A 117,074-nucleotide genomic window follows, 5' to 3' on the forward strand; every position below is an offset into this window, starting at 1 on the left:
GTCGTAGAGATTTAGCAACTCTGTCTCCAGCCACCCAGGTTCGGGGCTGGAAATGAGTCACAATGACCTTCAGCTCAACTCATGTTGCGCCAGTTGGCTCCGTATGAAATACTCATCCATCTACTGAAGTATGAGGCTGCAGAGCTCCAGATACTGTAAATCTTAGGAGGTAAGAAAGGCCCCGCTCAATATCGACTCCGCCTCGCTTGCCAAGAGGCGGCGTGTGCTGCCGACAAGATCTATCCACCCTCAAATCTAGTTTGTCGTCTTATCTGTGCCAAGGTAAAAGACCCCCTTGTCCTCGTCCTCCGTGCCCCCACACACCCAATCAAACTCTTCCACAACCCGAAATTAATGAAATTAGATTGGAGCGGAGAGCAGCCTTAAGGAGAACAAGGGCAATGAACACACCAAGCTCCAGATATGTGATGTGATGCGATGAGGCACATGCACATGCTGTAAAATACATGCAAGCTGGCATGTGATGTGTATTAATGACTGATACTTCCAAGATTTTAAAGGTCAATACTGCTAATTTGGTATCAAAGCTGCCATTGGGCTATTTGTTACACTGATGTTCAATTTTTAAAGGTTACGCACATTTAAAGTAACAGGCAGTTTCAGCAGCTTTTGTGACTTTTTTTGAGAGAAATGGTTGGGATATCATGTTGAGACGAATTTATTCAAATCATTCAGGTATTTGATTTGATTTGACTACAGAGGCCTGCTGGCCTCCATCTGTACCTCCCTCACCTGCCCAGGTGGAGAATGAGAGAGAAATATAAATAAATTATACCTCAACCACACATATCGATAGCCTATAGCTAGCTACCAAGACCCACAAGCTAACAGTGCACTTTTACAGTACATAATGGGATTGCTTAGGTGGTCATCTCAAATCCCATTTGATTGGATAAAATATATCTGCCACCGAGTGCAAGATTAGTCATCAGAAATGTCGAACCGTTAAGCAGGAAGCTAAAAGAAATACATTTGGATATAAAAACACTCAAAAATGTTTTCACGTATATCAAATTAATAAAAACTTGGACTTTAATTTTTTAATTTGCATGCCAAGACATAATCTGTATCAGAGGTACACACTGAAACCAAGATTGATGATAATTATTTTCCAGTTAGAATTCCAGTGTTTGAATTTTCAAGAAACATGTTACTGCACATTTGAGTGAAATAAGAAAATGCTGCATATCTTTGTGATGTTATTATAGTCAGGGAGGAATCTCGTATCAGCTGCTGACGACATGCCTGGCAGATGACAAGACAAATGTCGCTATCAGCCTGATCCGATATTTATTAGCAGACCACCACCTTGGTGTTCATCATGTAAAGGCCTGACATTGGTGGCCTATGTTTTCCTAAATATATGCATCAACCTAGTATTGGTTCATGTCCACAATTGGGCCAATTTGTATTTTACGTGACTTGCTCTGAGTGAGCGATTTCCAGAAATGGAAAAGGTAAAGTGTGTTTTTTTGCAAATCAAAAGCGTAACTTTTCAATAATGCCAGGAGCGCGTGAGAGAGGAGCCGGAGAAAGGAAAATCGAGTCAAGTCGGAGCAGCTCTGCCCCAGTTGTAGGCACGTGCAGCCACCCAACTGCACTCCTCCAGCGTTTTCACCGCATTACCCAGAAACGCTACGTTCGTGTGACCCAATTCATCAGCCTCTCCTCCCCATTCATCTGCTCTCACAGATGCACTACGGGAGGCTCCATAAGCAGCAGAGCATTCATCACCTCTGAGTAGCGAGGTCCTCCGGTTTCATCCCGTTGGCCTGTTCTACAACCCCATTCCCCACAGGCGGGACAGCGGCTCCATATGTGGCTGATGATTATAATAGTGTGGCGGGGCTGGCAGCAGCAAGCTCCGCTGTAGCTCAGATGCATTTGTGCGTGTGTTTGTGTTTGTGTTCCATAAAATATGTAATCAAATATAAGCTTAGCAGGGTTTTTCTTCCACTGACAGTCAATTTAAATATTGTATCTGCCACATCTCCTTACCGCAGTGCTTTCTCAACCCCCTGGAGGTAATTGAGATGTTTAGTTCAGCCTAGAGGAGCTATCCAACTCAATTCTCATGTGATTTCATATTCCCTGATTCCTGTTTCTTCTTATAGAGCACAGCGCACTGCTCTTGTTTAGATCATTTACAGTTTGGAGTAATCAAACATTAAATGACAGCAAAAGTGTATTCACTCGCACACAACCGAAGCATCTCCTTAATGAAACTGTTAAACTTTATGGCTGTTTTGGAGGTTGTAGTTTGTGGTGTTTCTGGCATTTAGTCGCCCGTTATGGACAGACAAGAAACTGCTGTGACACAATTCAAGACCGCAGCCTCCAAAATAACCATAAACACCTATAAAACTGTTGAAAAATAACTGAACATTATAACCTTCATATATTACTGGATGTATGTTGTATTAAGACTGCATTATTTTTTAGCTTTATGTACCAAATAAACTGGCAACTGAGCCTATAATGAAGAAGTTTAAGCCAGTAGGTTGTCTGTTGGTGTTACTGTCATGTGGCCGACATGGAAAACAAGCGGTACGAAGCAGAAAAGTCCATTATCTTTGACTGTTTAATTCATCTTTCAGTTACTTCACTGTCAAGATGTAAGAAACCTATAAATAGCGGGGGGGGGGGGGGGGGGGGGGGGCGCAGTTGAGTAGCATTTGCTGAAATCCAAAAACACCCTCTGGCTACAAACATCTACAGTCCTCTCACCCTAACCCTGTCTCCGTATCTGCCAAATCACAAGATGTTCATACAGAACATGTCTGCAAGATATTCACAGACAATGTCATTTTATTTGTTCAGGCACTCAAAGCTTGAGCTTGGTTAAGGTGAGGAAAAGATAGCGAGGTTAGTTACATACAGGGCTGTACCCAACTCAGAATTTTCTAATTAGATTTGGCAGTTCAATACGAATATTCGACTATTTGGTCCTTTTTTTCATATAGACTATCAAGCAGTGCCTCATTGATTGGATCCCTCGGGTCCCCTAAAGGTCCGGGGGCCCCACTCGGCTGCAGTTGCTCGCTTTGACCGATTGGTAATCCAACCTGAGACCAGCTTCCCTGACCAACTCTAAAGGGAGCTGACCCTTAGATTGACATTCATGGAGGAATCCACCATTTCTGGATTTGGTTTGCTAATGCTTCATTATCATCCTTCCTTTATTCATGTCGTTAATAGACAAAGGGAGAGGAAAAAGCCATATTTAACTCAGTGACTATCAATGAATCTATAGAATCTGACACGTAAGTAAAATGTAGAATGAATGTTTCACTCTTAATGGCTGATGACATTTGGTTTTCCTAAATGTCTGCCCTTGCTGAGTAATTGCAGTTGTTGTAATGTGGAACTTTGTACCTTTTTTAATTAAATGGAGATCTCTCTAGTAGTGGCACCCGCAGGGAACAGATTCTACACTTTTGATGTGGAGTTGCGCTGAGCGACAAGCATCTGGCACAGCAACATCGGTCAGCATGGTGTCTTCTGACAAGACCCTTTAGATCACTTCTCATCAGAGCATCACAGCTGGAGGCTACCCTGATGTTTCGCTCTAATCAGCCATCAAGTGTCATATTCAGAAGGCTTCGCTCGGGCTCGTATGTGGCCTCTGCTTTGGGTTTATACAAAACAACACAAGCGAGTGGAAGAAGCAGCTCCTCGGAGAGACAACAGTGGCACTGCTCGTATGTGTGTGTGTGTCCGCGATCTGTGTGAGATCTTGACCTTGCGATGCCATTGTAATGAGAGGCAGTCGAATATTTCACTTATCATTAGCGGCATGATTAGCTGCCAATGGGCTGTGCCTGGCGTGGTTTAATCCTCTCAGTCTCCAGAGTGCGATAACATATGAGATGACAACAGTTTCACACCCAGTTTCACACCTCCCATGGTTCCATACGTCGCAGCAGCCTAATCACTCATGAGAGATTAATGAGAGACGTTGAGGTATGGTGGGAGATTCACTAATTACACCCCCACATACTGTATAGTAGTCGGGGGAATAGACAATAGTGTGTGTGTGTGTGTGTGTGTGTGTGTGTGTGTGTGTGTGGGTTGTGTAAGCTTCTTTTAAAGTGCAGTTTTACGAGATACCTGTTACTTCGCAGTGGGAGAAGCTACAACAAAGGTACCCTCAAGAGAAAAGAAGAAATATTTAAAAGTACTGTGGAAAGTGTCTACAGTACAGCTGGAAAAACTAAATCACACCACTGCAAAATACAGCTAATTGGAATGTTAACAAGAGTTGTAGCGTAATTTATTTGAAAAAAAAACCCAACTATTCTTTTTGTGCTTTGCGTAGCTCCTACAGCTGCCTGCAAGAAAGTAGTAGAGTCATGAAAGTAAACTAAATAACCCATCTGCGTTATCACAGCAGAATGTGGCACACATGCTAACTTTCCTTTGTATGAAATGTCAGTCACTCCTATATTTTCTCTCAGGCGTATTTCTGCCAGACGCAGCAGTCAGAAAGGAAACCCAAACCAAGAGTTTTCATAGAGGAAAGAAAAGATGTTTCACAGAAGAGGGATTTGTAACATCTGAACCGTGTACCATCCTGATCACTTTTTTTCTCACAGTTAGGCCTGTTCCTTTAGGGACTGTATGAAAATTATTGGGGAGGGGCGGGCAGCTGAATCTTGCGTCACTCTAAAACAGAGCTATGCAACCAAATGACCACGCTAAATGACTGATAATGTCGCTCTGTAACTGCTGGATGTGTAAATAAGTGTTTGCTAACAAGTTCACTGTATCAGCTTAAAAGGTGATGGTATGTCAATATTGTATTTGCAACTGCCTAAGTAAAATTTTAATCTGAGCAGCGAAAAATTCAGAAGACCCTCCCTTCATCAAAGAGGAAAAATGCTCAACCCTTCAATGTTTTTGGACAGCCCTCTCCCTCCCTAATCATTTTCATACAGTCCCTTAGTCAGCTCACAGTGACAACACTAATGAGGAGCTAAAAATTTAGTTTGACTTTAGTTAGTCCAAAATGTCACACAGTTTTCACATTGTGTGTGGTGTGTCACATCACGACAACATCGATAAAACAGCGTGACAGTAAGTAGAAAAACAAAAAAGGTTCCTGTTCGGTGCTTCCCTTCAGCCTTATTAATGCTGTCTGGCAGACTGCAGGTAATGTTTTTGTACTCAGCGGTTTTGATCATGGAAACTTTTATCTCAGCTACGCTGGATCTCCGTTGTGTTTGATAGTCATATTACCTGTCCACTGTGCTACTGAATCAAATTTGTGTCTTTTAAATCAGGAATACAATCAGAATGACAGCGAAACAGTTATTCACAGTCGAGTTTCATAAAGAGGCTGCTTACGTATCTTAATTATATCCATGACCCATGTGCAATTAAAGAGGACTACTTTTGGCTATTTATTTAGTTCAAAGAGAACACAAAGGGAGGAAAAAAAAACCTAATTGTCTCATTAATTACTCTCCGCATGAAATAATGACCAAACCAAGGTATCCACAGTTCTTTTGTAACTCACAAAAGAAGGCAGGGGTGGGGGTGGCAGAAAAAATAAAACATGCTTCAACCTCTTTTCACAAATAGGCATTATGCTGGAAGAGAGGGAGACAAAGAAAAAGAGGGCAGAGGAGAACAGGAGTGGGAGGGAGAGAAAAAAAGGGGGTAAAGATGGAATTGAAAGAGTAAAAAAAAAAGGCAGAGAGAGAGATTAAAAATGGTAAATACAGAGCAAATCAAAAAGAGAGGAAAGAGAGGAAGAACGAGAAAAGATTGGCTGCGAGGTAACATGGTGTTTGTCCAGGCCTTCTGGAGCCTGCCCAGTTCTCTCTCCCACCGAACGTGGTAAATAGCCTGTTTTAACACACTGTTCAGACACTGAGACACAGCACAACAACAAACCAAATCAACAGTGAATTAAAGACTCCTCTGGGAAGCTGCAGAGTAACATTAGAGGAGGTGTTTTGAAGAGCCAGATCCACCAATTAACTGTTCTGAGAGGGGTCCAGGAGTCTCACGCTGGCTATGTTTCCAGACCCCGCCACATGCGGTGGGTGGAATTAAATGAATAAAAGAGGAAATGTAGCCTATCTTGTTTTCATGCTATTGTTTACTGTCACCATAGGGAGCTAGTGACACTTTATTAGCCTGAATATGTCTGTTATAGAGGCAGATGCAAACTAAGAAATGCAAACTTTCAAAATAAACCCCATTCATATTTGCATCTTGAGACTTCTGCTGTGTGAGCGCAAGTGTATTTGTTCATTTATGTCATGTCTCAGACTTGAAGAGACCACCCCCCTCACACACACACACCCTTGTTGCTCTTCTTCCATCTAAATTGGGCCCAGTTATCCTGCAGCTGAGCTGGTAAAAAAAAGGATAATGCAGGAGCACTTCAGAGGGCAGCTCCTCGCTGCCCTCTGCGTAGCTGTGCCTGACCATGCTGGAGCCACGCCTAACTGAGTGCACAGCTCCGAGGCCTTCGCTGACATAAATCTGCACAGCAAAGCAACTGTGTGGCAACGCTTATTTAGTTTACCAGCTGTAGCCGCTGAACCCGAAGCAATGAGGCCCTTTCCCTCAGAAAGTAAATGAGAGCGCTTCAAATGCCCAAACTGAATTTTTTTGTATGTACCCCCCCCCCCCCTTCGCTCGCACACTTGACTGTTCCATCGTCAGAGGCCCTCCATCTTGTCAGAATGAGGTGAACTAATGGGCCGTGGCTGAACAGCCTGAGCTCAGAGGCTATCAGTTCCCCCTGGAAGGCCAGGAAGGCAGAGGAGGAGGAGAGGCAGAAGAAAGGAGAGGTCCTTCTCTTCTTTGGCTACAGTATTGCAGTTTTGCCTCTGATAAATCCTCGCCGAAATCAAAGGGAATGGTTGTGTTATAGTGCAATGTTAAGTGGTTGTCCCCATTTCTTCTGCTTTCATTTTACGTAAATGTTATTCACATTTGTGCAAGCTAAAAGACAGCTTGATAATTTACTCATCTTTGATTGTCATTGGGCTGTCCTGTCTAGTTTTGATGCTCCTAACATCTTTTGGTTTTTAGCCATGATAGTGACGTGGCTCGATGGATGACAATGACTGAAATAGCTTAAATATAATATATAACATCTATTGGATGAAATTTTGCACAGACATTCATGGTTCCCAGATGACGAATCCTGCTGACTTTTTCTCTAGCGCTACCGTGAGGTTGACATTTGTGATCTTGAGTGAAATGTCTTGAGTGACTTCATCCAGTGCCATCATCAGATGAAACTATCAGTGTGTAATACGTTTGTTTATGACTACATACTAATAACATTCCCATCAACCATAGCTGTTCTTAGTGTTTAATGCCAAATAGCTAACACTCTAAACTAAGATGGTGAACATTGTGAGCATTATACCTAATTAACATCAGCATGGTCAGTCAGCATTGTGCAGCCTCGCAGAGCTGCTAGCATGGTAGACTCTTGTTACTGTATACTTTTTTTTCTATGTCTCTGTGGCCTCGTGTTAATAGATTGCAGCGTTGCCCCAAAGACCCATACGCAAGTCAACCCCTCGCTAGTCAGGAATCTAATTAGTCCAACAAAAGCAAATCATCCTTATCTTAGATCCAAGGGCTATCAGCTACTTGTAAGGCCATATGAGACGACCTTATTGTTGATTGTGAGGCTGCGATAAGAGCTGATGTAGAATAGAATAAAATGTCCAGCCCTGGAAAAATAGTCACAAACAGTCACAACGGCACAGATAAAAGGCTTTAGGTATGGAGAGAATATAGCAGTGGTTGGCCCACCTTCACTGCCATGGGTGACACAAGGTGACACAGCAGGAATATTCAGAGGAGCTTTGCTCGGCCAAGTTGTGACAGTCGTGTCCCACTCCATAAGCTGGGGGGCATTTTGTAACAAAGATGACCAGCGCGAGGTGCCAAAGCTGGTCTGTCGAACAAACGTTCCGCCGGCCCCGGGCCATGCCAGCCTTGGCCAGGAAGAGACAGAGATGGTCCGGGGGACGGGGGCCTTCCCGCTCCTCAGCAGCCTCATGCAAGCTGGAGAACACAGACTGCGCCTTCCGTCGGGACCACAGTGAATGGAGGTGTAATTGGCCATATCCAGTGATAGATGGCTGTTCAACCTTTGTTGCTCATCGGTGGCAGGATGCACTGAGGCTCATCTCACAATATGAGGTTGATTGTGCAGTCTATTAAACGCCTGTCTCAGGAGGAAAGGTTACTTACTGGAATGCCGGGGCTTAAAAAAATCTCAAGAAGGATCAGATTTAAAAATGAATGCGTGTTCAGTGATTGCCCATTATATTTCTGAGACGGTAAACACGACTGGAAATCTGATCACACTTAATGAATCATTTTCAGCCATAGAGACGACTAGGAAGATAGAACTTGCTGTAATTGGAAATTACACCCTTTGTCTCTGAAACATAAATCAAAGATCTAAATTATAGTTTTTATAATATTGCAAACAAATTATCATATCAAGCAAATTCCCCATTGCATGTGCATTAATTACATAATTATGAAGAATGAAAGCAGTAGCAGCAGTCTATATGTTCTTTTTTAATCATGAAGCCAATATACAATGTGACTGGTGGAGTGTTTTGATTGACCTGTACTTGCACTCACTAAAGGCTATAGGCATCTCTCTGGCAAACTGATCAAAACAACAAAGAAAGATTGGTTTCTCTTCATGAAAAAAAGATTCAGATCACATCTCATCCCAATACACTGAAGCTGCATGACAAGATATATGTACCTGCATGTTGCCCGGGGGGTGTGGTGCGCCTCGTGAAGGTATACTTTCAAACTCTCCTGAAAAATCAATGGCTTGCATGATTGATGTGCTTAATGCTAAGGAAGAGAGAGTTGCCATACATCAGGTTTTCTCACAGCGGGCCCCTTTTTGTTCAATAATCCGGTCACAGTGTAAAGATTCTGACGCAAGTAGGAAACAAACATCTCAAGAGATGATTTGTGAAACACAGGCAGACAGAGACAAAGACGGCGGCGGGTAGATGGAAGGAAATGAAGAAATGCAAGCAGAAATGAAACTGACTTCCCTCAAGGAAGTTTTCCTTTGCGCTTGAGAGAGGTAGTACTAAAATGAACAAATTAATAAATAAAGTGTGGCTTTTGTCAAGGGCTTTTGACATCCCCTAACAGTTGAGAGTAGCTGGAGAAACGAGTGATGCTCGTTAACTATGACCCAAATCATAAGAGACACTGGGAGCTGTTAAAACACAGAGCAGATTGAGGAGTCTGGGTGACCTAGATAGCATTGGTTTTGACAAGCATCCGTACATCACATTAAATCGCTCTTCCGTCTAATACAATGAGGCATATCTCCCTCGTTGGTAATGAAAATTACATTCTGATAAGGTTCTTTGTGACATGGAAAATACCTCTCCCATCGCAGACACTTCAAGGCTCCTCCTGAGATGCACTTATGGGGAGATTGCCCCTTCGCCTGGGCCTGGGTGACATTATCTGTCTCATAAGCACACATGAGGGGTGACACATGGTCTAGACAGCCATGCACAAGGAGAGCCGGTGGTGATGAGGCAACGGCAATGACCTGTTGTTCAAGGAAATGAAATGTGTCTTACCATCACAGTTCATTTTGGAATAATGGGAGGGTTGAAGGACTTGTCTGCGGGACGAGAAGGAGGCAGATATAGCTGTAGAGAGACTATTTCACACATCAATTTGTTTTATACATACATACATACAGGAATGCACAAAGCTATGCATCAGTACGCAGGTTTTGGTTTGCCTAACCCAAATTTAAAAAAAGAGCATATTTTCTCACATACCTTTAGCGTTATCTAGCCATGTTGCCGTATTTGTGACCTCAGCATTACTCCGTATTTAGGCTGCAGTGGCCAGAGTAGTATGTGAAAATATTGTATTTAAGTATTTAAATGGGATCTGTGGGATCACAAAAATACCTTATATACCTACCAAACTATGGGCAAATTTAGTGGGGAGGTCTCTAATGTGGCTGCTAGCCACAGCTTCATTTATGGACCCAGGTTTTGAGACATCCGTCTCTGAGCTTATTGCCACCACCACAATGCACTGGAGGTGAATGGAATCCCTTTTGGGTTTCTCACAACATTGAAAAATTACATTTAAAAAATTCAACTGCACTAAAGGCAAAGCAAATTGTAGCGATGGCACAATTGCATTTAAAGTCAACAGAAAGATACAAGTAGTGATAAATCACTCTGTGGGGCGCACGATTAAGCAAAGACACAACCATGTTCAGCTTTTTCTTTAAAAATGTGCCTATGCTGAGGATTTATGGCACCACTTTATAGAAAGAATCTGGCAGAAATTAAGAGAAAGAACTCTTGAGATCAGTCACAGTGTACGTTGCTAGCTAGTTATCGCTAACATCTTGGCTGTTTTATCACTTTGAGTGAATAAAAAGGGAATACAAACATTGCAGTGGTTAAATGATTCCTTCACCTTCAGAGAGCATTGCCTTAACCTGAGGAAAGAAGGAGGTAAGATAGAGGACATGCTCTTTGTAATTTGGGTGACCCTTTAACAAGCCATGTTCAGGCAAAGTGTTGAAAGACAGAAAAAAATCCTTAAAATACAACTCAAAATGACACTCGCACTCACATTGTAGCTCACTGTCACCACACACTCACAATGTCACACAATGTCAAACAGGATAATGTGTGCCCGGTGCTCGATGTGCAGCAGCTCTTTTTCAGACCAGGGTAGGCTGAAGGCCTTTCTCCAACAATGGCCCATCACCATGCCAACAGAAGCGGTGCCAGCTTGGCACGGCCCCCGTGTTAGCAGTGGCTGATTCAAGGGCATTAAAGCACAATGTGGGGGGGGGGGGGGGGGTCCAGTTTATAGACGACTGTGCCAGGATTTCCACCACAGTTTGCTTTGAAACAGCCTGTCATTCATCGCTCGCTGCAACTTCCCCTCCTCTCGTGCTGTCGGCCTGAGCTGGGAGCATTTACAAATCCATCTTCTGAAGATTTGCTTTGCATGCACAGAAGCACCGGTCATGCTTTAATGTTCTATATTTACGCAGAAGCAGTACATATAACAAGAGCATCAAATATTTTGCCACAGGTCTTCTCCAAGGGTGGGCACGCACTTGCTGCACTCTCATTAAGGATTGATGATCCAGAAGAGATAATAACATCTTTGTTGATTTGTTAAATTGGTGCCTGTCATTTTATATGTTAAATTAATGCTGTAATGAGTGATCAAGGGGCATGTGTGTCATTTTAATTCTTAACCACCTCCAGCTTAATATTAACTGTCATCCCTGTCTCCTCGCCTTGCAGTGCTCGGAGCAAGTGACTGTGATGGGCTGTCGGACTGCTTCTGAAGTGCTCTACCAAAGAATAATATCCACTCCTGACCTACTCTGAAGAACAATATTTGATTCAATCAATGTTGCAGTCTCCCCTGAGGGGAATTACTCCTGAGTAATACGTGGACCCTCAGAAAAGAGCAACAGTGGACCATGTGATACTTGACCTTCACGGAGAGAACTCAGGTACACTCCAGAAGATGTCAAATCTGATCTGAAGCTGCTCTGGATAGGATTGCCCGGCTCATAATTCAATCATCTTTTCATGTGCTGTTCAGCAATACTCAAACACCATGGGCCAACAGTGACGGAGCGTAGTTATCAATGCTGGATCTTCATTTATTGAGGAGTACCAGACATCTCATCATGGATTTGAATGAGATCTTCTCCACCAAAGTGCGGCTATAAGAAAGACTGGAGCGGGGGGAATTGGACACTGGGAGTTGGGAGGATTAGCTAGTGTGCTGCTAACCCATGGTGGATCTGCTGTGAGCAGGACAAGGGACTCAGCAGTGGAGGATGTCAGCGGAGGCCGAGCTCCAGCCGGGTGTCAAAACCAGCCAGCGAAGGGAGTCCAGGAGGATCAAAGGTATGTGAGATTCTGCCAAACTCTCTCCTCTCTGCCACAGTAATGCATTAGTACAATTCTGTAATACTGTAGTGTAGAAGTGTAGATGCATGTCAAATATTGGGTTCATTCATGTTTAATTTGGGGGATTGAGATAAAAGTCAAAAAAATGATGTTGAGGAAAAAGCACTCAAAAGACGACCAGAAACACGTAGAAAAGGTTGTCAGGACAAAAGGGGAAACTGGCAGCTTTCTCATGTTTGGCAGGCAGTGAACATAACCTTAAGTCATGTTTGGATGGAGCTAAATAACGCTGGACTACATGGAGAGAAGCTTCACTCAGTCAAGCCCGCCGAGAGGCTCCCTGTCTCATCCCAGGGATCCAGATGTAGTAACAGCTATTCCATGTAGCCCCAGGGTTTGGTAGCACCATGATTTAGGTGTCATGGACAGGGTAATTCACACCCTGTCGCTTTGATGAACAGCATAAGTGATGTAATAGGACGAGGCATTCTCCGAACGTTCACCGGGAGATTGAAATGGGATTGAATTGGCTGAGAGGAGGAAAGAAGAGGCGATAGAGAGGTAGAAAGAGGGAGATTCACTGGGAGGGGGAAGGAAGTGAGCAAGAAGAGGATGTTTCTCTGCACTCTTCTCTTCATCCTTTTTTTCCCCTCCTCATTTCTCCATCCATGAATAAAGCCACTCCAGCTTGTCCAGTAAATCTGGCTTCTGTGGGCTGGCTGTAACGAGGCCGCGGGGCCAGGTCCTCCGTGGCTGTTTCACTGGCCCTGTCGGCTTGCTCAGATAAATGGCTGGGCTGGAAGAGGGCCCATTGATTTGAGTTAAGTGGAGGGGGGAGAGCAGATCGAGGGGGCTATTACACACGTGGCCATGCGGCTCATCAGAGGGGGCTATCAGCACAGGCTATCAGCTCCTGACTTTACCATGTTAATCGCACGTGCTGCAGGGTCCATTGTCACAATCAGCAAAGATGCTATTTAGATCCATATAAATGGAAATGGGGCAACATAAATGTATGCAGGCTGTCACGCAGCACAGCAGGCTGGGGGCCAGGTGAAGGACACTCCTGATGACATATATTTAGACAAAGCACTGTTGCTATGGGTGGGAAACAACAGAGGAAATTGTGTGATTTAAAGGATAAGGTTGCCGTTATTTTATATTTTTTTATCTTACCAACAATCCCCATGAAAAGACAGAAACCAACCATGTGTAAATCTGTTTCTTAATACTTTCTGACTTTCCGTCTGTTACACTCAAGCCCATTCATTCTCCTTCAAGATGTAAATCTGTTTTTTTTCTTTCTTTTTTTTTTAAAGGGTCACAAACTGTCGTTTTTAACAAATGTTACCCAAACAGGAGTAAATAGTGCAGTATTTACAGCAACAGATTAGTGTATGTGTGGTTGACTTAAAAAATCTACAGTGCCAATATTCATTGTCTTGAAGGAATGTGCCCCCCAGTGCAACATTGTTGTTTATTTAACAACCTAACACTAGTTAAGAAAACAAATAAGTGTATTTTCAGACAACTGTGGAGTTACGGGAGGGAATATGGTCCTCTTCTTTTGGCAGAGGCTAGCCACCTCCTCACACCTCCAGTTGGTTGTTAGTTTTGGTCTTTTTGATAATAAGGAAAACCTAGAATATTTCCAGCCTTATTCTTTAATGCATGTGCTGCTTTTTTGCATATTGCCTCGTAATTCTCTTAAAGATTATTTAGTATTGCAGAGGAAAACAGAACATTTAGGGCGACACTGGACACACTACCTTGTGTTTTGTTTTAGTCATTGCACTCGTCCTTCCTTTCAAAACCGTTTGAAGAAATTAAAGCTCACTGCAGCAAACTCTTGACTGCCATGGTAAAGCCAAAGCTCCCCTCCATCCATCAACAGAATTGCTTTACATGCGTGACTTTACTCGATCTCCATAGCAACTGTTGCTCCCCCACTGTAATCTGTGCACAAAAAAATGATTCATTTCAAAAAGAGAGACAAGAAATGGAGGACAGAGAGCCATTGGGGGGGGGGGTGGGGTGGGGGGACGCAGCAAACAGACATAGAAAGAGGCAAACAGCAGATTAAATCACCGGTCAGCTCTCATACTGAATGTATGACATTGGAAAGATTGTGAGAAACAGTGCAAATACTAATCGTTTCACCCTATTCAAACACCATTTCCCACATTTGACCAAATCATTTTCTGGTACACTTATCCAACTGTTCACGCTGCTTCACCACGACTGTGATAATAGCATCGTGGAGCCCCTAGCTAACGAATGATCTCGCCCAGCACACATCGATACCTGCATGTAGCTCTGCAGTGATTCAATGGTCTATTCACTGCATTGATGATGTGCACAATACCCCTCATTAACTCCGTAACTGCTTTAACGGTCAATCATTAAACCAAAACCTCCATCTCGTGTTTAATGGCAGAGATTGGGTGGAGGACTTCTGACGTCAGTGTGGATTGGACGAGGGAACGCGTGCTGCTGTTTGTAAATGTGTATCTGTGTGTTTGCTGAGGCTTATGAAAGTTATTCTGTGCACATGGGGGAGGCAGATGGCAGGGACAGATTTGCCTTCCTCAGACATCCATTTTCTTTACTGCTGCTTAAAATCATCAGCCCCCCTTCAAATGTCCTGCGCAGGGACGCACAAAATAATGGTTAACGTAGTAATGGAACGTTGCATGGAGGTGAACGCGTGACTCGCCATGCACTCTCATTATAGCTCAATGGATGCCGTGTGTGGCCTACTAGCAGACATTGACAGAAAGAGGCAGACAGACACAGATACACTCAGAAAGGTTCAAAGGTTAAGCTGCCTCGATGCCCAGATCCCCAACAAAAAGTTTCTTGTTGCCAAGTCCTTGTATCTGGAGGGGCACTTCTGACTCTCCATCTGTTGCCATCTGTCCCTTCGCTGTCCCCATTCTAGTGTGGCAAGGAGGAGGATGCAACACTGTGATCAGAGACAAGCCCTGAAACAGTATGGAGCAGGGCGAACAGTAATTGTTCTCTCCATGGTCCTGGTGCAGGGCCTGTGTGTCAGGTGGCTGTTTAATCCAAGCGCTATATTTGAAGATTTGCCGATTTTATGGCATTGAAATGTGCATTAGATCTTTGGAAAATTAGGGCAACAGGAAATATTGGAGGGAGAGAGCTGAGGGAGAGGATCCCAGGCTGGATTCTAACCCAGGACGTACGCATCTCAAACCACCAGGACTCCCAAATGGCAGGCATGTTGTCCCGTGTGTAGGATACACTTAGATGCAGACTAACAGTAGACTATGCTTTAGGCAGCCCTCTGTCAGACAAATTATGAGCATCAGGCTTATGGGCCAGAAATATTGTGAGGACCATTCAACCTTGGGTAATTGTAAATCCAGAAAGCCAGAGGAATATGTGTCACCTCCCTCACACACACACACACACACACACACACACACACACACACACACACACACCTTCTACCACTCTCGTCTCCCTTCTTACAGTGTGTAACAACATGAAACAGCATGCCCCGCAGCTCTTTAGTTTTCAAATACAGCGCACTCGCTCGTCTTGATCTGAACCCAGAGCACGTAGCGTACAAGTTATGCCACTGTGTCAAGACTCTCATTCAGTATGCAAGGCCTACTTTTTTTTTTTTTTTTTTCTTTTTTTGAGGATCTGTGCATAAACCTCTAAATCTCTCCTGAAGTGTTATTAGGGGAAATGGCATGCTGTATGTAAAGAAACAAATGGCACAGAACATCTGGTTAAAGCTCATCTGAGAGAGCCGCACTGAATTGGACCGATCGTGTTTAAAATGCAACTGGAGCAGCATGCATTTTACATTACATTACAGAGTGTATGAGTCAGTAAAATCAGGATGGAATACATAATAATGTATGAATAGACTACCGTCACTGTGTGAGGGATGGTTTTAATCAGGTGCATCAATAATTATCGTAGGAGTCCACTGCCCAGCAGGGTTTAACCGACAGCACATGTATAACAATGTCTGCAGTTTGTCTTTTTAGTGAGATTGCCATCAAAGTGGGAATGTTCATTTCTCTCCGTGGCTGCTGTGTGCGTTCCAGGCTGCGTCTGGTTAATGTTCAGAGGTACACGGTGGCTGTATATAAAACTCATTATCCTCTGGCAGGGAAACAAGTCTGAATTAGACCCAGATTTGACATTCACTTGCTTAGAGACTTTAATGACTTTAGCATCGTCAAGCACCCCTCCCCCCCCCCCCCCCCCCCCTTTAGAGAATTGTGCCCTCATGAATTAGTGAGAGGGTGTGCATAGCCAAGACAAGCGCTTGCATTTGAACTAAGACGTTTTTTTTCTTTCTCTGTTTCCACAAGCCATTTCATTTGCTCCGTTTTCTAAATTTTTCATTTTTCTTTTGGATTTTTCCTTGGAAATTGCTGGGAGAGAAGAAGGAATTCCATCTGTGTTCGGGTAGATGTGGCATGGATGGCAGTGCCGTGTGTTTCTGGGTGGAATAAGGTCATATTGGTGTAATATGGTTATTTGAGTGCAGCCTGGCAGTCTTTGTTAGGGAAGTTAAACCGTGGTCTCTTCTCGCACACAGCTTAGCCAGCCACTTAAATGTGCGGCTAACTGATGTACTGTGCGGGCTCGTGACCTAGAATTGTGCGAGCAAGGCGCCTGGAAACTGTTAAATTCTCAAAGGTGCCGGTGACCTTGATTTCGAAATCCTGCTATCTCTCTGTGTAAATGCGGTGGGAGTCAGTGTTTTGTGGCTGACAAACCCTGCACAGGTTATGAGGGGACGGTTTATATGTCGTAGACACACGAGATAGAGCTCGAGGCTCGCACCCTCATAATCAAAACAGTGCGACGGCAGAGAGCGCAGAGACAAAATGAGAAAGGTGTCAGTGTCAAGGTGGTGTCAGGGCGGCTGCAGAGATTGACAGACAGAATAATCAGCGACAGGGATGGGATGAAGAAGGGAGGGGATGACACTATAAAGCCCGAGGCCATCCAGACACACATTTGCAAATGTCTCACACCACCATCCCACCACCCAACATCCATCACTCAGGGAGGGCCTGGTGGATTGTGGCTGAGCGCTGGACCGAGATGATTCCCCTCAATAGCAGCCATTCAAGCTGGTTCGTTACTGCCAATAGCACCCATGGGAACTGTGGGCGTGGGTGAGGCGTAGGAGTAAGCACCCCCCCCCCACTCAGCCACCCCGTAACCTTCCACCCGAGCTTTCTGTATTGATGCCCCACAGTGCCCTGCAATATGTGACGGTGAAGTGTTCTCAATGTTCCTGTTGTTTTCCCATTTAGTCCGCGGGCTTTATCCAACTTCATTTTCAATTTCAAGTTCAATTTTCTTTCAATCTTTGCTCGCTGCTGCTAATTTGCTATTCATTCAGCATTTCCTATTCCATAAATATTTATACCAGGCAGAGCGGCCAACTCACACGCTCACTCACGCACACACGCACATGCACACACACAGTAGCCTCTATACCTCAAGCAGGGCATGATGCTAAAGTTGTAGGGTTCAACTGAGCTCACATCCTTGTTTCCTGTAATCACCCACTTTCATTTTCTCCTCCTTATTTCTTGTCCTCTCTCTTTTTTTTCCTCTTCCTCTCCCACCCCAGGTCAGGACCGCACTGAGGCGGGGCTTATTAAGCGTTTCCGTGGAGATGGCGTGCGCTACAAGGCCAAGCTGATCGGGATTGATGAGGTGACGGCGGCGCGTGGGGACAAGCTGTGCCAGGACTCCATGATGAAGCTGAAGGTGCAGTTCTGTGTGTGTGTGTGTGTGTGTGTGTGTGTGTGTGTGTGTGTGTGTGTCTGTGGGGACATCATTGAGCCTCTTCACTCATCTCAGTCAGATTTGGAGAACTCATGCTCGGGCATGTCTGTATTGTCTGTTGAATGAGTCATGGGAGCTGTCTTGTGCTGTATGTGACTCACTGAAGCTCTGTAAAGAACTGACCAGACGGAGCAAATAAAAGTCCCGCCGTGTTATTCCGTAGCTCTTTGTCATGTAGAAAAAGCTACTGTACGGTTGATGTTATATTTTTTGCAAAATGGCAGCAGCTTTGTACTTTATTTTCCCTCTAATAGGCTGCTATATTTTTAGCGTTGCTCAAAGCTCTCTGCATTTATTCATACAGCTTTTTCTGACCTTGGAGGCAAACTGGCTTCCCTTTTCTGAGCAGCTTAAAGCAGTATGTCACTTAAGTAGGAAATTTTCACTTTTTAGCGTGTGACTGCGAATACTAAACCTCCAATTTGTCTGCCTCTCGTATGTCGTCTCATGTCAGTCACAGCCTTCTATTTTTACAACAAAGTCCATGTACTTGTAGCACATATGCAAACTGTGATAATGTGACCCAGATAATATTTTAGCCAGCGTTCTTTACAGAATGTAAGTGAATTAGGTCAAATTCAGCCCTGCAGTATGTGACAAAGTCGGAAACAAGTCTGTATACTAGTGAATGTGGATGAAAGGGTCGAGTATTCTTGAACGTATTTTGAAGTATGTGTACTAAAATGTTCTGTAAATTCACTGCTCACTCAGCCCCGCTCCCCTTACTGTTGCTAAGCCTGTCAAGCTTTCCGTTCTCGCACATGTGCAGTTTACAATGATAACAGGGGTAGTTTTACTGCTTGAAAGTCTCAGTAATTTTCAAAACAATGGGTCCTTGATTTTAGACAGGGGTAGACAAAAGCAGGCTTCTCCTTTCTAGCTGCGACCGTCAATTTTGACGGCTGAAATGATGGCTGATTGCAGTGTAGAGCTAGCTACTCCTGATATTATAAATATGATAAGGGAAAATGGAAGATCAGACTGTTATTTCATTCCAATTTATGCTTGATTGTTCGTATTTTCTGGCTGGGGTTGCTGGAGTGTACAACTCCCCAATCCAATACAGAGCCGCCAACTTTAGCCTACGGTGCTGTAGTAGCATCCAGGACCAGTGGGTAAATAAACAGCGGATGTACTAGTCGTGAACGGGACTTTTCCCACAAAATAATGTCGTTTGAAATGGCCCTGGCCTTGGAAGTTAGCCTTTGGCAGACATGCTAAAGTCCTTACAATTTTGCTGTTGTATTATTAGGGTAAAAAAAAAAGGAAAAATATCATCCAAACTTTTTAAATGCCAAGTATCGCTATTCGCAGAGCCCCATGCACACCACGTCAACATGTGGGCAAATGCCTGGTAACGGTTGCTAAGTTGTGATTGGACAACTAAGAGGAGGGGTTTAGCTAACGGTCAATTGTCAGTATAAATGACATATTACTCAGAAATAGCATGCTTCTGCTTTTCAAAAGTTTATTCTGTATCCTCTTAAATGCCAGCTGTGTTTACTGGCTCCAAAGTAAAAGGCAGGAAATACTTATCACTCTCTTTGTTGGGGGAAAAAAGGCAGCGCATAAGCATCTTTGCAGTAGGTGGCTACGGGATAAATCCTTCTCCAAAAGAGGACGTATATGCATGGCTTTTTAAGTATCTTCTCACAGACTTTGCTGGAGCTTAAATGTGTGGGAAGCCCCTCGAGAAGAGCAGTATAGCCAGAAGGCAAAGTCTCTCATCACCCATATCCATTCCAAGTGATATGTCCAATAAAATAACTTTTTCCCTGCCTCGATCAGACATTTCAGAAGTGCCCTCCGTATGACTCCGGTAGTCACCAGCCACCAGCCAGTTACACTCAATGGAGCAGTCGATACAGACCTGCTATTATCTGGACAGGGGATAGAGGAGGGGACGGGGTCTCTATTGAGCTGCCTCTCGCTGCCTTGTGGACTAATCCACCAAATGGAGAAGCCGATGGCTGACTGACACCATTGACATCCATTGACTGTCCCACCCTCCAGCCTTTTTCTCACTTACACCATCTCTTCCTTATCCCTGCTGCTCTCTTTACCCTCTTTATTCTCCTTTTATCCCTTCAGCGCTTTTCTCACATGAACGTACATTTATGTATGCGAAGATGGATGGCTATTTTTGTCGTTAAAATCTCCCTGCAGAAGCAGACCTTGATGGTGATTAATGCAACCCGTAACGGCTTGGGTTCTAAATATTAGCACAGCTTTAAAAGTAGAAAATATGAGGCGGAGGGTAGCTGATGTACAGAAGAGGTGGACCATTTGTCAACGTTACTGGGCCTGCAGTTTTGTCAGATGTACAGCAGGCAGGACTTTCTTCTCCTCTTTTCCCTTCTTCTCTCGCAGGCTTTGTTCTATGAAAGACATGTCAAGCACACAGGTGGTGTAACGGTAGAAATGCTAATTGTTTTCTTTATTAGACTTGAGAATATGAGAGAAAAAAAGGAGCTGCTGAGATCCATGGGAAAAAACGTACTTCAAAGGCTGGATTGGTTGTTCAGTCAGCACTATGTGAAGTTGTCGGAGCGAGCTGGTTCGGTCAGCAGCACGATTCATTCTGTCAGCACATCTCACCTTATTGTTGTTAGCTAGAACTTGTGTTATGACACGTTGAAGTGCAGTAGACCTACTTTAAGAAAAGGGGGAGAGAGAAAAAAAGGTGCTTGGGGAAAAAAGGCCGCAATAATAATAAGACTCACTGCACAAGGCGACGTGTGAATTCCTCTGAGAGTGAAGCTTCAAGAAAAGGCACATGAAAGAACATTCTGTCCTATCACACCTTATGTAACTCCTGTCACCCTACCTCCCAACCCCCCCCCCATCTCCCGCTGTCACACTCACCTGAGTTAGAAGAGAAGAAGGTTCACCGTCTTCTATGCTGAGCTCATATCCTTTCATCTCCTCACGTTGTTTCCTTTAATCTCCTGCAGGGAATGGCTTCCTCGGCACGTTCCAAAGGGGAGCACAAGCAGAGAGTCTTCTTGACGATCTCTTTCGGCGGGATCAAGATTTACTGCGAAAGATCAGGGGTGAGTAGCATGTCAGCGAGTGGGCCCCGTGGCAGTGCTGCACCGCGAGGCCTTCGCCAGCTGCTGCACTGTGAACCTACAGTATAGGACATCCAGAGGGCAGACGCTTGCACGGTTCAGTACACAACGGCTGCCAGGGCCGCCATCTTGTAAGCCTGGCTGGCACGGTTGACATATCAGTACAACTGCAGTACCTGCACAGGGGGAACATGATTCACAAGGTCATGCTGAAATAAAATGAGTCATTTTCATCACTCCAATCCAAATTCTACTCCAAATATCAATAACATGCTTTTCACAGGACAGTTTGCCCTTTAGCTCATTAAAATTGAACTTGACAGCATTAAATTACAGGTCTCGCCTTTGATATTTGACTATGGTTAAACTTGTTTAACACATACGCTAGTAAGATTAGGGGTATGCTACAGGACCCACTTAAGATCACTCAGGCCTTGTCTTCCCCACTAATGATAGCGCAGTGAGCAATGTTATGGTGATGTTATGAGACGGGCTGCTTCCGCCCTCCTTCCTGGCTTTCATCCCCCTGGCGGACTCAGAGGCCTGCTGTTCCATTACAGGATGATCGAGGGGCTCGGCTCTCCCCCGTCCTGGGGCGCAGTGTTGGCTAGATAGGCCCACTCTGCTCATCAGCGGTAACCGATAATTAGCACTCAGTTCCACCCCTTAATGATCATTGCCGCTAATGCTAATTACACCACGGCTCCACCTCAGCTGTCGTTAGCGCTAAACTGATAATTATGCAACGGCGTTTGTCCCGTGGCTGCCGACCCTCACCCCACCACCAACCGTCTACTGCCCCCCCCACAAAAACCCCCCACCCATCTTTGATAATGTCTCTTTTTAATATGACTGGTGGTGATGGTGGCGTGTCTTTTGCCTGTAATGAAAAAGAACATTAAGCCTCCTGCCGCCACCAACCAGCTCACCAGCTTTTGACAAGCTCATTTGTTGTTTTGGAAATCATGCCCCCTAATGCTCTTCATTTTATTTACTGATTACTGGCAGTAAATAACACTCCACACTTAATATCCCTCTTGAGTTATTATGGTGGAAATGGGGATCACTCCAGCGCAGGCAGCGTCAGCAGGCATTTAGATGGAAATACTTTATGTAAAGCTGACATGATTCTCCGCTGAATCGAGTCGACTAGTCATATTAGTTTTGTATTTTACATTAATCTGAGGCGTTACTAGCGACGCTCTCCGCTGAATATCAGCTAATATTCCAATGAAAGCTCCTCCCCAGTGCCTAAGCTTATCTCTGCTAATAGTGGACCAGCAGGTGGGTGTGCCTGAGTGACAGCTGGATTACTCTCAGTGTGTACAGTATATAGGGGTGTGTGTTTTGTGAGCTTTCTGGGGGGGGGGTCTATTTCTTGCCAAGTGTTTCAGAGCTGCCCGTTAGTCATAAATGTGGAAAATACATCATACAGTAGATTTTGAAAATGGAATTGTCTCCTGAATTTGGTGTTTCTCAATCACCAAATCCTGCTGATATCAAAGCTGGGCATAAATAAAGAGATGTCTGATGCAACAGCACAAAACAAACATCAGAGGGTTACAGATTCTGTAGTATAAAATTTCTATAGTTCTGTGTGGTAGAGATTTGAACAGCCTTGAATCTCTCCTGCCTCTGTCAGAGACTTTTAGGCTCACTCTGTGTTGGTTGGCTGCGTTTGGCTCAACAATATGCAAAGATGTTTAAAGTAGCTTTGACCTACTTTTCGTGCCAACACACTGTACAGTGCTTGTACTATAACGGTGCTTTAAAAAGGCAGAATTTCAAATGAAACAAGATATGTTTTTGCATCTTTAAGGAGCGTTTGGCATACTGTAGATTGTGTGATTGCCCTTTTTCACATGGCTCACATGGGCTTTCCTGTAACACTTTACATCTCTGCCATGTAGGTGCTCCTGCATCACCACTCAGTCCACGAGATCAGCTACATCGCCAAGGACACAAGGGACCACAGGGCCTTTGGCTATGTCTGCGGGAAGGAGGGCCACCACAGGTTTGTGGCCATCAAGACTGCACAGTCGGTAAGTGCTTTCCCACTCTGCTAGAGTTGTTTTAGGCAAGTCCAGGTCAAGTCTCAAGTCCTTCACTGCAGTTCCAAACCAAGTCACAAGACAAGTCCAGATGCAAGTCTTAAAATGGCACAAGATTTGAACAGTTTCATTTTAAAGCTGTGTTACAGGAATAGTGTTTTTACACTGGTGAGACCATGCAGTAATTAACTATTAAAGCTGTGTGGCTATATAACGCCATCCTGGCACTGTCAAAAACACTAATATTTCATTTTTGTCAAGTTGGACACAAGCTGATGTGCAGTCACAAATCTTCAACTACAGCTCACAAGCTCCAGTGGAGAATTGTGGAACACACAAACTGGTTTAACTGTCCAGGAAGAATAGAAAAAAATAAAAAAGATGCTGTGATGTCAACTGTAGGTTAGTTCAGTAACTTGTAAAATGAATTGTGAGTTGACTGATTCTTTCTAAATGACTGTGATGCAGGAAACTGTGCCAGTGCGCTCAGTTTTAGCCATTCTAATCTAAGAAACAAACCAATGCCAACAGCTACTCATCACCTCTAATGTCAGGTGTACTTACAACAAGACACCACTTGACCAGATAGATACTAAGTAAACAAGCAGACACTGACCTCGTCTTCATTTCTGTTTGAGTGTTTTTGATTGAGCATGAATTATTATCATCACTGCGCTCTCTCTGCTGTGTTGAGCTTGTGACGAGGTCAGAGCCAGATGCCACGTTCTACATTCACATAATGTATTCTGTGTGAGTTGGCTGACTAAAATAACATATGAATATATTAATAAATACATAAATAAAATAAAAATACAAAAAGGAAATACATACAATACATAAAGGTCACCTCTGAATTCTGTTGCAGGGTTAACTTTTTGTTTTCTGATGTTTTTCCTGATGATTTTAAGATCATTTTCAAAAAATGTAAATAATCTTTCAGCACAGCTTTCGGCCATGTTTCCCTCTTGTTGCCTGCTTGCCGCCTGCTTGCCTACTTGTTCATCTTCCACTGCTCTTCATTGACCTGGATGTCATTACTATACACCTCCTCTTGTTTCCCCGCATCTCTTTTCTTTCCTTCACTCCCCTTTCGATTCCATTCCCTAATTTTCCACATCCTCTTCTTCCTCTTCCTTCTCTCATCCAGGCGGAGCCTCTCATCATTGACCTGCGCGACCTCTTCACGCTCATCTACGACATTAAGCAGCGGGAGGAGATGGAGAAGAAGGCCCAGAAGGACAAACAGTGTGAGCAGGCAGTCTACCAGGTAGGACACTCAGAGCACACTTCTGCTTTTTTTCTCAGTTTCATTTCCCATTTGGAGGCGCGATCACACGTTATTACTCAGCCAGCAATTCATTCACACAACACTTTCAAGCTCTGAAGTACATCGCAGACTGTGTTTGTTTGCACCGTTGATTTCTATGTTGAATATCTAAATATAATGGAACAGGTTTAAATAGGCTTTTTATTTTCTGGACTTTCTGAACTGGTTTGTGTGACAGGAAATGTATGTGTTGGTGTGCCTGTGATATACCAAATCACTGTTTCATTAAAAACGCAACACACTGTCAGTCTGTGATTATGCTTGATTGCAGGAAAAGACAGAGTTGTTTTCCGTCCTTCCTTCGTTTATTTTCTAATGAGACTGTAAAATTGGCTGCGCTGTCTTACTGATGAAAAAACAAAATGTGTCATCTGCCTTCTGTCCCACCACTGCACAGACCATCCTGGAGGATGAAGTGGACGATCCCGTTTACCAGGTAGGTCTGTAGGCACACAGAGCAGGAACCAAAACATCGCTGAACTTGATGCTTTCCTAGCTTCACTGGTGCTGTTTTCACTCTTAAAGCTTGGAATTAAAAGAAAAACAATTAATCCTTAATTTAAATATCTCCTCCAGTCACTGATCTGCTTGAATTAATGATTCATGATATTTCACCATTCCAGTAATACACAGTAGACCATCCTAGTGGACAGTTTTGTTCAACCATTCAACTCCCATTTGCCAGTGCAGTGTTGTAAAACCATATTTTTTAAGTTGATCTGTGTCAATGTTCTGATTTCTTCCAAAGACATGCCCCCCCTGACAAGTTGTTACCCCCACCCCCTTTTCTTTTTGTCCTGTGCATTTATTTGGCTGAACATGTTTTTTTTTTCTCTGTGTTTGCTCACACTGAATACAGACAACACTAACTCTTACTCTGAATGCTATGTTCAGTGGTACGTCCAACCACCTCCCAGATCACCTCTGTTCTTTGCTCTTGAAGTGTGTTTTGCATAAAATCATTCCATTTGCAGATTTCGATTATGTTGATGTTGGTTGACAAAACTCCAGACTGTGGCCAGAATCTCAAAGGAATACTTTGACATTTTGGGAAATACCCGTATTTGCTTTCTTGCTGAGAAGATCAATCCCAATCTCATGTCTGTACAGTAAATATGTAGCTGGAGCCAGCAGCCAATTAGCCTAGCTTAGCATAAAGACTGGAAACAGTGGGAAACGGCTAGCTTGGTTCTTTCCAAAGGTAAGAAAATCCACCAACCAGCACCTCTAAAGCTCACCAATTAATACATTATGTCTTGTTTGTTTAATACGAGCTGCAGTGTTAGTTTTGACAAATGTTCACTAGTTTTAGTCAACAATGCTAAGCAAGTCTTGCTCACTTAGCATTGTTGCAGCTACTGTACCTGTGTTCTGCAGAGCAGCTGATCATTCAGAAGTTGCTAAAACGTCAGATAACATATTGATATTTCTTCAGCGAGCATCTAAAGAAAGATAGATGAATTAGATTTAGATGGTTGACCGTCAAATGTAATCTTGAAACTTAATCATTCCTTCCAAGAGCAACACGAAAGATAGCCAAATGTTGTTATAATTGGACAGAGCCAGGCTAGCTGTTTCCCTGTTTCCTTCTTAATGCTAAGCTAAGCTAAACAGCTAGCTAGTTCTAGCTACATATTTGTGGTATCAGTCTTCTCGTCTTACTGTCGGCAAGAAAGTGAATAAACATATTTCCCAAAATGTCAAACTATTCTTGTAATCCACAACATTTATTACCGTCAACCGTAAGAGGAGATACTGATCGATTTGAGGACTTATGAGTCTTCACTCATGGATCTCAAGTGAATATTCTGACCTCTGGGTCTATTTTCTCTCAAAGAGGTGGAGCATCACATTGCTGATGTTGAAGCGAGACGTCTAGCTAAGACCTCCACATTGCCTTGAACTACTGCCTGACCTATTATACTTGTGCTCTTTCCTCTTCCCACCTCACTCTTTTTTCTTTCTCTCTTCATCTCCCCATTCCTTTTTCCCATGCCCCATTTTTTTACACCCTTTCACCCTTTATATTCTTGATCTCATTTCACTCCCCATTCGACGCCATCCTCACTCCCCTGTGCTTTCATTTATTCTCGTCATGTATCACTCCCTCGTTGTATCTCTCTATTTTATATGCCAACCTTTCTCTCTGTCTTCCCATCTCATTATTCTCTGCACCTCTATGCCTTGCCCACTACTTCTGTTCTATAGTACATAGTGTTTGAGGCTGGACACGAACCCCTCCGTGGCCCCCAGTCAGAGGAGAGCGTTTATCAGGTACAAAGACAAGCACTGCCCCCTTTTGTTCTCCCTCTTCATACTCTGTGATAGATGATAATAGTAACAGTACTAACAACATGACTTTATAGCACCTTTCTTTCTAAGAGGTTACAAAGTGCAGATTGTGTTCTGGGGATTCAGAATTAGATCAAAGTTTCTGTTTTAATGTGGCCAAAGATGAAAAGCCAATCAGGAAAGAACCGAATGAAGCTGTGAGATCTATTGAAAAGGGTTCGTTTCATGTTGAAGTTATAATCCGATTTGGGAAACCCATGGTTAAGAGCAAGTTTGGTTTCACACAGCAAACACTTCTACTTTGTCAGAAATACAACAGAAGAGCACCACGAGTAGTTTTTCCTCACAACAGCAGGACACAATAACGTTGGTTACTTTGCTGAGGAGTTGGAGGTGTGCAGCCTCTCACCTGAAACTCTTCATCTAACAGCTCACTGTGGCTGCTCTTTCTCGTTCCATTACTCCCTGCAATTGTTAAAACTTTTACTTTGTCTTGCTTTGGAGATTTTTGATGAGCGATGACAGTCAGCGCTAACTTCCGTGACAAACACATGCGCGTTTCCCGTGGCTTCTTTGCAATAAAAGCCATTTCACGTGAAGCAGCGGTAGTTGCCATTAGCAGTAACTTAACACACCTCTGACACGGTGTAAAGAGAGCAAACATTAAACAGTGCGGATGTTTTCATCATTGAGATAAAATTACACTGGATTACATGCATACATCGTGTCCTGTGGCTCCCTCGTGCGTGTGAGAGCAATAGGAATCCAGCATGGGAATGGCGGACTCCGCCACTACCAATGTTAACTACAATATTGAGGAAAAAATTTCAGGAAAATCTTAAGGATTATAACTTTAAAGATGCTAAAAATAAAAAGGCAGCAGCTTCGTGTTTAAAATGATGCCTCATATAGAATCTATGACGGCTGCAGATGAGTCAAGGTCAGTTGTTTAGTCTGGATAGTTCACCAGAAGCCTGTATACCAGACTCCTTTTATATATCCAACACTTTGACCTTTTGGCTTCAGACCATTTGAAGGACCTGCTAGGACTCCAGGGACCTGTCGTATGGTTTAATCCTACCCCCCTCCCTCCCTTTCTCTCCCTTTCTCCCTCTCCTCCTCCTCCTCCTCTTTTTGCCTCTCTGAATCTTGCGTTCCTCTGAAGATGAAAGATGCAGAGAGAGATTAATCACTTGCCATGCCATTTGATCTCAGAATGAAACAAGATCAATAGACTTGGGGAATACGTAACTGAAAGTTAACCAGTCGAGGGAGCAATAGGAGGGAGATGCAGCGTGGTTAAGAGTAACATATAGTTCGAATAAATGTGAGGGAAGTATACAAAGGAGGCCAGAGCTGAGGCATTTTCGTATTGTCAGATGAACCAGTTGAGACATACTGTTGCAGAATAACAATGGGCTTTCTTAATGCTCACAGAACCAGCACACACCATCCTCGAGCATTGTTTGCAATCAATATTGATTTAAGTAGAATTGATTCAAAAAACAGCTGTATAATTTGCATAATCCCATTGCTCTAAAAGATAGAATTACATCTAAAAAATTGACTAAATAGAAATGGTGTAGTCAGCTTTTTCTTTTTCAATAGACGTGTTTCAGTTCTTCTAAGCTCCTGTTTTTTAATAATCCAGCCTAAACATAAAAAAGGTGTTGCTCTGTTACTTACGTTTGAATCGACCTCCAATCCAATGCAGGTCCCAACCAGTCAGCAGAAGGAAGGGATCTATGATGTCCCAAAACGCCATTTCATGACTGTAGGTGTTTTTGTTTTTTTATTATTTGTTTCTTTACTCTTCTACTTGCAAACCTCTCTGTAAGATCCTCTTGAAGGAAGTGCCTTAAGCCCCCTTTGACAGTGTCCATTCGTAATATTATGCTCTACTGTATTTAATAGTTATGTAGTTATGTATTACAGCCTACAGGCTCTAAAACGCATCTCCCAAGCCAAGGACGAGTCAGACTGGTGTCTACGCCTGCATTCACTTTCTGTGATGAGGATGAAACAAAGCTACATTGGTCATGCCTAGCCTGCTCGCAGAGATAAGACTAATTGATTGGTCAACCAAAGTCGGACATGTCAGCAATTTCACAGGACATTAGAGAGGCAGGCTTCGTATCCAAAATCCAATCCTGAGCAGAATCGGACGCATGTCGGGACCAGATGGTCGAGACAAAAATCAGCTTGGAGTCTGTTTGCCGGTCCCATCTGACTGGCAGTGGACTGACTAGATGAATGAAGGGGTGGCTGTTCCGTCTTCCTCCGGAGGATGAGGACGAGAGGTTTGTAGGTGGGGTGGTTGTTGGGTTGAGCTGCATGCAGTGTAGTCACGGCTACATACAATCAAGGCTACCAAACACTCATAAAACCTTAATGAATAGCAATTTATTTTTCCAGCGTGAATTGAATTGATCGGAAGAACAGCACATTTTTGATCCCCCCCCCCCCCCCCCCCCCCCGCCCCCCCTTTTCATCCAACTGAAAATATATTTCATCTCATCCTGGTAGGTTTTACCACCATGCAGTGACCACGCTATTACATCTCTCAAATCGCCTGTAAACAACATTCATTCAAGCCTATTTCGCCAAACACTCACCCAGAGGGAATTTCCACGCAACTTCTGAAAACAGCCCTAGCAAAGTGCTTCTCTTACTCTGCGCTGTTTGTGTGCTTGTTGCTCAGCGTATCAAACAGATCAACTGTCCCCGCCCCCTTGCTATCTCACCCACACAGTCCATGGCCACTATAAGTAGCAGCGCTTCCACATCTCTTAAGTGTTACTGCTTGTCTGTTCATTCAGTTGGAGCTTTTTGAGAGCCTCGAGCTCCCCTGATGTGTGTCAGTGCCTGCAGGGAGAGACCTCTGTGTACAATGTTTACCTTTTTTTTTCAAATTCTGACTCATTCTGTGCCCCTCAATGGTCCCAAAGTGCCGTGCAAACTGTGCGACTCCGCTATGTCCCGGTTTATTCAAGGAGGACATAAACACCCTGTTAGCAGCAAAACTGATTGCTGTGATTCCTCCCTTTTCTTTCTTTTGTTTAAATCTGTTGTGTTTGTATCTGTTTATTTCTCGCATGCAAATCCTGCGTGTTCTGTGTGTTTTTGTGCTTTTCCAGTGATTCCATTGTCTGCTTGTGCATGGCCCCCAGAGACATTTCATGCAACTTAGCCATCCCATAGCCTCTTCCATAGCCGCGTCCCCTCTCTTTTAAGTACAGCCAGTGGAGAACAGAGGGGACTAGAGCAAGGGGTCACGTCTGCCTATAGGGTGAGGTGGCCTCATTGTCTTGGTTGGGTGGTTCCAGGAGCTTCTTCCTTTCATTCCTTCGATGAAATGAACACACTCCTCCGTGTATGCGTCTGCTCACGGAGTCGAATCAGCATGATAAAGCGGCCCCAGGCTCTCACGGGGGCCCTCTTGATTGGCAGACATAAGAATATCTAATCAGAGCCTGTTTTATGGGACTGAATAGCCTTTTACCCACTCAATTATAGCGAGCCATGAAAGATTCATTTTAGATCCATTTTCTGATAATGAAACGAGGGGATAGTTGTTTCTTGCCATCCACAGCATAAACTGCCTTTGTGAATGGATTTCAATCCCCACACCTACCCACCCATGTTACCACCATACCCTATCTGGAGATGAATTCAAGGTTTCATGACTGTGCAAATCTCATTGTCGTGATGTATCACCGGACTTTGTCTCTCTCTCTCTCTCTCTCTTCCTCGTCCCTTGGTTCAACTCACAGAATATCAACCACTTTGATCTTTTCGGCGACATGTCCACTCCTCCCTCGGTGAGTGCTGCCACACAAAACCAAACCCTGGTTAACTTAAGTTTATAGACTCACATGGATTTCATCACGACAGTTGCATCTAAAATACCTGAATATGCGACAGCACTGCAGATTAAAGATAAATGTGCAGCGCTGTGACTTTGAGGTGACTTTGAGGTGACTTTGATAGTGGTGACATCTGTGTGTGTGTGTGTGTGTGTGTGTGTGTGTGTGTGTGTGTGTGCTTTGCCTCCCAGATGCCCCCATCACCTGCCAACACACTGGACCCTAGCAGGAGCAGCCGCCAGCAGCAACATACTCCTGCTGAGATGTATGCCCCCTTCAGCCCCACCTCTGTGCCGTCAGGTAGCTACCCAGACTGATACGCTGCATCTTTTCCACAATACAGAACATAAAAGAGAATAAAGTGCTGGTGGGGATGTCTTTCTTTGATGTGTAGTTTGTGAAAGGCCTTGCCAAGCCTTGGCAGGATGTGGATTTATCTCAGTTTTTTATAAGGACCACACATCGAGCAGCAGTGTGATTATGCTGTAACCGACGGAGATACTGTGTAAAGTGATGTGTCTTAAAGGACCACACTGGTCGTTTTGCATATTTTAGCAAAACCAGTGACATTGAAGTTTTCCAAGAACGTTCCAACGTCATTTAAAGACAGCGCCTACTGAGGAGCGACCCTTTTATTGCAAGAAACAACTTAATTCGCACCATCCTTTCACAATGTGTCTGTCCATGATAACATAGCTTATGAAGTCAATGCTTTTTGCCAGCTAACTCTCATATTTCAGAGGTTGTCCTGGAACACTCCAACAAGGAAGCACTTTCAAGACGGTCCTTGCTCACAAATGCATTACCATGCAACAGTAACAAAAATATGAATGTGAAAAAAGTGCACTGTTGATTCAGTGTGTGCATGTGATTCACACTTGGGTTAAACCAGGTGAAGTCTACATATGGGCCTGTGAGTTTACCTGAGGACACCATTTTGAAACGTCACAATTGTACTTAATAATAAATCTTTGAGGCGTGCATACACTACCTTGTGAAGCAAGTTTGGGAGGGAAATCAATGGAAGCCTGTGGCTGTTTGTAAGGCAGGAAATCAATGTAAAAACTCTGCAGGCATGTAAAGTGTTCAGCATGGGCTAATGGGCTAAATCATTAAGCGCGACTCGCAGACGGCTGTAAAAAACAGTCTACGGTACCACTAGTATGGACATTTAATTTAAGAAACAGGGCCCAAAGTCTGAGACTGTAAAAGCTTTAGAATGCTGTCCTTAAATGCACCTTTTTGTTATTAACGTCAGCATTGAAAAGCTCTCATTGTTAGTCAAAGATTGCAAGACAGCAATATCAATAGAGGAACATTCTGCAATTTTGAAAATCGATGCACTGAACTTATAATCACAGGAGACAAAATGTATTCTGTGCTCATAATAATGATAATCTCCACTTCCTTTTCCTGCCTTAATATCCTTTAATCATTTTCTCCACCTTCTTCCTCTTCTTTCTACTCCAGGTTATATGACCATGGGTCCAGTGCAGGCAGCCCAGTGGGCGCAGCAGCCGTTTCCTGCCCAGGCTCAGACTCTGGCCTTTCCTGTTCAGGGGCCCCTCCAGGTGGCTCAGGTCCTCCCTGGTGGTCAGCCAGTCATCTGGAGCCAGGCCAACATTTTCCCGGCTACTCAGCAACAGTGGGCGGCCATGGCGGCCTACATGCCAACCCAGACCGTGGGCGTGGGGGGGCACGCCATACCAGCTGCCATGCTCCAAGGCCTGGTACCCATTACCACCATGTGCCCCCAAGCCTGCGACCTATCAGCCCCCTCCTCTGCCATCACCAGCCCCCAGCACACGGCCGACCCCGCCCTGCTCCAGAGGCAGCTGAGCCTGGGGAAGGAAGGCCTCTGCATGGACTCTGATGCAGGCGAGGGCCCCTCTACATCAGGAGCCGGAGCAGCAGGTGTGGGAGCTGGAGTCGCGTCAGCAGCGGTGAGCAGGTGTGGGACACCGGGCCTCATGAGTGTACCGGACACACTGGTCTGCAGTCAGCTGCTGCCACCTTCAGCTGCCGCGACCCAGGAAGAGGAAGGGAGCTGTAGTGATCTTGACCTCTCTAGGATGACCTTGAGCCCAGGTACATCCACATCACCATCTACTGAATCTCGTAAGTGTTCTTAATTATTGTCCTCCTACATAATTACAGCTTACTAAAACATCATCTGTACCACTTTATATGAAGAGCATGAAGCAGTTTAAAAAATCTAAAATCTCAGTTGAACCATTTTTATTAGCATTGGATGGCAATGTCACTCTGTCGGTCAGTCCACCACTTTGGTCCAGACTGGACTATCTTACTATCTTACCACTGCCATGAAATAGGGTTAAAAGACAACAATGATCTCTGAGGTTGAATCGTAATGACTTTTTATTCAGTGGTCAAAATGTTCACTTATCCAGTGAAATATCGCAACATCTACTTGATGAATTGGTACAAACGTTTGTACAGACATTCATGGCTCCCAGATGGTGATCCCCAGACTTTCCCTCTAGCGCCACCATGAAGTTCACATTTGTGGTTTTGAATGAAATGTATACAAAACTATTGGATGGAATGCTATGAAATGTAGCACAGACATGACCCCCTCAGGATGAACAGTAATGACTTCGGTGATCCTCTGACTTGTGCATGCTAACACTCTAAACTAAGATGGTGAACATGGTAAACATTGTAACTGCTTAACAGCAGCATGTTGTTGTTGTTGTTGTGAGCATGTTAGCACGCTGATGGTAGCATTTAGCTCAAAGCACTGTGAGCTGCCAGCATGGGTGTAGACTCTTAGTCTTGTTTTATTGTAAGAAACAAACACACAGAGGGAGAAAGAGAATCATGAATGAGGCACCGACAGCCAGGGGAGAGAGAGAGGTCCCAGGATGGCTGATGGTCCAGCACAACTAATAAACAACTAACTGAAAGTTAAGGCAAAAAGTTTGGATTTCAAGGCCTCAATGGAGTAAGACTGTCTGATGTCATTAGGGAGGTTATTCCAGAGGAAGGGGGCACGATAAGAAAAGACCCTGCAGTCAGCTGACTTCTCTGGGGACAGACAGGAGCCCTGTAGTCTGAGAGCGGGGAGCACGGGATGGAATATAAGGTTTAAGGAGGGATATGCCCATTTAGACAGTTGTGCTGTATTTGATGGTATACAGAATACAGATCGTCAGGTACAACAGAAAAGAAAGTCGATGGGATGACACGCAGTAAAGGTCATGGTCTAGTTTTGAATCCATTACTTCTTAGTATAGGTTTTGCATGTTGGTAGCTTGATGCAAAAATGTATTCACAGATTAGCAGATTAGCACTGAGCAGTAAACGCTCCACGTTTTGGTACGAAACAAAGGTGAAATCCTATCCTTCCATCGTCTTGCTGTATTTTAATGCATATTTTCTTTAATGCATTTACTGAACTTTTCTTATATCCTCTCTTCGCAGCATCCACTCCAGCCCCTCAGCAGAGCTCGTCTTCAGACTGCCCCCCCTCCCAGGCCAGTGACCCCCCAACAGATCACTCCCCTGTAGACCCAGAGGGTAACTCAAGCAACACCAAGGAGGAACAATCGGTGCGTGCTAACCCCCCCCCCCCCCCCCAAGGTCACATCCCAGTCAATAATATTCATGGATTTGATTTAAAAACTGACTGGCATGGTGCTATAATCTATTATTGTCATATGGATGATCTGTTCTCAAGTAACGCCGCATGTAATCACACAGAGCAGAATGTCATGTGATTAGTGGGGCCAAATGGGATTGATTTTACCCTTTTTTCAGAAAAATGTCAAGTCAATTAGACATGAAAGGTCAAAGATGATTCAAGTTTCTTGATTAGATCATATATAATAAGGTAACATTATGTTTCGAGGTAATCATAGTTGTCGTTATTTTCCTGAATGTTTGGCTGATGTCGTTCTGGGAAATGTGGGAGAAAAAGATGCTAATTTGGCAGTATGGAGAATGTTGATTATAGAGAGATGAAGTTGATTTTGCCAAAATCTTATAGCTTTCATTCTCTCTCTTTCAGGGCTTTGTTGTTACAAGGTCGATCTCTCCGGTGCCCAGTGGAGCCTCTGATCCTCCGCAGGATCAGACTGGTCCACAGGAAGACAGCTAGAGAACAGCAGACACTGAGTGGGTATTTCATGGTCCGGTCCCCTCCTCTCTTATTGGCCTTGTGTTATCTATCAACTACCTTCACGTTGTGTCATTTCATGTATTTTCTCCCCTGCTCTTTTAATCTCCAACGTCCCCTCTCTTTTTTTTTTAATAACCCTGCTCTGTGTTTCTTTATTAGCTTCATATTTTCATTTCTCCCATTCTCTTAAGGATGAGTGGTTTGCTGCCAATTGGAGAAGAGCCTTGGTTTAGTTAAATGTTTCTGTCATTATGCCCTTCTGCCTCACCCATAATGAAAGATGAGGAAGGCCCAATGTTTCCACCTGGTGGTCAGAGTTGTAACTGCACATATACAGCTTTATGATAATTGGGTATTTTTTTTGTCTTTTTAGGAGATGGAAGCTCTCAAGGCCAAGACAGAAGCTCACGAGAAAGAGAAGAAGAGAGAGATGATTGACTGTGAACAGCAGCATCTCACAGCTGGATTACACAGACTTCTGTTCGGTTTTTTCAACCTTTAAAGGATATTTTGGCAGTTCTGTATCAATCTGGCTGTCCTAGGATCTGCTTTCCTCCAGAGGCCACATACTGTACTGTACTGCACTCCTCAGCATGACAACCAGACTTTGGCTTTATCGTTCAATCAAATAACCTTTCAACCAGGAAGTGACCTTTGACCTTTGACCGAAACCTACAGCAGGAGGTGATCGCACCCCCCCTGTAACGGATTAATGAGTTTATACCTGTGAGGATACGTTAAACGGCCATGGTGACACTGACGATGCAAATTATTATTTTTGGAACCTTTCACGAGGAGCAGCGTCCTACTGTATGTGGCTGACCCTCAGTTTGTCAACCGCCACCAGCAAGGACTGCACACAGCAGATGGATTTGCCAAATGTTCTCATAGTGTTGCTCCACCGATTCGTCCACTTGCATGAACAGACTTAATGTGGATTCAGCGGACTCAGCTGTGAGCAAAACTGTTCTCTGCAGCTTCCGTCAAGATCTGAAACAAAGTTTAAAAAATCTAATTTTTTTTCTTCCCCCTTATTTTATAAGCTGTGAATTCTCACTTGATGACACCAAGTCATTAGAGGTATTGAAATGACTTTGAGGCATCAATGTTGAAATCTAAATTTGCCAAACATCTATTTTGTAAATAAGAATCTTCCCAGTCCCCCTTACCTGAGCCTCTGTGCCATAACATAGCTCTCTGCCTCTTGGATGCCAACTACCTGTGTTTCTCTCAAGCAATGCCCTACCAGCACCTCCATTTTTTTGACGTCTGGATGTTTGTTTTTGCTTTTGCTGCCATTGACTTTTTATTTCTGAAAACGTCTTTGGTTTCTGTTCGGTTGGTGAGATATGAACTGTGAATCTGTGTTACATGGTCATTCAAAATAAAGCCTGCTGTTTCCTGTCTCACTCATTTTGGACTTGACAGATGAAAGAACATGAATGCAAGAATAGCGACAGAAGATCTTACTACTTCTTAAAGGTTGCAGACTTTTTTTCAAGTAAATAGGAGGCAGATTTCATCCTGCATCTCTTTGTTTTTAGATATTCTACATTTCCAGCTAAGGTCGCATTGTTTACAACTTGCCTCTTAGAATCATATCTCTGTTTGGTTTCTTGGAATAAATTAGCAGAATAAACCCATACTGATGTGATGTGGCTAAATAACCACAAGCTCCGAGACAGTCGAGTGCATTTCTATGCCTTATCAGGTTTATTTCTGTTGTTCAGTCACTGTTCTTCTTGTCGGGTCATTTGTATACAGTAAACAGGTCATTGTTGTAACAAAGCACTTGGGCGTATTGTAGGTCTGCTCCACCGAATGGAAATGGTCAAAAAGAAAGGTAACATTATATAATATGAACAATAGAGACATCACTATTAACTGCTAGACTTACAATAACAAACGGTAACTGTACCCCTGCTCGTGTAAGAAAAATGAGAAATAGTCCAAAATATTTTGTAAATTTTATTTATGGGATTAAGAATTGTCATGAAAAAGAGAAAAAAAGGACTTTTGTACGTCTATGACTTCCCCATACACTGTACCCATGCCACTGTTCAGTCACAAATAAAATATCATGTGATTCCCACTTTTCTGCTTGGTTTTCTTTTCTGTCGCTTACCTCACGCCATCTTTCTAATGGCGCACTGTAAAGACCACAGAGGCTGCTCTCCTCACACAAACACCTGAGATATCCTCCATGCGGTCAAGCATTGTCATGTGACTATTGTTATGTGTTACATTAGTACAATCCTCACATTCTTTTTTGGGCTGACATGAGGAGTAAAACAGCGTTGTTGGAGTAATTTCAATTGTGGCCACTGTGTGGCGCTGTGGGTGGCTGCAGTAGCCAATTTCAGGGAGATACTAATTTGATTCAGGTGTGGCGCACAGGGAGGTGAATGGTTCTTGACCGTAGGCAGGTAAAGGTGGAGAGTTTTTTATGTTGAGAAATGTACTTTTGTTGTACTTTTGAAAATGAATGGATTAGCTTATCCGAATTAAGTTTTTTGGCTTTTGAAAAGTTTTTGAGAACAAAAGAGCATCCAAGGAGGAAGCACGCCACCCACACCACAGCCACACATACAAAACTGACCAACAACTAGAGGTGCGTCAACAAGCGTCATTCAAAGTCTATTCCAAGTTACTGTTTCTAATATATCACTATATGTTACATTATCAGATTTTTTATAATGATGCCTCTGTGTATTTAGCATTGAGCTGGTCAAAGAGAAGCTAGATTTAACTACTTTTCATACAGTTAGGTAGTTTATTTCAGGGGTTCCCAACCTACAGAAAAAAAGGGACTGCTACAAATATTTGCATTTATTTTTATTTAATATTTGTAAGTTTAGAGGGGAGATCACTTTTTGTGGAACTCCATAAACATCTTTTTTTTTTTTTTTAAGTGTCACTAGCCAAAAAGATTGAGAACCGCTTAATCTTTAGCAATGCTTTGTATTTTGTAAGCTTATCATATGTTTATGTTTACAGAATCTTAATCTGAATAGTAACTCCAGCTGTCCATATAAAGGTAGTGGAGTAAAAAGTTGTAAATATTTTCCTCTCAATTGTAGTGGAGTACAAGTACGAGTATAAAGTAACATAAAATAAAAAACTACTCATGTAGAGTACAAGTACCTCAAAAGTGTACCTAAATACAGTACTTTAGTTATTGTACTTAGTTTCTCTCCACCAATGCTGTCCTTAAAAACATGGATCTACCAGTTGCTCCCCACAGCACATACTGCTATGATAACACATGTTATCATAGTGTTTATTATCATTACATTATTAGTAATATCAGTAGTATTAGTGACCCTTATTAGATTTGAGTTAGTTTTAGTCTTATGATGCTTTTCACTGAGTCAGTAAACCACAGCTGGGTCTTGGGATTGTGTCATTCTGTAAAATCCACATTGAGTTAAAGTTTAAAGGTCGTAAGTACAAAAACATGACTCAGATGTAACAGGAATTCACTTTATTGGAAAGCCTTCATTTCCCACCACTGACGCACGTTATCTGAAGTGTATTTTCTAATCATTTCAGATTCATCGCATCGCCACTGGTTATACACAATAAAATATATGATAACTGGAAAGACATGCAGACCTCCCGGTTTTCTATCAAAGCAGGCTGCAGATTCTGAACTGCTACATTATAAACCGCGTCAACATGTGTTAAATACGCACTGACACAAGGCCAAGTTTTGCGGCTCCGAGGCCTGCAGTGTTGTGTATTCAGCTCCAACTCTGAGTCTAACGGCAGCAGTGAGTTCATAACCAGGCCAGTATTGATCAGCGTGTTTACACAGAGAGCTGAGCAGTGCCATCTCCTCGTTCACAGTCAGTCATTACACACAACCATGAATGCACTCAGTTTGCAGTGCTGTCTGCTCCATACTTTGAGCTTGGCACTTCTGAGGTAGGAGTTTTATTTGTCTGTTTATCAACAGATTGTCTTTTTTCATTATCCGGTTAAGTTTAATTTCCATTGAGGTTAACCGTTGTCAATGCTCAAACATGATTTCCAATGTGAGATTAAAAGTGATTTATTTCACTTTGAACTCTAAATCGAGACTTTTCTTTGATTAAGATCTATCAGTAGATCTGTCAGTAGCCAATCCTACAGCAAGATACTGCGGAAAAACAAAAAGGTCTTTGCTCCCAAAGTGGTAAAACTGTCTGTTAATGACCATTTGTTTGGATTTGACTTACATCTACATGTCACAGCCAAGTTGCCGTCACAACAGTGAGCAATGAAGAGCCGAGTGTTCGTGAAGCTCGGGCAGTGGGCGATCAGGTGGTAGTTCAACCGGTGGACTGTGTTCTATCAGAGTGGAGCACTTGGTCACGCTGCGACACCTGTCAGAAAAAAAGAGTAAGTATGATGATACCAGACAGGTGATAGTGGGCCTGGGGGACATCACAGCTACAATACATGGCATGCGTTTGTTAGCCCGTCAGGACACCACAATGCTTGCCTGATGATCTGATAGCTGATATTTTGTGCTGATGTTTAACATGTCTAAATTACAAGTGCATTCAGAGACACAGTCAGACAACGAATAAGCCATTTTAGCAAACTGTGATACAGCTAAATATGGCTGAAAAGTTTTAGCTCCGCCCCCTGAACACATACAAGCCATAAGAGCCAGTGATTGTGAAGCATGACTGGAGCAGTTTGTCAATCAGCTAATGCAAGCGCAACTTGCTCTGTCTGAACTAATGTTATGCTTGATTTAAAAACAAGTTTTCATTGTTACCCCATAATGTGGAAAAGCCTCTGAATCAGCCTGTAGACCACCGTGTGACACCAAAATTCCCCACTGAACACATGTTAATGATATCATCTGTTGTCACCAGTTTCTGGTGTTCCCCAACCATCTTCCTCTATTCAGAATAGAAACATTAAATACTTAAGTGAAGCATTTCTTTTATAAAAAATTCTTCTAACATAAAAAGAAACATTTTGGAAAATGCACTTTCCTGCTGAGAGTTACGAAAAAATTGGTACCCTCTCATTTCAGTAATTTAAATTAAATATGAAGCTAACTTTTGTACGTCTATGACTTCCCCATACACTGTAGCCTCGGCATGCTATCAATCTTCTCGTCCAACTCTCTGCAATAAAGCAAATAAATATATTTCCCAAAATGTCAAACTTTTCCTTTTACTAAAAACTGTTAATCTCAATTTAAAAATCAAGCAAAAATGTTCAAAAATGAAAAAGACACACTGGTTTTATGGACTGCAGTGAAGTAAATATATGGTCAATTGTAATGCAGCGGTTATCAAAGATGAGATTAGATCTCGATAAATAAATCATTCCTATAGTGTTAAGATTGAGAGATCATTCAATTTTGCAGTCTAAGGCAGTACATATTTTGACCCTTGTTGGCTTTTTTTCTGCAAGGTAGTATTCCACTGCTGGCAAGGGTCTCTGCTGATGTACTTCAGTGCTCTATCTCATCCACTTTACAAGGAGGCGGATTAATAACCTTGACATGACAAAGTGAAAACAGCCCTCTAATGGGATTACGGCTGTTATAGTTCCCTGAGGCAGTTTCCGAGCTCTTCCACCACCTTTATTGGGTAGCAGCGAGCCTTCCTCTGTGTTTCTCTGACCATTTATGCGTTTGTCTCCCTCAACCATCCAGTTTCGCTATGCTAAACTGGTCCAGCCGTCGCAGTTTGGAGGGCAGCCGTGCAATTCTAATGGCAGGGAGGAAGAGGCCTGTAACGTTCCAGACCGCTACACCTGTACCAATGTTCCTCTGTGTGAAGGTTTCCTCTGCACCCAAACAGGTATATCCTACACCCGTCCATAAATACTCTACTCTCCTTCTGGAGAACCATATAGCATCATGAAGTCTCGTGTTATACAACCACACAGCAGTGACACTGGGTGTTGGGATGTTTAAAAATTCAGGTCACAAGATGAAGAAAATTAATAATCTGTGTTTGATGTGGGTGAGTCATCTCAGACTACTTTGCATTTTAAGAGCTTTGTACTTAAAGGAATAGTTTGACATTGTGGGAAATTATTTGTAAAAAGTTACATAAAAAGACGCTAAATATGAAGCTGCAGCCAGCAGCTGATTAGCTTAGCTTAGCATAAAGACTGGAAGCAGAGGGAAACAGTTAGTCTGGTTCTGTCCAAAGGTAAGACATCCACTTACCAACACGTCTAAAGGTCACTTAAGTCACTGCCAAGATATAGTCCGTCACATAACCCCCAATAAAATCACAACTTGTCACCCCTCAACACACCTCATCTCATTTGTTTAATCTGTGTATAAATAAAGTTATGGTTTTACAGGGGTTTGCGCTCGACTATTTCGTGGCCAAGCGCAGTGACTTCCTGGACTGGTGTCAACCTTTCCACAGAGCCCGGCTAGCTGTTTCCCTCTGCCTTCAGTCTTTATGCTAAGCTAAGCTAATCGGTTGCTTGCTGTAGCTTCATATATAGCGTACACACATGGTATTGATCTTCTCATATAAATTTCAGCAAAAAATCAAATAAGTACATTTCCAAACTGTCAAACTAATCACTTGATCTTGTTTTGGAAATTAACCGCCCATGCCTCTCCTCTGCTTCAGGTCGCTGTATTCACAGAACTCTGCAGTGTAGTGGGGAGGATGACTGCGGGGACATGTCAGACGAAGTCGGCTGTAAGAATGTACATAAGCCCTGCAGGGAGGAGGTTGAAGAGTATTGGGGGATCGAAAACCTTGCCAAAGGGTGAGTTAAATTCCCATTGGCCTGAAATGTGAGTCCCAAACATTTTCGGGGACTCAGATATGTAAACATGTTGCTCTTTTCAAATCAACCTTCTCACCGTTAATGCTGTTGCTGTTACCCTTCTTTCAGAATCAACGTCTTGAACAGTAACCTGGAGGGAGTGGTGCTTGACAACAGATACTACGCTGGCAGCTGCTTGCCACAATTCATCCAGGACGTCAGATTCAGGAAGCCTTACAACTTGCAGCAGTACACTCTACAGGTGGAACCGGCTGGCACTCGCACTTTTGTATAATGAGTATTGAGTTGGAGTTGATTTACGCGATTATAGTTTTTAATAATATCTCACCCTTTATAAGGAATCTATAACTTGTAACTAATGTCTTCATTAATGGTTAATAAATCACTTACAATTATTTTATGGATCAGTTATAAGAACAATTTCTAGGCGTCCAACTTGTGGAAAATCCCTTTGTCTGATTGGACCATATTACCACTTACCTTGGTAAAAGGGCTGCACAGCAACTGGACAAAAATCCATTCATCAACAACTTATTAAGCATTTATTAACATTTATAACTGCATTATTATTAGATAGAAAGGACACCTGACAAAGGGATTTTTCACAACCTGGAAACCTACAATTTGTTCTTATTAAACTTTATAACTGCTCTATAAAGCATTAATAAATGATTTGTTAACATTGTTAACGCTATTAGTTACAACTAAGGTTACCTTTTATAAAGAGGCACCATTTTTTCTTAGTGTAGGTTGCTTCAGCTAGGCTTAATTTATAATAATCATTGTTCTTCATTCTTTTATCTGTTATTCTATGTTCTAAACATAGTTTACAGGAAATTCATTGTTTAATTATATGGTCCTGCTTATTACACACTAAAGAGGACATTTTGCGTCCCATGTATTTACAGACAAAAGGCTTGTATGATTTCACAATGCAGTCTTTTAAGTCCTACTCTGACTACAAGGACTACACCGAGAAGGAGCGCAAGACCCACACTTCCTTTACCTTTGGCTTTGCCGTCCCTGGCGTAGCTGAATTCGGCTTCAACTTCAAAAATGACAAATACACCAAGTCAGTTCAGAAGCTCCGCCGTGCTTCTGGCCAGGTGAGATATCATTTGTTTTTTTCTTCTCTCCTGACCCTTTTCTCAGACACAAACTCCCAAGTCATGCAAAACATCTGCAAATTCCCACTCCAATCTTAACCTCAACGCTGATTCTCTCCTCAGACAAACTCCTTCGTGAGGGCCAAAGCAGAACTGGAGTTGGCCCAGTACATATTGAAGTCAGACGATTTGATGCTTCACCCTGAGTTCCTGCAGCGCCTTCGCTCCTTGCCGCAGGCCTATGCTTATGGGGAATACAGACAGATCTATAGAGACTACGGCACCCACTACATCACAGAAGCTGCCCTCGGAGGAGATTTCGAGCACACCATTATCCTGAACAAGGAGAATCTTCAGAAGACAGGTAATAGATAAATAGTGGCTCCTAAACTAGAGTCATGGGGGATCCTCAGTCAAATCGAGTTCGGTTTAATTTCTGTATTTACTACACGTTGCTAGAAAGCATAATTAATTATGATCACATTCTGGGGTTTTGCAATGGTAGTGACATCATCTATATCTTGTCATCCTTCACACTGAAAACTGATGGTGGTAAACTGATAAAACATTGCACTGAAATGTTTGTGAGCAATAATGTGATTTTGAAAGGCAGTGTAACACAGAGTGACAGAGTTTGGCTGTTCTAGATTATTCTTTGGACGACTACAAGCACTGTGTGCAGGCAGGCATTAAGGCTGGAGCCAACATCGATGGTGTTTATTTGTCGTTGGGGTATCAGGGTGGAGCCTGCGCCGGCATGCTGAATGAGATGGGTGGTGAGGTTCCATCTTTTATCAAATGCCCTGCAAAATATGTTGTGTTTTACATCAGACACGTGAACTGATGCTGAAACTCTTAAGTCCAACCGTCTTTCTACAGCGGACACACTTCATGGCAGCATGGTGGAGGACTTTTTTGCTGTCGTAAGGGGTGGAAGTAGTGAATCCATCACTGCTTTGGTGTCTAAAAAGCTTCCCACCCCGCAGCTGATGGCGCTATGGGGTAACGGCGTGCGTGCTAACCCTGACTTCCTTCGCACAAAAGTGAGTTTCTCTGTCTTTCACGGAGTCCCATGTTTTGTGTCTCCCTTGTCTATTTTTGTTTTTGTTCATGTTACATGCTATGGTCCCATTTATTATGCTCTCTTGTCTCCCACAATCTCCTGTGACATCAACACCTCTTTTCGTTCTTCCTTTATATTTCACCATCTCAATTTGCAGCTATGACAAAACAGTCCACATGGAATATGACCTGACTAATTGATCCAGAAACATTTACAAAAGAGTTGGTCAATGGTGGAACTGGGATTGGCCCAGTTACAGAGAGGCAAAGTACAGCGAGGCTCATCAGTAGCAAGTTGAAGAACAAACAGCAAAAGATGGCAAATAGCAACTGTGCCAAGTCCAACAAGGCTGCCTTGCTCCAACATGGTTGAGTTTCTGCATTTGCAGGGCAGAGTTGAATTTGAACAGTAAAAAGATGGTTTAATAATGACATTCATGTCTATTAGACACTGCCGCTGTATGAGCTGGTGACCTCTCGAGACTTCACCCAGGATGGCACCCTGAAACAAAACCTGAAGAGAGCCCTGTCAGAGTACCTGGCAGAGGCTAGTCCATGTCGATGTGCTCCCTGCCGCAACAACGGAGTGGCCGTTTTGAGAGGTACCTCAGAGGATGTAATTGTTTGCTGTTCTTGACAAATGTTATGGTCCCATATTCATCAGTTACTGACTGAAAACTCGTATTATTCAGACCTTCTTTCCTACGCTATTTGTTTTCACACTCATAGTTTGGGCTAAAGCTTAAGGGTACATTAAGTGACCTTCATCACCCACCACAGGTGACCAAGGAAGCCAATAACACCAACAGAGCTTTCTCTGAACAAGTCTGGCATTGTTTGTTCCCAAACACAAAATAATAGTGCAGAAAGTGACTCTGATGATGATTAGAGTGATGCTAATGATGTTTGTGATAATTAAGATGGTGAAAAAAGTATCTCCACCTCCCTCAACAGGCACCAGGTGTGACTGTGTGTGTCCTACTGGCTACACTGGACGAGGCTGCGAGACCACTAATAGGCCGAAAGGTTAGCACTCAAAACACTGCATACATGACATCATTTTTCTTTCTATGCTCTAAACCCACTGAGACACTGACACAGTGATATGAGATGATATGGCTCTATACCGTCTGACAGATTTAGCCATTGAGGGCAGTTGGAGCTGCTGGGGTGCATGGTCCTCCTGCAGTGGAGGAACGATGACGAGGAGTCGGCAGTGTAACAACCCAACGCCCAGCAATGAAGGCCTGACATGCAGAGGACTGCAGCAAGAGTCCACTGAATGCTTTTAAAATCTGTTCAACAGCCTTGACGTCAACCGTGACATAAAGATTTATAAAAACTTAAGTCTGTGGTGTGTTTGTCTTTTGACTTCCTAGTGTGACATAATGAATCATATTTGAAGAAAAAGAGACTTGTGAATGGTATGTCTTCAATGAATGTTTTATAAAGAACGTTTGTCTAAATAAATAGGTAGGTAGATAGATAGATAGATAGATAGATAGATAGATAGATCTGTCTGATGCACTCACCTGGATTCAGCTTCTGTTACCCAAACCTTAAACTTAATTAATGTCACATACAAGCATCCAAAATTTACAGTTTCGCCGTGCTTCAAAAAAGTTCAGACAGGAAAACACACACACACATAGTAAAGTCTGCAAAACACATTTATTCCTACCTTGAAATACAGTATGTCATACAGTGTGTCCTGATAAGTGACATTCATTTTATTTCTGAGAGCTCTGACATTTAAGAAAATATTGTGAAAGAGCAGTTTTTATTAATTGGAAAAACCACTTCACAGATTATCTTGAATTAGCACTTAAGAGCATCTGAGTCTGAGGGAAAGGTCCCTCTAACAGCGCTGAGTCTGAGAGGAGGAGCCCAGGCAGTTTGCTCCGCCCCCATCAGGCACAGGATTATTGCAGGTTCTGGTCCGAGTCTTACTCCCTGATGCACAGGATGACCAAGCCCCCCAGCACGACCATGACCCATCTGTCTTGGTATCTGTCGAGTAAAATTAAGGGTTGTTTTTTTTCAAAAAAAGGATATAGATTTGGAAACAGGATATGTCTTCACACTGTCATCACTCCATCACATCCTCTGAACCGAGGAGCCAAAAGTGAAACAGGCGGCAGATCAGTTAGCAAATGGAGAATAGTCCCTGTCGTCGTACGAGAAAATACTGTACATGCAGGAGACATTTTACAAGAGGTTTGCGCTTGTTGTCACGCAGTCAAATGGGCAAAAAGTCTGAACTGATCCAAATGAAGGAAATTACCAAATGAACAACTTCCTGTCAGAACTGAGAAGTTACAAAGTTTAGTTTCACTGAAGTATAATTTTGAGGTACAAGTGCTTCGCTTGACCTTGTACATTTTGTGAGACTGAAGTTTTATTCCATGGCATTTTAACACAAAATATTTGACTTTTTATACCACTACATTTAGCTGACAGCTGTAATTACCAGTTCACAAAACAAGGTCTGGATGCATTAAACCCTGTACTTGCTATCTGTACTTTAAACATGAAGCTACAGCCAGCAGCCCGTGAGCTTAGCTTCGCACAAAGACTGGAAGCAGGGGGATGCAACCAGGCTGGCTCTAACACACACGTTATAGCTTGTTTGTTTAATCCGTACAAAAACCGCAGTGTAAAAACAAGCTGGGGGGTTTTTATGCTCTGATCTACGTCTTGAGTGGGCATAGTGACTTCCTGGAGTCTCTGCTGGTGGCCTGGCAACCTCACGCTCACTGCACCCAGCAAAGAAGTGTGTCGTTTTTTTTTACAGTTTTTACACAAGATAAAAAATGTTAATTAATGAGCTTCAGAGGAGCTGGTAGGCATATTTGTTTTTATATTTGGACAGAGCCCGGCAAGCTCTTTCCTCCTGCTTTGAGTCTTTATGCTAAGCTAAGCTAACTGTCTCCTGTCTCCAGCTTCATATTTAACAGACAAATGTGAGAGTGGATATCTTCTCATCTTACTCTCAGCAAGAAAGCGAATAAGCGTATATATCCCAAAATGTCAAACTATTCCTTTATTCAATTAAATTATTTGAATGTGTTTACCTCCATTGCTTTTACTTATGATCTATTACTTCTAGTCTCACCTCTTCTGAGAGTCTCCTCACAGGCATCTCCCCGGTAGCCTAACTTACAGACGCAGCTACAGGAGGTACCCTTGAGGACAGGGACCCCGTCGTGCCTGCAGGGGGCGCAGCGACAGGAGTCGAACTGCTGCAGATACTCATCCAAGCCCCGCTGCAAGTTGGCCAGTCTTGCGCCTACATGGTCAGCGGCTGTGCTGAGGCGCACTAGCTCATAGATTGGCATGGTCTGGGCCATAGGGGAGGAAGAACAGAGACAGTAATAGGAGAAAGAGGCAACTTAATAAAAACCAGATGACTACACCAGCAAAGGCACAAAGTAGTGTGAGGTCATAAAGTGAGAATGTAAATATAACTTTGTTTTGTTTCTTCTCTTTAGGAGCCTGTTATGTCATATCATTGAAAATGTTTCTTCCAGTAAGTTACCTCATATTCAATGAGTGTTGGGCTGTATTTGAGAGTCGCTCCCCATTTCCTATAGGTTTCAGGGTTCCTTATAGCCAACAGGCCACCGCTGCTCTCTGTGATTCCCCCCTTCACTAGAGTAACAATGTCCTCAACCACACCAGAACTAGAGTCCTTGCCTACATTTCAAAATAAAAAAAATAAAAATCCTATTTGTAATGCAAGCGCTGATAACACAGTCCTACAACATACAGCAAATAAAGTCATTTAAACTAATTAGGGATTAAGCGTTTTAATGTCTCACCGTGATCAAACGATCCGCCTTTAAAGCACGGTTTCACACCCACTTTGAGTCCTGCTGTTGGACCGCTTTCGATGGGAAGGCTTAAACCAATAGAGGCACCAATGCATACACCAGTTTGTTCACCCTCCATGTCTGTGAACAGGAGAATTCAACGAATGAAAGGTTACTTTACATTACATTTCCTATTGGATGATATTGATTAACAAACTGGAAAGCCCACAGTACGTGATTCTGCCATCGCTGTTTTGTTGACAACCACGACATATTCAAGGGTTCCTCCCATAGTTCCCTCTGTGACATAGTGGGTGCCAAAGGTGTTGAAGAAACGGGAGTACATCCCAAATTCATACTGCTCAGGGAGCTCCATGAGCGAAACGTAGAAGTCTTCATGAAGCATCAACTTATTGCTTCTCATTTTGAAGTGGGCCGTTTGCACTCTAGACAAAAGCCTGACGAACCCTAGTTCCTGAGGACAAAAAGACATGTTTTTATAGAGTAAAGCTGGGGGTTTTCAGAAGTACAAATAGTAATAATGATGAAAAAAAGTTTTATAAAACTGCAACATATTTATACCCCAAATAATGTCCTTTTTTGACACTTCAGAGACTCTTCTAACGCTGTTTAAAGGAGTTTTTGGGTAATACATGTATTTGCTTTCTTGCAGAGCGTTAGATGACTCTCATTAAGTTTGAAGCTATAGCTTGGAGACTGTTAGCCATAGCTCTGACCAACCAGCTCACTAATAAACACATTATATCTGGTACAATTTAAACAAACAAGATATAATAATATATAATTAGTGAGCTTTAGAGGTGCTGGTAGGAATATTTTGTTACATTTAGACAAAGTCAGGCTAGCTGTATCCGGCTGCTGGTGGTAGCTTCATATTTGAGAGTGCTATCAATCTCCTCATCTAACTCAAACAAGCATATTTCCCTAAATGTCAAACTATTGCTATAAAAAAATACCAAACCCTGGCTGTAAACAATTAATAATTATGTATTTAAAACATGAAACAAAACTAATTGCACTTGTTATAGATATATATAGATCATACCTGGCTTTTATACTGCGATATGTTCCGGAGGAAGTCTGATTCAACACTTGCACTCAGTCCCAGTTCCACATTATAGATCCCAAATGTGACACCGGCATTGGCAGAAGCCATACTCTTCCTCGCTTTTAGCATGCTCATCATATCTTTAAAGTATTCCTGAGAGCCTTCTGACGTAGCTTCAGCCTGTAACAGGTTAAACCGAATGTCAAAAAGTCTTGGCTCAAACAGCCCACTTATGAAGTTACACAAAGAAATAAATAACAACATTACAATACCACGAATTGGTAGGCATGGTAGTTGTAAGGTTTCCTGTAGTTCTTCTCATCGTCATTGTAGTGCAGGTTCTCGCAGAATGAGTCATAGACAAATTTCCTCCATTCACCATTATAAACATATTCACACTGTCCTCCAAAGTACTTCGGGTCGATTACATGATCCACAAAGTCTCCAGTCAAGACGTTGTAGCTAGGTAAAGCGGAATAATTCAAATTATTCATTAAGCAAAGGTGTTAGATTTAGTGAGAGATATGTCAAGCAAAAGAAATAATGGTGTGATTTTCTATGTTGTAAAGCAGTTTGGTAGAGTAGTGAGTAGAGATTGAGTAGTGATTGTGATCTGTTGATAATGCATGTGCTTATTTAAATAGTTTTTTTACAACTGTCCTCGTGCTTCATGGCTTTGCATTTTCATCTGTCATATGATAATGTGATACAAACTAAATAAGGTGAGTAATAACAGTGACACCAGAGATAGCTGTGCAGTATTTACCCTTGAGTGCCACGTTCAACACCAGGGATCGGCATTAGGGTGGAACACTTGTCGTCTCTCTGGTTGAAGTCTTCACAGCCCTCTTCATCAGAAAAATCCTCACAGTCTGACTCTCCATTACAGCGTAGGGACTGGCTGATGCAGCGCCCTGGGTAGACAGAGAGACAGTCTCACTCACACAGATTTATTGTGCATGCGTGTGCACACACAGACAGACAAAACACCTTCAGCTTAAAGGGAATGTGTTGTCTAAGTGGTTGTTGATGGAACTTGCCAGTTTCTTTGCAGGTGAAGCTCTCTCCACAGTAATCTGGCACCAGACACTGTGTGGTTGCCACTGGACATAGCAGCTTCTCCCACAGTGTCTCAATGCACTCGGTGCCTCCAAACTGTGAGGGCTTCTCCATGTATTGGAAACGGAACTGAGACAAAAAAGTTAAAAATGAGTTAGCACTTAAAATCACTCAGTATTCCCATTCCCTTATACCATTGTTGAGATAAAGAGTCACACAGACACACTAAGAAGGAAGTAGGAAATAGGCCACATACATTACATTATGTTCATGGTGGTGCAGTTAAAATCATATAAATTCAATGAATGTTCATTTCTACATTCCATGTAATTAGCTAAGAGGCTCCAAGGATCATAAATCACTCCAAGCATTACAAAACCAAGGCCCACTTTTGTTGACCTTACTGGAATAGGAGAGCTGATTTTTGTTCCCTTTGGACCTATTGATCATCTCATCCATGATATATTGATCTTTCCAGTTTAAACTCCAGTGTTTTTGGAGAGCGTTCCAGTTTTGCTATTGCCAGGCATTGCACCCATAATAAAGGTTGTAATCATAATTGTCATTCAGCGTCTTTAAATGTTATGTTAATATTGCGAAAAACACCATTACCTTTCTGTCTGTGCAGGAGTTACATGGAGTCCAAGATGACCAGCCCCCCAGCTTACAGTTGATGGGAATTGGTCTGTTTACAGCTCTGACCTTCCTCGTCCCAGCCCCACTGGACCCCCCAAAAACACCAATATATAGATATATCAAATCACTGCTATACAGATGTAATCAAGTGAATTTAAGAGGAAGCAAAACTAGGAATACTGCACCTGTTAAAAGCAGTGGTCTGTGGCCTCCTGGATGCATTCACTACTGGGCTAAAACTGATAAACAGATGCAGTGTGCATAAAGTCAGGAGTAGATTATTACATATCTCCATGCTGAAAATGAGTAGCTAGTCCTTAGGATTAAAATGCCACATCACAAAACAGCTGTTGGGTTGTGACTTCTACCACTGCAGCTTTGACCAACCACTGTGAATGATTGATCAAGAGTAAACACATGCTCAGTGGGGAAAGGTTTTTCTATCAGGATCTATCACCCCCATTTCTCGTTTTCAAACCGGCAAACACTCCAATGGTCACACATGTCCCAAAATACACAAACACTTTCTCTGTAACAAGAAAAGAACTTAAAAACCTCAAACTGAAACACAAAGATTTTCCGTCTCCTTCTTACAATATTTACAGTGAGGTGGTGCATTTATTATTAGTATTATTGTTGTTATTATTATTATAACAATGTATTTTACTTGGACATCAGTGACTGTATTATTGTTATTATTATTATAACAATAATAATACCTAACCTATCATACAAACTGACGCTTCTGATTCGTCATTCAAACAGCACGAACGTGCACGTTACCGTGTCACGCGCAGCACGCAGGTGCGTCTCACGTCTCGCGGCGGCGCTTTCAAATTGTTTGTATTAGCATAAACAGTTGGACTCATCTCGCTAAAATTTATCACCGTAAGTTAGCTGACAGCGTCCACGTAATTTCTGTTTCGACCGCTTTTCAAATGTTCAAACCTGAACAGTGATGTACAAAACGAGCTACAATGGAAGAGGTAACTTTTTAAACATTTGTTCTGAGTAACTTTAGCTTAAGGACCGTTAGAGGTTAGCTAAATGTCGGTAGCCTTCTTACCGTGCCCTGTGCTAGCAGTTACCCCATGTTTAATACAGTTTGTTTCACACAAGGTTATGGCTTAGCTAGGTTATCACAGTATTGTACCATAGTATATTAAAGGGTCGACACTGCCAAACATTTTCTCATTCGCCTCAGGTGGTATCTAGCTATGCAGATAGTTTGGGTTTTATTTGGCCAGGTTTTCAGATATCCGTCTCTTGAGGCATCTGCCTCCACCTCAAAACGATGGCTGCAAATTGACTTTCTTTTGTGGTGCTCACAGCAGTGATAAATCACATTCAGAACAATCAGCTGCATCATCATTTCTGAGGAACAGTGTTATTCTGGATAACCCATAGACCTCAATGTTAACAATTCATTGCGTGTCCTATGGATAAACAATCATTTTCATTATTGATTAATCTGTCTAATGTTTCCTTGGTTCATCAGTTAATCGTGGTTTGGAAAATTTCAGAAAACTGAGCAAAGTGTTCATCACAATTCCCAAAAGCCCAAGCTGACCCCTTCAAATGTCTCGTTTTGTCCACCCAACAGTCCAAATCCCAAACATATTCAGTGAATATCAATCATAGAAGACTAAGGAAACCAGCAAATATTCACATTTGAGAAGCTCGAACCAGAGGATTGAGTGAGAAAATGTTATTTGTAATTGTTTTGTGTCAGCATTGGGTTATGGCTCTCTAAATTAACCATTTAATTATCTTTGAAAATAATAGATATATTTCTAATGATTTATGATATGATTCTTGATTTTTCTTTCTTAGGACGGACTGATCAACTTCAAAGCTCTGAGGGCCAAGTTTCAGGAAGAGGCCCTCCTGGCTCAATCCAAAACCAGTCGACCAGCTGTTGCAGAGAAACCCAAACACCTTCTTCCTCCTGGAGGTCACTGCAGCTCCGTGGTTTGCAATATTAATATTGCTGTAGAAAGCAAGACACCAGTGGTCCCCCGGGTCATCTTCAGAGATGGGTTGCAGGCATCTGGAGGCAAGCGACCAATTTCCTTTCCACCACAACCTCAGCAGACCTCCCCCTCATCCCAGCTTGCTAATGGAAACAGCACAACAAGGCAGTCTCTCAAAGACCGACACCTGCCTCTGGTGCTTCCTGTCCTGCCTGTAAAAGAGCAAAAGACAGAACCTCCAGCCAAAAAGGAGCACAAAGTGGAACCAGAGCCAGGGAAAGAAGTCGCCCCACCAGCTAAAATAAAGAAGAAAGGTTTGCTGCTTCCTTTCAAGTCAGCGAAAGCATCAAAAGTCAGCGCAGAAAGTGGAGAGGAGCCTATGTATGCTGATTTGACCACCAGACCTTCCAGTGCTCCCGGCGAGTTGCCGTCTGGGGATAAACAAACCGCAGAAGATGGGGTTTCGCTCCAAAGTGACCAATCAACCGCTGAGTTCCCGCTCTCCAGCCCAGATATCCCAATCACCCCTACTTCTGCAGAGACAAGTGTTGACTCCGACAACAAAATTATTAGCACCTTGGAGAGGGCCAAGAAGAAGTTTTCCCGCAGGCAGATGTTGATCTCTGCCAAACATAAGAGCTTGCGTTCCCCTGACTACGTCTCAAGAGACAAGGCGTTCCCTTCGCCACCAAAGAACATCGAAAGTGTCAAGCCTGAGCTACCCATACCCCCACCAGTGTGTCTTCCACCCCTGGCTTGTATTTCGGCCCGGCCTTTCTTCAAAGCCAACAACTCTGCACACAGTAATTTATATTCATATATTCAGTGATTTTTTTTTTTTATCCACATCAGCCACCTTTTATCTTCTTACACTGTTTATTCAGATAAGATTTCTAATGCATTTGCCATATTGTATTTCCCAATGGCTAGAATCTGTGTTGGATAAGCAGTTTGGCAGGGACAAAGCTGAACTTCCCTCTGTCAGGAGTGGTGAACCTCATCCACCCTCTGCTCCCCCAAAGAAGCCTCTACCTGACCTGAGGTCACTGGGGCCATTGCCACCAAAGCCCGTCAGACCTCCATTAGTAGATCTCAACTGTTACCACCTACCCACAGTTAACGGTATGATTTTTTTTTTGTTTTCCATTTCCATGCTTTATTTGACTTGTTTCCCCCCTTTTGTGATACAGACTGAAAAATAAAAGTTGTATTTTACTTGGACATCAGTGACTGTGTATGATCCGTACTGCAGTTTGCATTATACTTATTTGTGGTAAGGCTGAACATCTGTTCAAGTGCTGATTTTGGTTTCTTATTATAGAGGTGTCCCCAGGTCTTAGCCAAGCACCAAGTCAAGAGCCAGAGTCCGAGCACCCATCATCTGTGCTAGACGCCCCAGAGTTTCCAGACTTTGAGAATTTAGAAATGGAAACAGCAGAGGGTGAAGCTGTTGACATTGGTGCACTTGAACTGGAGGCCTTAGACTTAGTCAGCACTGACCTTCCTGTACTCGATGACTGCGGGTTTGCTGATTTTGAGGATCCACAACCTGACGTGTCAGCATCTGATCTTTTAGAGCCCCTCATGAGCACAGCAGTCCAAGATCTGCACCTTGGCAGTCAGAACATAATACCCCTTGATCCAGCCAGCTTCCTTGAACCAGTAAACCTTTCAGAGTTCTCAGAGCCTGCTCCACCAGAGCAGTGGTCTCAGAGTGAGGAGGGGACCATAGATCCCCCTTCTAACTGTCAAGCTGACGAGACTGATCTGGGAGCTGCTGAGAATCACTCTGCTGCAGAGGAAACAGACAATGGTAACCACGCAGCATTGAATGATGGGATTCAACCACATCCAAGGTGACGTAGTACCAATTTAGTCACATTTTAATATGTTAAGACATTTCCTGTTTGTACAATTTGATTGTTTTCCTCCCTTCTAGTGTATATCAACAGGACTTTGAAGCATGCAATAATGTGTATGAGGATGTCGAGAACATCAACAAATTCATTTTGGGCCAGAACTCGCGTAAACGAAAAGGTGGTCTAAAGAGTAAGAATGTTTATTTAATACAGTGTTTCCTTTTGCAGGCATATATTTTCTCTGTTTAACGTCCTTTTTGACCATTTTTTACAGATCCTTATGCTGACAACCACCCTATGGTAACAAATGTTTTATCTAATTGAGAATATAATCGTCTTAGTAAATAATTAGAGAGCAGTTAAGTTTATGGCCAGTGACACACTCTGTGCAATCAAGAAATAATGTGCTTCTGTTTAACAATCATCTGTGGTAAATTAAAAATCATCTGTGTTTATTTCAAGAAGGAGGAGGCGTCTCTTAACATATGGCCACGGAATCCTTGGTATGTTTTTTTTTTTTCCCCAGACATACAAGTCCTGTGTTTTATCATTGACATTGTTTTTTTGCCAGAAGGAAGGCAGCTATTGATTCTCTTACTGTGGTAAATCAAACTGCAGGGGCAGTTTATCAGGAGAACATGCTCATTTGGCCCATAATCATGTCCACAGGTATGTTAGAAATCTCTCTGTTGTTGATGTTTTGGTAAAAAATACAATGTTGTACAGCAGGTCATATCCATTTTTCACACTGAAAAATGTTATTTCTCTTGTGGTGTTTTTTAATAGCATATTGTTCCATTTATATTTCAGATGGCACATGTGATCTTTATGGACTGTAAGCTATTTTTGCCACTGAACAGTCTTGATTTGTTTTCAGTAAGGAACGCCAAAGCCCCAACACTGCAGACCATAAAGAACAGAAGAAGAGGGAGAAGCAGCGACTGGAGAAAGAGAAAAAGGAGCAGAAAGAAAGGGAGAAGAAGGAAAACGAAATGAAAAAGAAGTTCAAAGTAAGTTAGGCAATCAAATTAAGAAACAGCTCCTGTGTCTGATATTGAAAGCCCTGGAATGGTCTATTTTTATTCAGCTTGATTTAGTCATTGATTGACTTGTTGAGTCTACATTTCAGTAAGTGTATTGGTATCATAATGACGGTGAGTAAAAAGCAGTTCAAAGTAATTCAAGGCTGTAATTTACAGTATATAGTTTGGCATCATGTATGACACCACGCTCACTGCTGAGATCTGACTCTAGGTGACTGGCGAAGAGGAACCCATGTATCACGCCAAGGTGATGGTGGCAAGCAAGGTTCGCAAGAATGACCTGCCTGTGAAGAGCGGGGACACAGTCAGCATCATTCGCACCACCAACTGCCCCAAAGGCAAATGGTTGGCCCGAGACGCCAATCACAAGTGTGAGTTTAGACATGTATTGTTTTGTTTTTCATGTGATTATGAGCCCAAGAGTAGTTGAGATTTGAGATAACACAATGCATTGGTGGTGGTGGTTGTTGTAACTGCTCTCTCCTGGGTATTGCAGACGGTTATATTTCAGTGATGAACGTGGAACTAAATATCAAGGAGATGTTGGAACTTGGCAAGAAGGCCCAAGCAGCTGGACGAGGAGGCAACCTGGAGGGAGATACCATCAGCATAGGGAGCAGGTACTGGGTAGCTCTAATAATAAAATTCTTCAGTTTCTCAATTTAAAAAACGATTTGTAACCAGCCCTCGCTTTTCAGTCCAGCAGTGTGTGTTATGATCATTGATTCATAACTCTTCTGTTTTGTTTTACAGATCCTCCAGCCACCCTGTACTAACAAGCAGCTGTAAGTGTCAGTAGCCTCTGCACAAAGACATTAAGCTCTATGGTTAGCTTATTGTAAGACTGGGTGTACTGTCACCTCTAAGCCTAACCTTGCATTAGCTACTCCATCATCTCGAAAAGCACAACAGCCTAATAAACACAGAAGTTAACTGGATGATACAATGTATGGACTTGTTGACTGACAGAGAGCAGTTGCACACACGTGACACAACGCAACGCCTGGTCTGAATAACTTAACTAGTCGTCATATGCTTGACAGCCATGTGTTATTTTGTGATTGTGAGGGAATTCCATGCAAGATGAGGGTTTTGGTTTCTACCCTGCCAAACATCTATCATCAGCATGCACACTGTGCTTCATCAAACTAATTTGTTTTTTTCCCCACAGTCACAGATGACAGTGAGGAGTGGGCATGTGAAGATGAGACCCTCTCACCCTCCAATGAAAGCCAGTAAGACTGTCCTTTTACTGTGGCTTAAAGTTGCTTTAAAATTGGCGTTATTTCTAAGAGGAATGACAGAAACCATTGCCCACATAAGAGTAGATAACCACTGGAAGATATGATTGAATTTATGTGGCACACAGTATATATAATTATTTTCTTTCTCTTCATTCTATATAGTAGCTTTCCCCAGCAGACGGCCTCAATGCCTGAGATGTGTGAGTACATTGTATATCCACTCCTTTTGAAGTGAAAACATGCCTCAGCCTCGAGGGTTAAAGGGAAATGCAAGCTCTGCCTGTGGTTGTTTTATGTTATGCATTGACATATGGCAGACTGTCACATGCCTTTGATGTGCACTTTTACCATGCCATTTCCTTACTCACTCCCCCTTCTGTCTTAACTGTCCTTACATAACTCACCCCCGTCCCTCCCTCACCTACCTATACACCCACCTCTGCCCTATATGTGTTCGCTCTGACAGCATGTGGCCATGTCAGCGCCCAGCACACTTTGAGCGATGCCAACCTGGAGGACCTACACACACAGTAAGTCTCAAACATACACAGGTGTCAAAGCAGATACCATGGCATGTTTCTCTTGCATGAGTAACTAAATATTAAACATTGGAAAGCAGAATAGTAACGTGGAGAGCAAAACATACATTGGTTCTGGAAGGAGGTAAAGCTATTTGGTACTATATGATTTATAGTAGACACCTAGTAGACAATAGTTTGTGCATTGAAAGACACAAACGTAGGTGACACACTGAACTAGGGATGCAACTAACAATTTCATTTTTGAAAAATCTACCGATTATTTTCTCAATGAATATATCAAAAATTTCTTCTATAAAATGTCAAAAAACAGTTAATAAACGCCCATTGTGATTTCTCAGAGCAGAATATTCAAATGGCTTGTTTTGTCCAACCAGCAGTCTGAATCCCAAAGGTATTCAGTTTGCTGTCATATATAGCAAAGCAGCAAATCAGAATATTTGAGAAACTGAAACAAGCAAATATTTGGCATTTTAGCTTGAAAAAGTATTAAATGATTCATTGATTAGCAAAATACTAGTTTCAGCTCTACACTAAACAGCCAAACACGTGGTTCAAAGCTGGAAATCAGATGCTTCCTAGTCAGTGCATACCAGATTTGAATGACCCTAAATTGTCTAATCAGAATCCAGTATTGGAGAGTATTTGTCCATCCAACATTGTATGTATGCTATGATAATATTTTGTTAAAATAAAACGCATGCACAGCCTAGTTGCAACAATGCCTCCAGCTAGACAACATACTTAGCAGTAATGGCTGGGTGGTAAAGCCCTCTTGATTTTAAGGGTGTAAGAATTTTTATATGTAAAATATAATATACATGCATTTAATTAATTAATGTGAAGACGATAAAATTGAAGGGTTATTTTAAAAGTTTATATCAATTTATTTATTATAAAGCCTGGCTGCTTGGACTATTCAAACGTATGTACGAAATTAAAAGAAAATAATTATACAGACATAGAATTGTGTTCCTAAAAATATAAGGACAAATCATCTGATACATAATGATATCCACAGGAAATAGTCTATTCAGAATTTTATATAAATTGCTAGTTTTAATTTTACAGTTAATAGTTATGTGTTATTTTTAGGCAATGAATATTATGAAATATACAAAAGATATTTCAAAAGAAGTAGGCTAGTTTTTCCCTTTTTTTGTAATTGTATGTGGGTGCGGTTCATCAGTGTGTGTGTATAAAATATATATATGGTAAAATAGGGATCCTGATCCTCATGAGCTTAATAAAGGTCGTATTTATTTCAGTCTATTACAATGTATTGTATAAGTGCTCCTCAGCCCCTGTTCACCATTGATGAGTATGAAACGTAATAGTCACAGTTGTAAAACAAGTCCCAACAGTTTCTTGTCTTCAACCTCTAGGACGAGACATGAGGCCCTGCAGAAACTAGCCATCTTCTTTCAACACAGCAAAGATGAATTTGGTGACATCCCTGATAATGGGGGAGCAACCCCTACGAAGTACAGTACTCTCTTATACCTCAACCATTACTTTCTTAAAAGTTGTCTTTTTAAGTCTGCTGATGTTGACATATTCAAAATCTGTCATCAACAACCCTGTTAATAATATAAAAAAAATGTTGTTTTTTTTTCCATTTTATCCATTCTATCCTATGCAAAGTGCTGAGCAACCAAGTAAGTTTACAGAGTTTAATTTTTTCCATGAGTCCACTGTTGTGTGTCATCACTCATGTCACTCTCTCTGATATGGTGAAGCTAAGATCAGGGTACTCACAAATCTCTTTAAGGATGCTACAGTCTCAACACTGGTTGGCATCTTGCCTGTAATGGAAAATAATTTGTGGGGGTACATTTATCTGATTCCTGTAGCCTGGAGACATGTTGCAGGACAGATTGCAGAGACAATCCAAAGTGAATGTGACATTTGTATCTGCTTGTCTTTATCCAGACTTCTTGTGTGCTGTTGAGGAGCCTCCATATCCGTAAGTGTTGACGGTTTCCCCTCTAATCAGCAAGTGAAGCTTGGCTCCGTTTGATCTGAGCACTCATAGAGTTTGCCAAAGAAGCACAGACAGTACTTCAGGTTCTTTTGACATCCTCTTCATGAACTGTGATGTCCCGTTGTGTTTTGTATGACAGTGAACAGGAGGCTGACTTCACAGAACTGGAACTCCTTCCTCCCCCGCCACTATATGCCGACACCTTCTGATTACCACGTCGGGTAAAACAGGAATGTCAGCATGAACAACTAAAACTGTACAGTTCATCTATTGGGATTTGATACCATGAAGAATATCTGCCATGGAGACCGGTTTGCCATGTGTTTGAAAATGTTTTTTGATCTCTACAACGGAGAAAAACCATCATGAGTAGAGCTGCAGATGTGACTGTACTATAATACTGATTTCGCCTTTTTGTTCAGTTTGTTGTGCATATTGGTGTTTTCACATTGTGTTCTACCCTTTGTTACTGTTATTGGAGCACAAATGTAATCATAGCACTTTAACCAAAATAAGCAAAATAAGTAGCTTAAATTTAAGGATTTGTTTGTGCATATGTTCTTTGCATTTGGATTTTCTTTTTTCTTTGTCACATCTAATAAATATTTGTCATTGATTTCTGCTCTCCTCATAATGTATACAGTGTCACTCCTGCAGACCTGCATTACATACAGTAATCCACATTGTCATTGTGTCTATTACATCTTGTGACTTTCATTTATTTTCTTCTGTACAGAGAAAAACAACAGTACTTGTGGGAAAACAGACATCCAACTTGTGCTCACAGCCCTTTTTTTTTTTCCATTGTTATCTGGCCGACTTAGCGTTATGACCTCCCCCCCTCTTGTTTCTGCTGTGTTGCTGTGAGCATCCCCCAGCACCAAGAGGTGAGTGTGGGAATTGGCCTGTGTGAAGGAGCTGGCATATGGCATTAATAGAAAGGGGAGGGGGCTGGAGGAGTGGCTTTCTTGGAAGGCTGTCGCAGGACTCTCACTATAACCCAAGGAAAGGAGTAAGGGATGGTTAGAAGTTAGAAGAAAGCGTGCTGTGACTGTGAAAAGACAGACAGGGACTTTTGATACTGCGTATTTTCTCAGTAACAGACTAACAGTACAGACTTGCGTAACTAGTCCTCCTTAGGATATAAGTAAACTCGTTAACCACTTCTAGTAGATAGTAAAAAATAAAGTAAACGCGGCACTACGATAGCTAGTAACAAGAGTTGTATTCCCTTTTTTATTTGAACCACATAACGTTTTAAATGCAACGCTGTTTGATATATGAGAAAACTATGGCAGCCGAGACGAGGAACGGCGGGAGTTCACTGAACAACAATAACTGCAAAGACCACAGCAGGAGGAAGCTGCTGGTCGGGGTGGACCTCTTCTGCTTGTTTTTAGGTGAGAGTCCCACTGTGTGAATTACCCGTGTCAATAACATGAATGTTGTGTTACGTTACTACCGTTGTCTCTCAGCAGTAAATGTATGGCTTTTTTAATTAATCTTTCTATTGTTTCTTTGTAACTAATATTAACTTTACAGGACTTGAAGCTAGAGGACATTATATTACCCTTTTTGACTCCTCAGCTCATACTGTCTTTATCTGCCATAGGATACAGTTTCCCTTCATATAGCTATAATATGATATTCCCTATAGTTTATTTATGCTTTTTAACTAAATGATAATAATACGTGTATTTAGAGGAAAACCGTGTTTCTACTGATACTGTCTTGGTAGGTTAAGCTAGCTAAATGTCAATTGTTAGCCTAAATGTTTGAAATGTGTTGGTTAGCTTCACTAGCTCGCCAAGCTGTGTTACCAAAGCAACAAGTGATGCCCCATCTGCAACTGTAGCCGACACATTTAGCTGTAATAGCTCTCAAAGCTACATTGGCTTAGCTAGTGGAAGTCTGTTTTCCTTCTCCAAAGAAAAATAGTGCTGGTAAAGGGGAAACTAATAAATTACCCCAGGAGGGATATATTTCTTTGGTCTCCACCCACACCTGTACTGTACCTCTGCTTGCTTTGACTCCTCATTATATTTTCCAGAATGGCTCACATTCCACACCAGCAGGAATTCTCTTGATCTCCACATCTGGCATAATATATTTGTGTGTGTGTGTGTGTGTGGCGTAATTAAGGGAAGTGGTGAAAAGGTCAGACCTGAGTGAGTGTGTGTGTGTGTGTGTTCATCTGCAGACACTGGGTTAAGGTTGTTATTATGGGTGAAACATGATGTTTGAACCCAGAAGTCCCACAAAAGGTTTTCCCATCCTTGAGGCTTAAACCTTTGACCATTCACTAATTTCACTCTTTTATTTTCTTCTCTGATATAACCATATGTTTTTAATGGGTTGTTCTGTGGAACATTGGTGTAAGAACATGATTACAAACAGCAAAGCAGTGTTCAACTATAAAATAACGTTGTTGCAACTGCATGGGAAAAGCACCAGCTATTGTGGTCTAGTTTTTGTCTCTGTGGAGGGCAAATCCCCATGATTTGCTCTGCATGTACATAACTTCCCACAGAGGAGCTTGTCAACAAACCAGCAGTGTTTGTCTGGCTAAAGATGTGGTGTAAAGAGAGCAACCATAAGGAGGAAATGTCGGATCGGTACTGGTAAACACCACTCCTCTAGTCTCACACACTGATTGCAGTTCTAGTGTTACTGCGTCCGGGGATATTTCTCTCCTTCTGCACGTGATCTCCAGTGACCATGATCCCAGTAGACCACCAGTGCAAGTAAAGATAACATTTGTCAGTGCAGTGGAGGAGAAATTCACCTTGATTCAGTGGTTTGTCACTGAATCCTGACAAATTATGCTGAAGAAAGTAGAGGGCTGTTATTTAGTCGTTGTTGTTTTTAGCTTGAAGCCCTGGTGAGGTGATCAGGTTCAGTTTACATTAAGCCGTAGCAGGTGACTTTCATGTTTTCCAGTTAATCGTCTTATAATGTTTCCTTGTGCTTTTGCCCTGGTTTAGCACGAGGTAAAAGGTGGTTAATCAGCTACAATTGCACCTATATTTTTAAGGTTTGTGAACACAGGCTCTTCTTTTTTGATGTTGAGCAAGGTAAACAGGAAACAGTGTGACAATTGGAGTTAAATGGTCAGTTCACCCAAATATTGATCATATCTAATGCTTGTGGTATTTGTGTTGGGGTAGTCTCAAATGTCTATAGCTTGATCTCGGTCAGATACAGTAAAGAATTTGCACTTAAAACATTTTTAAATAGCACACCTACTGAAAGACGTTGAAGTGTCAGTTGATATACAGTTAAAGAAGTTGAAGCTTGAAGATTCAGTTGAACTTCAAGCACTGAAAGAAGTTGAAGTGTCACTTGTAATGATAAATTGAGCTGGAAGGGTCTGTTTTGGTTGGTGCTGCCCAATGCTGCCCAGTTACAACAGCCAATATGGGCCCCAAGAGTGAGGTAAGTCTCAGTTCAAGGAATGGTCAAACATGGCTGTATAAACGTTTTAATTTCTCACACTTTACAACTAATCAAACACCAAAAGAATTGAGTTATATGTGATACATTTTGTCACATGTTGGAATATTTGAAGACCGGTACACAATGGTATCTGCCGTTTCAAATTGAATTGAGTTAACTCTAAAAAAAAAAAATGGGAATAGAAGAGGAAGAGATATGTAAACTGCTAACTGCCTGGTGTGTAATACCTACTCTTCTTTGGAAATGTGAATAATAAATAGAGCGAAAAACGGGTGAAAAGCAGCAGTTATAGCCACCGGCAATTCAATGCAAATGCGCTTCTATTCAACCAAAGCAGACGGACCAGCTTTCCCTCCCACAGTGGAACTATGAACTATGTTTTGCAGCCGGCCAGACAGACAGGCAGGCAGACAGGGAGCAGGTTGTGTGGGGGCTGCTGCGAGTAAAAACAACTGCATCTGTGTATACACCACAACTACCTCAGACATGTATACATTTCTACGCCAACAGTGAGAGATCCCTGCAAGTGGAAAATGTGCGTCTGTTTATTTTAATAGTCACACTTGGCGTTTTGGCCAATGCCTCCAAAATATGGTGGGGATTTAATTCAGCGCGAGGGTTATACATTGATTCGAGTTTCCACAAACTACGAGCTACACAGAACTGCCAGAACTGAACTGGGGGAAAGGCAAATGGGCAAGCGTAGGAAATTCTAACTAGTGTGTCTTAATAATACGTTTTCTCCCATATTTTGATGTGCTGAAAAAATCATCATCATTCTTCATTTATAGTGTTTGCTTATTTGCAGTTAGGGTTCCCCAGTTGATTGTTAAGCGAAGTGCTTTAGGGCAAAGACGACTAGAAGACACCTGATGTTGACATTAGGAACTGAAAAGAAAAAAGAGGAGAAAGAAAAATTCTCCCTCCAGCTCCAGTTCGATTTTGTTTGTTTCTGTTGTCTTTGGGTTGATGTTGAGCTAATGCAAAAGACATACCCACGCCTGCTGACTGGTGTTGTTGTTGGCAGGACGAGAGCACCCTCCTCCTCCTCATCACCCCCCCGGCTGTTAGAAGCGGGAAAGGAGGAAGAGGGTAGGAGGGGAAAATCCTAACATGCTGAACTCTCAGAAGGATTGCTCAGAAAACCCAGCTGAATGTGTGGAAAACTGGACCTTACAGCATCTCGTTGGGGTTATGTTTTGTTATTTTTTTTCTCCCTTCTTTCCAATCAGCTGTTTCAAGCACTTGACCCAGGTGCAGATTCCTTAAAAGCCGTGGACATTTTATTTCATCAATCCATTTGCCACGTCTCTGTCCCTCTCCATCAATCTCTGCCCTCTGCCTCTGGCCTTGTGGTTTGTAATTCTGGTCTGAGAATTCTTTTTAGAGGCGTCTGCAGGGGTCAGGACTCTGGGGTTAACATGTTACACACCCAACACTTTCAGCCGTGTATGCTTTTTCTTTTTTGTTGTTGTTTGGGCAGCCGAAGTGCCTGTTTTGGGAAGGCCTGTGTGGTTCTGTTCATGGCCAGGCTAAGCAAACTAAAGGGATCAGACATTTGGGATTTAGCGCCCTTTAAAGTACTGTATATTGTTACAGTCACAGAACTCTGAGACATACCACCCTGATCTTTCTCTCGCCACCAGACTTGCTTTGGAACAGATTGTAGCTCCGTCCAGGTATTTGTTTGAAGAGTGAGAATGAGAAAGAGAAAGTTAATTATGTGAATCCTGCTGAATGTGGAGGGAAGGCCGGCACTCTGGAGTTCCCATCAGGCAGCAGAGCTCCGTCTGTAACCTGAGCTCAACCCAGCTGGACCTTCAAAGGCCAGCGTCAGCTGTGCGTGTGTGGATGTAAGGGGTTGAGGGGCTCAGCAACTGAAGCGTGTGTTGACATTTGCTTTGAGAAATCATGCCCCCCCTCCCCAAACCACAGCCATCCCCTTCAGCAGCTCTCAGCACTGACCTCTACACCCCGGTGCTTTTGGCTTTTGAGACCGAGAGACAGAGGAAGAGAGCGTGTGAGAAAGAGAGCGCTGATGTTTGTTTTCCTTTGTATCGGCAGAATTATTCAGAGAGTGACTTGAAAGCTCCATCATCAGTTAAATGCCACTTTGAAGTGATTTGAAAGTGTGTTTTCCAAATTCTCTCAGAGATTTGAGGCCTCTCCTGGGTACCACGTCCACACTCAGATTTCAAAGTCTTCCATTGAAGCCTTTGGTAAATGGGGAAAATAAGCTGTCCGTTTTGGCTCGCATCTTAGAAACACCCACTCTGTGTTTGTTGTCAGGAGATAAATTAGATCCTTTTGCCCCTTTAAGTGGCGAAAGACACTAAATTGATCAGACGCAGACCCCCACCCCCCACCCCCACAAAGGCATCTTAACGTGGGCCTTTTTAAGTGCACTTGAAAGCCTCGGCAGGAAAGGAAGGAAGACTCTGATAGTGTTTTTTTTTTCTTGTCAGTCAGAAGCAATAGTCTCCCTCAAGAACATGACAGCACTAACTCAGCCTGTTGTTGTTCTAAACGTAAAAGCTTCACTTAAGTCTAAAACAATGATGTAGCTTTGATTTTGGCATTCATTTCAACAGATTTTATTTTTTGTTTATTTTGGCTCATTTTCTCATGACAGCATCAGTGTCAGATTTGAAAATGGGATGAGCTATATGACATGAATACGTGTCTGCTGGGCGTTTTTAAGCTGTTGGTATGACTGTCTGAGATTTCCGTGCCTTATCTGTTTGTCTTCCTGTTGATGATGTCTATTGATGCAGCTGTCCACTGTTTTGGTTTAAAGAGCTGTCTGACCCCTGCTCGTGTGTGTCCAACCATACAGTGTTGCTTGTTGCCGTGTTTTTGCACAAATCTCCCTTCCCACCTTACCAGAGAGGATTCTTCTGCAACGACAACAGCATCCGGCTGAGCTATAAGAGCAGCACGGTGTCCAACACTGTGCTCACAGCCGTGGGCGTGGCTGTGCCCGTGGTCTCAGTAAGTCCTGCTGTGGTACTGTGAGAGAACGAGAGAGCATATGTTGGGACACTCAATTCATCCAATGGTTGGCTTGTGACACCTCAAAAGACATGATTGGTTCGACAGGCTCTGACTCACACTCAGTGGTTTTGCATGTTGTACCTCATTAGCTGTAAATCATGTATACTGTACATTTCTGCCAACCATTTTCCAAAGCTACTGTATATTATCATAAGCTTTAAGATTTATTTCCCACCCTAGGCAGCCATTGCTTTCCTTTTATTTCACTGCAGTAAGAAAATGTATTAACTGTTACAGTAATTTATCAAGTAGAATTACCAAAGATTTGCTGAGCTTGAAGGTTCCCTCTAATAAAAAAATAATTTGTAAGGATGCAACTGTCGATTATGTAATCGTGTACTCTGTAAAATGTCAGAAAATAGTGAAAAATGCCCGTCACAATTTTCCAAAGCCCAAGTAAATGTTTGAATACATTTAAACAGCTTGTTTTGTCCGATTTAAAACCTGAAGATATTCAATTTACTACCATAGAATACTACAAAAATTAGATAGTATTCACATTTGAGATCAGCTTATTTCAGCTCCAGTAGTTTGACCAGAACATTTGTAACTCACCGTCCACTTACTAAATCTTCATCAGCAGATGGCGTTTGCTCAGTTGTTATGGAGATGATGCAACAACTGAACCATTTCTATGACAATTTACGTAAACCCCATTCGCTGATGAAGGATTGTTCCACTCCTCTACGAAAAATAGACAATATAAAGACTCTAAGTTGGGTTCCTCTCCTTGTATTTGTAATTTGCTATTGTTAAGTTGACTTGCATTTCCACAAGACAACAATGCAAGTTGTAAGCTAAAAATGTGAGCTGACTAAAAGTGTATTTTAAGTTTCTTTTACTTCCAAATGAGTGGAAACCACTGGCAGCCTGGAGAGATAGATATTAGTCTAAAAAGATATGGTGTGCTTTGGAAAATGGCCTGCAGTACAGTAAAGCGTACATGACTAACCGGCTAAAACACACAAAAAAACACAGGTGTGGTCCTTTAATACATCCAAGAGTCTGCTCAAAAGGCCCCACTTATTCCTTATTTCTTAATTAGTCACAGATAACCTCAGAATGGATTGAGCCAGTCCCAGATGCTCCCTTGTTGCCTCTTGCTTGTACCTGCGACCTCTGTAATTTACGTATCATTAACCCAGCACCTCCATCTCCCTCTCCCTCACCCTTCCCCACCCACCCCTTTCTGTCTCTCTGTGCCGCTCACTGCTTCTTCACACTAGCCGGCCTGCCTTTCTTGGTCATTGAGACCAGCGCTGTTCAGCCTTACCGTAGAGGGTTTTACTGCGATGATGAGTCCATCAAGTACCCGGCCAAAAACGGAGACACCATTAGCGACGGTGTGCTTAGCGGTGCTGGCATTCTAATCACCATCCTCTCTGTAAGTCACCTCACTCTGATCGCTAATGTCATCATCACTCTTTTATGTTTCAGCAGCCTGCACCATTACTAGCAGCACCCACTGACACCTTATACCAGATGGTTGACCACATCATTTCTTATCCTCACTGCATTGTAATATGATAATATGGAGATTTTAAACTGTTGGATCAATTATAGTTACAACACATGTTTTCCTCCAACCAAACCACGCACATTTGCACTTCTCTCCTTGTTCAGAGAAATACACGCTCCATCAGAGGGCTTTGTCTGACAGTTGACTCATTGTGGTTATAAACTGAGATTATCCTACATGATTACCGAAACAATACCTCTCCATACCTGCGCTATCAGTCCCTCTGAATGGCTTCAGCACATTTTAGATAAAAGATATTTTGTTCCAGGCTTTTTCTTTGCGAGCCTAAAATGACTCAGTTGATTAAGGCACTTGAGCTAGTGAAGTGTTGAGTAGTTTGTTGCATTCTCCTGAGAGGAAACAGTGGGGGTGTATCAAAGATCTGCACACTAAACCGTCAATCCAAAATCCTGTAATTCACAATCATTTTTCTCTGCTCAGAGGCACAGAACCGTATCACCCTGTCTGCTCTGGACGTTTTTTCTGCCATTTTGAGTAATGCATCTGTCTACATGGCTTCGTAATGGCTAGCATTTCAGTTAACACAGATAATTGTGACCCAAAGCAGGGTTTTTTTCAGCCTTCGTTTTTTTCGCACTTGTGCTTTTAAGAACATGATTGTGTACTGGCCTTTGAGCTCTCTCAAAACACTGAATTCACAACAGTACGGTGGCACAAATAATCCATTGTAGATACTGACACGCAGCTTCTGTTGTGCTGCTGACGTGCTACTGTGTAGACAAGGTGTAATAGCAGTAGTCTTTGTAGAAATCCACTCTGCATTTCCACTAAATGAGTGTAGCAAAACATAACACGTCCCTACATTCTGACATCCATACCCAAACCCACCCATATCCACACCTAAGAAAGAAATACACATTACACAGAGAAAACCCCTACATCTCATTGTTTCCCTTCACACATGGGCCCATTGTCATGTCTGTGGCGGGGTATATTTTCAAAATGATGTGAATTATGGATGATTAAGTGAAGCAACAGTAAAGTGACCATTTAAAAAGTGTTTCATTTTGTTTCTATCTGTCTTGACTTAATCTAATATATAAATTAAATTGACCATTGGACTGCAATACCTTAGCAACCACTTAGCAACCACCTACAAAAACTCTAGAAATCACCCTGAACGTATAGCAACCTTGTAATAACCGCCTGCAAAAGCATTGGGAACCGCTGCTAACATCCTAACAGCAACTTAGCAACCAACTAGCTACCTTGTAGGAAACGCTTGTAACACCTTAGCAACCTACTAGCTACCACATTGGAAACATTTGTAATGACTTAGCAACCAACTAGCTACCAAATTTGAAACGCTTGTAATACCTTTGCAACTATTTAGCAACCATGTGCTTCCTAGCAATGTCTCAACAGGCACTAACACATTAGCTACCACTTTGAAAATGCCAAGTAATAGGTAATATGTTAGCAATGGGCTACCAAAAACAGAATCCTGGGACATGCACTAAGCAGCGGGCACTGTTACTCAGAGCTGTTATAGCATGTGCAGTTGTCACCTGGCAGACCTGCAGAAGCTGCCTTGCCTCATGGCATGGCCAGCAGTGCCCTCCTCCTGGAGAGCAGACTACTATATGGGCTCGGGCCACAGGGGTTTTCATGGTGAGAAGGACTTCTGGCTCTGTGTAATTATGGTTGACGCAATGGTTGTTCAGTTAAATGCTGTAATTGGTGGGGCGGAATTGTGGTGAAGGCCCTAAACAACAATACTTTGCCAGATATCGCATTTTCCCCCTAGCAAAATGTGACTTTACAATCCATCTCCCCCAGAGCGTTCTGGCCAGCCTTTGTGTTTTCTGAAGCAGAAAACACCAACATTTAGGTCATTTAGTGCTTCATTTCCCACTGAGAAACACAAGAGGCCACATCCTTTATAATTTATGCAGATTCTTTTTAGAAGAAACGAAAACACCATGGTGTCACTTTGGAAATACAAGACATTTGACATGAGCCACAAATCAGCGTCTTGCCCCCTTGAGGTTTCAGTGTAACAGCTACATATCCTACAATGCCAATTCATTTATTCATTCACATAGTTAAATCTTTCACACGAGGGGAACCAGATGTGTTTTCTCCCCCTCTCCTCTTTCCCATGAAAGCAGCTGGGCTTTATCGAGCTGGCTCCAAAGGCCTGGATGGTGGAAACAACACACTCTATCAGCTTGTTAAATCTCCTTAAAGGCTCTCCCTCGGCAGAGAGAGTTTCCCAGAGTGAGACTTATTCCTGCACCCCTCAGAAGAATGTCTGATGAAACTGAGATACTAACATGAAAACAGCCAGAAATCTGAGCCGTTTCAGGGAGACAGCCGGAGCGATGAAAAACAAACGTGCCCCCGACGTGCGCCTGGTGGAGTCTGGCCACCAAAATCAGACACGTCGCCTAGCTCAGCGTTTCTGCTGATTAGAACCAGCGGTGCCTCCCCCGCTCCCTCCCACTCTCTTCTCCTCTCACCTTCCTCTTTCTTCCCCTCATCTTCTCGTTTATTCTCTTCTTGTCCTGTAACTCTTTTCTTTTTACTTTCTATCCCCCCTTCCTATCACTCTGCCTTCCTCCCCTCTACTTTCTCCCTGGAACTCCCCCACACTCTCGTTCTGACTCCCTTCCACACTTTCATTTGTGAGCTGCTGGAAGACAACAGGGGATGAGGGGGTTGGGAGGGGGTTATTGAGCTCCAACAGCTGTTGTGAGTTATGGCTATCCAACTCCCCCCTAAGTGTGCCGTACACGTCAATTGTCGGTTTTAGACGGTGGTTTATTTACACACTTGCAGAAAACTATACATGGTGGACAGTTTTGAGTTGCCTCCCACATCGCCTCACTGTTTCCTCTCAGAAGTAGAATGACACAGGTAAACACATTCAGCTATAAAGTAGCCCTTTTCAAACCACTTCAAGAGAAGTCACTGAACTCTATTTTAGCTGTTGTAACAACATCTTCATCCTGAAAAAAAGTTATTTTGGTCACATACATAACTCAGATTCTCCACTCTGACCACCAGAGTTCTCTATATCCTAGTCCCAAATGTCCACCCTCAACCAAGCACACACTTTGATGCACACTTCCAATAAGTCCACAAGAGCTTAGTGCTGTTTTTCTGTGACATTTGGCAAGAGCTTCAGAGCCCGATCATGAACCTTTCAAAACTTTCTGTAATTATTTTACTTTTATTGCTTAAGGGAATTACTTCAAGCAAAGTCTGCATTCACAATTTACAGTGTTCAAATGTTAAAAACAGTGATGACAACGGATGACTGAAATGATGAAAAAAAGACCCTAAGAGCAAGTGTATTAGGCTATTATTATATTCAGATAATGTATATTAAATTACATGTGAATTATGAGGAATACACTTTACTGGCCAAACAACTCCCTTTGTCCAAGTAGCATGAAAGTGCTGTCCAATTCCTCATAAAATATTTTGGCTCTCCTGCACTCACACATTTTCACTGAGCACTCAGGAGATGTGAATTAAGTGCTTAGGAATTAGGGTGGACTCTGGGACTGGGACCATGCCAAAATCATGATATTCACTGACGTTACCGTTTCTTCTGTCACCCAGATCATCATCGGGGAGAGCTACAGGATCTACTTTCTGAACGAGGGGTCCAAGTCTTTTGTAGGGAACCCCTACATATCTGCTCTCTACAAGCAGGTGGGCGTGTTCATCTTCGGCTGTGCCATCAGCCAGTCCTTCACTGACATTGCCAAAGTGTCAGTGGGCCGCATGCGCCCTCACTTCCTCGATGTGTGCAAACCTGACTTCTCCACCATCAACTGCTCGCTGGGCTACATCACTGACTACCAGTGTCAGGGGCCAGAGAGCAAAGTTCAGGAGGCCAGGTAGTTGCCAAATATGGAAACTTATTTTAAAGTGTTTTCAAATACATAAAATATTTAAAATATATTATTTAAGATGTTTTTTTTTTTTTTCAAGTTTACATATGTATTTGTACTCATGTTGACAGCTTTTACATTGTAAGCTGCGGTACATTGCTGATGGTCTCTCATGCTTTTCTTCTCAGGAAGTCTTTCTTCTCTGGACATGCATCATTCTCCATGTACACCATGCTTTATCTGGTGGTGAGTTACTGAATTGGTTTTAACACGTACACTTTCTGTTGTGTGACTACACTTCATATTGAACACAAATTTCCCTCCCCAGATATTAAAAAGTTTCTATCTATATCAACTCACAACTCTGTCCATCTCACAGTTTTACCTGCAGTCTCGCTTCACCTGGCATGGAGCTCGCCTGCTGCGCCCCCTGACACAGTTCACCCTCATCATGATGTCTTTCTACACCGGCCTGTCCCGGGTCTCAGATCACAAGCACCACCCGACTGATGTCCTGGCGGGTTTTGTACAGGGAGCCTTGGTGGCCTACTGCATTGTGAGTGGTTCTGTTATGTTGTAATATTGTCGTCTTCTATATTGGATTAGTTCAGAAGTCATTAACAAGTTGATGTGTGGTTGATATGTTATTTGTAAGTAAATAATAATGATTATAACTTCATTTATGTAACCTCTTTTAAAAACAGGTTACAAAGTTGTTCACAGACACGAAAAAGAGCAGCGCAGCACTCAAAAAAACGGCATTGTCAGTTGAGTGAAGTATAAAAGGGGCTAAACGATTCAGCGCTTTTGAATTAATCAGCTCACCAGCATCTTTGAATTAATTCTAAAATCCAACTGGAGTATTGTAGATAGGGTGCGTGTAAATGGGAAACAGAAGGGGACCTAATACAGAACTCCATGCTGTATCTGGAAAGGAAAGGAAGTGAAATTACCTTACAACAGAAAACTGTCAGGGAGAAGGGGGGGGCATTATTATTTGTAAATGCAGTTTGTAGCACACAGGTACTCATATTAATTGATTTATGTATCTCATGTTTAGTCTACTGTCCATATTGTTGTGTATCTTACATTTTCACTGCACATTTGCTAAGTTTTGTTTAATTTGTAAAAATACCTCCCCTCCAAGACAAATGTCTGCATTGTCATAGTTCTTGGTAACAGCATTAATTCTGCTTTTGAAAGTGCCACTTTACAATGATGTTCAAGGTTTTTTTTTTCTATTCCCCCCACAGGTATTCTTTGTATCTGATTTGTTCAAGCCCAAAGGTAGACGTTCTAACCTGTCGCCAACCCCAGTGAAGAAAGAGCTTGTTCCTCCTGCAGACATCAGAGAGCGGAGCAACCATCTCATCATGGCATAGAGAAGGCTGCAAACTGACTGTACATAACCCTGACCTGTGCCATTTAAATCACTACAACAGCCACTGGTCAATACTGGATCAAATGAACTCCAACAATCTGGATAATGCAGACAAATATGGAATCTTGAACATCTCCAGAGGATGAGAAGAGGCTGCGGAAAACAGTCAAGCAAGTTTTGCTTTCTCAACGGAAAATGTCATCTTTTTCCTCTGTTTCACCAGACATTTTAATGTGGAAAAGAGAGAGGACCGGGGATATTTGTTCCCTCTTCTGTTATGAAGATTATTGGAGATTCTCCTCTGTCAAGGCCTTTCCATGGACAAAAAGTCTGAAATCAAACAAAACCGCGAAATGGCAGCTGTAAACAAAGCTGTGTGTGGCTTTTGTGTGCCTTCTCCCCTCCGCTGCATCCAGCATGGGAGCTATACTAATATTCCTGCCACTCACTCACTGTGTGACTAATACAAACAAATCACGACAAAAAAACAAATTCCTTGATTTCATGAAGGATGTTGTTTGGTTTTACTACAAACACAAGCATTGTATGTGTGATTTATAGCACGATTTTAGCAAACTCAGTACTGTTTGTCACCACTTGAATGACCTGAAGTGAAGCTTTTGGAAAGCTTTGTAAGACTTTGTAAGCTTTTATTATGTCCATAATGTAGTGTTTGTTAGACAGTGCACATAAGTTACAGTAGGTGGGAAGTACAGTGAGAGCGTATGTGTTGGATGTGGGCCTCTTTCTGCTGGGTAGGACGAGCCCCCACTGAGCCATTTAATGAAATGACTGTCTGTTATATGTACCAGACGGGTGCTCACAAGTGTAAGGTCAGGTGTGTGTGTGTGTGTGTGTGTGTGTGTGTGTGTGTGTGTGTGTGTGTGTGTGTGTGTGTGTGTGTGTGTGTGTGTTTGGGTGAGGCCTTTCTGTGAGCGTGCCAGTGTGTCTTAATGTCATGTCTATATATTTCAGTGTTTATAGCCTACAAATGTGCCTCTCTTCAGCCAGAGAACAGGCACCTGCTCCAACAGACACATGTAACTCGAGACAGGAACACTGTGGGGAAAAATAGCATCATATACAGTCCATGTACTTTACTGTTACTAATCATAGTGATGATTCACATCACTGGGAAATCCTGTGATAGACTGTATGCCACACAGGCATATATATATATACTTAAAATAAAGACAAGGACTTCTGGAGTAGTAGTTACTTACAGCAGCTTTCACAGTACCAAAGCACAATTTAGCAAATAAAGTAGACATAAAGTATTATTTTGACACATCGTAACTACATAAAATCTCTTGTAAAGTAATACTGTAGGGCTTTGAATGAGGCTCTGCATTATCATAGACGTAAATCATTACATTGGTATACAATTTTAAAGTAATAATGATGCTAATGTGTTTGCATGACATTAATGTAATTAACTTTTTAGTCAAAAAATAAAGACAGTCTTAAAACCACTGACTGAAAGCATCATCCTACTCAGTTTTATGTCACTGAGACAAACTTTGATCTGACTTCTGCTTATAGAGAAACAATTTTTGTTCTTCATACATTCTTGAAAATCTTCTATATACAGCTATCTTTGGAAGAAATGCCCACTATGACTTTGTGTCGCGACCTGTGTAAATGTAAAACGTGCTGCTTTAAAGAGGCAAAGCTTGGCAGATGTCATCCAGTAAAGTTGACAACTTGTGAATATTGATGTTTATGAGAAAAAAAAACAAAGCTCTCAAAGCAGACAGCTTCAGTACATGTTTATTAAAAATAAATGCCTTTCAATATTTTTGTAATGTTGTGAAATTTTGTACAATGAAACTGTAAGACATATTGAAGATAAAATGTCTTTAATAAAACACAAAAGATCAAGAGCAGCGTACTGTGGTGTTTGTTTTACTCTTTGTGTCATACATGAATAAGAATCTGACTTGTGCTATAATTCAGTAGCCGGCCAACTGTGCGTGCAACGGACACTGGGCGTGGGGCAACGGTAGACTTCCACGCTCGGCTTCCTGTGGGGAAATAGTATACATTCCAGGCTTTAGCCCCTCTCCCCAATGACACTCTGGAATAATATAGACTCCACACACAAAGTATGCCAGAGTGGCAAAGTACATTAACATATGAGAATGGTTAGAAGCAATATAATTTGCCTTTAGTGTGTCGTATTATCCTTATAGACCGCTTGGTCGACACACAAAATAAACCACATAGACCATCTACAGGTTGTACCTTTGTACTCTAAATTCCTGCATGTGTCAGCATATCTTGAGCTGGGTTTTAGGCCAGTGTGTTCACATGGTATCCTAAGCTGATTGCTTTCACTGTGGATCAGGCACTTTGCCCAGACGGAGATCAGAGTTGATTAGTTTAATAAGCTGCAAAATGTGTTTTGTTTTTATGACCACACCAGGGGTGAAAGTATTGTGTAGCAGCTGTCTCGTCTTATGACTACTACTAAAAGACTGTTTCCAGTGTCTTAATTGGGCACAAGACTACACCCTACAGAGTGTGTGCTCTGTGGTACAGTTTAGTTTTTTTAACTACTCTTTCAGCATGTCTATCTAGGCAATGTTGGTCAGTCAGTTCACCTTTTTGGTCCAAACTGAAATACCTCATCAGTTGTTGGATGGATTGCCATAAAATTCATTCATGGTCCTCAAAGGATGACCGACCGACTGACTTTGGTGATCTGGCTTTTCCTCTAGCACACTATAAGTTTGACATTTCTGGTTTATAATGAGATTCCTCAACAACTATTGAACAGATTGCATGAAATACAGATATTCATGCATGGTCCCTGGGAGATGAACCCTAATGACCTTGATGATCCCCTGATTTCTCATCTAGCGCCACCAGCAGGCCAATATTTTCACTTATCCAGTGAAATATCTCAACTAGATAGGTTGCCACATATTTTTGTACATTCATGTGGTGCCATCATCAGGTCAACATTTCATTTCGTTTAGTTTATGACCAAAAACCTGCAAAACTAATAGCGTTCCCTGCAGCTTCAGTTGTACTTGTTTAGTGCCGATGTTAGCACACCAACACACCAAACTAAGATGGCGAACATGCAAAACATGTTTAACATCAACCTGCTTGCATTGTTACTGTGAGCATCCTCATGTTAGCATTTAGCTCAATGCTACACTTCATGTAGTCGCTGGCGTGTCTTGTTACGACCATCCAAGGAGTGACACACGGTTGTGTAGCAGTTTCCTTGTGTTATGACCACTGCTTAATTGGGTACAAGACTACACCCTACAGGGTGTGTGTTCCTTCTGGTACATATTTGTTTTTTCATTTTGCTAACTTGTTGACATCCTCTGAGTGCATCATTTCCATCTCTCTCTGCGTCTTCCTCTCTCTAAAGCAAACATGGAGGGTAGTCTGATCTAAGTGATCTAATGAAGGTGTAAAGTCTCATCTGCTACCAAACATGGCAGTGCCTGTAATTCCCTGAGTGTTTCTCTCTCCGTTCAACAAAAGTCCACATCCAGTGCCAAAAGCTTGACATAATGTTTATCTTTGTGAGCCAGTCCTGACCCACTCCATTAAACCATCGGTGGTGCAAGATCTTCACTTGTAATTGAAAGTGACGCAGGCTGCATGCTGGGTATGTTTTTTGTGTTATTCACCAGACCAACAAATAGCAGTCCTATGTTCTTTCACATCCTCAACTGTACCCATTTTTCTTTGCTGGGATTCAAAGAGGATTTCTTGATCAGCGGTGCTTAACACTCTAATAATGGAATCTTTTTCATGTGGTTTGGAGAAAAAAACAGTTGTTGTGTTTTCCCACTGCAGTTTAACCCCTATTATTTGTGAAGTAATTGCCCTGTGTGATTTACAAATTCTTCTCATGAACTCTGTAGCACTGTTGTGGTTGCTCTGAAGTAATGGCTTATTCTCTTTCTTGTTTACCCCCTACACACACACACACACACACACACACACTCACACACACACAAACACAATTAAACCACCACCCTCTTTCCCACTAAGATTGTTGTTAGTCACAACTGTTATCACTTAAATGACTAAACTGGTGTATTTTCTCATCACACAAACACATTAGACTTGTTTTGTTTCTTTGAGTTGTCTTTTTACTACGTGAGAGCTGTTTTTGGCTGTTCATGTGGTGGTTTGGTCTAGTTATTAAGGAAAAACAGCAATAATGAATTTTCAGTTTTTGTAAATAAAAAGAAAAAAAGAAAAAAAGAAAAAAAAAGAAAAATATGACCTGGTTCATTCTTCTAGAAAGGCTGTACTTCAGAAAGTTTGGCCTGTCTGCTCCTTCAGTCAACTTGAAGCCTGTCATAGAGTCTGACGCCACATGACATTATTGGCAGTAGTTGCTGAGGTCATTTGTCCTCTCCCTGACAGATGGAGGGATGCTGAGAGGAAGCGAGGCACACCCTCCAAATGTCCTGGCTGATAAGTGACCTCATTACAGCTCCACTGGGCATGTTTTTCTTATTCACAGAACACCATGATGATGATCCCCAGGAGACCTCTGCTTTTGAACAGTGCCAAGCTCTCGGACTTTCTGAGAGTTTTTCTTTGCTTGGCTCATGGCACACAATCGGTTTTATCAGCCCTGAAACACTTCCATACGCACAGAAGTGCGCCACATCTTTAATCCCTCTGCACTAGTTGTTTACAAGAACATTCATTGCTTGTAAATGCTCCGTTTGAGTGGACTGAAACAAAAGCAAGGCGAAGACAGCAGTCCTTAAACATGTTATGTAAGTCCCCTTTATCTGCCCCTCACTCATCCACACACAATACACGCAAACGCCCCTCATAAAAACTACTCTAAACCCTAATGTTAGCCATAATACGTTGCGTCCGTGCCCAGGAGCCCTCTGTCTTGGAGGACTTTGGGTTGTAGTGCTGCAGCTGTAAGTCATTCCCTCTCTCGGTCTCTCTCTTTCCCTCTTTTTCTCTTCATCCTCCCGTGTCTGGAGAATGTAAACATCAAGAGGGAGGCCAAATCTCTGCCATCGCAACTTTTCTTACAGCTGATATGGAGACAGGGCAACAGTGACCGCGCCTGAATCAGTCTAATGTACACAGAGGGTAAAGTGTGATTAGTGTTTAGGATTGTGATGCCGCGACATTTTGTTGACAGTTCCACTCTATCCAGGAGGTTTCCAGCTCAACATCAACATCTCAGCCATCCATCTCATGCAGGGCGTCCATTGAAGGGTTTCAAGGAACAGAAGTCACACCACGGATGTAGAGCTCACGATCAAAGCCATTCCTTCTTTAAAGCGTCTTTTATTGTGGGGCCTAAGGATAATGATGTCGGCCAGTCTGCCGACAGTAACAAATACTTTGTCCCATGCAAAGTACAATATCACAACAAAAACTTCTGGGAAACAATTACTGGCATGTACTTTGTTCTGGATATTTGTGGTCCTCAAAGCATCATTCCCAGTGACCGCCCTGACCTTTTGTCTGGTGCCACCATCATGGTCTTTTTCCTTGGATGGACTTTATTTCAAGACAAGGCATCCAAAAAACTAATGGCTGGATTTTCCAAAAGAAATGCTGCTGACCTTTCGTTTGGGATACTCCATGAGCTTTCTTCTAGCACCACCATTAGGTAATATTTTAAAACACAGTGTAGTAGTCAGACTTTCATTAACTTTTATTGTTTCTATTGATTCTATGTTCCCAGGGGACAAACCCTTTTGAGTTTGCTGATCTGATATCCTTTCCTTTGTGCCAGTCTTACATCACACTTTCCACTTGCACACAAGACACAGTGTGACATGCGGATGGTTGATTACCGTAACATTTATTCAATACAATCATGTTCTCCAGAGAAAGATCCCATTTAAATTTAAACTTTTGTAAACTTAAACTTTTGAATTCAACTTTACATGTTTTGCTCCCCCATCATTCCCAATGACTCTTGAAACTTTACCTTACAACCAACTAACTAATTTTTGTTTCATGACAAGGCATCAGGGAGAATATTGGCTAAATTTCCAGAAAACGTCAGTGGGTATTTGTGAACCGCAGAGGACAAACGATGACTAAGATTTCAGGATTACAGGACATTTAATTGTCAAATTGCCAAGCAATTTATCATTCATGTCACATCAGCCATGAGGCTGAACACAGTCATGTTCCCAGGAGAAAATCCCTTGTAAGTGTGGTAATTCCACAACTAATCTTTTTTCTAGTTACATCCTGAGGTCAAACTTTAAAGTGTCAGTTCCCGAGGCTGAGTGTTGGTTTTATCCAACTATTATTGAGTGGAGTAATGAACTGGGACTTTTTTGCATTGTTTTCTATTTGATATCATGTAGCAACTTCCATGAAATCTCCAAACACACACTAGCATGTTACTTGAAGTTCTTTAAAAGCCATTTGTCACACAAACCCCTATTCCATGTACCCCCAAAGATGTATACCCCCACCCCAGTCCCAGCCTCTCAAACTGATTTCCAACCCCAAAATCCCAAGGCCATTTTCCCCCTCTTATTTCTTTCTCTGCTGAAGAATTTGAACAAATTACCTCCACATGTGTCTGAAGGAGCCCCATGGGAAAGGGGCCAAGCAGAATATACTGCTGACAGGCCATAAACATTGACTTCATCAAACATTGCGAGCAGCGTGCTCTGATGCTCTCCATATGTTCACCTGGCACCGGCAGCCATTTGCTGACAGCACAGCAACATCTCACCAGTGAGGCTCTTTATCTTCTTATGCCACATGTTGTTCAGTATCTGGGATGAGGAGGTGGAGGCCGGCCACGCTGGTTGCCATCACCAATGAGGTAACATGTCAGCATACAGAGGAAGGTTTGTGTTTCCTCAGGCCCTCAAATGATAAGGCAATCGAGAGATAACAGACATTTCATGTGTCAGTCAGATGTAAATGTTTCTTATGCACAGTGTAATGGTGAACAAAATCCCAGAACCCCCCCCTTTAGGGCCTCCTATTTTCAGCCAGTAACCAGAGAAACGGCAGAGGGGGAAGCATGAGACAGGACAGAAAAATGGTGAAAAGAGAAAATAAGGGAACAGAGAGGACGACGGGGTATAACTTTCCCTGTGTGATTAACTTTCAGTCTCGGGTACCACCACTTCTCACTGAAGCCTGTATTTCCTTTGGCACCTGGCCAGAGGCTTTTTGACCTTGTTCACTTTCTTTCTCATGTCACTCGGCAGGCGCTCGGTTGTGACCTTTCCGGCGAACGAATGCATGTCTCTGGAGAAAGATCGTTTACAGGAAACCTTCACGGGCCTTAAAGAGAAAAATCACCCAATCAAGTGCAGCTATATTTCACACAATCATCGATGTGTCTGGGGCTAAAGTCCTCCCTTAATGCTGACCTCCAACATTAGGAATGTATGATTCACCGGGGGAGGAAAAGGGTGCACCCTGCTCCTATCTAGCTAGCTCCAAGCTGCACTATAACAGAGCTACAGGTCGATCCAGAGGAATCCTGTCAGCGGGGTCCTCCTCCTCCCCAGGCGTCTCTAAACCCACAACATGCTCGGAGAGAGTGAGGGGGAGAGATCCACCAAGGGTTTGGCAATAACAGCCTTTCTGGGTAGAAGTGGAGCTATTAAATTGCAGGGGGTTTCATTGTGTAGCATTCCATTTGCATCCATATTTAATGGTGATTAGAGAGCAGAATTAGAAATCCAACAATCCGGTCTGCATAAGACTAGACCAGTATTACTGTTGTTCCGTAGGACAATGACACTCGACAAGTAAAACGTCTTAAACAGTTTTGATCCGCAACTGACTGGGACTCTGACTAATCATATTAACTTTTCTTAAAAGATGATATGGTGTAAAATGTCTTTCCAAATCGCACTCTAAATGCTGACTTGGTGTAACGTATTTGGCAACAGTAAAAGCACAGGCTGTTGACTCACATTATTATCGTGATCTTTGAACCACAGGATGACGCTTATAAATGTGATTGTCAGCATCAAAGAAAACATAGCATGTGATGGCCTCAGTCTGTTCCATTAACCTGTGCATTTAAAGCTGCACTAAACAATCAATATTTTTATATTATCAATGTAATGACTTGTCTAATGTGAAAGGGGTCGCTTGCATTGAAACAACCCATGGAAAATGATCAGCCAACGCTTCTTCCCTCGTTTTTTACAGAAATTTTACCGTTTTGGTTTTAGGCTACATCCAGCAACTTAACTTCAGTTCAGTCTCGCCACTCTCATCAGTCGTTCTTTTAACAGGCAGCTGACAAAAAGCTTTAAAAACCGACTGCACACCACCTGCTCAGCACCAAACCAAAGTTAGCAACTAGCTGAACTTAGTGGAGGAGTTAGCAGCTAAAGAGCCACATATTTCCCTTTGAAGTTGGAGGAGAGAGAAAACAGAACTAAAAGGATTTGGACTTATTCATCAGATGGTCACAAAAATGTTAAAAATACTAATGTTGCTTTGTGTCTGCAGGATGTTTGCTAACACGTTCGCCATTACAACTTCAATATTGTGTTTACAGCTTGTTGCGTTACACCCAGGTGGCTGAAAAAATCAATTAATTAAATTAAAGGGACATTGATAGTCATTCTTAAAATGAGAAGCACTCGCGTGTTCTCCCTGTGGTATCAGTATTTCATAATTAGGTCTAACTGTGTATGCATGCCTAAATGGCCAGGCATCAGACTATTTACAGGTAAAGACCAGCAGCAGGTATAATACCTAAAAACTCAAAGGTACTTTTGATGTGGAACAGATGAATCCTGTAATGTAGCAGCAGCACAGCAGTCTTTGTTGTTAAGGTAGGATTTATTGCAGGGCTGTTGTATTAGACTGCATTAGTGTAAGCTAGGTGTACCCAATAAACTGGAAACTGAGTTTATTGTACTATAAGAGGCATTAAACTGTGAAATCCTAAAACATATTTCATATTCCATACATTTTTGTACTTAAATACAATGTACCACCGTACGCATTCACAGAGTTTCCAGCATGTGTAATATACCATGGAAGAATGTGAAGTGACATATCCAAAATGTCACAATATAAACAGAACAATATATGTGAGTGACAAAATTGCATAAAAAGCACTCGATCTTTAAAGAATTCAATAAAACCCAAGATAACATTACATGTAGTACAGAGAAAGCAGAAGGAAATGTCACAAAGCTTGGCAAAGCTTACATTAGGTGCTTTTTGGACGTCCCTCACTATACTTAACCTCTTCACCCCCACTGGTCCTTCTGAAAGTCCATTATTACAAACACATGTTGCTTGGAAAACAATGTGAAAACCATAGTGTAGTCAAGATGGCAGGATTAAGAAAGACGCAAAATAGAATGCCACTTGTTTAGAAAGGTGTAAAGACGATATAAAACATAACTGAAGAATTTCTGCAGGCACAAAATATGGGCTTTGGTCAGATGTGTTAGAATGTACACTGACATAAAGATGAACAAAATCTAAATGAGAACGGTACCTTTAAGTAGCCATTTGTATAAATGAGGCTGTACGAGGAAGGACAAACCAGAATCACTTAAATTCTTTCATGTGGTGCAATGTGCTGCAAGTTTCAGAGATAGATTTTTTTTCTAAGGGAGGATAGGATATAAGGGGTTTTAAAAGCTCTTCTTTTTGGCAGAGGGTTCTTTAGCTCCTCCTAACCCGGGGCGATGGAGACGCCTGAGTGATGCCTGGCCGCTCTCCTGGGCTCTGGGAGGAAAATCCTGTTTAATGTCTCCACAATAACATTCCCTGGGGTTATTTATTCAGGAATGTTAATGTGCTTAGAATCTACTGGCCCCCGTGGCCTCTGACACGGGCTCCTCTGGGCCTTCCTATCAAGCATTCGATCAGGCACGGCACAAGCTCTCCGGTGCCGCTGCCATCTGTTTAAACAACAAAGATTGATGCAGCAGGAATCTATTGATGACCCTGCAGTCAGACAGCATGGGCTATCTGCGTCTGCAAAAGCCTGCCTTAGTGCATTCACGTGATGCTCATCTCTGTTTATGTTTTGCCTCAGTTTGACATTGCAATGTGCACTTTGGAAGTTGATGTATTTTAATATAGCCTTTCAGCGGAAATTCATGGACTCCTCGGTATGCCTCTCATGCACTGTAAACACTGTATTTATGCGTCTTCTCAGCTCCAGGATCTGTGCTTTATGTCATGGTTTGAATAAACACAACACAATTACAGGATGTAAATGGGCCTCTCCATACATATGAGATCCATTACTTTTCCACACTCATTTAATCTCTCTGTAGCTTTCTAAATGGAAACAGATGCGCAGAGCAGCGTGATCACCTAACTAAAAATTCATGAGCAGCAGGAGTTATTAACTAACCGTTTCATCTTGAGCCTTTTTTACACACTTCTTAAATATGTCAGTTAGATTCTTAAAGGAAGAGTTCAACACTTTGGGAAATACGCTAATATTCGCTTTCTTGCGGAGGTTTAGATGAGAAGATTGAAACCACTCATATAGTCATATAGTAAATATGAAGCCAGTAGCCGGCTAACTTAGCTTAGCATAAAGACTGGAAACAGGGTGAAACAGCCAGCCTGGCGCAGTCCAAAGGTAACAACATGTTGTATCATGTGCTGGACTATTTCTTGGACCAGAAACTTCTCTGCTGGTTGCCAGCCAAATGGTCCGGACCAAGAAATAGTCCGACCCCCCTGTAAAACAGCAGTTTGACATTTTTACACTTCACAGCTAATAATAATGATAAGCAATTAAAACCAAACTTATCAGAAAAATGAACACTTGAACAAACATCAGCGTGATAAGAACTACCTTAAAAAACAGAAATCGTTCTTGGGAAAAAAAAATAATTTGACGTGTCCTTCGATCTTTTAGTTTGGCCCATGTCCCAGCGGCTAACATGTGAAATGCAAAATGTATTTCCCAAAATGTCAAACTCAACACTCAACACTGCAAGTTTGGACGGAAAAGGAACAAAGTTCTCAAATTTCTTGTGCATTGTACATTTTGACATGTGAAGATTTCCATTCTTATTTTTCTTGGGAAACTTGAACAGACGTGGAGTGTTTTCTGACCTGATCCAGGCAGAACCATGTGAACCTGGAGGATTTCCTGGCCCAGTGGCCTCAGTTGTTATGCTAATTATCTGACCCTTGACTCAATGCATGCAAACACACACACGTCACGCGTCAGGCTTATTCACTGGGGAAGTAGGCCACGAAGATGTTCTATCTTTTCCACATTAAGAGGTTCTCCTTGTGTAACAGACTTCAGGATGAATTCAGTCCACATCAGTGAAATGTGGTCTCATGTTCATTTTTCTGCTCTTCATGTTTCAGGTGGTTTGGCAAAAACTTGTGGTTAGGGCAAATGACACACCCTAATAAATCCCACATCCTCTTTATGATTCACAGTAAATCACATTTAAGTGCACCGACAGATGCTGTAAAATCTTATCTGCTCATAATGCTGGCCTTTCAATGACATCCACATTTTGGCCATTTTTTAATGTTGGTGTAAGTTTATGATTTCCCTAAAACTGGAAGTCAGAGGCCCTGGCTCGTAAAAAACATAATTCTTTCTGTGTGTAACATTTTTATGATTACCCTCTACCTCATGTAACGCCGACCTTAAGGGTCACTCTGAGCTGCCCTGAAAACACTTGCTTATACGTGGGTAATATTTTACAGCCTCCCCCTGGGGTTGCAGTAACTCGATTTTTTTTATCCACTCTTCATTCCACCTTCCAACTCACTTTTTCACTCTTAGAAATTACAAGAATGTTGTGTCAAGTATGACAAATTCGCTTTCAGCAGTACGCTCCGTGAAATCCCGGGACGTGTTCGCAGCAGGCGAGCGTTATTTGTCAAGAAATTTGAACAATTAATGGCTGAGGCTCTCCTATAAAATTACAGAAAACATATTCTTTATGATTCCTAAGTAGATGAGATGACCTCAGAGTGTTGTCTTAGGCTCAGTTTTCAGGGTTGCTGTGGGTACTGACAGCCTCACAGGCGAAACTTGATCTGCGCTCTTAAGAAAACAGGCCTAATGAATGTGTTCCCAGGGGTGCACAAATCGGGCATTGATTGTTCAGCCTCTGAGAATGTCATCAAATTCCTGAGCGCTGAGTAATGCTGAATGTCTGCTGCCACCTACAGGCCTTTTGCGAGGAAACAAAGCTATTTGAATCGAGCTGGCTGATTCTCCAAAACACATCCATTGCCAGATCAGGTCAGAAGAAGCTGCAGGTTATGACCAAAAGTCAGGTGGCAGATGTCCCCTCTCTCCCAAAGACTTTCATGGTGCAACACACAGCTAATGTGGAGGGAATATTCATGCCTCGTATTGTGTCCATTAGAAGTAAAGGACTATCTATTCGAAGCTTTCAAATCATGAACATTATTGGCTGCTGTAACAGTTCAGTAACTAACTGGTTCAGATCTGTTTATGTATACAAGCATTTATTATTATCTTGAACCAAATCTCTCCAGAAGGTCCTCGGCTTTGTTACTCAACTTGAGTGTTCCTGGTTTTATAAACCCTGTCAGGTTGTGTCACTTCGGGCTCATATCTGACCCTGATTGTATGCAAAATATGTGTAAAATTTTCAACATGTATACAAAGTACACAGTGAAATGCAAAACAATGGCATGGCCAATGGGAAAACTGCACTTGCTGAGAAGGATTGTGTGATGCAATCCAATCAAATGTGGTGAAAAGTGTAAGTTAAAAGGTCAATGACAGCTAAAGTCAAGTTTTCCCCAACTTTGATTTTGTTCAGACATATGGGTAACAGTAACTAAAAAGCATATTTAAGCATAGATACGTATTTTAACACAATCCTCCCTCGTATTCATTCTCTCTTCACCTGGGAACTGCCCACTACAGCTACAGTGTTTTATTGGTGGCCACGGAGCCACTCCAGTAAAATCAACCAGGGGATTGTGTTGCACCGTTGAGATTTCAGAGTAAAGGTGACTGAACTTTATGAGCCTCTAAACTGTGGAGCAACTCGCTGAGGGAGGTAAGGCTATAGGCTAGAGTCAGATTTCATCTTTTAAATCATACGCGTGAGATCATGATTCATTCTTTAAAACATAATTCTACCCACTTGTATGTGCATTTGTACATTTTGTTGTTATAGGTCTCCAATTTGTGTTAGTTGTGGCACTTTTGCTGCTATAGTAGTCATTTCCTGTATGCAGTGAATGCTGTTATCACAAACTTTAAATAAAGATATTTTCTGAACATCATCCCAACAGTAATTTTCCGGCCAGATCTACAGCCATCTCCCAGCCACAACTGCATTTCTTTGTGTGCATGTTTGTGTGAGACATTCACTTAATCGGGTTCATGTCTGTTAATTACATCCTCTATAAAACTGACAGTGCTGGTTCTCAGACAGAGCTACTTGGCTTGTACTAACTTCTCCACAGGTCTGTGTTGGATGCAGCAGTCTTTGTCTCCCTCTAACAGCGGCCAGTGGTAAAACCCTCCTGACTGACCTTTCAGATAAAAATAACTTTTTCTTCTGAAGTCTCACTTTCGTTTTCTGTGAGCTGTTGAAGCATCATAAACTTAAACTAAAAGTCCCTTTACCTTTTGCTTCATCAAAGTGTGTCAGACGCTCCTTAAACAAAGCACTTAATGCACAACAACTGGCCTTAACCTCAATCACCAGGAAGCAGGAAGCTCCCATAACTGTTGCCCTGCTTTAGAAAGGCATTAATATGGGGCAAGATGACAGATGAATAAAAATAAGTCATCTATTTGAGTGGGTGGCAGATGTTAGCTTCCTCGCTGCTTATTTGGCCCGGCTCTGTGTCTGAAAGTGGGCTGTGCAACTGCACGGACCTGCTTCTTCTCTTTGGAAAGTTTTAAGCACATCCAAAGTACAAATTAAATATATTTTTATGGCACAAAACATCTCATAACACATTTAACGCTAACAAGCTGGCTAACAGTCGCTAGCCCTGACTTACTGACAGAGCCTGTTAGAGCATGGCCTAATTCCATTCATACACGTATCTTGCTCATGCTAGACAGTATAAATAAATGTATGGAATAAAAGTAATACAAAATAAGCATTGGGGGATAACCTTCCTTATTATCCACTACAAGAAGTTTCACATCATTATGTGGACATGTATTTGACACACTGTCTGCATCTTATCTTATCTCAGGTTGCCATGACTACATATGAAATAGGAGTTGATCCCAAGATAATTAACTCAGGGTGAGTTTCAGTTATTAACTAATGATATTATAGGCTGTGCACATCCCTTAGCCTACATTAGGCCTACATTTTATTAATATAGATGTATTGGCTTTACATCCAGTATACATGTTTATAGGCTACATGATAGAATAGTCAGAAATGGGCTATATTAACCAATGTGAAATTATTTTTTCGTTTGTTCTTCATGTTGTTAGACTCTAATCAAAGTGATAAAGACAATCAACGTGTAATGCTTCATCACCAGCAGCTTGGTGCGCACAGGTGTTGCTGAAGCCTCTCCATGTGAAACTCCCACCATTGTTTGAGGACTACACAAAGAGCCTCTCCACTTTCCAGCATCACGTTGTGGGCTTACATACCAGCAATACCTCCGCAGTGTGAATGGTGACAGCAGTCAGCAGGACGGGACAGATGATTTGCGCGTTCACACTTCCAGCGCTTTCATGGCTCGCTCTGCGCTTCTGCGGCGGGTTTGTCGGTCGTGATCGTGGTTTATTGTGGAGTGTTCAGGAACACAACGTGTGGACTTTGTTGTTAAGTCGACAAGTGTGGGAGATGCATGGGTGTGTGTGTGTGTGTGTGTGATTTAACCAACTTCTCGCAGTGGAAGTTGGAGAGCTGAAGCGACTTTACGCACAAGCTCCTCTCCATCCAAACAACACTGATCGTGGTACCGCGCAGAGGCAGATGGCAGAGGAAATCCTCAACGATTCCTTCCCAGATCTGAAAGAACTGGAAAATAAGGTTGGCAGGAAAATACCGGAAAGCCTTCTGATTTGGATGAGGGATGCTGCGGACTGCGAAGACGGTTGGAGGTCCGAGGAGGTCGACGGGGGAGACCGCAGCTCTGCCCTCAGCGACAGCTTCTCGGACAAAATAAGCAACTTAAAACAAGAGATGGTAAAGACTCCTATTTCCTCAGCAGTGAATTTATCCGATTATAGACACTGTATGCATGTTTCTAAATGGACAAAACAGTTGCCCTCCTGAGGATGATTTGAACACTGCCACAACTTGCCCAACTCGTTTCAGAAATCACCTGCCCTGTTCATTCTGATGGCATGTTTCTCTCTGAGCTGCAGAAATGTTCCCTTCTGAGCCACTTCACCTGCTCATTTTTATTCCTAATGACAGACACTGTCACCGGTCTGTCCACCACACCCCTCACCAGGCTCCTCTCTCACTCACCTCCATTCATCTGACACATTCTGACTGGATTCCTCTGCTCATTCTCTCTGATCCTCCCTCATTCCTCTCAGTTCCTCTGGTTTCATGTGTTGTAATGTAAATGAGCTCACAAGGCCTCATTGGTGGGGGGACAGAATTAGTTCTGTCCAAGGGGCCCCTGAGCCTCCCCATATGTATACCTGCAATTATATCATTCTTATCTAGCCTAACTCTACACTTTTCATGCAGAGGTGGCTGCGTTCTGCAGATGTGAGGATTCTGCAGCAGCTGGTGGCCGTGCACGAGGGCATCGAGGCCATGCGTTGGCTGATGGAGGAGCAGGGGGCGTTGGTCAGCCGCGGCAGCAGCTTGACGGGCAGCCTGAGCAGCCTGGTGACTGTGGAGGAGCACGGGCCCTCGATGTCCCCCTGCAGGTACAGGACAGTGTTTAGTTTGGCAGGTCTACAGGAGAATGTGCACTTGTTTCTATACAAACTAATATCAGAATATATCAGTGAAAAATTGCATTAAACAAAGTAATACCATGACTTACGTTAACCATAACCATGTGTTGTTTTAGTGGAGGTGAGTCCTCATTACCACCGGGGGCACTTGCATTGCAGGAAGGCAACATTAGGAGTTACCATTTGACATATTCATCAGTGTTTTCCAAAGAGTACATGACTTGAATTTTCAGGATATGAAAAATAGAATAGAAAACACAGGCCAGCAGCAGTCAGGTAAAACTCTTGAACTTGAACTGAGAGTTTCCTAACAAATCAAAGAAAGTGTTTGCCCGTCACATGTCAGAAAACGAGCTGACACTTACTTCACTAACCAGTGATTCAGAATTTAAGCAAAAGCCCAAAGATACTTTAACAGCTGAATCATATTGGATGTAGATTTAAAGCACGTTCAGCTTCATATGTGGCTCAATATTTCTGCTGTTGCTCCCGCAGAGAAAGCCCGAGTCCAACTCAGGATTTGACTGAAACCACCGGCGAGGAATCAGAAAATCACCCGCCACACTGTGACCATGATGATTCAAACCACAAGACCTACTCTGACATGCTGAGCCCCGAGTCTACTGAAGCAAGACCTCTGAGTCCTTCCACCTCCAAGTTTGAGGTCTCTCGATCGACACATGGCGGGCACGGTCAGGCATCATGTAGTCCTGCCAACGCTTTGGATAGTGCCAGTTTACCAAAGTCACAACCACGGTACTCGAATGTAGCTCCATCACAAGACATCAAAGCCGGTGCTGACACCATCAGAAGAGCTCTGCTCAGATCAAGCAGGGCAAGGCCAGAAGTGAGAGCGGATAGTTTTGCCCTCACTGAGCAGTCAGGGGAGACAAGGACAGAGCTGCAAACTCAGGAGAGTATTCGAGCGTCTCTGAACAATATGATGGAAGAGGAGGAGAGCGCGCCCAATAGAGAGACGGGTTTGCTGGGCTACGATGCTCAGTGGTTCTGGGTGGAGTCACAGGACGATGTGACATTTTTATGATCTTCTATGAGCACAATTTAAATGAATAATCTTTGGTTTGAAGCTATTCCCCTCACCAGTTAACTGCCAGTAATGCAGTGGGATTTAAAATGCACTTTGACACTGATGAATGAATGATGGATGATGCTTAAGAATGATTGTGTCACTGCCTCTGTGCCACTACTCACTCTGTCGGTGCTTTTGGTTTGGACTTACGCTGTGTTCATCATTTTTTTTCATTTTACTTTTATTCAAAATTAAGGAAATCGCAAACATGAAGGAGCTTTTTAAAAAGATATCTAGAAATGTTATTACCTTGTCTCATAAATGTTTCACACACTGGGGACTTGACTTTTAAAGATATTGATCGTGAACTTAATTTGATTTGTCTGATCTTATTTATAAGACAAGAATGGCAGTCAATCATTTATTGTGCTTATTTCTCATATATTGGTCAGTCTCCTTGAAATCTTTCACAATTGTGGATATAATGCAGCAATAAACCTGTGAGAATTTGAAAGACGATGCTATTGTTCTGCTTAAATTGCTGTGCAATCATGAGTCTAACGTGTGTCTAATTGTATGTATGGTAATAAACAAGAGTATCGTGAGTATAAAAAAGTATTTTTTTGATGGTATTTCATGGTAGACATGTTAAATGTTCTTATATTTGTGACACTAATGCTAAGTCCTAGTCATGTCGCTTGTTCCCATCTACCTTTCTTTCAAGCTTGTACTCTTAAGTATCAACATTATAATTAACAAATTCATGGACGAAGCCTATTTATTTGACCTAGATCCCGTTTGTATATTATATTTTTCGTAATCAACACGTTTTTTAATGATATTTGCGCATTGTCTCTTTTAAATTTACACAAATTATGAATGAAATGCCAATTCGTTACCAAGATGTTCACCATGTGACTGATCTTTCCGATAGACCGCAAAGGCAGCACCCGACGACAATCGTGACGTCGTGTATTTACACAGAGACCAGGAAGTGTCGTGCAGGCAGAAAGGTTTCCCCGCGATAGATTTGTGTGACACTACGGGTGGATAAAGGACGATGTAATGGTTCAGACACTCATAAAGGAAACATGGAATTTTATTTTCTACCTGGTCTCCTGGTCGTGGCCCTGACGGCTGGGACTTCAGGAGACGGTAAGTGTTCCCAGCAGAGGAAACTGGTGTTAGCATGTTTGCTAACTATCTCGGCTTGCTACTTGACCTGAACGCCAGAGACCTTTGCACGGTCTCACACTACTCTTACACTCACATGCACATTGTTAAAGAGATATTTTTGTCAGCCCTATGATTGGTTTGGAGGGGACAGCATGTATATTTACAGTTTACGTTCAACGAAGTTTGGTGTTCTTTCTTACCAACTTTGTCACTTCTGCTGTATACATTTGCATCTCCTCATCTTTCTGGTTGAATTGTGTCACTTTTTAAAAGACTGTTTTTATTGTTAATTGTTCCATTACACATCTCATCTTCAATAACATGCATCGTCGTAGACATTAGTATCTACAGTTCTAGCATAATGTGGCATTTCCTTCAATTTCTCCTTCACTTTGATCACCTCCTACAAATACAATATGGATATTACATTTGAAAAAGTAAAGGAAAAAAAAGAAAACATCTACATTAAAGGTTCCATATTGTAGAAAGTGAGACTTCCATGTCAGCTCTAGGTGCTGTGTAAATACTGTGAAAGTATCAAAACACTCCGTCCACGTCTTTTATTCTGCAACCTATGTCTACCATATGAGTCTAACTTGACTACACCCCGTTTGTGCACTTTCATACAATGAAGTTTTGTACCCTGCAGATGGACAGGTGACGTTTGTATCGGAGCTCTCGTCCAAACCAGCTCAGAAGTTGTCAAAGTATGGTTGGTACGGCAACGTGAGGCTGCAGAGGTTTCATATACCGGAGGAAACGGCCATCGCTCGCTGGCTGTTCTCTGTCACCAAGGGCCACAATTTCCACTGTGGACAGCACAACGTCAGCATGTGAGATAGTGAAGTGAATCTGCATCGTGAAAACGTCTACGTCTTTAGTCTCCACTATCCTTGTTGATTTGCATCCTCTGTTTAGTGAAATTAAACTCTAATGTCTCTCTCTCTCTTTTGCAGCCATATTCGTTGGGGTGCCCCTCCAGTTATAAACCCAATAGGGTCGGTGTTTCCCAATGCAACACTGTGGAGCCCCTGTCTGTCTCTGATCCTACCGGTGACATCACACAGCTCCACAACCTTTAACCTCTCCAATCCTGCTCCCGGTGATTGGTATGTTGCTGCTCACTTGCCTGAAGATGACGGGCGCATAGAGCAGAAGGTTTGTATAGAGCTGCTGTATACCGTACATGCTTGTTATTTTCAGTTTTTGTTGTTATGAGTCCTGATTTTCTAAGGATTTCTTTCCCTGGTCCTCACTACTGCACTGTAACTCTGGACATTCAGTATGCATACAAACATTGTTCTAATTCAAATTTCTGTAATTTTCATGAAGAAAGATTTGACACCAGTTTTGTGGCCTGGATGTGTAAAATCTACTCTTAACTTCGTTCCAGTCTTGCTCTACTCGTTAATTTCCCTTTTACCCCAACCTGTTCCACCGGAGCAGGGGGTAGGTGGATTGTTTGTTATGTAAAGTTACTAAACCACATTCTTGGCCTCTGTTCATATTGCAGAAGTGCAGCTGGTAGTCTTATTTACTTATTTATTAATGGCTGGCCTTGAAAGAACATTTCTATTCACATCTTGTATCTCTATATTTGTATTTTTCGTATGCATTAGTCCCCCATTGTTTTACTGTTTACCTTACTACTGACCTATTACTCTTATTAGTTTGTTATCTTTAAAACACTTTGAACTGCCTGGATGAAAGGTGCTAGACCAGGTTTGCTTGATTAATTTAAGAGAATTATGTGCCAGTGTATATATATATATATATATTTAATTTTTTGTCTTTATCTCTTAGGGCTTTCCGTCCTGCTCCTATTTCTTCCAGCCTCAGCTGTCTATCAGGAGAGCAGTGGACACACCCATTTTACAGCAGGGCACATTCCTCCAGCAGACGGCAGCCCCTGACAGACCTGCACGCCTTAAGTATGAGATGTCTGCGTGTGCACGTGTACACATTTTATTTCCTGTGCTCCCAGCCTTTGTTCTGTTCTATATTTTTCTTAATGTACTTGTATCTGTTTTAGATTGTATGTTCCAGAGTTTGCCTCTTCCCTCTCCGTCTCTGTGGCTGACTGTTCGTCAGGGGAGGGAGTAGACAGTGGAAACTGTTCACTGGTCCTCAGGCTCGGCTCCACCTCTCTGCAGCATCGCCCAGTAGGGATGAACTGCTCAGGGATTGGCTGCTCTGCAGCTCTTTCTAAACCACCTTGGCACACCTGGTTACGAGTTGTCGTGGAGAGCAGCCAAGACAACCGTACTGTGACCTTTAGTATTGTCTCAAACTACACAGGTGAACACAGAAACATGATCCCACACCTTAAACTTCAAACATTATATCTCTGTTCTAATATACTGCCTGTGTGTGTATTTTCTTCTGTCTGCCTCAGTGGGATGTAAACCAGAAAGCATAGGCCTGAAAGCAGACGATGACATCAAAAAGCTCTGTGGCAACAGCAGCTATACCAACTCAACGACAGCAGGCAACATCTCAATGGTTGCAAACGCCGTCGCCTTTAGCAACGAATCAGCATCACTGCTGACACCGTTGTTGGCGTCGGCGTGTGTGTGGAGCATCCCTGTGGTCTACGACGAGGTGGATGTTCTGTCGCTCCGATTCACTCCTGCCGGTGGACCCAACGTCAGCGTCTCAAACACACACCCCACCCTGCTCACCTACCCCCTGCAAACACAAGCCACTGGTGGTACACTCAACCTACAGCTCACACTCAACACTGTGAGTGCCACTGAATGACTACACAAACAGTGTTCTGATGAAGCCTGTTAGATCAGAGAATCTCAGAGTTAAGCTGTCATGCTCTTTTACTTTGATGTGTGTGTGTGTGTGTAGACTAATGTCACCCTGGGGAACAGCAGCAGTGTGGTGGCCTGTCTCTCTCCCTGGGCTCCAGTCCTCGAACTCAACCACTCTCAGCCCTGTCGCACAGGTAGCACAGATAACTGGAAACATTTATTCACGCTCACAAAGGAAGTGATGCATTGAATACCAGGAAATAGGACAGGTTCCAACTTCACTATGACTCAGAAATTATCACAGGTATATTCCAAGCAGCTATGAGGAAATAGGTGTTATTTTGGAGTAGTATGTACTCTTTAGACAACAAATTATGATTGATATATAAATTAATATAGCTTGATATTTGACAAATTAAGCCTGTCTCTTATATCAGATGCACATTCATCAGATCCCTTTTGGAATTTAACTGATGGCTCAAGCAGGAAGCTTGAATTCTCTTTATGAAAATTTAATTTGAAGATACTTCTCATTTGTGTGTATGTGTGTATCTGCAGCTTTGTTTGGAGGACATGGTGTTCATGTGAATGCCAGTGTTCCTAAAGCTGTTGTCAGGCTGCCTTTCCCTCAGTCAACAACATGGTACCTCACCCTGCAGCTCACGTGCAACAGGTAACGTGCGCATATGTGGCATTTCTCTATCGAAAAATGTGTATCTAAAATATTTCTGAATATTTTCTGCACTTATGACGTTTTGTTCTTGCGCAATCTCCCTCAGATAAGGATAACAAATCACTCAACAAGCAAAAGATGTTTTTGCAATTCACACATACACACCCTGAAACAGTCTACACATGCTGTATGTAATGCCTCTGTAGACTTATTCATGTTAACATTATATACATTTTCACACACATTAAATTCACTAATATTTGCTTTCTTGAGTTTTCCTCATCCCTGTGAGTTGTTAAAATCTGCTTATACATTAATACTTTTTCACTTTGACATTAGACACACACAAGACATGATATGTTTTATGCTACACAACAGTATGTTACACACTTGTGTATACTTTTACATACATTTTTCATATTTGTAAATCTATATTTAAAGCACCAATTGCTATTTTTTTGTCTGTATGAATCTGGGTTTGTGGGTAGAGGTCTCAGAGTGTTTGATGAGCTATCTGTATCTTATTCATTGTTCTGTGTGTGTGTTTTAATATGTAAATGTGTGTTTTTGTCTTGCAGCAGTGACTGTGGTAATATGTCAGTGGTGTCTGTGGTCCCAGAGGTGTTTATCAGTGCCTGTGTAGAGGACTGTGGGACGTATGGTGAATGTAGACTAATGAGATCCTACAGCTACCTTTACGCTGCCTGTGTCTGCAAGGCTGGTACGACACACACACACACACACACACACACACACACACACACACACACAAACAAAGATACTTCTATACCTCTATACTGTCATCACTGTATCTTTTTTTGTCATTTATTGATTCATGAATTAGTTTAATTGTTTGTGTGTGTGTGTGTGTGTGTGTGTGTGTGTGTGTGTGTGTGTGTGTGTGTGTGTGTGTGTGTGTGTGTGTGTGTGTGTGTGTGTGTGTAGGCTGGAACGGTTGGGGCTGCACAGATGATTCGACAGCTCAGTCGTACCGTCGCCAGTTGACGTCAACTCTGCTGCTCACGCTCAGTAACCTGTCCTTCCTGCCTGCCATCGTGGTGGCCATCAAACGCTGCTACTTCACCGAGGCCTCCGTCTACCTCTTCACAATGTTCTTCTCCACGGTAACACACACACGCAGAAACACACATACACTCGTATATTCTTTTGGGTTTACAGTTTACTGTTGTGCAAGAGGGGAGTTTCAGGAAATCAAAGCAAGCATCTCTTCCTCCAAGCAAGTGTTAGCTTGTGTCATCACCTGAAGGTGACCTTAAGAAAAACTGATCCTCCTCACAAGACTGTGAAGACTGCCAGCCACAGTTTTTCTTGCTGAGAAAGTAGCGTTGAGGCACAAAATGTACCTCTTTTACAAATATTTTTATGACCTAATTCTATCTAACACGATAACATTGATATGGTATAGGGATATGTGCATTCTCCAGCCATGTCATCAGCTAATAATGATCAACTAAAAGTACTACTAAACAATAATTTATCATATATATATATATAAATATGTTTTTGAGAGGACGATACACTACAGACTTCACCTTGTTTAGTTATTAGGTATAGCACTTAAAGTTAGATATGATCAGCTAAAAATATAGATTCATCTAGACCAGATTACACACAAATTTTAAACATTTTTACCTTCCAGGACTTTTTCCATGTGTTTATATGCAACATGGGCTTAGCATTGGTTTGAAAAGTGGAGGGGACACAATAAAGCGGGGGTCTGGGGAAGAAAACACACTATGATTATGATGGGTACCATGCTTAGTTTAATCATTCTGCCAGAAAAGTGGTAAATATACATCAGATTTATTTTTCAAAATGTTACTCTCACAGTTTGTGAAGAGAGTGGTAACTCACGGCGCGAGAGTGGGTCCACTTGATGACTATCCCGGCGTACGCTGGTGTCGCATCAGCTGGGCGGAGTTTGCCATCAAATTAATGTAAAATAAGCATATCGGTGACCCGGCAGTAGTAGACTAATCAAGCGGACCCAACGTTATAGTATATAGTAACGCTAGAGAGCTACCACGCCGTTTCCCTGGATTTAAAAAAGTATCTGTGTGGGGGGGGGGGACATGTCTCCTCTGTCCCTAGTTAATGTCATGCCCTAAGGTCAGATGTAACTGTTTGTTTTTCTTTTCATCTTCTAGTTCTACCATGCATGTGACCAGCCAGGCGTAGCCGTACTGTGTATAATGGACTACGATGCCCTACAATACTGTGACTTCCTGGGGTCAGTCTGCTCCATCTGGGTCACCATCCTGTGCATGGCTCGCATCAGAGACACATTCAAATATGTAAGACACAATACTATCATCACACGTAACACGAGGATTGATATGAAATTTTAAGATGTGTTTAATGCCGTCTTCTTCGTAATACCCTGTGTGTGCAGACTCTGTTCATGCTCGGGGCTCTGCTGATAGCCATGTCAATGCAGCTGGACCGCAAAGGTCTGTGGAACCTGCTGGGCCCCATCCTCTGTGCCATACTGTTCATGGTCATTGCCTGGGTAAGACATACGCCTCAATACTACAGGGAGTCTCTGAAACACTGTCTGATGGGAATCTGCTGCTGAATCCAGTTCTCTTTTGTTTACAGGTGTACCGAGGGGTGCGGCGACGACACTGTTACCCGCCTTCTTGGAAACGCTGGGTCCTCTACCTGATCCCCGGGGCACTCTGCGCCCTGATCGGGGTATGTCTTTACATTTTTGCCGAGACGGAGGACAACTACTACTACACACACTCGCTGTGGCACATCCTGGTGGCCAGCTGCGTGGTCTTTCTCCTGCCGCCGAAGGAGAAGAACATGGAGACGTTGGGCTGGAGCAGGGGCTGGAGCTGGAACTGGAGCTGGAGACCCCGGGTTTGTGGGTACACTCTCTGTCAGAGCAGCAAGGACGAACTCTACACTGTCACATAGTGGGACCAGAGATGCTGGAGGAAGCAGTGGCGAGGCATTGATTGTTAAACAACACTCCAAACATTCACACAAGGTAAAACAACAAGCATGTGTGTCTGTTGACAAAATCTTACAATCTCTTCCGAGTTTCTTACTATCTTGAATAAAGCATTTTAAAATCAGATTTAGACCTATATTCTCATAGGTCTACCAATCCCATGTTCACATTTACAGAGGGTTTGAAATAGTTCTCATATATGAATAGAAAATATCTTAAATTAGCTTAAAAGATTTGCTTGCAGACATCCTGAAACACACACACACACACACACACACACAGACACACACACACACACACACACACACACACACACACACACACACACAACACAAACACAAACACCCCATTTAACCCAAAACCTCCAAGGTGGTCCACTGCACCAGCTTAGGTGTGAACAGGTTGCATACCACCTGACCTTTGACCTCAGGACCCGGAGTTTGTACATATTGTGTATGTACATATTTTACTAGGCTAGGAAATTCATGTTTGAAATATTTATAAGGAATAGCACTTTCTGGAGCTCTTTTAAATCTTTATATTCAGCCTATCATAAAGTCGACTATATTTATAGATGATATAAACACTCATCGTTCTTGTATCCACCTGTATTTTCATTTATCCCACAGGACTGGGCAATTCAGTCCATTTCAGATGTGCTTGATTATCAATTGCCAAATAGTTTGACAAAACAATAACACTGCTTTCCAGCTTTGTTCTAGAACTTTCAACCATATATTATGGTCTTCATCAGCAGTGGAAATAAGTTTTTTTTTTATCCTCAAAATGTATCATTGCAGAACACTACTAAACGTAATCAAAAACATCTAATAGAAATGATTTAAAGCCAGTGAACTGCTTCGTCCATGTTGTCAGATCTTAACTTTCTTCCATGTTTCTGTGCAACACGTTCTCGGCCATTGGCCAGCTGAAATTCAGGGGCTTTTAATCGAGTGTACTGGGGGACAAATTAAAGTGTAGCAGTTTGGGATACGGGCCTCCTGTGACTCCTTTAAAAAAAGATATATACTGTACATGACAGGAAGTTATGTTCGTGTACAGATTTACACGCCACTTGTGGTGAAACTGAACGACTCAGTGTCCTTTCTTTTCTCCGCCTCTGTTTTATTTTCCCACTCTAAAACCTCATCAGCCCTTCCTTTTTTTTATTCATTCTGATGCACTTTTATGTTCAAAAAGCTGGTTCCACTATGTAATGTACGTAAGCCCATATGTGTATGAATGTGCACTTGATGAATGTATATTCAGATTGCTGTGTCCAGTGCCTCCTCTCACCTGTATCTTTCTGTGAATGAGTGCACTCTATGTACTCTGTGTGTGTGTGTGTGTGTGTGTGTGTGTGTGTGTGTGTGTGTGTGTTTTGTCTTTTGCACCAGTAAAGACACTGAACACTTTCCGTACTTTATTTCATGTAAGACATAAAGTTTATTTGTTGTCTTATTCCTATACTGTGATGATTTTCTCATTGTGATTTTTGCACAAGTGCATGTTGAATGTTTCTGTCGTCTTGCTTTCATTGTTGAAATATTTTTTTTGAGTGTGAATGACTTTATTTAGTTTTTACATTTCAGTAGGAGTGTCGAAAAGGCATTCTTCAGCTCTCACTGCGTGTTAGGATGAAGAAATGTAATGTCCCGTGTAAACATGACTTTACTTCCTTGTGCTGGACAGCTACTTTTCAATCTGTTAAAAATCCAAACAGCATTTAGCCTACCAAAAATAAATCTGTTGGATAAAGAGAAGTGTTTCATGATTTGTTTTGTTTTTTTATTGCTGTTTATGTGGACACAGTTTTTCTTTCCTCAGGCACACACACACACACACAAGAGAGGATGGGGAACGGAGGGAAGCAGATTATCATAATCCTCAGAAATCTAGGAAGTGCTTGTGCTTGAAATACACATTTCACAGTGTGTGTGTGAGTATATTTGCTTGTGTGTCCATGTATAGCTTACCTCCATTAGTAAATGTGATGGGCTCTCAGGTCCCACAACGCTGACACAGATCAGTGCTACAGATCACACCATGAAACCTAACTGCTCATTGTTTTTCTGAAAGACAAAATCAAAGTAGCAAAGGCCGACACGTCCTGACGTTTAGTCCCTGGTGTGAGTCGAGCTTCAGAAATGCTGGATCCTACATTTGCCCATAATGCCACTCAAAAGCATCTTTCATACCACCTAAATGCCCTCATCCTTAAAACTCCATGCCCCGGGTTTGTAAAGCAGGTTTACCTGTACTATATAGGCTTTCACATACCCTAGCATATTTATACTACTGTCCATAGTGTACATATCTGATTTATAGTGTACAGTTTAATTTAAAGTACAATAAAGTAAAATCTAATCTAAAAACTTGAAGTGTCACCAAAAAGGGAACCTTGCGTAGTAGTGGAGATATGTTATCTTAAGTCCTGCATAGACACAAACATTTCTTCTCCACAAAATTATGTTTATTTTTTCTGAATATTCTCTCTTTTGAGATGCTGGATACTTTCACCTCGATGGCCCTCTCCCTTGAATAAAATGATCTGGGAAGGAAAAAAACTCGGGCCTTAACCTGTGATGAGGGGTAAACATTTGGTAATTTTTAATGGTCACAAGCTTTGACCACATTCAGCCAGTAGAGGGAGCCAGTCCAGTAGAGGAAACTGCAGCTCCCATGGGATCAATGGAGAGAAGAAGGGAAGGAAATGAAACCTGAAAGGTTATATTAGTTGTAGAAGAAATACGTTCGGACACAGTAGCAGAAGAGAAAGAGAACAGCATGTGCAGACTGATGGCACTGTGTGAAACAGACCTGAGCCGATGTTTTTCTGCAAATAGCTGGTTTGAAGCCTCTGGAAGTCAGTGTCAAATGGACTGACTTACTGAAGCTCTATTATTCAATAATATACATTTTAGTGATGATGAAGATTTCATTGTCTAAAACTGTATTTGATTAACTTTTTATCTGGTCATTGTCTAAGTTATATAGCAGTTCTTTAGCAGTTGATGTGTATAAATGCCTGAAGGCTACAAAGAGACAGAACATGTGAAAGAAAAGAGAAGATATGAACGAGACGAAGTCAAAGGAAAGGAAGAAATAGATTTAAAAATAAAAGCCTGATCACAGATCCACACACACTCACAGTTTACCACAGCATGCAGAGCCGAGGACACAACACAACACTGAATGCTGTTGTGACATTTTATTGGGATGACAACATGCTCGAGCAAAATTAACAGCGACGACCATCACAATATGAAGCTCTGGCATGGAATGAACAAAACAAGCAAACTGTATGATCATCACAGACATGCTTAGGCAAACTTTTCACTGCATACATACAGTATGTTACATCTCTACTGCTCTATACACAACCCGATTTCCTAAACCTGCTGACGAGAGACAGAGTAGATTCTACATAACAGCTATTGAGGGAGGAAGTCAGTTTGTATTTATTTATGTAGCGCCAAATCATAACAGACGTTATCTCAGGGCACTTTTCATATACAGCAGGTCTAGACCGTACTCTTTATAATATTAGGAGTCAATATCAAGAACACCAGGACAGACTGTTTGGACTGAGATGGGATGTAGATGCAGGATGACTATGCAGCAGTAAAGGCTATAACAGCAGCACTAAAAGCTCTTTCTTTCCTCCGCTGTTCGTTGCTCGTGCCCTGGGTCTAAGATGTGATGCTGCTGAAGTATGCATTAACACCTGTGCTCTGAGAGGAAGTTGTAAATGTCGCAGTGGTGAAAGAAAAAGCTCTGGCTTTCACACAGCCAGTTTGACTTGGAAGAAAAAATCAGAGGAGAACTCCTTGGGTGGTTGCTACGGTACCCAACCGAGACAATGTAGACTGAGGTGATTGAGTCTGACAGGTTTTTTCATCAGACATGGGAGCCGGCTGCAGAGTTGGTACCTGCTTGCCCGGCCCCCTTAGCTTGCCCGTCTTCCTCCGTCGCCTGGGTGACGGTCTGAGCGGGGGAGGGGCTAGAGTGCCGCTGGCGTCTCATGAAGGGGAACACACTGAGAGGAAGGAGAGAAAGAAAGGAAAAGTGTAATATTAGAGAATGACTTTATTCAAGTAAAAGGAAAGTAAGAGTGGTAATTCATGTGAAATGTTACCTTTTCTTTGTCTCCTGGGGGACAATAGCTTTGGCCAGCATGTTCTTGTATAGGTCAGACTTAAGATATCTTGGGTAAGAGTCCTATACACACAAACACAAACACAAACACAATGGCATCACAACATTTCCACCTAAGCAGGTTCTAAGGTTCTAACAGTGAGCTGACCTTAAAAGTTGCCATTCTGATGCATGTGCTTTTAGTTAATTCAAGAGAAATAAATACATTCCACATATTTTTTTTTCCACATGAGTTTACATAAAATGTGTGTTTTGGCCAAATAGAATGTGTTTGCTCCACAATTTTTTATTTATCTTGTACGTCTAGCAAAGTTGACATCGTATGTGACGTCCCTCAGGGACCGACACTGGGTCCACTGCAGTTCAGGTTGTACATGTTGCCTCTTGGCCACAAAATCCGAAAACATAATGCAAGTTATCATTTTTACGCTGATGACACACAATTATACCTATCCTCGTCACCTGGAGATCTAAACCCTGTTAAATCACTGCTTGAATGCACCACAGACATAAAAAAATATTGCATGTCCCACAACTTCCTGCAGCTCAACAAACACAAAAGCCTCTTTGGAGAGTGCTCTTAGATCTCTGCATTAGCTTCCAGTTATTTTATTTCTACGAGCATATTGTGATCATCTCCCCTAGAATGAAACATGCTCTATAAATTAAGTTTTCCTTGCATGTTTGTGAGCTTTTCAGGTTGAATTTGCCCTGATAGAAAAAGTAAGTTCAGATTTTTCAAGCACAGCAGCATGGATTGGGAAATAATTACCTGTAATGTAAAGTATACTGGACTTGTGGCAAACATGCAAAACCATTGGTATGGTCCTTTAAGACAAGTTATGACCAGTGTCCTATCTTTCAGGATCCATATCCAAAGGGTAAAGGATCAAATTACAACAGGTCAGAGCTCAGACCTTCTTCATGAGGAAGTAGATGTGCATTTGTGCGTCGTCCATGACAAAGCGATGCGGGTGTCTGATCCCCTCTAGAGTTTTATCCATCGTCTTACTGTCGATGTTGACCCAGCGGGCAGCCCCAGGAGCCAGGAAGTTTCTGAGTCACACGCAGAAGAGTGGCTGTCATCTGAGAGTGAAAATAAATGTGTATTTCTGTATGTTCGTGTGCTTGCGCACTTACTTGTAGACCTCCTCCACTTTCTCTATGATCCTAGAACTTTCTCCATGTCTAATGTCCTCGCAGGCCTGCCAGAAACACAGGTTCTCCGCTGGCAGAGAGACAGACAGTGAGGTGTTGGGTACGTGTGGAGGTGAAGAAAACAACAATGACGCAGGAAAAAGTGACATACAATGAGACTTTTTATAGCATGGCTGCCCTCTGCGGAATACCTTGGCCCCTGGCAATATTTCAAATGTCTGCATGGATGAATAAATCTGCCTTATGTCTTTATTCTTCTTCCTTATCTACTCTTTCCATCCTCTCAACTAACCATGTCATGAAATCAATCTTCTTTTCCGCTACCTCAACCCTTCCATCTCTCACTGCTGGGGTTGGAAAATGTCATTAGAGGTTAGATTAAGAGGTTGATATGAATAACAATTCCATTTGTCTTTCTCTGTTTGTCATTGTGATACGCTTCTCCATATGCCAGTTTATGCCACATGACTGTGATTAAACCTGTTAAACAGAAGTTTGATCAGAATAGAAACAAGAAAGTACAAGACGTTGGGTTGCGTCCTATCATAAAACCTAATCACCAAATGTTTGAACAAATTCATCTTTGTCAAATCTGACAAGACAGCCATCACGATTCAGGACTAGCTGTGGAATATTGTGTCATTGCACATGTGAGTTATTATTTGTATTTTGAATTGTCACTCTTCCTTACCACTGAACTCTTTCTCCAGGTAGGTCATGAACTCCCGCCTCCCCATGATGTCATTGAGAAGCTCCATGAAGCTGAAGCTCCAACGTTCCACTCGAAGACGTGTCGGTGTGGGCACCCTGCTCACAAACACATCCAGGCACAAAGGCTTCCACATGACAAACTACTGCGATAAGAGATGCTTCAAAAGCTGAAACCAGCCAAACTAAATGCATTTTTTGACTGTGTGGGCTAGTATAGTGGGCTGTAGTTTGGACTTGTTATAATGTGTGTGTGTGTGTATTCTCTCACATTTCTGTATTCATTGTCCAGTGTGCAGTGTCATCAGAGATCCAGGGGTTACTGGGAAGGCAGCCTTGCATAATGGGATCGTGGTTCAGGTACTGCTCGCTGTATTTCACAAAACTGCACTCACACACACATATACACACACACACGCACGCACACAGTATTATTGTATTAGGGCTGCAGATCATAAGAGTTAATGGCCACTAATTCCAACTTGCCTCAGGAAGCATCCATTAGTGGCTCTTACAGTGGGAGCACTAAGCCTTATGTGCATGTGTGTGTGCGAGCTTGAGATGTAGAGTTCGGTTCAGGCAGCATCAAGTCCATTACTCCACGTGTGTGTGTATGTGTGTCTGCATATGTGCGTTCATCAAGCCGACACATACCCTTCTAGGCAGATGGATGACTTCACACGGTTTCTTCCGAGGGCCCTTCTGCAGGTTTCAATCTGTAAACAAAGGCAAATAAGGACACGTGCAAATGTAAGCACACACAAAGCGAGCTATGATATACACTCAATGTACTTAAAGTGAGGGTGTATAAATGATGTATGATGTTTACCTCACTTTTGTAGTAGTCACTGTTCTATTTCTGTTAAGAGAAACACAGTGTCATCATTTTAGGTCACACAATGACTGCATTATACATTAGAAGGTGTCCCTGTTTCTATACTGCCTGTGTTCACCCATACAGACAATGGCTTCAAGTATTGAATCATGAGATTGTATACTGGTCATAAAATAATCTATATTTAATTATCACCACAGGTGGATATTTTTCTGGACTGATTAGAAGTTGTTCTAATCAGCCATGTGGCACACAATGGATATGACTATCGTGTCACGTCAGGGCCAAGATATATAAGACTGTAATATAGTGTGATAGTCCATAGAATAGCACAGCTTGGACACTTACTTTGAAACAATCCCAGCAGCGAGAAAGAAGGAAAGCAATAAAACAAGGAGAGACGAGATAGACAGCAGACGTGTTATCACATTAGATTTTTCAGAGGGGAATAAGTAAGGAAGTAAAGAACTGTGATGTTGTAACTGACCAGTGTAACTCGTGAGCTGAAGTTATTTGGTCTCTCGAGACCCATGTCCAACACATTATGTGCCCCAGGCTGAAAAAAATACACACACTAATAACTAAGTATAGCATGTTTGTCATTGAGCTTGTGTTTATGTGTGTGCGTGTCTCTGATGAGAATATGCGTGCGAGTGAGCACTTATCCTTCCTTGAGCTTTCCACTCCACTAGCTCCGACTTCTATTCTCAGGTTTCCCTTTCTTTTTCTCCGTGCCCTCGTCCCTAATTCATGAGGGCAAGACAAGATGGAGTTCCTCCTCCAAACCTTTGTCCTCTGGTTCACCCTCTCCTCTCCTTCACAGTTCCTCTGCACTTCCCATCATCCCTTTCCTCCTTCCCTTCCTGCACCCCGCTTTTTTCTCCCCTTCTGATCCATATCCCCGTCTCCGTCTAAGAATCAAATGGACTGCTGTGGTGTATAACATTAAGAAAGTGGAATATGATGATTATTCCTCTTCTGTCTCTCTCTGTATCGCTTCATCTCTCTCTCTCTCTCTCTCTCTCTCTCTGTCCCTCTCTGTGTGTTTCCCCCGTTGTCAGCTGAGGCTTTTACCAGATGGGTTGAATATTTTATGTAGGAGGCAGAGGGGACTGGGAGTGAACATTAGTGGGACCTCTGACTGTCCCGTAATACACGTTTCTACACTTGTAGCATGGTATGTTATAGTATAGTATAATACAGTATAGTATTGTATACTGTACAGGAGTGTAGTGCAGTAATATAGTATAGTAGAGTAGAGTGAAGAGGAATATAGTATAGCATATTATAGTATAGTATAGTACATGTATGATATAGTATACATTCTAGTCCAACACAGTAGAGAACACCATATTGTAGAACAGTATAGTATAGTGTAGTGTAGTATAGTATAGAATAGTTTAGTGTAGTATAGTATAGTATAGTGTAGTGTAATATAGTATAGTATAGTATAGTATAGATAGTATAATATAACATAGTATAGTGCAATGTAGTATGGTATAGAATAGTATAGTATAGTGTAGTGTAGTGTAGTATAGTATAGTACAGTATTGCATAGCAATTTATAGCATAGTAAAATATAGTATAGTGTATAGTATAGTATAGTGTATTGTAGTGTAGTGCACTGTAAAGTATAGTATAGTGTTTTGTAGTATAGTGTAGTATAGTATGGTGTAGTGTAGTGTAGCGTTGTGTTGTGAGGTGTAGTATAGTGTAGTATAGTATGGTATAGCGTTGTGTTGTGAGGTGTAGTATAGTGTAGTGTATAGTACAACACAGTAGAGTATAATAATAGTAAACGTACCGGGGGTCTGTTGATGAGCCAGTAACCCTGCTCCTGACATTCTAGAACAATGCGGTCAGCCTTCCTCCTCTGTTTGGAGGCTCTAAACATAAATCCCATTGTAAGTTTGAGTGTGTGCATGTGTGGGCTTGTGTGTGCGTGTGCATGTGAGTGTACCTGAGTTGCTCTCTGGCTTGCATCACCACAAAGTCCCAGGTGTGGTTGATCCTCTTGTGCAACACACTGTACCTCTCCTAAAAAAGGAAGAAGAAAAGGCATGAATGAGAAAAGAAAGAAACATAGAGAAAAGAAGAAAATTAATAATGACATAGGTCTGTTCCCCCAGACTTACTGCTGCATAATTCATAATACACACATACTCTCTCTCTCTTACTTACACACAGAGACACACACTTTCCTCACCTTTTCATATTCCATGAGTTCTCCTTGTTTTCTTATGTTCTTTTTAGCCAAATAGATTGCTGTTGGGACATAAGAACGAAAACAAAAACAGCACAGAAAGAAAGAGATTTATGCCCTGATCTATATCATGCGTTTTACCCAAAATGGAAGCTTTCTTTCTGCGATGATGGGTGGAAATTGGTTGTTTCCATATACATAATATGTATGTATGTACAAAGGAGTTTTACTTGTGCTGTCCCTTCACCCTACTGAGATCCCCTCTGACCAAATCAGTTTGTGTTTGGCATTACCATAGTCCAGCTCCGAGGCAGGCCAACGGGTACTAGTCCAGAAGTATGGAGTCTGAGAAAAACAAGCAACACTTTTTGAAATTTCTGCTAGAGATTGATAGTGAGGCGGGTGGTGACAAAGAGGCAGCAGAGAGTGGCAGATGGATGGAGGATTAAGAAGTGGGCTAATGGAGTGAGCGGGAGAAAGGGAGATCGGCAGTGATGGAGAGAAGGTGACAGTTCAGTCAAAAGGGTTGAAGCATTTAAACTGGTAGAAGGGACTGGTTTTTTTTCAAGCCGGCAGAATGAACATACTACATGGGGGGTGATCGACTTACCTGGAAGCGGTAGGGCGACTCATCAGGCCGTAACACAAGAGATCTCGGCTCCTTGAGAGGGTAAATATACCCGTATCTCACCAGCATGCTGCCAACATGCAGAGCTTCTGTTGAACGCCACAGAAGAAACTCATCACTAGTCTCACAGTTTCTACACACTTTTAATGCTACCATAAATGTTTCTTGGACGTCTATTCATAGGAGACATTATCATTTGTGGTAAGTGTATCATGTCTGATGGCATGTTGATTTCATTGGGGATAAAGCTCTCAAACTGAAGAAACCGTATGTGGAAAATCAATCATGTTAATTGGCCGCGAGGAATAAAATTTGTATGAAATGCTGAGGGCCTAATTTGTCATGCATTTTTTTTGTTTTATCAAACACCTGCACCCTGTCAGCAATCTCTCTCAAATCAAGGCTTAGTTCCAGTGATGAAATGCATCATCAATCTTCAGTCTCTCCTCATTTGTTAAAGAGCCCTACTTTTATGACTGACAGCTACCAAAAAAAGCTATGCGCTGCATTTTAATCAGCTCTTACCACTCTCTCTCCCTTGCTGACTGACTCCTCTCTTTCCTCCTTCAGTCTGCTCTGAGGCAAAAGGGACCAGCAGACTACTTTTTTTCCAGCCTCTAATTTAGTTCGGGTAGGGTGAAGTCTCCTGAGGGAAAAACCTCCACAGGGACGCTAATCAAACCCAGATCATCAGGTGAGTTAATCAAACTTGGATCCTCTGGGGCTCACCCCATTCCTGTTTACTGGAAACAGCAACCCCAACAATATGCAGACACACACACACACATCACTACCACGTCAGCTTAAGAGAAAACACCATATCCTGGCAACACGCTAGCAACGACACACAACAAGCCGGTCACACTGAAACAGAAGAATCACAGCGAATACTCTCTCTATCACACACACAAAATGTATGTATCAGTGACTTACCCTCCTCACAGATATTGTATTTCTGGGTCAACCATTCAATTATGTCACGGCCTGAAGAAATGGAGAGAGACAGAAAGAAAGGAGACAAGAAAAGAGGACAAAATTCTGTAAGCACAGCACGGTATTCTCCAAAATTCACTGCTGCATTATGCATATCCGCTGGGACGAACACAAGCTGCAATGTGCATGTCCACACACATGCACATACAGATGCTAATGCACACTGACATAAAGGGACACACACACACACACACACACACACACACACACACACCTGTCATGGCGTGTGGAATGACAGTGATAAGGAGCCTCTGGTTTCTCATCTTCATGCCCATGTCAGGGTCCTGCATGGCCACAACCACTTTCTCCATCTGTCAGGGGAAACACACACACACACACACACACACACAGATGCACACACACACATACACATGAGTATGCAGATACACACACCATAGAAAACAATCACATAAAAAGTCATAAATTCAGAAAAAACAATGTTTATATTAAATGTTCCACCCATTCATAACTTGTTTTCCTCCTGGCACCCGTTCATGTGTATTGCATGTGTTCGGATTCACGCAGGGTTATATCTCTACAGTATAACAGTCACGTTATGAAAACAAACTAAAGCAGACAGAATCGTGCAGTCTCACCTTTCGAAAGCATGCCATTTGCTCCCTGTGCCAGCCTCCTTTAGCCAGGGTGTTGATGGTCATCTTGCGGGCTGCTTGGGCTCACTCGACGGGACGGTAAAGTGCAGAAGACCGAAGTGCAGCCGGGAGCGCGCGGCAGAGAGTGCACCACTGTCCCCCCCCCATCAGGCGGCCCGGTGCCTGGCGGGCGCGCCCCCGTGTAGATTAGAAGGGATTACAGTATGTGGCCAAAGTGATTTTCAATATGATATTTCTGTACAACTGCGAAAACAACAGCTTGTGTATACGCGTCTGTAACTACGTCAGTGGGGCAACTGAAATATCAACTGAAATCTCATCAGAATCCCAGTACTGCTAGCCACATACTTAGCATCACAAAGAATTAAACATGTCCAGCTTCCCTTCTCTCAAACGTTTAGTTTTGTATAGTTCACAGTGTTTACTTACTGCCTACAATGAATCTCAACAACTGCAATATAAATATGAAATATGAATAAGAAAATGAATAATGTGTTATAATTTGTTGGCTAAAGTAGGCTCATTTATAAATATCTCAAACGACTGAAAGATGAAGAGGCCTAATAAATAATAACAATAGTTTTTCCCTTTATGTAATTCTGTGTGAGATAACAAAAATGTCCGTTTTTACAAAAAGAAAACCTTACAGTCTTTGTTGGGTTAATTAATAATTAAATTACTGTAAGCATATATTCTTGATAGCTAAAATTAATTGCACAGTCTTTGTTGACATTTACTAAACAGCACATGCGTTATATTTCGCGGAAAACGCCATGGCAGTGGTTTCATCCCACGCAGGCTTCCGTAGCAGCAGGAAGTGGTTCCGTCGTCGTTTTGAGCCCATTCACTAGTCTCATCGTCGGCTAATTTATTAAGTAACATTATATTAAGGTCTTTTTTGCAGCGGTAAGGGCTCAACTGAACATACGTGTTTTAGTGAAAAGGCGGCTCCGGTGGTAACTAACGCATGTGGGATTAGCGGAACAGAAAACAGTCTTTTTAGCTATCCTTGCTAACCCTAGCTTTAGCGGGATGGAGGACACCGACTGACTGTGGAGCTGGTCCACTTGAAAATTGTTGAGTTACAACCTTGAACCTACAATTTGCAACACTGATTGATATATAGACATGTAACGTTAAAAATGGTCTTCGTAATTACTATTCTTGTGTCGGTGTACAGTCGTGTTTCTGTTGTGTAACAAGTAAACAGACTGAGGATCAGTGCATTATCGTGTTATAGCTAGATGTATTTAGTTTATTGTAGGTTTTCTCCGCAGCAATTAAGAGACATGTATGCAAGACTTTGTTAAGGCAAGTCTACAGCATCATCTTGCGTAACTTGAATGTTGAAAATCTCGTTAATTACAACGGTTTAAATCACTTATCCTAGTTTGAAACGGTTCTTCAGCATGCCACTCTTGAGCTCTCAACACACTTTACTTGTAATGAAGATTTCAAGTTTGTCAAATGTTGTAATGCTTTCTGTCAGGTGGTGATGGGTGACATCCGTCAGTCGTTGCTGCCTCGCGATGTGCTGAGCGCAGCCAAGGAGCTGCTGTATCACCTGGACATCTACATCTGCAACCTGGTGCAGTCAGGGAGGCAGCCTCCGCAGGTCGACTCCAAAACCCTGGAGCTGGTGGAGGAGTTCATTCTGCATGCACCCAAGGACAGAAACACCCCAGCCAGGGTGAGGCATGACCCTGAAATGCTCGTACACACCAATGTACAGTATAAAAACACACGTGGACAGCCAATCAATTGTCTGTGTTTTTGTTTCAGAGGATGAGCGCTCTCCAGGAGCTCCAGCTGTTGGAGATCATGTGCAGCTGTTTCCAGGAGCAGAGCCGTGATACTGTCCGCCAGCTTATGTTCTCCGCCCTCTTCAGTCTCCAAGGCAACCAGGCAGATGAAAGTCGCATGGCACTGTTAGGCAAGCTGGTCTCCATGGCGATCGCTGTGGGCAGGGTTCCTATCTTGGAATGTGGTGCTACCTGGCTACAGGTGAGCATTCAAACACACCTTCATGCTTAAATGTGTGTTTTGGTGCGTTGGACTTTTACACCTTGAGTGTGAGGCTAGTCCAAATTAAGTACTGTACTGTGGTTGTTCTGAGCGTATGCCTCTGGTTGTGTGTGTGTCCTGCAGAGAAGCCACCATGTGTACTGCGTGCGCCTGGCTCAGGTGTTAGTAGACGACTACTGTAGTATGGTGCCAGGCTCGGTGCCTACCCTGCAGAACATCCACAGCGCCAGCCCACGCTTCTGCTGCCAGTTCATCACTGCTGTCACCACCCTCTATGACCTCACCTCAGGTACTTTGGTGGGATAACACAAAAAGTGCATAAACATCTAAAAACTGGGTCCTCCATAAAATTGGATTCGACCAGAAGTCATTTTAACAACGTCTATGTGTATGTGTGTGTGTGTGTGTGTGTGTGTGTGTGTGTGTGTTCATAGAGGAGCTCACTCCTCCTTTAGAACTCCTCCAGATGATAGTGTCGTGGATCCAAGATGACCCTCGCCTAGTCCTAATCACCTTCCTGAACACGCCCCTCTCTGGCAGCCAGCCTATCAGCTCACTAGATGTCACACCATTAGGAGGGTTGGTGCGCTGGTGCGTCAAAGCACCGCTGGCCTACAGGAGGGACAAGATGCTGGCGTTAACCAATGGCTCCACTGAGAGTGAGCCAGAGGTGGGGCCTCTTTTCTCTGCCCTCCATCTGAGTGTCCTACAGGTGTGTGGTGTGTTTAGATACAATTGCTTACGGTGTATGCAGTATACAAGACGTCTCATACACATCCAGTGAAGATAATCAAGCCATTTTCCCATGCCGTTCCATCTCCTGCCACATTTAGGTCTTCATGCTTTTGCCGAACATATTAAATGAGAAGGGGCTTTTCGGCCGCCTGGCGCTTCTCCAGTTGGAGTCCCTGGCCACGCTGACCTCAGACCTTTCCAGGCTGTTGGACCAGGCTGACAAACACGCGCACACGTCGTCCGCCGATACGCACGCACTGTCCCAGCTGGCCCTGGACAGGCTGGCACAAGCCCTGCAGGTGGCTATGGCCAATGGAGCAGTGCTCTGCTCGAGAGGTAAGACTGTGAAAAAGGATGGGTGGAAAGATAAAAGTTGTACAGAAGTAGAAGCTAGAAAAGTAGATAGAGGAGAGGAAAAATGGGCCTTCAGAGAGCAACAATGCATGAAAGGCTGCAAATGTGAGCTTGAAGCAATTTTTTAAGCATTTAGTAACTAATTAATTGGTTTGGTCGCTTGTCATATGGATTGTCTCATCATGCTGTGGTGATTTTTGAGTGCTTATTTCATGCTGCCTTGTCTCCACAGAGGACCTGAGAGCCATCTGTTCCCGCCTCCCACACAACAAGTAAGAACCATTTACTGTCCACTGCCCATTCACCTTGAAACGATTTCCACTGGTTACTTGGTTCCAGCTAGAACAGCGCAGCAGCTTCGGGGTTATCTATCTGTTTAGAGAAAGTCTATTGTAATAATCAGTACCCACATGTGAAGAGTAAACCAGCTAGCAATTCGTCCGTGTTTGCAAGCAAGCTACGTGGACTTTGTGTTTTGGTGGTGCCGGTTGTTTGTTGACGTTAGCAGACTCATTTTAAGCTTTTAAGCTGTTTGCGCTGTAGGGGAGCTGAACATGGAGCTGAAGAGAGGCTCAGGCACTCTGGAGCGCGCATAACGCCACGTCCTTTGAATTTTCCGGGGAAAAAAACGTCCCAAGTCCTTTACGTAGAAATCAATCCACAGGCTGTTAAAGGCAAACGAGATAGTCGGGGAGGGTCTCGTTTTTAAGTGACGTTACACTCCGTTCACACATTGGCAATAAAAAGCGAGTAATACATGTAAATTGTTCCATATAGTACCTTCAACAGATAGGCTATTGCAATAGGCAATGCAACCATTTAGTTAAACAACACTGTAATGTTAATTAAAATATAGATCTAATTCCTGTAATTTAATAGGGTTAACAGGTTAAGACATTTAGAAATTTCTGATGCCATTTCAGGCTGCTTTCTTTTCTAAAAATAGTGCCATCCTCAGCCTGTTGTGTATTGAGTATTTACTGTATGTTTAAGAACAGTAATCCATTTTTGAAGCCAGAAAAATGGCAATTCCCATGTGAGCCAGAGCTGTGCAGCAAAAGAATCTTTAATGTCATCAAAGAGTAGTTTCGATGGGGAACCTACATATTGTGGATGTGTCTCAACCTTCAGATGTTTGTACAACACGTGCTTAAACTTGACTTCTATTTGAAGTTTTTTGTTCCATCTTAACATTTCCTCTCTCTCCTCTGTCTCCTCTCGTCTCTTTGTGTACTTGTATCTCCAGTTTGCTCCAGTTGGTGTTGTCAGGCCCAGTGATGTACTACAACAACATCCACACCCCTCCACTGGCCTTCAGCCCACACGCGGCTCACTCCCCCATCGCCTCGCACCCCGCACACCCTGCACACCCTGCACACACCCCACACACACCCCTTGCCACCCACCCCTCCTCTCACCCTCAGTACCCCGCTCAGCCTTTCATGACGGGGATAACGTTCCCCTTCCGACCCAGCCACTAAAAGAAATAATATCCCACTTGTCTGCAGATGTGAAGTTGTGTGTTCATGTATGTGCAGTACGTATGCGGATGTGTCTGTTGGCGTGCATGAATGAAGTTGGTGTGAGTGATGTGTCATGTAGTATGATGTTAATAAACAGATTTGCTTTTGCTAAAAGTCTGGGAGGCTAACATGTTTGTCCAATAAATATTTTTTTACTTCACTTCTACTTTTAGGTGTTGTTCTTTATAGCAACCACTTGTGGTCACTGTTGTCCTGTTCCCAGCTGCAAACACAGCACATCAGCTTTCAAATGTCAGACGTGTATTTCAGGGTTTTATTTGAATTGATGCAAAGTACAAGCTTTCATGGAAAGAGAACTCGGCTTAATTATGCTTCATGCAAATTGTATTGTATGGAACAAGAGTTCTTTAATGTGTAAAATATATTGTTTGTATGGTTAAAGCAGAATCATCGTTAGTGGGAAAAACCAAACTGCTTGTTATAATCAGACTCTCATTTAAATTGGAAAACAAAATGAAATGTACATATAAGGGACCCATGTACAAGTGCTGGCATACACACCGCCAGAGGCTACATGACTCATGCTGAGCACAAAAAGGCACAAATATCTGAAGGTAGACTGTAGGCTGACCAAACGTGGGTCGTTATGTAACCAGAGAGTTTGCTGGAGCCGAGCCCTGTGTGCATAAGCTTGGCCCCTGGTATTAGACAGATAGCGTATCGTTTCTCTGCATCCCACCAAAAAAACCCTCCCCGGGACCCCCCTGTTGCCCTCATCCAGATGAGAATTGCATCATCCATAGTAGTCTCTGCACAGCATCAGTGATGGCTGCCTTTTACTTCAACATTTGAGTGCATTGCACAAAGGTTTAGGACAGGTGTGAATTGGAGATGTAGTAAGGGTAGTTGGGTTTTGGGAATCCTACTGGGCAGCGTGATGTGTGTACATCCCTCTTTCTTTCTTTTTTTACCTTACTTCCTCATAGTCTACTTTTATTCCTGCTCTGCACTTGCTAAGAAGGAAATAACCCTACTGAGAGATGTGAGAGATTGTGTGCTCCTGCTCAGTTTTGTTGCCATAATTAGCAGTCACTACTTCCTTATCTATTCTTACAAGAAATGTCTCACAATGGTGCTGTCTTTAAGACATCAATCAATCTCAGACCAGCTCCGTGAGAGCATCTTTGTGTTTCTAGCTGTCACTTCACACGGTCTCTCACAACTGTATACAGTGGGTCCTGCTGCAGGCTGATTGTACTGTGTTCATGCAATGTAGATCGTACTGTGGAGTACTACTCTGTAGTGTTCTCCCTGCAGAGCTCATGGGCGGGACAGTGATAAGGATATCTTTTTCTGGGAACGTGATGCATTACAGTTAGGCTGGCAGAAGGTGACGACAGATAATATTGAAGTGAAAAAGGCGGGATCGAAGAGAGATCATACGTGGCTTTGACAGTGTTGACAATGCTCTCAATGCCTCATTTTGTCCTCTACTGCACCTTGTATATGATTGCCTTATTCTTCCACCTAACATAATTCAGCCTAAGTTAGAAGAAATTAGTTTTGCCAGTGCACCGTAGCACCAAACATAGTGGCCAGAGAGCAGCAGCTTATTCATGGGTTTTAGGAGAAATCTTGGTTTGGGTTGGTCCACTTCCCCCCTCGCAGGTGTGTTGTGGTTATGCAGTTCTGTCTCTGTCAGCAGCTGCAGAATCATGGTTTCCTGTAGGAAAAAAAAAGACCAAAGGCCAAACACCAAATCTGATTCACTAAGAACTCCATTTTCCAAGCTAACCATAAACCAGATGTGTGAACTTTAATTTTCGCGTCGCTCTGAATGGAACCAGGTCAGTCATTAGCCCGTGAGTGTCTGCTCTGCTTAGGCATTTATCAGATGAATGCCACAATGAGGTGTGAAACTCTAAAACTGATTCACGCTTGAAATAACACAAGGCAGAAATAGCCTCTATATTGTGATTTTGCACAAGTAGAGCCCATGTGTTCAGTGGTTGATCTATTTGCACTTCCTCTGCCATCAATACAGTAACAGGAAACGGTCTGAAAATTACCTGCAGTTTCAGAATTAACTCAGCACCTGGCAATTCGAAAGTATATATAAATGAATACTTGCAAAATGAGAGGACATGAAACCTTCATCAAAGAATAAGAAGACAAAGAAAAATCCAAAACTAATCCCTCTCACCTGGCTTGTGGGATTCATGTAATTGACAGTATTCTGTAAGTGAATATGTGTACAGCATAAGGTATCATTAACGGGCTTGTTTTGTCAGATCCTGCAACACAGGACTTTATCCATTAAAGATTACTCGCCCAGCTGTGGTTGCCTTGAGACCAGCCTCATTTGCTTTTCTCAGAGAAAGGATCACCGTCACTGAGTTTATATCCTGCAAAGCCTGATCTCATAATTGACTTTACCTCGGAAACAAACAGATCTGACTGTTGATTGTTTTTGAAGAGGACACAAAACTGTTTTTTTTATGGGATTGAGCTGCATTATGGGAAACGGAAGACATTTCTTTCTCATATTGTCTTGAGCTCCCCCAAGAAACTAAAGGCTCTGCTGAGCTCAAAGTGGGTTTTATAAGCAGCAGTACAGTTATTATATTACAGCATTATAACTGAGCTCATCTTGGTTGTGTGTATATATATATATATATATATATATATATATGATGTTCAGCAGGTAATATTTTCTAGGTTCACACTATCTTAGTAAGCATGCACACATTTGCTAATTACACAACACATAGTATAGATGAGGTAGTATTGGACAAACTGAAAAGTTAACCTGATGATAGTGCTAGATAAAAAGTCACCCAAGTCATTAGAATTTATCCTCTGGGGACCCTAAATATCGGTAGCAACTTTCACAGCAATCCACTGAATAGTTGTCAATATACACCGAGTGTCCACTTTATTGGATTGCATAAGATTGTACAGGTGTACCTAATGAAGTGGACACTGAGTGTATTTCACTCTGAACCACAATTTAAAACCCGTGTGGCTAGATGAAAAGTCAGGGGAACACCAAAGACAGTAGGATTCATCCTCTGGGGACCATGAATGTCTGTACAAAATGTCATGGAAATCCATCTGACAGTTGAGATATTGAAGTGGTGGGCCAATGGACTGCCACTACAGCGTCAACAAATCTGGTCTTAAATCAAGTTTATCTGCAGATATGAAAGAACTGCGAGGGAAGTCAGGAAGTTAGGAAGTTCCTCAATTGTGTTAACAGTTGTGTTGTTCCTCAACTGTGTAAACAGTTTATAACACTTTATAATCTTATGTAACGTCTCTTTGTCCTATGACAGAGTTGGTTAACATTTATTAAGGTCGGTTAACTTTTCTTGTGCTTCTGCTTTGGACTAAACCCAACAGTTAAATGATTATGTAAAACAATTCTAAACGGCACTGAATGACAAAAGAGGATGTTTTCACATGTAAGAGGGGAACTAAGGGGTTGCATGAGGTGTTTCTTAATCATTTCAGCACAGTGGTTTCAGTCCTGCAGCCTCCCGAGTCTGTTTATACTGTACATGTGTTTCTTAGTAAATTAAAGAAAGTCCAGGCATTTCCAGTGAAAGCCCGGACCTACCTCCACCTTGAATTATTATTAAAACATGTCCTCTATCGTTTTCACACAGTTGGAGTATTGTTACAGCGCCATGATATTGTGGAAAATCTGTTAGCTTGCTGTGCAGTTCACCTCCAACATATGTGGAGAGTTAACAATTCAACCAGACAACACAGGCTGGGGCATTATTACCTGTAGCTTGACACCATCCTGACCACATCAGAGTGTCAAGTAATGATTAAACAGGAAAACCGTCTCTATGGCGACTTTACATTCTTGGCCTGCGACTGCATGAAACTACAACGACGACTTGCTGTAAAAAAATGCTGTTGAACTTTCAGAACTCTAAATCCTTGACTGTGAGACGGCTCTTTGTAAGAGAGGACAGACATAAATTCCCATCATGTCCACTGTTTTCTTTAGCAGGAGATACACAGCAACTTTATGAGCATGCATGCTCTAAAAACCAGTGGACTTTAAGGTGGTTGTTGTTGAATATAGCTACCTGGGAAATATAGGTCTTCTTAGTCGCATCGGCTCCTCTTTCGTGTCACTTGAAATTTCAAAGCAATGATGGAGAGTGACCAAAAAATGTGGGAAATGTTTTCTGAGGGGAATTTATTAAAACCTGAGCTCAGACCACCCAACGACTGGTTTGCACAAAATATATGTTTGTGGCCTGGTACCAGGCATAAACATGTAATTACCGAAGATACCCAAAAGAGCAATTATAGACAGTAACACCACCTTACTGAGGCTTCTGGTTCAATAATCAATAATTAAAAGTCATGGTAAATAAATGGGATTGCAAAACCAGCTATCAAAAAACAAAAAGAACCACTTGTTTACAAAGATTTACTAATAATTTACCACCACCGGCGACTGCTTTGCTCCAGCCCACCACAAAGGACCAATCACAGGGCTGTTGATTTGTCTGCTATGTCTGTATTAACATAACATTGGGTGATAAAAAAAACAAATTATCAATATTGTCTCCATTTTCAGCGCCTGGAATAGGAGTGTGTTTTTTCTACAGTACAGGCCCATCAAACTCTGTCTTTGCACTAAATCATTTGCCAGTGTTGGAGTGTTTCCAAACCTTGC

General features: G+C 42.4%; 7 protein-coding genes across 8 annotated transcripts; 5 read left to right on the top strand and 2 right to left on the bottom strand.

Annotated features, from left to right (window-relative positions):
• Positions 1 to 11,896: 11,896 nt before the first annotated feature.
• LOC139296442 (uncharacterized) lies at positions 11,897 to 44,801 on the top strand. The gene is made up of 24 exons (XM_070918842.1): positions 11,897 to 11,966; positions 17,608 to 17,747; positions 20,780 to 20,878; positions 22,807 to 22,938; positions 24,095 to 24,214; positions 24,672 to 24,710; positions 26,483 to 26,548; positions 28,281 to 28,340; positions 30,340 to 30,396; positions 30,624 to 30,732; positions 31,903 to 32,550; positions 33,877 to 34,004; positions 34,947 to 35,013; positions 38,829 to 38,956; positions 40,236 to 40,383; positions 41,179 to 41,320; positions 41,450 to 41,582; positions 42,250 to 42,447; positions 42,571 to 42,811; positions 43,095 to 43,223; positions 43,327 to 43,490; positions 43,958 to 44,111; positions 44,464 to 44,535; positions 44,647 to 44,801. Exons 1-24 carry the CDS (start codon positions 11,897 to 11,899, stop codon positions 44,799 to 44,801), a joined length of 3,399 nt encoding a protein of 1,132 aa, XP_070774943.1.
• A 566-nt stretch (positions 44,802 to 45,367) lies between these two features.
• Positions 45,368 to 50,380, bottom strand: c8a (complement component 8, alpha polypeptide). Its single transcript, XM_070919448.1, has 11 exons — positions 50,271 to 50,380; positions 50,062 to 50,170; positions 49,431 to 49,578; positions 49,157 to 49,304; positions 48,663 to 48,852; positions 48,388 to 48,570; positions 47,556 to 47,796; positions 47,331 to 47,462; positions 47,048 to 47,205; positions 46,625 to 46,850; positions 45,368 to 45,519 (listed from the first exon to the last, which is right to left on the bottom strand). The coding sequence occupies exons 1-11, from the start codon at positions 50,378 to 50,380 to the stop codon at positions 45,368 to 45,370; spliced, it is 1,797 nt and encodes a 598-aa protein (XP_070775549.1).
• A 9,423-nt stretch (positions 50,381 to 59,803) lies between these two features.
• On the top strand, positions 59,804 to 73,884 carry LOC139296281 (phospholipid phosphatase 3-like). 2 transcript variants are annotated; one of them, XM_070918647.1, is made up of 6 exons: positions 59,804 to 60,127; positions 65,020 to 65,174; positions 70,348 to 70,628; positions 70,811 to 70,868; positions 71,002 to 71,178; positions 71,876 to 73,884. In XM_070918647.1, the coding sequence occupies exons 1-6, from the start codon at positions 59,989 to 59,991 to the stop codon at positions 72,002 to 72,004; spliced, it is 939 nt and encodes a 312-aa protein (XP_070774748.1). In that variant the 5' UTR covers positions 59,804 to 59,988; the 3' UTR covers positions 72,005 to 73,884. The 2 variants fall into 2 exon arrangements, with proteins under 2 accessions (XP_070774748.1, XP_070774749.1); XM_070918648.1 differs by lacking the exon at positions 65,020 to 65,174 and adding an exon at positions 66,464 to 66,621.
• A 13,031-nt stretch (positions 73,885 to 86,915) lies between these two features.
• On the top strand, positions 86,916 to 88,904 carry LOC139297123 (leucine rich adaptor protein 1-like). The gene is made up of 3 exons (XM_070919716.1): positions 86,916 to 87,128; positions 87,645 to 87,829; positions 88,355 to 88,904. Exons 1-3 carry the CDS (start codon positions 86,916 to 86,918, stop codon positions 88,902 to 88,904), a joined length of 948 nt encoding a protein of 315 aa, XP_070775817.1.
• A 1,032-nt stretch (positions 88,905 to 89,936) lies between these two features.
• Positions 89,937 to 96,994, top strand: pgap6 (post-glycosylphosphatidylinositol attachment to proteins 6). Its single transcript, XM_070919427.1, has 13 exons — positions 89,937 to 90,044; positions 90,715 to 90,898; positions 91,022 to 91,223; positions 91,869 to 91,996; positions 92,098 to 92,363; positions 92,461 to 92,807; positions 92,922 to 93,018; positions 93,383 to 93,497; positions 94,076 to 94,218; positions 94,443 to 94,621; positions 95,666 to 95,812; positions 95,911 to 96,027; positions 96,117 to 96,994. Exons 1-13 carry the CDS (start codon positions 89,981 to 89,983, stop codon positions 96,438 to 96,440), a joined length of 2,313 nt encoding a protein of 770 aa, XP_070775528.1. The 5' UTR covers positions 89,937 to 89,980; the 3' UTR covers positions 96,441 to 96,994.
• Positions 96,995 to 100,377: 3,383 nt separating this feature from the next.
• rgs11 (regulator of G protein signaling 11) lies at positions 100,378 to 107,819 on the bottom strand. The gene is made up of 17 exons (XM_070919024.1): positions 107,757 to 107,819; positions 107,375 to 107,471; positions 107,101 to 107,151; positions 106,150 to 106,256; positions 105,833 to 105,884; positions 105,543 to 105,601; positions 105,297 to 105,373; positions 105,141 to 105,222; positions 103,824 to 103,892; positions 103,331 to 103,354; positions 103,156 to 103,217; positions 102,773 to 102,886; positions 102,485 to 102,600; positions 101,776 to 101,863; positions 101,553 to 101,691; positions 100,616 to 100,698; positions 100,378 to 100,516 (listed from the first exon to the last, which is right to left on the bottom strand). The coding sequence occupies exons 1-17, from the start codon at positions 107,817 to 107,819 to the stop codon at positions 100,378 to 100,380; spliced, it is 1,422 nt and encodes a 473-aa protein (XP_070775125.1).
• A 1,450-nt stretch (positions 107,820 to 109,269) lies between these two features.
• Positions 109,270 to 112,571, top strand: ints15 (integrator complex subunit 15). The gene is made up of 7 exons (XM_070919507.1): positions 109,270 to 109,464; positions 109,557 to 109,778; positions 109,923 to 110,088; positions 110,234 to 110,511; positions 110,633 to 110,870; positions 111,121 to 111,160; positions 112,135 to 112,571. Exons 1-7 carry the CDS (start codon positions 109,270 to 109,272, stop codon positions 112,367 to 112,369), a joined length of 1,374 nt encoding a protein of 457 aa, XP_070775608.1. The 3' UTR covers positions 112,370 to 112,571.
• The last annotated feature ends 4,503 nt before the right edge of the window (positions 112,572 to 117,074 follow it).

The sequence above is a fragment of the Enoplosus armatus genome, chromosome 14, assembly GCF_043641665.1.
Source record: "Enoplosus armatus isolate fEnoArm2 chromosome 14, fEnoArm2.hap1, whole genome shotgun sequence".
Classification (NCBI taxonomy): domain Eukaryota; kingdom Metazoa; phylum Chordata; class Actinopteri; order Centrarchiformes; family Enoplosidae; genus Enoplosus; species Enoplosus armatus.

Excerpts from the sequence above, each read along its gene's own strand:
- LOC139296442 (XM_070918842.1), top strand. The coding sequence starts at position 11,897 with ATGTCAGCGGAGGCCGAGCTCCAGCCGGGTGTCAAAACCAGCCAGCGA. Across the intron at positions 22,939-24,094 it reads CCATCAAGACTGCACAGTCG|GCGGAGCCTCTCATCATTGA; the intron begins GTAAGTGCTTTC and ends TCTCTCATCCAG. Across the intron at positions 32,551-33,876 it reads ATCACCATCTACTGAATCTC|CATCCACTCCAGCCCCTCAG; the intron begins GTAAGTGTTCTT and ends CTCTCTTCGCAG.
- c8a (XM_070919448.1), bottom strand. The coding sequence starts at position 50,380 with ATGGAGATATGTAATAATCTACTCCTGACTTTATGCACACTGCATCTG. Across the intron at positions 50,171-50,270 it reads CAGACCACTGCTTTTAACAG|TGGGGCTGGGACGAGGAAGG; the intron begins GTGCAGTATTCC and ends TGGGGGGTCCAG. Across the intron at positions 45,520-46,624 it reads TGAGGAGACTCTCAGAAGAG|ATACCAAGACAGATGGGTCA; the intron begins GTGAGACTAGAA and ends TTTACTCGACAG.
- LOC139296281 (XM_070918648.1), top strand. The coding sequence starts at position 59,989 with ATGCAACGCTGTTTGATATATGAGAAAACTATGGCAGCCGAGACGAGG. Across the intron at positions 70,869-71,001 it reads ACACCATGCTTTATCTGGTG|TTTTACCTGCAGTCTCGCTT; the intron begins GTGAGTTACTGA and ends TCCATCTCACAG. Across the intron at positions 71,179-71,875 it reads CCTTGGTGGCCTACTGCATT|GTATTCTTTGTATCTGATTT; the intron begins GTGAGTGGTTCT and ends TTCCCCCCACAG.
- LOC139297123 (XM_070919716.1), top strand. The coding sequence starts at position 86,916 with ATGGCAGAGGAAATCCTCAACGATTCCTTCCCAGATCTGAAAGAACTG. Across the intron at positions 87,129-87,644 it reads GCAACTTAAAACAAGAGATG|AGGTGGCTGCGTTCTGCAGA; the intron begins GTAAAGACTCCT and ends CTTTTCATGCAG. Across the intron at positions 87,830-88,354 it reads CCCTCGATGTCCCCCTGCAG|AGAAAGCCCGAGTCCAACTC; the intron begins GTACAGGACAGT and ends TTGCTCCCGCAG.
- pgap6 (XM_070919427.1), top strand. The coding sequence starts at position 89,981 with ATGGAATTTTATTTTCTACCTGGTCTCCTGGTCGTGGCCCTGACGGCT. Across the intron at positions 93,498-94,075 it reads CTGCAGCTCACGTGCAACAG|CAGTGACTGTGGTAATATGT; the intron begins GTAACGTGCGCA and ends TTTGTCTTGCAG. Across the intron at positions 94,622-95,665 it reads TCACAATGTTCTTCTCCACG|TTCTACCATGCATGTGACCA; the intron begins GTAACACACACA and ends TTCATCTTCTAG.
- rgs11 (XM_070919024.1), bottom strand. The coding sequence starts at position 107,819 with ATGACCATCAACACCCTGGCTAAAGGAGGCTGGCACAGGGAGCAAATG. Across the intron at positions 105,374-105,542 it reads AACTCATGGAATATGAAAAG|GAGAGGTACAGTGTGTTGCA; the intron begins GTGAGGAAAGTG and ends TTCCTTTTTTAG. Across the intron at positions 102,601-102,772 it reads TGGACAATGAATACAGAAAT|GGTGCCCACACCGACACGTC; the intron begins GTGAGAGAATAC and ends GTTTGTGAGCAG.
- ints15 (XM_070919507.1), top strand. The coding sequence starts at position 109,270 with ATGGGTGACATCCGTCAGTCGTTGCTGCCTCGCGATGTGCTGAGCGCA. Across the intron at positions 109,779-109,922 it reads GTGGTGCTACCTGGCTACAG|AGAAGCCACCATGTGTACTG; the intron begins GTGAGCATTCAA and ends TGTGTCCTGCAG. Across the intron at positions 110,871-111,120 it reads AGCAGTGCTCTGCTCGAGAG|AGGACCTGAGAGCCATCTGT; the intron begins GTAAGACTGTGA and ends TTGTCTCCACAG.